The following is a 144,179-nucleotide window of genomic DNA, read 5'->3' as shown; positions in this document are numbered from 1 at the left end:
GTGGGGTGCAGTTGCTGGGCTTTGCTGATGTTGTCATCCCCCACAGTTCTTGGAACCTTCTGTGGCAGTGGCATCCAGGACCCCAGCAGCTGTGAGTAGCAGCTCCTCACTGCTTCACTCCAGCGAGCAGGTGGAAGACAGCCGCGTTGTTCACGTCCTCCTAGAGGGACAGAGCCTGAGGGAGACAAAGCGCATCCCGGTAAGCCCGACAGCAGGGCTGCCTCCTGGGTGTCCACACAGTGGAAGGCAGGAGACACAGCCAACCCCAGGGCTATGGTGGGAAATAAAGAAGAGAGAGGTCCGTCTTAAGGGCTTGACCTGAGGAGGGAGAGCATCAGCATGCCCAGCTTCAGTGGTGAGTGGGCCTGTGTATTGTGGGTTTTGCAGGCCAGAAGTGCAGACGGAAGTGCTGTGGACAGATGAAGGCAGAGATATGTCCAGGGTGCAGGCTGCAGTGCCTAGAACTTGGTATTCTCAATGAGTGAAGTTGGAGCAGAGGAGGTGGCAGTGACTTGTCACATGTGTAGGAGGGGATGTGTTCCTGGTGGCAGGGAAGAGAACCTCCTTAGCATGACTAGGTGTAGGAATTTGGGGTCGGGATCACCTGGGGGGTCATGCCAAAGCTTCGGAATGTTAGGCTTTGCATGTAGGTAAATACGGAGCTAAAGGGGTTCTTGGCAGAATTTCTATGGATGTGCAGTAGACACACTAATGCTGAAGGTGTCCAGCTGCAGAGGAGACATGTTCAGTGACTGCCAGTGCTGAGTCAAGTACATCATGACAACCAGACCCGCCCCGAGCTTCCAGAGGCCAGGGCCTCTCAAAGCTATCATGAAGCACTCAAGTGCACACTCTTGTATCTGAGTCTGTTTTGTGTCATGGCAGTCAGGACCCAAATTTTCAGTGCATCTGCCTCTTGCACCCACAAAGGCAGCCTGCATCCCAGATCACACTTGGTGCGCAGATCCCTGGCCCATTGCTCTCATCTCAGTGAGATGAGAGTGTGTCTGTGCATAGGCAGTTTGGTCCTTTGACATGAGTGGAATGTGGCTCCCCAGGGGGAGGGGAGATGGCAGGTACAGGCAGATATTTGTACCAGGATTGTTCTAGTAGCACATTGCAAGAACCCAGGTGGTATATGGAGGACACACTCAGGTAGCAGGATAACAAGATTGTGCCCTTGTATATGTAGCTGAGATTTCTCCTGAATGTTTGACCACAGTCTTCTGGGTAGCTCTTCTAAAAGCCATTCTCTGATGACATTTGTCCCACCCTGATACAGGTGACCTTTCAGGAGACGGTGACAAGCCTCATCCGCAGGGCCTTGGACCAAAATTTGTTGCAGCATGAGGATGTGGACAACTTTGAGCTGCTGTATATGATGTCTGAGGATGAGAGTAAGTAGGACAATCAGACAGTGGGGAGACATGATCCACAGTGGGCTCAGGATAACTGACAGCCAAGAGAAAGTGGGCCTGGGCCCAAAAATACCAAAGTGTGATGGGCCTGGCGGAGACTCTCAGGGGTTGTGGGTGTTTTGTGGTATAATCCTTGAGTGCCACCTAACAATTCTCTCCACTTCGCTCTGCAGAAATCAAGGTCTCTGACCACTCACTCGTGTGTCTGTCCATGAATCTGGGAATACAATATTTCATGGTGAGGAAACGCCCCCAGGTCAAGGGAAAGGAGGTAAACACCTACCTTATTCAAGCTGTGCATGTGCTGCCATTCCACTCCGACCTGAGGAAATAAGAAGCCTCAGCACCTGGACATATTTGCTGGAAGCCCATAGAGCCAACTGACAGTCTGGGGTGGCTTTCTGTTTCTGGGTTTGCTGATGTTCCATCCCCCACAGTTCTCAGAATCAACCTGCAAGTCCTCCAGGCCGCTTTCCCACAAGCAGGTGGGAGACACCTGCTTAATTCGTGTCCACTTAGAAACACAAAGTCCAGAGATGGCCAAGAGTGTTCTGGTAAGCCTGGGAGCAGGGGTGTCCCGTGGTGCTTACACCTGGGTGGGGAGCAGACACTGGTCCAATACCATGGACTACTCATGCCCTCTTGAATTTGGAGCTTCTGGATGATCAGGAGGATAGATGGGAATCAAGAAGGGAGAGGTCAGTGTGAAGGGCTGGAGCTGAGATGAGCGAGTGCAGCAGCTTGTCCACTGCCATGTCTGAGGGAGTCTGTGTGTCAGGTGGCAGCATGCAGTCCAGAAGGGCAGGGACAGGTATGGGTGACAGATGAGAATAGGACAGGAACTAGGTTTCAGGTTCCCTTGTATGGGATGCTGACGTCTATGGAGGAGGACAGCAGTGTGAGGTTCTCCATGTTCCTTGAACAAGGAGCTGAGAGAGTCTCTCTGCAGAGTCGATATGGATGTGGAGCAAGCACACTAAATGTCCAGGTAACCCAATGACCACCCTTGCCGGATGAGGTGCCCTCCTACATCCCAGCCAGCACTGAGCCTCTGGAGGCCAGGAGCTCTCGTGGCTATCTTTCAGCTCTCCTGTGTGTGGTCATGTTCCTGGGTCTGTTTTTGGCCCTGGCAATCCAGACCAAAGCCTCTCGGTTTTGTGCCTAGGCCATTCCCAATGCCACCTGCATCCTCGGGCAGACCTGGGATCTTGGAGGCTATTGTCCCATTCCTCCCAACTTGTGGGATGAGATTGCATCTGTATGCAGGTAGTGGGGTCCTTTCACTCCGAGAGGAGTGCAGCTCCACAAAGAGCAATGGCAGGCCCAGGAAGTCCTATGTACAAGGATTGGGCTAGTAGCCTGTGGGAAGAGCCCACACGATGAGCAGGAGGTCAGCCTCGGGTAGTAGGGTCATGGATGTTGCCCTTGTATTTAGAGTGGAGGTGCCTCCAGAATGCCCCTGCCCACTGTCCTTGAGTAGTCACTTCAAGGCCCATTTCCTGAAGGCCTGTCTCCCATGCTGCTCCAGGTGACCTGCCACGATAGGGCTCCTGTTGTCATCCACAGCGCCCTCGACCTACACTTCCTTACTGAGGAGAATCCAGAGGATTATGAGCTGGGCCAAATCATCTCTCGCCGTCAGAGTAAGTGAGACAATCAGATAGCAGAGAGCAAGGGTCAGGATGTGGACTCAGGTCAACTCTTAGCAACAAAGAGTAGTCTCTGACCCCCAAGAACACTCCAACAGGTGTGTTGGGTTCGTGCACAAAGCCAACTGCACTTCTGCTGGTGGAAGGTCTTGAGGTCCAATGGTATACCCCGGTGGATATTGCGGCTCCCCACCAGGTGCCCTCCCCTGGACATGAACAGGCATCAAAAGCTGACATCTTTGAGGAGTGAGGAGGAAAGCCTCTCTCCAGGAGCAGTATGTTTTCATGGTCTGGGATAGGAGTGGTTTCAAAGGAACATGGGAATGCATGGGCTAAAGAGGGAACTGGCATTTTGTGGACTGAAGCAGTACTATTGAAAGCCTTCTGTGTGACCAAAAAACCACTGCCTGGGCAGAGCATTGCCAGGATTCTAGCAAGCAGTAACAGGATGAAATTGGGAAGAAAACACAGCCTGGGAGACAGCCTGAATCATCTGTTTTTGCATAAATTCCATGGTCTTACGCACCTGAGTCCACTAGGCAAGGAGTGATCACAATAGCCAGGTTGTGATCCCTAACTAAAGTCAGATGAGGGCTTCCTGAGCACGTAGCCACAGAGCTCATCTGATAATAATGCCAGCGCTTTTTCGTTGGTTGGTTGGTTGGTTTTTGTGAGCCAAACACCACAGCAGCCATTATCCCAGCCTATGTACCCTGAAGACCACCATCCCTATGAGTTCTAGGATCACTTGTCTCCTATCTTAACCTACTGTTAGGTTAGTAGAGTCTATGGAAGAGGAAGTCTGTCTGGGGCCTTGGTAGCCTAAGAAATTCATAGCAGAGATCTCCACATCCAACCCAGAAGGGATGGAGAACAGGCTCTAGGTTAGAGGAGGGCGACAGGAAACACATGTTCAGAGGAAGGAGAAGCGGCTGTTGTATTCCTCAACTCGGGGTCATGGCACCACTGGGCCATACACCATGTTGGAGGGAAGCAGTCCCTTTGCTGGTCTTTGGAACCATTGTTCTCAGTAGGGCAGTATTTGGAATGTGGCCTCCATTCTCAGAAGCCTGGTTCACATGGAGGCGGGCTCCACCAACGCAGAAGCATGGCTCTAACGTGGTATCCGTGCTGGTCAGCCTGTCCTCACTGTGGCCATACTTGAGGAAAATAACTCAGAGGAGGAATCCTAGGCCTTTTTTCTCTGGGTTTCATAGCTTTCTCTTTGGTTGTGCACTGAGGCTGTCCATAAAGCTCTAGTGTGTGGCAGTGGAGAGCTCCTCAGCCCTTGCCACAAAGGCATAGACTGGGAGAGAGAGAACGAGGCTGGCAGAGAGGGAGAGAGAGAAAGATGGAGAGGGAGGACCTCTCCTTGGAGAATGAGGATTCAGTGGAGCCAACAGGAACAAGGTACTGTTGCCCAGGGCACAACCCTGTTTAGGTCTTACTCCAAACATGCTCAACCTTTCTTCCAGTCCCTCCCACCCCCCAGTAGTGTATTCATCTTGAATGAGAATTTCATGTTGACATCAGAGCACTCACCATCCAATGCTTCCCTCCAAACCCACCTATGAAGATGGCTCATGTGGGGACTGAATCTTCGGCACAGGAGCCTTTTGTGGGAGATTTCAGATGCAAACCCTAGTGGTGTGCTTTGGCAGATGCAAGAGGACCTGAGATATTCTGGAGTCCAAAGCCTTCGGTAGGAACAGACATTAGATCTGTTGAAGTGCTCTGCCTAGTTCTTCCTCAGGGAGGACTGTGGAAGCTGTCTTTGTTGGTATTGGTGCTGAATTGGAGAGCTCTCAGGTGTGTGGCTCTGGCCTTTTCTGGCACAGGCTCTCAGTGTTGGCGTGACCTAGGGAGCACCTCCTGAGTGCCACCTTCTTTTTGTACACCCCTCTCTCCCCAGAGCTGAGGATTCCAGCAGAGGCCAACGTATTTTATGCCAAGAATCCTCACAAAAAATCCAACTTTGTGCTGAGGAAAAGGAGCCTCTCCCAAAAGAATGATGGGTGGATCGAGCCTCAACCTCCCTCTCGTCCTGCAAAGAAGGCTCCTGCCCTCCTGAGGATTCTTGCAAATCCATTCTGTTGCTGTGTGCCTGGGCGGGGCTGAGGCAGCCCAGGAATATTTACATTGATTACTATTTTCTTCAAAGTTTGAATCTATAGTTTGCCATTGTCCTTGACCTTGTTTAGTAACACAGTTGTTACTCTATCCTGTATTTGTTGTTTCCATTAATATATTATTATTTTAAAATATATATGTTTTTGTTACCTGATCTACTGTGATGATTTGAGTATACTAATGTAGCAGTGATTCCTAAAGGACACATCCAAACCAACAGGAAGGAATGTTTCATTCTATCAGCAAGAACTTTGGTTTTTAGGAGTTTGGCAGATGGCATTATCTGAGTCAGTTTTCCAATGGGGGCAATGAAGTATCAGCTGTGATGGTACAAACACAAACAAAGACACACAAACACACACAAGAGCACACACACTCACTGAGAGATAGATAGACAGATGGAGTTGGTCTCTGCTGAAATACTTTGGAGACATGGTTCTGATTTCTCCCCTTTTGGAGTATTTTCAATTGCACAAGGTGTCTTGCAAATGAACCCATGTCTGAGGAAGACATGCATGTGTACTTCACATGCCACTTTTCACATAGCAGGAAGGTCATGTAATATTTTTCATGCAGCTGTCTTTTGACTGTGAACCATCCCATGAGGTCAGCTGTGGAATTTTCAACTTGTAGCATCACAATGGGGATCCACTCTTTGGATTTGGGGATATTTCCGATTTTCTTGATTCAGATTGGAATGATATATATATTAGTTTTTGATGAAAATTCTGCATTTGATGGTAATGAATGTCGTGCATCTAGGAATCTGTAGAGTGCAGACAATGAATGGATGCCTACTGTTGTCTGGACTGGTCTGAAAAGTCCTGTAGCATCTGAGCATGTGTGAGGGCTGTACAGGTCTTGCCAAAAGTCCAGGTCAGATGATCCTGCACAAAGCTGAACTCCTAGTGGTCTCCACAACAGTGTAAGGGCCAAGGAGAAACACACTTCCACACAGAAGTTGGGAAGCTACCTTATGAAGGTGATCATAGATACGGGATTATTAATATATCCAGGTTGGCATCTATTATTTTTTTAGCTTTTGACTTTCGCAGCTGTGGGCATCTTGACAACCATCAACTCCCTGTAAGCACAGACAACTCTATAAGAACCTGAGGATAAATTTCCCTGTGCATGTCCCCTTGTGAAACTGCTTAAGCACCGCCTGGTTTACACACAGGTGGAATTTCTAGGTCAAAGTGTGCATGTTTACTTCTTTGACTAAGCACTGCCAGGTGGCTCTTCTGCATAGCTCTACCTGTGGCCAGGATTGTATTATCTAGCTTTCTAACTTTTGCATGTTGAGTAGATACATAGTGGGAGCACACTGTTTTTGTTGGTATTTTTCTTGGTATCTATTCTGATGCTTTTCACTGGGGGATTTTTTCCTGTGAAAATGGGCTTCCTCTACTTGACCTTATTTTCTTCTTTTTAAAATATTTTCAATGTGACTTTTTAATTTTAGTTTTATTAAAGACATTGCCCCTTGCTTGCATAGTCTATATCTAAAGCACTAGTCCTTTCTCCAAGGCCCAGCTTGCTCTCAGCTGCCCCAGGAGGGGAACAGTCTTTGGCGGTAGACAAGAGACGCCCCTGCAGGGGGCACAAGTGCTTTGGCCCTCTGGTGTCTTGCCAGCAGTGCTTCCCATGCTCACAGAGGGTTTCAGACACTGAGTCAATGGTCCAGGTGGTCTTTTGTTCAGTCTGATCTCAAATTGAGCTCCTCTGAGAGGTCATATTGAAGTCCTTGTGTGTACCTGATCCATCATTTTAAACAATATTCCAAGTTCACTTTTTGTGTGTACGTGGGTTCTGGGGATTGAACCCAGGGCCTTGAGCCTGTGAGGCAAGTGACCTACCTGAGCTACACCCTCAGAGACCCCTGTAAAAGTATTTCCCCTTTGCCTCGGGGTCTAAGTTGCCAAGGCTGACCTCAAACGTTCCTCTTGCCTCAGCCTCCCTGGTGGCTGGCATGACAGGCATGCACCTGGGACTGTCACACTCGAGCCTGTGATGGGAACTCATGTGCATCTGTCCAGGGCTGAGCATGGTTAGGCAGAGCTGTGCTCCAGGCTCCCTGCAGGGCTGTGGAGGCTTCTGCTGCCCAGCAGCCCTGGTGCCATGGCCAGGGCTCCTCCCAGCCGAGGGCAGGCAGCTGCCCATTGCTGTAGGCTGACCTTATTTTCTTCTTATGGCACTCGTCCGTTCTCTGGAGTATGTTGTATGGTTTGTCCATTAGGAGTCTAACAGGTCCTCTAGAACCTTCAAACAATTAGTAAAATTCCTGAACAGTAAGTGAGCGCGCGCAGAAATTGGGCTAATATTTTGGGAAGAACAATGTTGGATGATATATTCATGGCTTGAATATATCATCCAACATGAAGTTATATTTTATTACTTACAAAATAATAAAATAATGGAGCAATACCATGGGCTGAGCTAAAATAGATCCTTAGGATCTTAGGCATTCTGTAATAAATCTGTGTCACTTGAAGTATAGAGTTGATCGACTCTGAGTAATGAAACAGAAGTAAAGGTATCAAAGCCAACGATCATCTGTTTCCAATTTTCTGTGATTTGGTTCAAGTGGTAAAGTGGTGATATTTATTAATAATGGATCGAATAGGTTCATAATTGTTTTAGAGTACAATTAGATGCCTTCAAACTTTAGGCTACGTGGGCACATTTGAGAAAGGTTCCAGCCATTCTCTCATCCTTTGGGTCATTTCCCTCCTATGTCCTATGAGACATTTTCTATTAGAGGCTTTAAGAAGAAGAAGAGAATATTCTGTAAAGAAAACCTTGTGATCTGTGCAGTATGAAGTTGAATGGATTCATTCAGAAATCAGAAATTCTATTGAAAGATATTTATTTGCATGAGCCAAATAAAACCTATTTTTAGGCATCCTGGTGAAGACAAGGTTTTATCTTTATGTCTCATTTTCTATGTTTTGTTGTTGTTGTTGTTGTTGTTGTTAGAATGAAATTCATATGTTGCCAGACCATTCTATCAGATGTGTAACTAGATGCCATTTAAATTACCCACTTTTACATGGTAGACAGTTTTTAATGAACACTGCCTGTCTGCACCTTTTTTAAAAACAGGACTGGGATCAGAAGCCCAAATACCAATGGTTAGCTGGAGCATATTTTTCATTTGGCCTATCTGTCAGTATTCCCTGAGGTCATCTGTGCAATCAGCTTCGTTACTCCTGCTCCCTCACTGGATTTCATAGAAACCATATGCTATGTATGAATCAGGGACACCAATCCCACAACATAGCATTCTTGCAATATCCAAAGTCCCACTTTTCACTTCGCCATGCCTGAGATCAGCAGTAATATTTATCAGCAAATGTGAGATTTTCAAAGATCCAATTCTATGTGCTCCTTTCTCATAGAGCCTTAGGCAGGGATATAGCATACATAAATATTAAGTAAAATCCATAGTTTTTAAAATGTCATCCATTGAATAGTTGACACATGTCTGAGATACTTTTTATTTTGGAGGAGGTATTATTTAATAGGGAATTCCAACAGCTACCTAATAGTGAAATGAGAAGTCTTGCATCCATTTTATTTTGTTTCTGATGATTTTTATGAGTAAGGGTAAGATACTTCCTTGTTCTGATGCAGATGTTGCCCACTTTTGTGAATGGATGCGGGGTGTCACCTACTACTTGCATATCTGCATATTGGGCTTGACACTGCTATCGTACTTGGTAGTTGGCAAAAAGTCAATACTGAAGTTAAGCTCTTGTGTTCTAGCAGCAGAGCTGAAGATCCTTGATGTGCCACCTTCTGCAATCCATGCTGCTCTCTTCATGTTCCTTATTGACTTCCTGGTGATGAGCATCATGGTCTCCTGGTCTTGAGAATGGCCAAGCATTGCTCTGTGAATGTGGAAGATGGGCATGTGGAAGGCTCCAGGGAGGAGGGATCATTGAACATGTACTCGAATCCATGTGCCTGTTGAATGACCTGTTTTTTTTATTTTTGGGTTTTAAGGGAGACACTGCCCTAAAACACTTCTGTGCAGCTGGGGATGCAGGCTTCTGCTTCACCTTGCAGGAAGCATTAACGAATCCTTTCCAGAAGACATGAGAAGAGAGAAGTGAGCCTCTGGTATCATGCAGGTTCCTTGCATTGCCCATGGGCTAGAAGAGAGAAGAGTTGCTTCATGAGATTTGATCCCCTTTTTCCTGAAAAGTTCCACACAGAGGTGAGTCCCCAGCATGTTTAGAAATCATTTCAGACACCTTTCTGGACGGAATTGAATCAGAGCCCCTGATGATGTGGAAGAGCTAAAGATGGGTTTGCTATGAATTTTCTATTTCATTCATCAGGGCCTGAGTCAAGTCAGTCATTGTGCTGTCAACACATGAGCTGCTGGTCAAATGTGAGGAAGTGGTCTTGCTTTATGAAAACACCACCCTGATTCAGTGAGCCAGAGGCAGCCTGCAGTCCCTGTTTTCCTGTAAAGGCAGATTGCTGTGGATGGCCTCTGGCCTCGTCATGCAGCCCTGCTCAGAGTAGGGGATTGAGGGACCAGGCAGATCCCTAGTTCCTTTTGACCTTTATTGCCATTGGGCCACCCCAGGGTCCTTGGACTCTACCTGGTCTTCTGGCCTGGGTCAGGGGATGTGAGGTTTGGAATCCCCCTCTGTGGCAGGATCCCAGCCCCCCAGCCACTTGAGGTCAGCACATCCTTCCCTAATTGTGTTAGAGTTGGAGACTTCTCCCACCCATCCTCATCCATGCTCATCCCACATTTTGTAGCTTGGCACCTGAGGACCTTTATTCATTGACTTAGTTGTTAGTGATGATGGTTACTAAGACTAAGTGACTCTTTCAAGTCACATCACTTGCATGGTAGGGCTAGAGCATGGATCTTCCTAATTGATTTCATGGGACTCTCTCATGGAAACTGTGACTGCTTCCTAAACACACACTCTACATTTGGAGTGTCAAAATTCTTGCCACTGCCTCCTTGGCAAGTGTATCTTGTCTTCTACGTGGGAATTTCACAAATATTTTCCTTTGGTTTGTGGAGGTCATGCAGAAGGGATTTCATTTGAAATAGCCCAAACAAGAAATACCAGTTGTCTTTTTCGCACATGGATGTGTGTAGTGAACACCCCTTTCTGTGTGCTTGCATGAGTTACTCCTTTGAATTTGTTGAAGAATGGTTGGCTGGGGAGCAAGTTAACGAGAGATGGATATCAATGGTTGTCAAGTATTCTGACGTGAAGAATGTATTGAGGATGTGAAGGCTTTTCTAGCCAGTTCCTATGGCTCAGTCAGGGATCAGTCAGAGGATTCTGTCTGGTAGACTCTTTGGCACAGATGTCAAAGTGGCCTGGTCTTACCCTGTCCAGGACTGAATGCTGAGCTTGAGTGGGAGCTTCTTGTCATTTCAAGCATTTCCATGAGTCTGTCCTCTGTTCTCTTGTAACCAAGTGGTTTCTAATAGGAAAGCAGAACAAAAATTGAAAGTATGGTGATTGATTATTTTTACCAATGTTATTTCAATCCACTTTGTTTAATACGAAATTACCTTTATGCTAGTAAGATTTCATATGAGAGGAAATAATGAAAATATTGGGGTTACGGGATGAGAATATGCAAATCAAATATTTTCGAGCACCAAGACCCGTTTTTTGTTTTTGTTTTTGTTTTTTTTTAACTTAAATAATATTAAGTGCCAGAGGACCACCGCTGCCATTCAGCCTCAACAACCTCCAGGTCCAGCCTCCAGGTGGCCCATTTCACCAGGGTGTGTGGGACCACACTGTCCTGGGATGAGAGAACAGTACCCACGGATGTTGACATCTCACAGAGTAGATATTGCCAGTGACAGTAGGGAGCTATTGGCACATGAGGAAGGGAAGAGCTCTCAGGATGGGAAGAGGGGGCCGCTCCGAGACTCATTGGGTATGGCACGAGGCTGCTGGGTGTGGTGTTGGCCTGGGCCCACTGAGTGGGGCAGATCCGTGGTCTGTGTTTCTTTACGCTCCTCTGTAGCCTGTGTTGGCAGCAGATCAGGGAATTTCGATCAGAAGTGCTCCCAGTAACACAGGCACCAGCCCCCAGAGTGTGTGCCTATCCGTTTCCCCACCTGGCCTGACTTAGTGCCTGTCTTGCCTCAGGGCTGAGACCCTACAATCTCTGATGAGGGTGTCTGTGGTCCAGATCCAACCTGCATGGCCAACATGCTCAGACCTTCAGCTGGGTCCTAGGCTGCTGCAACCAAACTCTGTTAACTGGGTGGCCGACAACAGAGGAAGTGTCTTCCGTTGAGCTCCAGAGGCTCAACACAGTAGGTGTTGGGCTGTCCCAGTGCCATAACCCCTCCCAGGTTTCAAGGGGACTGTCTCCCCAACTCTCCCAGCCCTTGCCCACTCTCCTATTGCTGCCCACGATCTGTGGTTCCCATATGGGCATCCCGCCCTGGCTCCAACCTCACATATCCGGTATCCCCCAGTCTCCCTGGTATCTGGGTCCAGACTCTCCTCTTCCTACAAGAATATCAGATATTGGATTTGGTCCCAGTTGATGCTGTGTTCCATCATGTGAGCTCTTAGCTTCATCACTGTGCAAAGACTCTTTTCCCACACAAGTTCGCACGACTTTTGGCTGGCTAAGAATTTTCAGGCGACACTTTTCTAATGAGTACACTTTCCTTCCTTCCGATCTGCCACCAGTGAGCATTCCTCGCACCCTTGTCCTAGTTCCTTTATGGCAGTTTCCCTCCTTATGGCTGAGAGGACCTAGTGACCCCTGAATTCACACGTTCTCCTTAATCACCAACACACTGCAGAATTCTCCAGGGGGCCATATATGCTCCTGGAAGTTGGTGTTGGAAATAGTTCTCCATCCATTAATCACTCCCTCACTCACTAATGTCCTTGTGTCCTTGAGAAAGGCTCTCCCTTTCCTGGTTTTCCTGAATAGAAATCCTCTTGCCTCTTGGGTGAATAGGGTTATGGGTTGTGCAGAGGGTGTTGGTCCACTGAGCATCTTAGAGACTGTCCTTTATGGAGCCTAATGATCCTCACTGGGGAATGAGGCCAGGGTCCTAACTGTGGTTAGTTAGAGAGGGAAAGAAGGACAAGGGAAACTCAGATGTCCCTTCATGGCCCCTGGAGTTAGAGGACTTACCCCTTTGCACCTGGGATCAGGAGACCTCATTTCCTCGAGGACACGCACACTCAGACGTTAATCTTGAGTGTGGGTTCCTTTCTGGGGTCCAGGGCTGTTGTTAGCCACCAGGAATGACAGTGCTCTCCATGCTGAGTGGAGCCATTTTTGCCAGGAAAGAGAGCCCATGGTCACGCCTTGTGCAAAGCATCCCACGCCAGGGGCTCCCATGCCTACATTCCTGTCCTGAAAGGAAGCCACCCAGAGGCAAGGTGGGTCCAACCACCTCCCATGTGTTCACTCATCACTGTGTTCCAGCAGTCACCCCAGTGAACAGTCCTGATGGGATTGGATGTGGCTCAGAATGTCACCCTCATGAGCTCTACCCTGCCACAGCTGCAGTTCTGCAATGGGAGAAACTCAAAACCTCAAAACACATGCACATGAAAGAAAAGAGCAAGAGCCAGAGCCCAAACAGGCCAGGTGTGGCAAAGACAGCTGGAGTGCCTAGGTTGGGACTCAGAATTATGTCAGTGGGGTGGCATTGCTGCTGGCACCAGCATGATAACCGAGAGCCAGCCCTGCTCATTTTGGGGAGCAGTGTGTTGGGGAAGGCAGCAGAAATTGAGAGGCAGGATTGAGTTTGGCCCTAGGAGGAGGTTGGGTAAGAGGCCAGTGTGGGTTGGAGAGCCTGGGCAGATAGACAGAGGCCAGGGCACACCCCAAAGCCTGGAGACTGCACTTGATGTCCAGGGTTGTGAAACACCACTTCCCCTCTTACTCACAACTGAGAGCAAGGGGCATTGATGAGTTCAGTTTGTGTGCGGCTGCATCCAAGGTGGCTCGGCTAGGAACCTCTGTTTCCTTGACTCAGGAGGCTGGGAGTCCAGGCTCCACTGAGGCTCGGCTGGGAGGATCGGAGTCTGAGTTTATGCCTGTGTTCCCTGTAGGATCCATGTTGGCTGAGCCTCAGTGTTTTTGTAATGAGAGGATGGGTGACCGTCATGTCTTTATCACAGGACACACTTGCTAAGTGGATTTGTTTGCTCTGAGGAGGAAAGAGAGAGGGGGGAGTGGTGCTGGAGACAGGGATGCAGACAGGGGTCATGGACTTAGCATAACTCAGTCTTGGAGGTGATATCCCATCACCTGTACCCACTTCAATTCCCATGAATCCAGAGGCTGAGCCCCCTTGAGGTGAGGGGTGAACCGGTTCTGGGCAGCAGGATGCTGTGGTACCTCGGAGTCTCTGTGAGACCCCAACACTAGACACACTTGGCCCTTTTGAAATCTTAGGAGAAGCCTTGGGAAGTTGTATGGCAGAGGGGAGCAGCCTCTGCATCTCAGTCCCCTCCAACTTGCCATGGTGTAGAGAGGGAACTGCAGCCACGATGGGACGGACATTGGCCATGTCCCTGTGTGGGACACAGGCCTGATTGAGTTAGGGTGCATTCTTTGTCTCTCCCTTTCTTGTGATTATCCCATCTCTACATTTGTGCTTTAGCCACCTGTGAGTCCCATCTCTGGTTTCAGAGAGAACAGAGGGTGTTATGGGCCAATAGACACAATAAACCCTAGAGATTAGATGCTACCCTACTTTCCAGAAAAGACTGGGCACACCATGAGTTGCACAATGATGGGACCAGGGTCCAAAAGCTGCTGAGAGGGAAGGACTGGTTGTGAATGCATTTTTGAAGGCTCCAAGCTGGAACTCTAGTGGCACCAAGCAGGGCAGATGCTGGTGGGGATGTTTGGGTAGTTGTTGGTGAACACCTGCGCACCTGAGATGGGTAGGCATGGAGGAGAAATCGGCAGCCCATAGGGCTGTTGAAAGTGGTCTTATGTGAAAAGAGGCTCAGGTATGGGCACAGGAAATGACATCATTGCCTTGACAATGGATCAAACAGAACATGGAACCCTGGTATCCAGGCACCCACTTCACTGACCAAGCCATCCGAGGTCACTTGGTTGGAGCCACTGGAGGGAGAAGGATGTTCTCCTGTGGTTGCAGACAATGCCGAGCCTCAGGCTCCCAGGAATCTCAGGGGGGCCAACTAGCCCTTTTGTGGATACACTGGGTGAGGCTTCATCTTAGACGCCAGAGCCTCTGGCGATTGTCGCAGAGGAGCTCAAGAGTAACAGTGAGTAGCACAGGGCAGGTGAGCCCAGCAGGCCCTCTAGTCTGATCCCTGATGAATGGCCCAGGACTCCTATTCTGACTCTGTGTGTGTGTGTGTGTGTGTGTGTGTGTGTGTGTGTGTGTGTGTGTGTTTGTACTGATGGGAACTGTCCCATTGTGCTTTGACTCTAGTGTATTGGCACAAGTCATTTTTCTGTTTGTCACCATTTCCATTTTGAACCCACCATTCTTGGTCCCAACCCAGGGTGAAAATGATCAGAACACGGAGGAGCCCTTCAGGGTTCAGAGCCTTGAACCTTACAGGCAGGACCAGCTTAGGAATGAGCTCCTGCCTGTCATTTGTGGGAGGAACCTACATTTCAGCAGCAACATGGGGTTAATCTCCTGGGATTTCATCCCCACCCAGCAGGTGCTGGATCTCTTGTTCCCAAAACAGCCACCTTCTTCAGTCTTTACTCCTGGTGCCACTCCACATCCTCCAAGGGGACAAGAACCTCAGGTTCTGGATGGATGTTGTAGAATGCCCACAGAGCCAACTGCCAGGCTGGGTGGGGTGCAGTTGCTGGGCTTTGCTGATGTTGTCATCCCCCACAGTTCTTGGAACCTTCTGTGGCAGTGGCATCCAGGACCCCAGCAGCTGTGAGTAGCAGCTCCTCACTGCTTCACTCCAGCGAGCAGGTGGAAGACAGCCGCGTTGTTCACGTCCTCCTAGAGGGACAGAGCCTGAGGGAGACAAAGCGCATCCCGGTAAGCCCGACAGCAGGGCTGCCTCCTGGGTGTCCACACAGTGGAAGGCAGGAGACACAGCCAACCCCAGGGCTATGGTGGGAAATAAAGAAGAGAGAGGTCCGTCTTAAGGGCTTGACCTGAGGAGGGAGAGCATCAGCATGCCCAGCTTCAGTGGTGAGTGGGCCTGTGTATTGTGGGTTTTGCAGGCCAGAAGTGCAGACGGAAGTGCTGTGGACAGATGAAGGCAGAGATATGTCCAGGGTGCAGGCTGCAGTGCCTAGAACTTGGTATTCTCAATGAGTGAAGTTGGAGCAGAGGAGGTGGCAGTGACTTGTCACATGTGTAGGAGGGGATGTGTTCCTGGTGGCAGGGAAGAGAACCTCCTTAGCATGACTAGGTGTAGGAATTTGGGGTCGGGATCACCTGGGGGGTCATGCCAAAGCTTCGGAATGTTAGGCTTTGCATGTAGGTAAATACGGAGCTAAAGGGGTTCTTGGCAGAATTTCTATGGATGTGCAGTAGACACGCTAATGCTGAAGGTGTCCAGCTGCAGAGGAGACATGTTCAGTGACTGCCAGTGCTGAGTCAAGTACATCATGACAACCAGACCCGCACCGAGCTTCCAGAGGCCAGGGCCTCTCAAAGCTATCATGAAGCACTCAAGTGCACACTCTTGTATCTGAGTCTGTTTTGTGTCGTGGCAGTCAGGACCCAAATTTTCAGTGCATCTGCCTCTTCCACCCACAAAGGCAGCCTGCATCCCAGATCACACTTGGTGCGCAGATCCCTGGCCCATTGCTCTCATCTCAGTGAGATGAGAGTGTGTCTGTGCATAGGCAGTTTGGTCCTTTGACATGAGTGGAATGTGGCTCCCCAGGGGGAGGGGAGATGGCAGGTACAGGCAGATATTTGTACCAGGATTGTTCTAGTAGCACATTGCAAGAACCCAGGTGGTATATGGAGGACACACTCAGGTAGCAGGATAACAAGATTGTGCCCTTGTATATGTAGCTGAGATTTCTCCTGAATGTTTGACCACAGTCTTCTGGGTAGCTCTTCTAAAAGCCATTCTCTGATGACATTTGTCCCACCCTGATACAGGTGACCTTTCAGGAGACGGTGACAAGCCTCATCCGCAGGGCCTTGGACCAAAATTTGTTGCAGCATGAGGATGTGGACAACTTTGAGCTGCTGTATATGATGTCTGAGGATGAGAGTAAGTAGGACAATCAGACAGTGGGGAGACATGATCCACAGTGGGCTCAGGATAACTGACAGCCAAGAGAAAGTGGGCCTGGGCCCAAAAATACCAAAGTGTGATGGGCCTGGCGGAGACTCTCAGGGGTTGTGGGTGTTTTGTGGTATAATCCTTGAGTGCCACCTAACAATTCTCTCCACTTCGCTCTGCAGAAATCAAGGTCTCTGACCACTCACTCGTGTGTCTGTCCATGAATCTGGGAATACAATATTTCATGGTGAGGAAACGCCCCCAGGTCAAGGGAAAGGAGGTAAACACCTACCTTATTCAAGCTGTGCATGTGCTGCCATTCCACTCCGACCTGAGGAAATAAGAAGCCTCAGCACCTGGACATATTTGCTGGAAGCCCATAGAGCCAACTGACAGTCTGGGGTGGCTTTCTGTTTCTGGGTTTGCTGATGTTCCATCCCCCACAGTTCTCAGAATCAACCTGCAAGTCCTCCAGGCCGCTTTCCCACAAGCAGGTGGGAGACACCTGCTTAATTCGTGTCCACTTAGAAACACAAAGTCCAGAGATGGCCAAGAGTGTTCTGGTAAGCCTGGGAGCAGGGGTGTCCCGTGGTGCTTACACCTGGGTGGGGAGCAGACACTGGTCCAATACCATGGACTACTCATGCCCTCTTGAATTTGGAGCTTCTGGATGATCAGGAGGATAGATGGGAATCAAGAAGGGAGAGGTCAGTGTGAAGGGCTGGAGCTGAGATGAGCGAGTGCAGCAGCTTGTCCACTGCCATGTCTGAGGGAGTCTGTGTGTCAGGTGGCAGCATGCAGTCCAGAAGGGCAGGGACAGGTATGGGTGACAGATGAGAATAGGACAGGAACTAGGTTTCAGGTTCCCTTGTATGGGATGCTGACGTCTATGGAGGAGGACAGCAGTGTGAGGTTCTCCATGTTCCTTGAACAAGGAGCTGAGAGAGTCTCTCTGCAGAGTCGATATGGATGTGGAGCAAGCACACTAAATGTCCAGGTAACCCAATGACCACCCTTGCCGGATGAGGTGCCCTCCTACATCCCAGCCAGCACTGAGCCTCTGGAGGCCAGGAGCTCTCGTGGCTATCTTTCAGCTCTCCTGTGTGTGGTCATGTTCCTGGGTCTGTTTTTGGCCCTGGCAATCCAGACCAAAGCCTCTAGGTTTTGTGCCTAGGCCATTCCCAATGCCGCCTGCATCCTGGGGCAGACCTGGGATCTTGGAGGCTATTGTCCCATTCCTCCCAACTTGTGGGATGAGATTGCATCTGTATGCAGGTAGTGGGGTCCTTTCACTCCGAGAGGAGTGCAGCTCCACAAAGAGCAATGGCAGGCCCAGGAAGTCCTATGTACAAGGATTGGGCTAGTAGCCTGTGGGAAGAGCCCACACGATGAGCAGGAGGTCAGCCTCGGGTAGTAGGGTCATGGATGTTGCCCTTGTATTTAGAGTGGAGGTGCCTCCAGAATGCCCCTGCCAACTGTCCTTGAGTAGTCACTTCAAGGCCCATTTCCTGAAGGCCTGTCTCCCATGCTGCTCCAGGTGACCTGCCACGATAGGGCTCCTGTCGTCATCCGCAGCGCCCTCGACCTACACTTCCTTACTGAGGAGAATCCAGAGGATTATGAGCTGGGCCAAATCATCTCTCGCCGTCAGAGTAAGTGAGACAATCAGATAGCAGAGAGCAAGGGTCAGGATGTGGACTCAGGTCAACTCTTAGCAACAAAGAGTAGTCTCTGACCCCCAAGAACACCCCAACAGGTGTGTTGGGTTCGTGCACAAAGCCAACTGCACTTCTGCTGGTGGAAGGTCTTGAGGTCCAATGGTATACCCCGGTGGATATTGTGGCTCCCCACCAGGTGCCCTCCCCTGGACATGAACAGGCATCCAAAGCTGACATCTTTGAGGAGTGAGGAGGAAAGCCTCTCTCCAGGAGCAGTATGTTTTCATGGTCTGGGATAGGAGTGGTTTCAAAGGAACATGGGAATGCATGGGCTAAAGAGGGAACTGGCATTTTGTGGACTGAAGCAGTACTATTGAAAGCCTTCTGTGTGACCAAAAAACCACTGCCTGGGCAGAGCATTGCCAGGATTCTAGCAAGCAGTAACAGGATGAAATTGGGAAGAAAACACAGCCTGGGAGACAGCCTGAATCATCTGTTTTTGCATAAATTCCATGGTCTTACGCACCTGAGTCCACTAGGCAAGGAGTGATCACAATAGCCATGTTGTGATCCCTAACTAAAGTCAGATGAGGGCTTCCTGAGCACGTAGCCACAGAGCTCATCTGATAATAATGCCAGCGCTTTTTCGTTGGTTGGTTGGTTGGTTTTTGTGAGCCAAACACCACAGCAGCCATTATCCCAGCCTATGTACCCTGAAGACCACCATCCCTATGAGTTCTAGGATCACTTGTCTCCTATCTTAACCTACTGTTAGGTTAGTAGAGTCTATGGAAGAGGAAGTCTGTCTGGGGCCTTGGTAGCCTAAGAAATTCATAGCAGAGATCTCCACATCCAACCCAGAAGGGATGGAGAACAGGCTCTAGGTTAGAGGAGGGCGACAGGAAACACATGTTCAGAGGAAGGAGAAGCGGCTGTTGTATTCCCCAACTCGGGGTCATGGCACCACTGGGCCATACACCATGTTGGAGGGAAGCAGTCCCTTTGCTGGTCTTTGGAACCATTGTTCTCAGTAGGGCAGTATTTGGAATGTGGCCTCCATTCTCAGAAGCCTGGTTCACATGGAGGCGGGCTCCACCAACGCAGAAGCATGGCTCTAACGTGGTATCCGTGCTGGTCAGCCTGTCCTCACTGTGGCCATACTTGAGGAAAATAACTCAGAGGAGGAATCCTAGGCCTTTTTTCTCTGGGTTTCATAGCTTTCTCTTTGGTTGTGCACTGAGGCTGTCCATAAAGCTCTAGTGTGTGGCAGTGGAGAGCTCCTCAGCCCTTGCCACAAAGGCATAGACTGGGAGAGAGAGAACGAGGCTGGCAGAGAGGGAGAGAGAGAAAGATGGAGAGGGAGGACCTCTCCTTGGAGAATGAGGATTCAGTGGAGCCAACAGGAACAAGGTACTGTTGCCCAGGGCACAACCCTGTTTAGGTCTTACTCCAACCATGCTCAACCTTTCTTCCAGTCCCTCCCACCCCCCAGTAGTGTATTCATCTTGAATGAGAATTTCATGTTGACATCAGAGCACTCACCATCCAATGCTTCCCTCCAAACCCACCTATGAAGATGGCTCATGTGGGGACTGAATCTTCGGCACAGGAGCCTTTTGTGGGAGATTTCAGATGCAAACCCTAGTGGTGTGCTTTGGCAGATGCAAGAGGACCTGAGATATTCTGGAGTCCAAAGCCTTCGGTAGGAACAGACATTAGATCTGTTGAAGTGCTCTGCCTAGTTCTTCCTCAGGGAGGACTGTGGAAGCTGTCTTTGTTGGTATTGGTGCTGAATTGGAGAGCTCTCAGGTGTGTGGCTCTGGCCTTTTCTGGCACAGGCTCTCAGTGTTGGCGTGACCTAGGGAGCACCTCCTGAGTGCCACCTTCTTTTTGTACACCCCTCTCTCCCCAGAGCTGAGGATTCCAGCAGAGGCCAACGTATTTTATGCCAAGAATCCTCACAAAAAATCCAACTTTGTGCTGAGGAAAAGGAGCCTCTCCCAAAAGAATGATGGGTGGATCGAGCCTCAACCTCCCTCTCGTCCTGCAAAGAAGGCTCCTGCCCTCCTGAGGATTCTTGCAAATCCATTCTGTTGCTGTGTGCCTGGGCGGGGCTGAGGCAGCCCAGGAATATTTACATTGATTACTATTTTCTTCAAAGTTTGAATCTATAGTTTGCCATTGTCCTTGACCTTGTTTAGTAACACAGTTGTTACTCTATCCTGTATTTGTTGTTTCCATTAATATATTATTATTTTAAAATATATATGTTTTTGTTACCTGATCTACTGTGATGATTTGAGTATACTAAATGTAGCAGTGATTCCTAAAGGACACATCCAAACCAACAGGAAGGAATGTTTCATTCTATCAGCAAGAACTTTGGTTTTTAGGAGTTTGGCAGATGGCATTATCTGAGTCAGTTTTCCAATGGGGGCAATGAAGTATCAGCTGTGATGGTACAAACACAAACAAAGACACACAAACACACACAAGAGCACACACACTCACTGAGAGATAGATAGACAGATGGAGTTGGTCTCTGCTGAAATACTTTGGAGACATGGTTCTGATTTCTCCCCTTTTGGAGTATTTTCAATTGCACAAGGTGTCTTGCAAATGAACCCATGTCTGAGGAAGACATGCATGTGTACTTCACATGCCACTTTTCACATAGCAGGAAGGTCATGTAATATTTTTCATGCAGCTGTCTTTTGACTGTGAACCATCCCATGAGGTCAGCTGTGGAATTTTCAACTTGTAGCATCACAATGGGGATCCACTCTTTGGATTTGGGGATATTTCCGATTTTCTTGATTCAGATTGGAATGATATATATATTAGTTTTTGATGAAAATTCTGCATTTGATGGTAATGAATGTCGTGCATCTAGGAATCTGTAGAGTGCAGACAATGAATGGATGCCTACTGTTGTCTGGACTGGTCTGAAAAGTCCTGTAGCATCTGAGCATGTGTGAGGGCTGTACAGGTCTTGCCAAAAGTCCAGGTCAGATGATCCTGCACAAAGCTGAACTCCTAGTGGTCTCCACAACAGTGTAAGGGCCAAGGAGGAACTCACTTCCACACAGAAGTTGGGAAGCTACCTTATGAAGGTGATCATAGATACGGGATTATTAATATATCCAGGTTGGCATCTATTATTTTTTTAGCTTTTGACTTTCGCAGCTGTGGGCATCTTGACAACCATCAACTCCCTGTAAGCACAGACAACTCTATAAGAACCTGAGGATAAATTTCCCTGTGCATGTCCCCTTGTGAAACTGCTTAAGCACCGCCTGGTTTACACACAGGTGGAATTTCTAGGTCAAAGTGTGCATGTTTACTTCTTTGACTAAGCACTGCCAGGTGGCTCTTCTGCATAGCTCTACCTGTGGCCAGGATTGTATTATCTAGCTTTCTAACTTTTGCATGTTGAGTAGATACATAGTGGGAGCACACTGTTTTTGTTGGTATTTTTCTTGGTATCTATTCTGATGCTTTTCACTGGGGGATTTTTTCCTGTGAAAATGGGCTTCCTCTACTTGACCTTATTTTCTTCTTTTTAAAATTTTTTCAATGTGACTTTTTAATTTTAGTTTTATTAAAGACATTGCCCCTTGCTTGCATAGTCTATATCTAAAGCACTAGTCCTTGCTCCAAGGCCCAGCTTGCTCTCAGCTGCCCCAGGAGGGGAACAGTCTTTGGCGGTAGACAAGAGACGCCCCTGCAGGGGGCACAAGTGCTTTGGCCCTCTGGTGTCTTGCCAGCAGTGCTTCCCATGCTCACAGAGGGTTTCAGACACTGAGTCAATGGTCCAGGTGGTCTTTTGTTCAGTCTGATCTCAAATTGAGCTCCTCTGAGAGGTCATATTGAAGTCCTTGTGTGTACCTGATCCATCATTTTAAACAATATTCCAAGTTCACTTTTTGTGTGTACGTGGGTTCTGGGGATTGAACCCAGGGCCTTGAGCCTGTGAGGCAAGTGACCTACCTGAGCTACACCCTCAGAGACCCCTGTAAAAGTATTTCCCCTTGCCTCGGGGTCTAAGTTGCCAAGGCTGACCTCAAACGTTCCTCTTGCCTCAGCCTCCCTGGTGGCTGGCATGACAGGCATGCACCTGGGACTGTCACACTCGAGCCTGTGATGGGAACTCATGTGCATCTGTCCAGGGCTGAGCATGGTTAGGCAGAGCTGTGCTCCAGGCTCCCTGCAGGGCTGTGGAGGCTTCTGCTGCCCAGCAGCCCTGGTGCCATGGCCAGGGCTCCTCCCAGCCGAGGGCAGGCAGCTGCCCATTGCTGTAGGCTGACCTTATTTTCTTCTTATGGCACTCGTCCGTTCTCTGGAGTATGTTGTATGGTTTGTCCATTAGGAGTCTAACAGGTCCTCTAGAACCTTCAAACAATTAGTAAAATTCCTGACTGAACAGTAAGTGAGCGCACGCAGAAATTGGGCTAATATTTTGGGAAGAACAATGTTGGATGATATATTCATGGCTTGAATATGTCATCCAACATGAAGTTATATTTTATTACTTACAAAATAATAAAATAATGAAGCAATACCATGGGCTGAGCTAAAATAGATCCTTAGGATCTTAGGCATTCTGTAATAAATCTGTGTCACTTGAAGTATAGAGTTGATCGACTCTGAGTAATGAAACAGAAGTAAAGGTATCAAAGCCAATGATCATCTGTTTCCAATTTTCTGTGATTTGGTTCAAGTGGTAAAGTGGTGATATTTATTAATAATGGATCGAATAGGTTCATAATTGTTTTAGAGTACAATTAGATGCCTTCAAACTTTAGGCTACATGGGCACATTTGAGAACGGTTCCAGCCATTCTCTCATACTTTGGGTCATTCCCCTCCTATGTCCTGTGAGACATTTTCTATGTGAGGCTTTAAGAAGAAGAAGAGAATATTCTGTAAAGAAAACCTTGTGATCTGTGCAGTATGAAGTTGAATGGATTCATTCAGAAATCAGAAATTCTATTGAAAGATATTTCTTTGCATGAGCCAAATAAAACCTATTTTTAGGCATCCTGGTGAAGACAAGGTTTTATCTTTATGTCTCATTTTCTATGTTTTGTTGTTGTTGTTGTTGTTAGAATGAAATTCATATGTTGCCAGACCATTCTATCAGATGTGTAACTAGATGCCATTTAAATTACCCACTTTTACATGGTAGACAGTTTTTAATGAACACTGCCTGTCTGCACCTTTTTTAAAAACAGGACTGGGATCAGAAGCCCAAATACCAATGGTTAGCTGGAGCATATTTTTCATTTGGCCTATCTGTCAGTATTCCCTGAGGTCATCTGTGCAATCAGCTTCGTTACTCCTGCTCCCTCACTGGATTTCATAGAAACCATATGCTATGTATGAATCAGGGACACCAATCCCACAACATAGCATTCTTGGAATATCCAAAGTCCCACTTTTCACTTCGCCATGCCTGAGATCAGCAGTAATATTTATCAGCAAATGTGAGATTTTCAAAGATCCAATTCTATGTGCTCCTTTCTCATAGAGCCTTAGGCAGGGATATAGCATACATAAATATTAAGTAAAATCCATAGTTTTTAAAATGTCATCCATTGAATAGTTGACACATGTCTGAGATACTTTTTATTTTGGAGGAGGTATTATTTAATAGGGAATTCCAACAGCTACCTAATAGTGAAATGAGAAGTCTTGCATCCATTTTATTTTGTTTCTGATGATTTTTATGAGTAAGGGTAAGATACTTCCTTGTTCTGATGCAGATGTTGCCCACTTTTGTGAATGGATGCGGGGTGTCACCTACTACTTGCATATCTGCATATTGGGCTTGACACTGCTATCGTACTTGGTAGTTGGCAAAAAGTCAATACTGAAGTTAAGCTCTTGTGTTCTAGCAGCAGAGCTGAAGATCCTTGATGTGCCACCTTCTGCAATCCATGCTGCTCTCTTCATGTTCCTTATTGACTTCCTGGTGATGAGCATCATGGTCTCCTGGTCTTGAGAATGGCCAAGCATTGCTCTGTGAATGTGGAAGATGGGCATGTGGAAGGCTCCAGGGAGGAGGGATCATTGAACATGTACTGGAATCCATGTGCCTGTTGAATGACCTGTTTTTTTTATTTTTGGGTTTTAAGGGAGACACTGCCCTAAAACACTTCTGTGCAGCTGGGGATGCAGGCTTCTGCTTCACCTTGCAGGAAGCATTAACGAATCCTTTCCAGAAGACATGAGAAGAGAGAAGTGAGCCTCTGGTATCATGCAGGTTCCTTGCATTGCCCATGGGCTAGAAGAGAGAAGAGTTGCTTCATGAGATTTGATCCCCTTTTTCCTGAAAAGTTCCACACAGAGGTGAGTCCCCAGCATGTTTAGAAATCATTTCAGACACCTTTCTGGACGGAATTGAATCAGAGCCCCTGATGATGTGGAAGAGCTAAAGATGGGTTTGCTATGAATTTTCTATTTCATTCATCAGGGCCTGAGTCAAGTCAGTCATTGTGCTGTCAACACATGAGCTGCTGGTCAAATGTGAGGAAGTGGTCTTGCTTTATGAAAACACCACCCTGATTCAGTGAGCCAGAGGCCGCCTGCAGTCCCTGTTTTCCTGTAAAGGCAGATTGCTGTGGATGGCCTCTGGCCTCGTCATGCAGCCCTGCTCAGAGTAGGGGATTGAGGGACCAGGCAGATCCCTAGTTCCTTTTGACCTTTATTGCCATTGGGCCACCCCAGGGTCCTTGGACTCTACCTGGTCTTCTGGCCTGGGTCAGGGGATGTGAGGTTTGGAATCCCCCTCTGTGGCAGGATCCCAGCCCCCCCAGCCACTTGAGGTCAGCACATCCTTCCCTAATTGTGTTAGAGTTGGAGACTTCTCCCACCCATCCTCATCCATGCTCATCCCACATTTTGTAGCTTGGCACCTGAGGACCTTTATTCATTGACTTACTTGTTAGTGATGATGGTTACTAAGACTAAGTGACTCTTTCAAGTCACATCACTTGCATGGTAGGGCTAGAGTATGGTTCTTCCTAATTGATTTCATGGGACTCTCTCATGGAAACTGTGACTGCTTCCTAAACACACACTCTACATTTGGAGTGTCAAAATTCTTGCCACTGCCTCCTTGGCAAGTGTATCTTGTCTTCTACGTGGGAATTTCACAAATGTTTTCCTTTGGTTTGTGGAGGTCATGCAGAAGGGATTTCATTTGAAATAGCCCAAACAAGAAATACCAGTTGTCTTTTTCGCACATGGATGTGTGTAGTGAACACCCCTTTCTGTGTGCTTGCATGAGTTACTCCTTTGAATTTGTTGAAGAATGGTTGGCTGGGGAGCAAGTTAACGAGAGATGGATATCAATGGTTGTCAAGTATTCTGACGTGAAGAATGTATTGAGGATGTGAAGGCTTTTCTAGCCAGTTCCTATGGCTCAGTCAGGGATCAGTCAGAGGATTCTGTCTGGTAGACTCTTTGGCACAGATGTCAAAGTGGCCTGGTCTTACCCTGTCCAGGACTGAATGCTGAGCTTGAGTGGGAGCTTCTTGTCATTTCAAGCATTTCCATGAGTCTGTCCTCTGTTCTCTTGTATCCAAGTGGTTTCTAATAGGAAAGCAGAACAAAAATTGAAAGTATGGTGATTGATTATTTTTACCAATGTTATTTCAATCCACTTTGTTTAATACGAAATTACCTTTATGCTAGTAAGATTTCATATGTGAGGAAATAATGAAAATATTGGGGTTAGGGGATGAGAATATGCAAATCAAACATTTTTGAGCACCAAGACCCGTTTTTTGTTTTTGTTTTTTTTTTTTTTTTTTTAACTTAAATATTATTAAGTGCCAGAGGACCACCGCTGCCATTCAGCCTCAACAACCTCCAGGTCCAGCCTCCAGGTGGCCCATTTCACCAGGGTGTGTGGGACCACACTGTCCTGGGATGAGAGAACAGTACCCACGGATGTTGACATCTCACAGAGTAGATATTGCCAGTGACAGTAGGGAGCTATTGGCACATGAGGAAGGGAAGAGCTCTCAGGATGGGAAGAGGGGGCCGCTTCGAGACTCATTGGGTATGGCACGAGGCTGCTGGGTGTGGTGTTGGCCTGGGCCCACTGAGTGGGGCAGATCCGTGGTCTGTGTTTCTGTACGCTCCTATGTAGCCTGTGTTGGCAGCAGATCAGGGAATTGCGATCAGAAGTGCTCCCAGTAACACAGGCACCAGCCCCCAGAGTGTGTGCCTATCCGTTTCCCCACCTGGCCTGACTTAGTGCCTGTCTTGCCTCAGGGCTGAGACCCTACAATCTCTGATGAGGGTGTCTGTGGTCCAGATCCAACCTGCATGGCCAACATGCTCAGACCTTCAGCTGGGTCCTAGGCTGCTGCAACCAAACTCTTTTAACTGGGTGGCCGACAACAGAGGAAGTGTCTTCCGTTGAGCTCCAGAGGCTCAACACAGTAGGTGTTGGGCTGTCCCAGTGCCATAACCCCTCCCAGGTTTCAAGGGGACTGTCTCCCCAACTCTCCCAGCCCTTGCCCACTCTCCTATTGCTGCCCACGATCTGTGGTTCCCATATGGGCATCCCGCCCTGGCTCCAACCTCACATATCCAGTATCCCCCAGTCTCCCTGGTATCTGGGTCCAGACTCTCCGCTTCCTACAAGAATATCAGATATTGGATTTGGTCCCAGTTGATGCTGTGTTCCATCATGTGAGCTCTTAGCTTCATCACTGTGCAAAGACTCTTTTCCCACACAAGTTCGCACGACTTTTGGCTGGCTAAGAATTTTCAGGCGACACTTTTCTAATGAGTACACTTTCCTTCCTTCCGATCTCCCACCAGTGAGCATTCCTCGCACCCTTGTCCTAGTTCCTTTATGGCAGTTTCCCTCCTTATGGCTGAGAGGACCTAGTGACCCCTGAATTCACACGTTCTCCTTAATCACCAACACACTGCAGAATTCTCCAGGGGGCCATATATGCTCCTGGAAGTTGGGGTTGGAAATAGTTCTCCATCCATTAATCACTCCCTCACTCACTAATGTCCTTGTGTCCTTGAGAAAGGCTCTCCCTTTCCTGGTTTTCCTGAATAGAAATCCTCTTGCCTCTTGGGTGAATAGGGTTATGGGTTGTGCAGAGGGTGTTGGTCCACTGAGCATCTTAGAGACTGTCCTTTATGGAGCCTAATGATCCTCACTGGGGAATGAGGCCAGGGTCCTAACTGTGGTTAGTTAGAGAGGGAAAGAAGGACAAGGGAAACTCAGATGTCCCTTCATGGCCCCTGGAGTTAGAGGACTTACCCCTTTGCACCTGGGATCAGGAGACCTCATTTCCTCGAGGACACGCACACTCAGACGTTAATCTTGAGTGTGGGTTCCTTTCTGGGGTCCAGGGCTGTTGTTAGCCACCAGGAATGACAGTGCTCTCCATGCTGAGTGGAGCCATTTTTGCCAGGAAAGAGAGCCCATGGTCACGCCTTGTGCAAAGCATCCCACGCCAGGGGCTCCCATGCCTAGATTCCTGTCCTGAAAGGAAGCCACTCAGAGGCAAGGTGGGTCCAACCACCTCCCATGTGTTCACTCATCACTGTGTTCCAGCAGTCACCCCAGTGAACAGTCCTGATGGGATTGGATGTGGCTCAGAATGTCACCCTCATGAGCTCTACCCTGCCACAGCTGCAGTTCTGCAGTGGGAGAAACTCAAAACCTCAAAACACATGCACATGAAAGAAAAGAGCAAGAGCCAGAGCCCAAACAGGCCAGGTGTGGCAAAGACAGCTGGAGTGCCTAGGTTGGGACTCAGAATTATGTCAGTGGGGTGGCATTGCTGCTGGCACCAGCATGATAACCGAGAGCCAGCCCTGCTCATTTTGGGGAGCAGTGTGTTGGGGAAGGCAGCAGAAATTGAGAGGCAGGATTGAGTTTGGCCCTAGGAGGAGGTTGGGTAAGAGGCCAGTGTGGGTTGGAGAGCCTGGGCAGATAGACAGAGGCCAGGGCACACCCCAAAGCCTGGAGACTGCACTTGATGTCCAGGGTTGTGAAACACCACTTCCCCTCTTACTCACAACTGAGAGCAAGGGGCATTGATGAGTTCAGTTTGTGTGCGGCTGCATCCAAGGTGGCTCGGCTAGGAACCTCTGTTTCCTTGACTCAGGAGGCTGGGAGTCCAGGCTCCACTGAGGCTCGGCTGGGAGGATCGGAGTCTGAGTTTATGCCTGTGTTCCCTGTAGGATCCATGTTGGCTGAGCCTCAGTGTTTTTGTAATGAGAGGATGGGTGACCGTCATGTCTTTATCACAGGACACACTTGCTAAATGGATTTGTTTGCTCTGAGGAGGAAAGAGAGAGGGGGGAGTGGTGCTGGAGACAGGGATGCAGACAGGGCTCATGGACTTGGCATAACTCAGTCTTGGAGGTGATATCCCATCACCTGTACCCACTTCAATTCCCATGAATCCAGAGGCTGAGCCCCCTTGAGGTGAGGGGTGAACCGGTTCTGGGCAGCAGGATGCTGTGGTACCTCGGAGTCTCTGTGAGACCCCAACACTAGACACACTTGGCCCTTTTGAAATCTTAGGAGAAGCCTTGGGAAGTTGTATGGCAGAGGGGAGCAGCCTCTGCATCTCAGTCCCCTCCAACTTGCCATGGTGTAGAGAGGGAACTGCAGCCACGATGGGACGGACATTGGCCATGTCCCTGTGTGGGACACAGGCCTGATTGAGTTAGGGTGCATTCTTTGTCTCTCCCTTTCTTGTGATTATCCCATCTCTACATTTGTGCTTTAGCCACCTGTGAGTCCCATCTCTGGTTTCAGAGAGAACAGAGGGTGTTATGGGCCAATAGACACAATAAACCCTAGAGATTAGATGCTACCCTACTTTCCAGAAAAGACTGGGCACACCATGAGTTGCACAATGATGGGACCAGGGTCCAAAAGCTGCTGAGAGGGAAGGACTGGTTGTGAATGCATTTTTGAAGGCTCCAAGCTGGAACTCTAGTGGCACCAAGCAGGGCAGATGCTGGTGGGGATGTTTGGGTAGTTGTTGGTGAACACCTGCGCACCTGAGATGGGTAGGCATGGAGGAGAAATCGGCAGCCCATAGGGCTGTTGAAAGTGGTCTTATGTGAAAAGAGGCTCAGGTATGGGCACAGGAAATGACATCATTGCCTTGACAATGGATCAAACAGAACATGGAACCCTGGTATCCAGGCACCCACTTCACTGACCAAGCCATCCGAGCTCACTTGGTTGGAGCCACTGGAGGGAGAAGGATGTTCTCCTGTGGTTGCAGACAATGCCGAGCCTCAGGCTCCCAGGAATCTCAGGGGGGCCAACTAGCCCTTTTGTGGATACACTGGGTGAGGCTTCATCTTAGACGCCAGAGCCTCTGGCAATTGTCGCAGAGGAGCTCAAGAGTAACAGTGAGTAGCACAGGGCAGGTGAGCCCAGCAGGCCCTCTAGTCTGATCCCTGATGAATGGCCCAGGACTCCTATTCTGACTCTGTGTGTGTGTGTGTGTGTGTGTGTGTGTGTGTGTGTGTTTGTACTGATGGGAACTGTCCCATTGTGCTTTGACTCTAGTGTATTGGCACAAGTCATTTTTCTGTTTGTCACCATTTCCATTTTGAACCCACCATTCTTGGTCCCAACCCAGGGTGAAAATGATCAGAACACGGAGGAGCCCTTCAGGGTTCAGAGCCTTGAACCTTACAGGCAGGACCAGCTTAGGAATGAGCTCCTGCCTGTCATTTGTGGGAGGAACCTACATTTCAGCAGCAACATGGGGTTAATCTCCTGGGATTTCATCCCCACCCAGCAGGTGCTGGATCTCTTGTTCCCAAAACAGCCACCTTCTTCAGTCTTTACTCCTGGTGCCACTCCACATCCTCCAAGGGGACAAGAACCTCAGGTTCTGGATGGATGTTGTAGAATGCCCACAGAGCCAACTGCCAGGCTGGGTGGGGTGCAGTTGCTGGGCTTTGCTGATGTTGTCATCCCCCACAGTTCTTGGAACCTTCTGTGGCAGTGGCATCCAGGACCCCAGCAGCTGTGAGTAGCAGCTCCTCACTGCTTCACTCCAGCGAGCAGGTGGAAGACAGCCGCGTTGTTCACGTCCTCCTAGAGGGACAGAGCCTGAGGGAGACAAAGCGCATCCCGGTAAGCCCGACAGCAGGGCTGCCTCCTGGGTGTCCACACAGTGGAAGGCAGGAGACACAGCCAACCCCAGGGCTATGGTGGGAAATAAAGAAGAGAGAGGTCCGTCTTAAGGGCTTGACCTGAGGAGGGAGAGCATCAGCATGCCCAGCTTCAGTGGTGAGTGGGCCTGTGTATTGTGGGTTTTGCAGGCCAGAAGTGCAGACGGAAGTGCTGTGGACAGATGAAGGCAGAGATATGTCCAGGGTGCAGGCTGCAGTGCCTAGAACTTGGTATTCTCAATGAGTGAAGTTGGAGCAGAGGAGGTGGCAGTGACTTGTCACATGTGTAGGAGGGGATGTGTTCCTGGTGGCAGGGAAGAGAACCTCCTTAGCATGACTAGGTGTAGGAATTTGGGGTCGGGATCACCTGGGGGGTCATGCCAAAGCTTCGGAATGTTAGGCTTTGCATGTATGTAAATACGGAGCTAAAGGGGTTCTTGGCAGAATTTCTATGGATGTGCAGTAGACACGCTAATGCTGCAGGTGTCCAGCTGCAGAGGAGACATGTTCAGTGACTGCCAGTGCTGAGTCAAGTACATCATTACAACCAGACCCGCACCGAGCTTCCAGAGGCCAGGGCCTCTCAAAGCTATCATGAAGCACTCAAGTGCACACTCTTGTATCTGAGTCTGTTTTGTGTCGTGGCAGTCAGGACCCAAATTTTCAGTGCATCTGCCTCTTCCACCCACAAAGGCAGCCTGCATCCCAGATCACACTTGGTGCGCAGATCCCTGGCCCATTGCTCTCATCTCAGTGAGATGAGAGTGTGTCTGTGCATAGGCAGTTTGGTCCTTTGACATGAGTGGAATGTGGCTCCCCAGGGGGAGGGGAGATGGCAGGTACAGGCAGATATTTGTACCAGGATTGTTCTAGTAGCACATTGCAAGAACCCAGGTGGTATATGGAGGACACACTCAGGTAGCAGGATAACAAGATTGTGCCCTTGTATATGTAGTTGAGATTTCTCCTGAATGTTTGACCACAGTCTTCTGGGTAGCTCTTCTAAAAGCCATTCTCTGATGACATTTGTCCCACCCTGATCCAGGTGACCTTTCAGGAGACGGTGACAAGCCTCATCCGCAGGGCCTTGGACCAAAATTTGTTGCAGCATGAGGATGTGGACAACTTTGAGCTGCTGTATATGATGTCTGAGGATGAGAGTAAGTAGGACAATCAGACAGTGGGGAGACATGATCCACAGTGGGCTCAGGATAACTGACAGCCAAGAGAAAGTGGGCCTTGGCCCCAAAATACCAAAGTGTGATGGGCCTGGCGGAGACTCTCAGGGGTTGTGGGTGTTTTGTGGTATAATCCTTGAGTGCCACCTAACAATTCTCTCCACTTCGCTCTGCAGAAATCAAGGTCTCTGACCACTCACTCGTGTGTCTGTCCATGAATCTGGGAATACAATATTTCATGGTGAGGAAACGCCCCCAGGTCAAGGGAAAGGAGGTAAACACCTACCTTATTCAAGCTGTGCATGTGCTGCCATTCCACTCCGACCTGAGGAAATAAGAAGCCTCAGCACCTGGACATATTTGCTGGAAGCCCATAGAGCCAACTGACAGTCTGGGGTGGCTTTCTGTTTCTGGGTTTGCTGATGTTCCATCCCCCACAGTTCTCAGAATCAACCTGCAAGTCCTCCAGGCCGCTTTCCCACAAGCAGGTGGGAGACACCTGCTTAATTCGTGTCCACTTAGAAACACAAAGTCCAGAGATGGCCAAGAGTGTTCTGGTAAGCCTGGGAGCAGGGGTGTCCCGTGGTGCTTACACCTGGGTGGGGAGCAGACACTGGTCCAATACCATGGACTACTCATGCCCTCTTGAATTTGGAGCTTCTGGATGATCAGGAGGATAGATGGGAATCAAGAAGGGAGAGGTCAGTGTGAAGGGCTGGAGCTGAGATGAGCGAGTGCAGCAGCTTGTCCACTGCCATGTCTGAGGGAGTCTGTGTGTCAGGTGGCAGCATGCAGTCCAGAAGGGCAGGGACAGGTATGGGTGACAGATGAGAATAGGACAGGAACTAGGTTGCAGGTTCCCTTGTATGGGATGCTGACGTCTATGGAGGAGGACAGCAGTGTGAGGTTCTCCATGTTCCTTGAACAAGGAGCTGAGAGAGTCTCTCTGCAGAGTCGATATGGATGTGGAGCAAGCACACTAAATGTCCAGGTAACCCAATGACCACCCTTGCCGGATGAGGTGCCCTCCTACATCGCAGCCAGCACTGAGCCTCTGGAGGCCAGGAGCTCTCGTGGCTATCTTTCAGCTCTCCTGTGTGTGGTCATGTTCCTGGGTCTGTTTTTGGCCCTGGCAATCCAGACCAAAGCCTCTAGGTTTTGTGCCTAGGCCATTCCCAATGCCGCCTGCATCCTCGGGCAGACTTGGGATCTTGGAGGCTATTGTCCCATTCCTCCCAACTTGTTGGATGAGATTGCATCTGTATGCAGGTAGTGGGGTCCTTTCACTCCGAGAGGAGTGCAGCTCCACAAAGAGCAATGGCAGGCCCAGGAAGTCCTATGTACAAGGATTGGGCTAGTAGCCTGTGGGAAGAGCCCACACGATGAGCAGGAGGTCAGCCTCGGGTAGTAGGGTCATGGATGTTGCCCTTGTATTTAGAGTGGAGGTGCCTCCAGAATGCCCCGCCCACTGTCCTTGAGTAGTCACTTCAAGGCCCATTTCCTGAAGGCCTGTCTCCCATGCTGCTCCAGGTGACCTGCCATGATAGGGCTCCTGTCGTCATCCGCAGCGCCCTCGACCTACACTTCCTTACTGAGGAGAATCCAGAGGATTATGAGCTGGGCCAAATCATCTCTCGCCGTCAGAGTAAGTGAGACAATCAGATAGCAGAGAGCAAGGGTCAGGATGTGGACTCAGGTCAACTCTTAGCAACAAAGAGTAGTCTCTGACCCCCAAGAACACTCCAACAGGTGTGTTGGGTTCGTGCACAAAGCCAACTGCACTTCTGCTGGTGGAAGGTCTTGAGGTCCAATGGTATACCCCGGTGGATATTGCGGCTCCCCACCAGGTGCCCTCCCCTGGACATGAACAGGCATCCAAAGCTGACATCTTTGAGGAGTGAGGAGGAAAGCCTCTCTCCAGGAGCAGTATGTTTTCATGGTCTGGGATAGGAGTGGTTTCAAAGGAACATGGGAATGCATGGGCTAAAGAGGGAACTGGCATTTTGTGGACTGAAGCAGTACTATTGAAAGCCTTCTGTGTGACCAAAAAACCACTGCCTGGGCAGAGCATTGCCAGGATTCTAGCAAGCAGTAACAGGATGAAATTGGGAAGAAAACACAGCCTGGGAGACAGCCTGAAACATCTGTTTTTGCATAAATTCCATGGTCTTACGCACCTGAGTCCACTAGGCAAGGAGTGATCACAATAGCCAGGTTGTGATCCCTAACTAAAGTCAGATGAGGGCTTCCTGAGCACGTAGCCACAGAGCTCATCTGATAATAATGCCAGCGCTTTTTCGTTGGTTGGTTGGTTGGTTTTTGTGAGCCAAACACCACAGCAGCCATTATCCCAGCCTATGTACCCTGAAGACCACCATCCCTATGAGTTCTAGGATCACTTGTCTCCTATCTTAACCTACTGTTAGGTTAGTAGAGTCTATGGAAGAGGAAGTCTGTCTGGGGCCTTGGTAGCCTAAGAAATTCATAGCAGAGATCTCCACATCCAACCCAGAAGGGATGGAGAACAGGCTCTAGGTTAGAGGAGGGCGACAGGAAACACATGTTCAGAGGAAGGAGAAGCGGCTGTTGTATTCCCCCACTCGGGGTCATGGCACCACTGGGCCATACACCATGTTGGAGGGAAGCAGTCCCTTTGCTGGTCTTTGGAACCATTGTTCTCAGTAGGGCAGTATTTGGAATGTGGCCTCCATTCTCAGAAGCCTGGTTCACATGGAGGCGGGCTCCACCAATGCAGAAGCATGGCTCTAACGTGGTATCCGTGCTGGTCAGCCTGTCCTCACTGTGGCCATACTTGAGGAAAATAACTCAGAGGAGGAATCCTAGGCCTTTTTTCTCTGGGTTTCATAGCTTTCTCTTTGGTTGTGCACTGAGGCTGTCCATAAAGCTCTAGTGTGTGGCAGTGGAGAGCTCCTCAGCCCTTGCCACAAAGGCATAGACTGGGAGAGAGAGAACGAGGCTGGCAGAGAGGGAGAGAGAGAAAGATGGAGAGGGAGGACCTCTCCTTGGAGAATGAGGATTCAGTGGAGCCAACAGGAACAAGGTACTGTTGCCCAGGGCACAACCCTGTTTAGGTCTTACTCCAACCATGCTCAACCTTTCTTCCAGTCCCTCCCACCCCCCAGTAGTGTATTCATCTTGAATGAGAATTTCATGTTGACATCAGAGCACTCACCATCCAATGCTTCCCTCCAAACCCACCTATGAAGATGGCTCATGTGGGGACTGAATCTTCGGCACAGGAGCCTTTTGTGGGAGATTTCAGATGCAAACCCTAGTGGTGTGCTTTGGCAGATGCAAGAGGACCTGAGATATTCTGGAGTCCAAAGCCTTCAGTAGGAACAGACATTAGGTCTGTTGAAGTGCTCTGCCTAGTTCTTCCTCAGGGAGGACTGTGGAGGCTGTCTTTGTTGGTATTGGTGCTGAATTGGAGAGCTCTCAGGTGTGTGGCTCTGGCCTTTTCTGGCACAGGCTCTCAGATGTTGGCGTGTCCTAGGGAGCACCTCCTGAGTGCCACCTTCTTTTTGTACACCCCTCTCTACCCAGAGCTGAGGATTCCAGCAGAGGCCAACGTATTTTATGCCAAGAATCCTCACAAAAAATCCAACTTTGTGCTGAGGAAAAGGAGCCTCTCCCAAAAGAATGATGGGTGGATCGAGCCTCAACCTCCCTCTCATCCTGCAAAGAAGGCTCCTGCCCTCCTGAGGATGCTTGCAAAACCATTCTGTTGCTGTGTGCCTGGGCGGGGCTGAGGCAGCCCAGGAATATTTACATTGATTACTATTTTCTTCAAAGTTTGAATCTATAGTTTGCCATTGTCCTTGACCTTGTTTAGTAACACAGTTGTTACTCTATCCTGTATTTGTTGTTTCCATTAATATATTATTATTATTTTAAAATATATATGTTTTTGTTACCTGATCTACTGTGATGATTTGAGTATACTAAATGTAGCAGTGATTCCTAGAGGACACATCCAAACCAACAGGAAGGAATGTTTCATTCTATCAGCAAGAACTTTGGTTTTTAGGAGTTTGGCAGATGGCATTATCTGAGTCAGTTTTCCAATGGGGGCAATGAAGTATCAGCTGTGATGGTACAAACACAAACAAAGACACACAAACACACACAAGAGCACACACACTCACTGAGAGATAGATAGACAGATGGAGTTGGTCTCTGCTGAAATACTTTGGAGACATTGTTCTGATTTCTCCCCTTTTGGAGTATTTTCAATTGCACAAGGTGTCTTGCAAATGAACCCATGTCTGAGGAATGTGTACTTCACATGCCACTTTTCACATAGCAGGAAGGTCATGTAATATTTTTCATGCAGCTGTCTTTTGAGTGTGAACCATCCCATGAGGTCAGCTGTGGAATTTTCAACTTGTAGCATCACAATGGGGATCCACTCTTTGGATTTGGGGATATTTCCGATTTTCTTGATTCAGATTGGAATGATATATATATTAGGTTTTGATGAAAATTCTGCATTTGATGGTAATGAATGTCGTGCATCTAGGAATCTGTAGAGTGCAGACAATGAATGGATGCCTACTGTTGTCTGGACTGGTCTGAAAAGTCCTGTAGCATCTGAGCATGTGTGAGGGCTGTACAGGTCTTGCCAAAAGTCCAGGTCAGATGATCCTGCACAAAGCTGAACTCCTAGTGGTCTCCACAACAGTGTAAGGGCCAAGGAGGAACTCACTTCCACACAGAAGTTGGGAAGCTACCTTATGAAGGTGATCATAGATACGGGATTATTAATATATCCAGGTTGGCATCTATTATTTTTTTAGCTTTTGACTTTCGCAGCTGTGGGCATCTTGACAACCATCAACTCCCTGTAAGCACAGACAACTCTATAAGAACCTGAGCATAAATTTCCCTGTGCATGTCCCCTTGTGAAACTGCTTAAGCACCGCCTGGTTTACACACAGGTGGAATTTCTAGGTCAAAGTGTGCATGTTTACTTCTTTGACTAAGCACTGCCAGGTGGCTCTTCTGCATAGCTCTACCTGTGGCCAGGATTGTATTATCTAGCTTTCTAACTTTTGCATGTTGAGTAGATACATAGTGGGAGCACACTGTTTTTGTTGGTATTTTTCTTGGTATCTATTCTGATGCTTTTCACTGGGGGATTTTTTCCTGTGAAAATGGGCTTCCTCTACTTGACCTTATTTTCTTCTTTTTAAAATTTTTTCAATGTGACTTTTTAATTTTAGTTTTATTAAAGACATTGCCCCTTGCTTGCATAGTCTATATCTAAAGCACTAGTCCTTGCTCCAAGGCCCAGCTTGCTCTCAGCTGCCCCAGGAGGGGAACAGTCTTTGGCGGTAGACAAGAGACGCCCCTGCAGGGGGCACAAGTGCTTTGGCCCTCTGGTGTCTTGCCAGCAGTGCTTCCCATGCTCACAGAGGGTTTCAGACACTGAGTCAATGGTCCAGGTGGTCTTTTGTTCAGTCTGATCTCAAATTGAGCTCCTCTGAGAGGTCATATTGAAGTCCTTGTGTGTACCTGATCCATCATTTTAAACAATATTCCAAGTTCACTTTTTGTGTGTACGTGGGTTCTGGGGATTGAACCCAGGGCCTTGAGCCTGTGAGGCAAGTGACCTACCTGAGCTACACCCTCAGAGACCCCTGTAAAAGTATTTCCCCTTGCCTCGGGGTCTAAGTTGCCAAGGCTGACCTCAAACGTTCCTCTTGCCTCAGCCTCCCTGGTGGCTGGCATGACAGGCATGCACCTGGGACTGTCACACTCGAGCCTGTGATGGGAACTCATGTGCATCTGTCCAGGGCTGAGCATGGTTAGGCAGAGCTGTGCTCCAGGCTCCCTGCAGGGCTGTGGAGGCTTCTGCTGCCCAGCAGCCCTGGTGCCATGGCCAGGGCTCCTCCCAGCCGAGGGCAGGCAGCTGCCCATTGCTGTAGGCTGACCTTATTTTCTTCTTATGGCACTCGTCCGTTCTCTGGACTATGTTGTATGGTTTGTCCATTAGGAGTCTAACAGGTCCTCTAGAACCTTCAAACAATTAGTAAAATTCCTGACTGAACAGTAAGTGAGCGCACGCAGAAATTGGGCTAATATTTTGGGAAGAACAATGTTGGATGATATATTCATGGCTTGAATATGTCATCCAACATGAAGTTATATTTTATTACTTACAAAATAATAAAATAATGAAGCAATACCATGGGCTGAGCTAAAATAGATCCTTAGGATCTTAGGCATTCTGTAATAAATCTGTGTCACTTGAAGTATAGAGTTGATCGACTCTGAGTAATGAAACAGAAGTAAAGGTATCAAAGCCAATGATCATCTGTTTCCAATTTTCTGTGATTTGGTTCAAGTGGTAAAGTGGTGATATTTATTAATAATGGATCGAATAGGTTCATAATTGTTTTAGAGTACAATTAGATGCCTTCAAACTTTAGGCTACATGGGCACATTTGAGAACGGTTCCAGCCATTCTCTCATCCTTTGGGTCATTCCCCTCCTATGTCCTGTGAGACATTTTCTATGTGAGGCTTTAAGAAGAAGAAGAGAATATTCTGTAAAGAAAACCTTGTGATCTGTGCAGTATGAAGTTGAATGGATTCATTCAGAAATCAGAAATTCTATTGAAAGATATTTCTTTGCATGAGCCAAATAAAACCTATTTTTAGGCATCCTGGTGAAGACAAGGTTTTATCTTTATGTCTCATTTTCTATGTTTTGTTGTTGTTGTTGTTGTTAGAATGAAATTCATATGTTGCCAGACCATTCTATCAGATGTGTAACTAGATGCCATTTAAATTACCCACTTTTACATGGTAGACAGTTTTTAATGAACACTGCCTGTCTGCACCTTTTTTAAAAACAGGACTGGGATCAGAAGCCCAAATACCAATGGTTAGCTGGAGCATATTTTTCATTTGGCCTATCTGTCAGTATTCCCTGAGGTCATCTGTGCAATCAGCTTCGTTACTCCTGCTCCCTCACTGGATTTCATAGAAACCATATGCTATGTATGAATCAGGGACACCAATCCCACAACATAGCATTCTTGGAATATCCAAAGTCCCACTTTTCACTTCGCCATGCCTGAGATCAGCAGTAATATTTATCAGCAAATGTGAGATTTTCAAAGATCCAATTCTATGTGCTCCTTTCTCATAGAGCCTTAGGCAGGGATATAGCATACATAAATATTAAGTAAAGTCCATAGTTTTTAAAATGTCATCCATTGAATAGTTGACACATGTCTGAGATACTTTTTATTTTGGAGGAGGTATTATTTAATAGGGAATTCCAACAGCTACCTAATAGTGAAATGAGAAGTCTTGCATCCATTTTATTTTGTTTCTGATGATTTTTATGAGTAAGGGTAAGATACTTCCTTGTTCTGATGCAGATGTTGCCCACTTTTGTGAATGGATGCAGGGTGTCACCTACTACTTGCATATCTGCATATTGGGCTTGACACTGCTATCGTACTTGGTAGTTGGCAAAAAGTCAATACTGAAGTTAAGCTCTTGTGTTCTAGCAGCAGAGCTGAAGATCCTTGATGTGCCACCTTCTGCAATCCATGCTGCTCTCTTCATGTTCCTTATTGACTTCCTGGTGATGAGCATCATGGTCTCCTGGTCTTGAGAATGGCCAAGCATTGCTCTGTGAATGTGGAAGATGGGCATGTGGAAGGCTCCAGGGAGGAGGGATCATTGAACATGTACTCGAATCCATGTGCCTGTTGAATGACCTGTTTTTTTATTTTTGGGTTTTAAGGGAGACACTGCCCTAAAACACTTCTGTGCAGCTGGGGATGCAGGCTTCTGCTTCACCTTGCAGGAAGCATTAACGAATCCTTTCCAGAAGACATGAGAAGAGAGAAGTGAGCCTCTGGTATCATGCAGGTTCCTTGCATTGCCCATGGGCTAGAAGAGAGAAGAGTTGCTTCATGAGATTTGATCCCCTTTTTCCTGAAAAGTTCCACACAGAGGTGAGTCCCCAGCATGTTTAGAAATCATTTCAGACACCTTTCTGGACGGAATTGAATCAGAGCCCCTGATGATGTGGAAGAGCTAAAGATGGGTTTGCTATGAATTTTCTATTTCATTCATCAGGGCCTGAGTCAAGTCAGTCATTGTGCTGTCAACACATGAGCTGCTGGTCAAATGTGAGGAAGTGGTCTTGCTTTATGAAAACACCACCCTGATTCAGTGAGCCAGAGGCAGCCTGCAGTCCCTGTTTTCCTGTAAAGGAAGATTGCTGTGGATGGCCTCTGGCCTCGTCATGCAGCCCTGCTCAGAGTAGGGGATTGAGGGACCAGGCAGATCCCTAGTTCCTTTTGACCTTTATTGCCATTGGGCCACCCCAGGGTCCTTGGACTCTACCTGGTCTTCTGGCCTGGGTCAGGGGATGTGAGGTTTGGAATCCCCCTCTGTGGCAGGATCCCAGCCCCCCCAGCCACTTGAGGTCAGCACATCCTTCCCTAATTGTGTTAGAGTTGGAGACTTCTCCCACCCATCCTCATCCATGCTCATCCCACATTTTGTAGCTTGGCACCTGAGGACCTTTTTTCATTGACTTACTTGTTAGTGATGATGGTTACTAAGACTAAGTGATTCTTTCAAGTCACATCACTTGCATGGTAGGGCTAGAGCATGGATTTTCCTAATTGATTTCATGGGACTCTCTCATGGAAACTGTGACTGCTTCCTAAACACACACTCTACATTTGGAGTGTCAAAATTCTTGCCACTGCCTCCTTGGCAAGTGTATCTTGTCTTCTACGTGGGAATTTCACAAATATTTTCCTTTGGTTTGTGGAGGTCATGCAGAAGGGATTTCATTTGAAATAGCCCAAACAAGAAATACCAGTTGTCTTTTTCGCACATGGATGTGTGTAGTGAACACCCCTTTCTGTGTGCTTGCATGAGTTACTCCTTTGAATTTGTTGAAGAATGGTTGGCTGGGGAGCAAGTTAACGAGAGATGGATATCAATGGTTGTCAAGTATTCTGACGTGAACAATGTATTGAGGATGTGAAGGCTTTTCTAGCCAGTTCCTATGGCTCAGTCAGGGATCAGTCAGAGGATTCTGTCTGGTAGACTCTTTGGCACAGATGTCAAAGTGGCCTGGTCTTACCCTGTCCAGGACTGAATGCTGAGCTTGAGTGGGAGCTTCTTGTCATTTCAAGCATTTCCATGAGTCTGTCCTCTGTTCTCTTGTATCCAAGTGGTTTCTAATAGGAAAGCAGAACAAAAATTGAAAGTATGGTGATTGATTATTTTTACCAATGTTATTTCAATCCACTTTGTTTAATACGAAATTACCTTTATGCTAGTAAGATTTCATATGTGAGGAAATAATGAAAATATTGGGGTTAGGGGATGAGAATATGCAAATCAAACATTTTTGAGCACCAAGACCCGTTTTTTGTTTTTGTTTTTGTTTTTGTTTTTAACTTAAATAATATTAAGTGCCAGAGGACCACCGCTGCCATTCAGCCTCAACAACCTCCAGGTCCAGCCTCCAGGTGGCCCATTTCACCAGGGTGTGTGGGACCACACTGTCCTGGGATGAGAGAACAGTACCCACGGATGTTGACATCTCACAGAGTAGATATTGCCAGTGACAGTAGGGAGCTATTGGCACATGAGGAAGGGAAGAGCTCTCAGGATGGGAAGAGGGGGCCGCTTCGAGACTCATTGGGTATGGCACGAGGCTGCTGGGTGTGGTGTTGGCCTGGGCCCACTGAGTGGGGCAGATCCGTGGTCTGTGTTTCTGTACGCTCCTCTGTAGCCTGTGTTGGCAGCAGATCAGGGAATTGCGATCAGAAGTGCTCCCAGTAACACAGGCACCAGCCCCCAGAGTGTGTGCCTATCCGTTTCCCCACCTGGCCTGACTTAGTGCCTGTCTTGCCTCAGGGCTGAGACCCTACAATCTCTGATGAGGGTGTCTGTGGTCCAGATCCAACCTGCATGGCCAACATGCTCAGACCTTCAGCTGGGTCCTAGGCTGCTGCAACCAAACTCTGTTAACTGGGTGGCCGACAACAGAGGAAGTGTCTTCCGTTGAGCTCCAGAGGCTCAACACAGTAGGTGTTGGGCTGTCCCAGTGCCATAACCCCTCCCAGGTTTCAAGGGGACTGTCTCCCCAACTCTCCCAGCCCTTGCCCACTCTCCTATTGCTGCCCACGATCTGTGGTTCCCATATGGGCATCCCGCCCTGGCTCCAACCTCACATATCCGGTATCCCCCAGTCTCCCTGGTATCTGGGTCCAGACTCTCCTCTTCCTACAAGAATATCAGATATTGGATTTGGTCCCAGTTGATGCTGTGTTCCATCATGTGAGCTCTTAGCTTCATCACTGTGCAAAGACTCTTTTCCCACACAAGTTCGCACGACTTTTGGCTGGCTAAGAATTTTCAGGCGACACTTTTCTAATGAGTACACTTTCCTTCCTTCCGATCTCCCACCAGTGAGCATTCCTCGCACCCTTGTCCTAGTTCCTTTATGGCAGTTTCCCTCCTTATGGCTGAGAGGACCTAGTGACCCCTGAATTCACACGTTCTCCTTAATCACCAACACACTGCAGAATTCTCCAGGGGGCCATATATGCTCCTGGAAGTTGGTGTTGGAAATAGTTCTCCATCCATTAATCACTCCCTCACTCACTAATGTCCTTGTGTCCTTGAGAAAGGCTCTCCCTTTCCTGGTTTTCCTGAATAGAAATCCTCTTGCCTCTTGGGTGAATAGGGTTATGGGTTGTGCAGAGGGTGTTGGTCCACTGAGCATCTTAGAGACTGTCCTTTATGGAGCCTAATGATCCTCACTGGGGAATGAGGCCAGGGTCCTAACTGTGGTTAGTTAGAGAGGGAAAGAAGGACGAGGGAAACTCAGATGTCCCTTCATGGCCCCTGGAGTTAGAGGACTTACCCCTTTGCACCTGGGATCAGGAGACCTCATTTCCTCGAGGACACGCACACTCAGACGTTAATCTTGAGTGTGGGTTCCTTTCTGGGGTCCAGGGCTGTTGTTAGCCACCAGGAATGACAGTGCTCTCCATGCTGAGTGGAGCCATTTTTGCCAGGAAAGAGAGCCCATGGTCACGCCTTGTGCAAAGCATCCCACGCCAGGGGCTCCCATGCCTACATTCCTGTCCTGAAAGGAAGCCACTCAGAGGCAAGGTGGGTCCAACCACCTCCCATGTGTTCACTCATCACTGTGTTCCAGCAGTCACCCCAGTGAACAGTCCTGATGGGATTGGATGTGGCTCAGAATGTCACCCTCATGAGCTCTACCCTGCCACAGCTGCAGTTCTGCAGTGGGAGAAACTCAAAACCTCAAAACACATGCACATGAAAGAAAAGAGCAAGAGCCAGAGCCCAAACAGGCCAGGTGTGGCAAAGACAGCTGGAGTGCCTAGGTTGGGACTCAGAATTATGTCAGTGGGGTGGCATTGCTGCTGGCACCAGCATGATAACCGAGAGCCAGCCCTGCTCATTTTGGGGAGCAGTGTGTTGGGGAAGGCAGCAGAAATTGAGAGGCAGGATTGAGTTTGGCCCTAGGAGGAGGTTGGGTAAGAGGCCAGTGTGGGTTGGAGAGCCTGGGCAGATAGACAGAGGCCAGGGCACACCCCAAAGCCTGGAGACTGCACTTGATGTCCAGGGTTGTGAAACACCACTTCCCCTCTTACTCACAACTGAGAGCAAGGGGCATTGATGAGTTCAGTTTGTGTGCGGCTGCATCCAAGGTGGCTCGGCTAGGAACCTCTGTTTCCTTGACTCAGGAGGCTGGGAGTCCAGGCTCCACTGAGGCTCGGCTGGGAGGATCGGAGTCTGAGTTTATGCCTGTGTTCCCTGTAGGATCCATGTTGGCTGAGCCTCAGTGTTTTTGTAATGAGAGGATGGGTGACCGTCATGTCTTTATCACAGGACACACTTGCTAAATGGATTTGTTTGCTCTGAGGAGGAAAGAGAGAGGGGGGAGTGGTGCTGGAGACAGGGATGCAGACAGGGCTCATGGACTTGGCATAACTCAGTCTTGGAGGTGATATCCCATCACCTGTACCCACTTCAATTCCCATGAATCCAGAGGCTGAGCCCCCTTGAGGTGAGGGGTGAACCGGTTCTGGGCAGCAGGATGCTGTGGTACCTCGGAGTCTCTGTGAGACCCCAACACTAGACACACTTGGCCCTTTTGAAATCTTAGGAGAAGCCTTGGGAAGTTGTATGGCAGAGGGGAGCAGCCTCTGCATCTCAGTCCCCTCCAACTTGCCATGGTGTAGAGAGGGAACTGCAGCCACGATGGGACGGACATTGGCCATGTCCCTGTGAGGGACACAGGCCTGATTGAGTTAGGGTGCATTCTTTGTCTCTCCCTTTCTTGTGATTATCCCATCTCTACATTTGTGCTTTAGCCACCTGTGAGTCCCATCTCTGGTTTCAGAGAGAACAGAGGGTGTTATGGGCCAATAGACACAATAAACCCTAGAGATTAGATGCTACCCTACTTTCCAGAAAAGACTGGGCACACCATGAGTTGCACAATGATGGGACCAGGGTCCAAAAGCTGCTGAGAGGGAAGGACTGGTTGTGAATGCATTTTTGAAGGCTCCAAGCTGGAACTCTAGTGGCACCAAGCAGGGCAGATGCTGGTGGGGATGTTTGGGTAGTTGTTGGTGAACACCTGCGCACCTGAGATGGGTAGGCATGGAGGAGAAATCGGCAGCCCATAGGGCTGTTGAAAGTGGTCTTATGTGAAAAGAGGCTCAGGTATGGGCACAGGAAATGACATCATTGCCTTGACAATGGATCAAACAGAACATGGAACCCTGGTATCCAGGCACCCACTTCACTGACCAAGCCATCCGAGCTCACTTGGTTGGAGCCACTGGAGGGAGAAGGATGTTCTCCTGTGGTTGCAGACAATGCCGAGCCTCAGGCTCCCAGGAATCTCAGGGGGGCCAACTAGCCCTTTTGTGGATACACTGGGTGAGGCTTCATCTTAGACGCCAGAGCCTCTGGCGATTGTCGCAGAGGAGCTCAAGAGTAACAGTGAGTAGCACAGGGCAGGTGAGCCCAGCAGGCCCTCTAGTCTGATCCCTGATGAATGGCCCAGGACTCCTATTCTGACTCTGTGTGTGTGTGTGTGTGTGTGTGTGTGTGTGTGTGTGTGTGTGTGTGTGTGTTTGTACTGATGGGAACTGTCCCATTGTGCTTTGACTCTAGTGTATTGGCACAAGTCATTTTTCTGTTTGTCACCATTTCCATTTTGAACCCACCATTCTTGGTCCCAACCCAGGGTGAAAATGATCAGAACACGGAGGAGCCCTTCAGGGTTCAGAGCCTTGAACCTTACAGGCAGGACCAGCTTAGGAATGAGCTCCTGCCTGTCATTTGTGGGAGGAACCTACATTTCAGCAGCAACATGGGGTTAATCTCCTGGGATTTCATCCCCACCCAGCAGGTGCTGGATCTCTTGTTCCCAAAACAGCCACCTTCTTCAGTCTTTACTCCTGGTGCCACTCCACATCCTCCAAGGGGACAAGAACCTCAGGTTCTGGATGGATGTTGTAGAATGCCCACAGAGCCAACTGCCAGGCTGGGTGGGGTGCAGTTGCTGGGCTTTGCTGATGTTGTCATCCCCCACAGTTCTTGGAACCTTCTGTGGCAGTGGCATCCAGGACCCCAGCAGCTGTGAGTAGCAGCTCCTCACTGCTTCACTCCAGCGAGCAGGTGGAAGACAGCCGCGTTGTTCACGTCCTCCTAGAGGGACAGAGCCTGAGGGAGACAAAGCGCATCCCGGTAAGCCCGACAGCAGGGCTGCCTCCTGGGTGTCCACACAGTGGAAGGCAGGAGACACAGCCAACCCCAGGGCTATGGTGGGAAATAAAGAAGAGAGAGGTCCGTCTTAAGGGCTTGACCTGAGGAGGGAGAGCATCAGCATGCCCAGCTTCAGTGGTGAGTGGGCCTGTGTATTGTGGGTTTTGCAGGCCAGAAGTGCAGACGGAAGTGCTGTGGACAGATGAAGGCAGAGATATGTCCAGGGTGCAGGCTGCAGTGCCTAGAACTTGGTATTCTCAATGAGTGAAGTTGGAGCAGAGGAGGTGGCAGTGACTTGTCACATGTGTAGGAGGGGATGTGTTCCTGGTGGCAGGGAAGAGAACCTCCTTAGCATGACTAGGTGTAGGAATTTGGGGTCGGGATCACCTGGGGGGTCATGCCAAAGCTTCGGAATGTTAGGCTTTGCATGTATGTAAATACGGAGCTAAAGGGGTTCTTGGCAGAATTTCTATGGATGTGCAGTAGACACGCTAATGCTGCAGGTGTCCAGCTGCAGAGGAGACATGTTCAGTGACTGCCAGTGCTGAGTCAAGTACATCATGACAACCAGACCCGCACCGAGCTTCCAGAGGCCAGGGCCTCTCAAAGCTATCATGAAGCACTCAAGTGCACACTCTTGTATCTGAGTCTGTTTTGTGTCGTGGCAGTCAGGACCCAAATTTTCAGTGCATCTGCCTCTTGCACCCACAAAGGCAGCCTGCATCCCAGATCACACTTGGTGCGCAGATCCCTGGCCCATTGCTCTCATCTCAGTGAGATGAGAGTGTGTCTGTGCATAGGCAGTTTGGTCCTTTGACATGAGTGGAATGTGGCTCCCCAGGGGGAGGGGAGATGGCAGGTACAGGCAGATATTTGTACCAGGATTGTTCTAGTAGCACATTGCAAGAACCCAGGTGGTATATGGAGGACACACTCAGGTAGCAGGATAACAAGATTGTGCCCTTGTATATGTAGCTGAGATTTCTCCTGAATGTTTGACCACAGTCTTCTGGGTAGCTCTTCTAAAAGCCATTCTCTGATGACATTTGTCCCACCCTGATCCAGGTGACCTTTCAGGAGACGGTGACAAGCCTCATCCGCAGGGCCTTGGACCAAAATTTGTTGCAGCATGAGGATGTGGACAACTTTGAGCTGCTGTATATGATGTCTGAGGATGAGAGTAAGTAGGACAATCAGACAGTGGGGAGACATGATCCACAGTGGGCTCAGGATAACTGACAGCCAAGAGAAAGTGGGCCTTGGCCCCAAAATACCAAAGTGTGATGGGCCTGGCGGAGACTCTCAGGGGTTGTGGGTGTTTTGTGGTATAATCCTTGAGTGCCACCTAACAATTCTCTCCACTTCGCTCTGCAGAAATCAAGGTCTCTGACCACTCACTCGTGTGTCTGTCCATGAATCTGGGAATACAATCTTTCATGGTGAGGAAACGCCCCCAGGTCAAGGGAAAGGAGGTAAACACCTACCTTATTCAAGCTGTGCATGTGCTGCCATTCCACTCCGACCTGAGGAAATAAGAAGCCTCAGCACCTGGACATATTTGCTGGAAGCCCATAGAGCCAACTGACAGTCTGGGGTGGCTTTCTGTTTCTGGGTTTGCTGATGTTCCATCCCCCACAGTTCTCAGAATCAACCTGCAAGTCCTCCAGGCCGCTTTCCCACAAGCAGGTGGGAGACACCTGCTTAATTCGTGTCCACTTAGAAACACAAAGTCCAGAGATGGCCAAGAGTGTTCTGGTAAGCCTGGGAGCAGGGGTGTCCCGTGGTGCTTACACCTGGGTGGGGAGCAGACACTGGTCCAATACCATGGACTACTCATGCCCTCTTGAATTTGGAGCTTCTGGATGATCAGGAGGATAGATGGGAATCAAGAAGGGAGAGGTCAGTGTGAAGGGCTGGAGCTGAGATGAGCGAGTGCAGCAGCTTGTCCACTGCCATGTCTGAGGGAGTCTGTGTGTCAGGTGGCAGCATGCAGTCCAGAAGGGCAGGGACAGGTATGGGTGACAGATGAGAATAGGACAGGAACTAGGTTGCAGGTTCCCTTGTATGGGATGCTGACGTCTATGGAGGAGGACAGCAGTGTGAGGTTCTCCATGTTCCTTGAACAAGGAGCTGAGAGAGTCTCTCTGCAGAGTCGATATGGATGTGGAGCAAGCACACTAAATGTCCAGGTAACCCAATGACCACCCTTGCCGGATGAGGTGCCCTCCTACATCCCAGCCAGCACTGAGCCTCTGGAGGCCAGGAGCTCTCGTGGCTATCTTTCAGCTCTCCTGTGTGTGGTCATGTTCCTGGGTCTGTTTTTGGCCCTGGCAATCCAGACCAAAGCCTCTCGGTTTTGTGCCTAGGCCATTCCCAATGCCGCCTGCATCCTCGGGCAGACCTGGGATCTTGGAGGCTATTGTCCCATTCCTCCCAACTTGTGGGATGAGATTGCATCTGTATGCAGGTAGTGGGGTCCTTTCACTCCGAGAGGAGTGCAGCTCCACAAAGAGCAATGGCAGGCCCAGGAAGTCCTATGTACAAGGATTGGGCTAGTAGCCTGTGGGAAGAGCCCACACGATGAGCAGGAGGTCAGCCTCGGGTAGTAGGGTCATGGATGTTGCCCTTGTATTTAGAGTGGAGGTGCCTCCAGAATGCCCCTGCCCACTGTCCTTGAGTAGTCACTTCAAGGCCCATTTCCTGAAGGCCTGTCTCCCATGCTGCTCCAGGTGACCTGCCACGATAGGGCTCCTGTCGTCATCCGCAGCGCCCTCGACCTACACTTCCTTACTGAGGAGAATCCAGAGGATTATGAGCTGGGCCAAATCATCTCTCGCCGTCAGAGTAAGTGAGACAATCAGATAGCAGAGAGCAAGGGTCAGGATGTGGACTCAGGTCAACTCTTAGCAACAAAGAGTAGTCTCTGACCCCCAAGAACACTCCAACAGGTGTGTTGGGTTCGTGCACAAAGCCAACTGCACTTCTGCTGGTGGAAGGTCTTGAGGTCCAATGGTATACCCCGGTGGATATTGCGGCTCCCCACCAGGTGCCCTCCCCTGGACATGAACAGGCATCCAAAGCTGACATCTTTGAGGAGTGAGGAGGAAAGCCTCTCTCCAGGAGCAGTATGTTTTCATGGTCTGGGATAGGAGTGGTTTCAAAGGAACATGGGAATGCATGGGCTAAAGAGGGAACTGGCATTTTGTGGACTGAAGCAGTACTATTGAAAGCCTTCTGTGTGACCAAAAAACCACTGCCTGGGCAGAGCATTGCCAGGATTCTAGCAAGCAGTAACAGGATGAAATTGGGAAGAAAACACAGCCTGGGAGACAGCCTGAATCATCTGTTTTTGCATAAATTCCATGGTCTTACGCACCTGAGTCCACTAGGCAAGGAGTGATCACAATAGCCAGGTTGTGATCCCTAACTAAAGTCAGATGAGGGCTTCCTGAGCACGTAGCCACAGAGCTCATCTGATAATAATGCCAGCGCTTTTTCGTTGGTTGGTTGGTTGGTTTTTGTGAGCCAAACACCACAGCAGCCATTATCCCAGCCTATGTACCCTGAAGACCACCATCCCTATGAGTTCTAGGATCACTTGTCTCCTATCTTAACCTACTGTTAGGTTAGTAGAGTCTATGGAAGAGGAAGTCTGTCTGGGGCCTTGGTAGCCTAAGAAATTCATAGCAGAGATCTCCACATCCAACCCAGAAGGGATGGAGAACAGGCTCTAGGTTAGAGGAGGGCGACAGGAAACACATGTTCAGAGGAAGGAGAAGCGGCTGTTGTATTCCCCCACTCGGGGTCATGGCACCACTGGGCCATACACCATGTTGGAGGGAAGCAGTCCCTTTGCTGGTCTTTGGAACCATTGTTCTCAGTAGGGCAGTATTTGGAATGTGGCCTCCATTCTCAGAAGCCTGGTTCACATGGAGACGGGCTCCACCAACGCAGAAGCATGGCTCTAACGTGGTATCCGTGCTGGTCAGCCTGTCCTCACTGTGGCCATACTTGAGGAAAATAACTCAGAGGAGGAATCCTAGGCCTTTTTTCTCTGGGTTTCATAGCTTTCTCTTTGGTTGTGCACTGAGGCTGTCCATAAAGCTCTAGTGTGTGGCAGTGGAGAGCTCCTCAGCCCTTGCCACAAAGGCATAGACTGGGAGAGAGAGAACGAGGCTGGCAGAGAGGGAGAGAGAGAAAGATGGAGAGGGAGGACCTCTCCTTGGAGAATGAGGATTCAGTGGAGCCAACAGGAACAAGGTACTGTTGCCCAGGGCACAACCCTGTTTAGGTCTTACTCCAACCATGCTCAACCTTTCTTCCAGTCCCTCCCACCCCCCAGTAGTGTATTCATCTTGAATGAGAATTTCATGTTGACATCAGAGCACTCACCATCCAGTGCTTCCCTCCAAACCCACCTATGAAGATGGCTCATGTGGGGACTGAATCTTCGGCACAGGAACCTTTTGTGGGAGATTTCAGATGCAAACCCTAGTGGTGTGCTTTGGCAGATGCAAGAGGACCTGAGATATTCTGGAGTCCAAAGCCTTCGGTAGGAACAGACATTAGGTCTGTTGAAGTGCTCTGCCTTGTTCTTCCTCAGGGATTACTGTGGAGGCTGTCTTTGTTGGTATTGGTGCTGAATTGGAGAGCTCTCAGGTGTGTGGCTCTGGCCTTTTCTGGCACAGGCTCTCAGATGTTGGCGTGTGCTAGGGAGCACCTCCTGAGTGCCACCTTCTTTTTGTACACCCCTCTCTCCCCAGAGCTGAGGATTCCAGCAGAGGCCAACGTATTTTATGCCAAGAATCCTCACAAAAAATCCAACTTTGTGCTGAGGAAAAGGAGCCTCTCCCAAAAGAATGATGGGTGGATCGAGCCTCAACCTCCCTCTCGTCCTGCAAAGAAGGCTCCTGCCCTCCTGAGGATGCTTGCAAAACCATTCTGTTGCTGTGTGCCTGGGCGGGGCTGAGGCAGCCCAGGAATATTTACATTGATTACTATTTTCTTCAAAGTTTGAATCTATAGTTTGCCATTGTCCTTGACCTTGTTTAGTAACACAGTTGTTACTCTATCCTGTATTTGTTGTTCCCATTAATATATTATTATTATTTTAAAATATATATGTTTTTGTTACCTGATCTACTGTGATGATTTGAGTATACTAAATGTAGCAGTGATTCCTAAAGGACACATCCAAACCAACAGGAAGGAATGTTTCATTCTATCAGCAAGAACTTTGGTTTTTAGGAGTTTGGCAGATGGCATTATCTGAGTCAGTTTTCCAATGGGGGCAATGAAGTATCAGCTATGATGGTACAAACACAAACAAAGACACACAAACACACACACAAGAGCACACACACTCACTGAGAGATAGATAGACAGATGGAGTTGGTCTCTGCTGAAATACTTTGGAGACATGGTTCTGATTTCTCCCCTTTTGGAGTATTTTCAATTGCACAAGGTGTCTTGCAAATGAACCCATGTCTGAGGAAGACATGCATGTGTACTTCACATGCCACTTTTCACATAGCAGGAAGGTCATGTAATATTTTTCATGCAGCTGTCTTTTGACTGTGAACCATCCCATGAGGTCAGCTGTGGAATTTTCAACTTGTAGCATCACAATGGGGATCCACTCTTTGGATTTGGGGATATTTCCGATTTTCTTGATTCAGATTGGAATGATATATATATTAGTTTTTGATGAAAATTCTGCATTTGATGGTAATGAATGTCGTGCATCTAGGAATCTGTAGAGTGCAGACAATGAATGGATGCCTACTGTTGTCTGGACTGGTCTGAAAAGTCCTGTAGCATCTGAGCATGTGTGAGGGCTGTACAGGTCTTGCCAAAAGTCCAGGTCAGATGATCCTGCACAAAGCTGAACTCCTAGTGGTCTCCACAACAGTGTAAGGGCCAAGGAGGAACTCACTTCCACACAGAAGTTGGGAAGCTACCTTATGAAGGTGATCATAGATACGGGATTATTAATATATCCAGGTTGGCATCTATTATTTTTTTAGCTTTTGACTTTCGCAGCTGTGGGCATCTTGACAACCATCAACTCCCTGTAAGCACAGACAACTCTATAAGAACCTGAGGATAAATTTCCCTGTGCATGTCCCCTTGTGAAACTGCTTAAGCACCGCCTGGTTTACACACAGGTGGAATTTCTAGGTCAAAGTGTGCATGTTTACTTCTTTGACTAAGCACTGCCAGGTGGCTCTTCTGCATAGCTCTACCTGTGGCCAGGATTGTATTATCTAGCTTTCTAACTTTTGCATGTTGAGTAGATACATAGTGGGAGCACACTGTTTTTGTTGGTATTTTTCTTGGTATCTATTCTGATGCTTTTCACTGGGGGATTTTTTCCTGTGAAAATGGGCTTCCTCTACTTGACCTTATTTTCTTCTTTTTAAAATTTTTTCAATGTGACTTTTTAATTTTAGTTTTATTAAAGACATTGCCCCTTGCTTGCATAGTCTATATCTAAAGCACTAGTCCTTGCTCCAAGGCCCAGCTTGCTCTCAGCTGCCCCAGGAGGGGAACAGTCTTTGGCGGTAGACAAGAGACGCCCCTGCAGGGGGCACAAGTGCTTTGGCCCTCTGGTGTCTTGCCAGCAGTGCTTCCCATGCTCACAGAGGGTTTCAGACACTGAGTCAATGGTCCAGGTGGTCTTTTGTTCAGTCTGATCTCAAATTGAGCTCCTCTGAGAGGTCATATTGAAGTCCTTGTGTGTACCTGATCCATCATTTTAAACAATATTCCAAGTTCACTTTTTGTGTGTACGTGGGTTCTGGGGATTGAACCCAGGGCCTTGAGCCTGTGAGGCAAGTGACCTACCTGAGCTACACCCTCAGAGACCCCTGTAAAAGTATTTCCCCTTTGCCTCGGGGTCTAAGTTGCCAAGGCTGACCTCAAACGTTCCTCTTGCCTCAGCCTCCCTGGTGGCTGGCATGACAGGCATGCACCTGGGACTGTCACACTCGAGCCTGTGATGGGAACTCATGTGCATCTGTCCAGGGCTGAGCATGGTTAGGCAGAGCTGTGCTCCAGGCTCCCTGCAGGGCTGTGGAGGCTTCTGCTGCCCAGCAGCCCTGGTGCCATGGCCAGGGCTCCTCCCAGCCGAGGGCAGGCAGCTGCCCATTGCTGTAGGCTGACCTTATTTTCTTCTTATGGCACTCGTCCGTTCTCTGGACTATGTTGTATGGTTTGTCCATTAGGAGTCTAACAGGTCCTCTAGAACCTTCAAACAATTAGTAAAATTCCTGAACAGTAAGTGAGCGCGCGCAGAAATTGGGCTAATATTTTGGGAAGAACAATGTTGGATGATATATTCATGGCTTGAATATATCATCCAACATGAAGTTATATTTTATTACTTACAAAATAATAAAATAATGAAGCAATACCATGGGCTGAGCTAAAATAGATCCTTAGGATCTTACTCATTCTGTAATAAATCTGTGTCACTTGAAGTATAGAGTTGATCGACTCTGAGTAATGAAACAGAAGTAAAGGTATCAAAGCCAATGATCATCTGTTTCCAACTTTCTGTGATTTGGTTCAAGTGGTAAAGTGTTGATATTTATTAATAATGGATCGAATAGGTTCACAATTGTTTTAGAGTACAATTAGATGCCTTCAAACTTTAGGCTACATGGGCACATTTGAGAACGGTTCCAGCCATTCTCTCATCCTTTGGGTCATTCCCCTCCTATGTCCTGTGAGACATTTTCTATGTGAGGCTTTAAGAAGAAGAAGAGAATATTCTGTAAAGAAAACCTTGTGATCTGTGCAGTATGAAGTTGAATGGATTCATTCAGAAATCAGAAATTCTATTGAAAGATATTTATTTGCATGAGCCAAATAAAACCTATTTTTAGGCATCCTGGTGAAGACAAGGTTTTATCTTTATGTCTCATTTTCTATGTTTTGTTGTTGTTGTTGTTGTTAGAATGAAATTCATATGTTGCCAGACCATTCTATCAGATGTGTAACTAGATGCCATTTAAATTACCCACTTTTACATGGTAGACAGTTTTTAATGAACACTGCCTGTCTGCACCTTTTTTAAAAACAGGACTGGGATCAGAAGCCCAAATACCAATGGTTAGCTGGAGCATATTTTTCATTTGGCCTATCTGTCAGTATTCCCTGAGGTCATCTGTGCAATCAGCTTCGTTACTCCTGCTCCCTCACTGGATTTCATAGAAACCATATGCTATGTATGAATCAGGGACACCAATCCCACAACATAGCATTCTTGGAATATCCAAAGTCCCACTTTTCACTTCGCCATGCCTGAGATCAGCAGTAATATTTATCAGCAAATGTGAGATTTTCAAAGATCCAATTCTATGTGCTCCTTTCTCATAGAGCCTTAGGCAGGGATATAGCATACATAAATATTAAGTAAAGTCCATAGTTTTTAAAATGCCATCCATTGAGTAGTTGACACATGTCTGAGATACTTTTTATTTTGGAGGAGGTATTATTTAATAGGGAATTCCAACAGCTACCTAATAGTGAAATGAGAAGTCTTGCATCCATTTTATTTTGTTTCTGATGATTTTTATGAGTAAGGGTAAGATACTTCCTTGTTCTGATGCAGATGTTGCCCACTTTTGTGAATGGATGCGGGGTGTCACCTACTACTTGCATATCTGCATATTGGGCTTGACACTGCTATCGTACTTGGTAGTTGGCAAAAAGTCAATACTGAAGTTAAGCTCTTGTGTTCTAGCAGCAGAGCTGAAGATCCTTGATGTGCCACCTTCTGCAATCCATGCTGCTCTCTTCATGTTCCTTATTGACTTCCTGGTGATGAGCATCATGGTCTCCTGGTCTTGAGAATGGCCAAGCATTGCTCTGTGAATGTGGAAGATGGGCATGTGGAAGGCTCCAGGGAGGAGGGATCATTGAACATGTACTGGAATCCATGTGCCTGTTGAATGACCTGTTTTTTTTATTTTTGGGTTTTAAGGGAGACACTGCCCTAAAACACTTCTGTGCAGCTGGGGATGCAGGCTTCTGCTTCACCTTGCAGGAAGCATTAACGAATCCTTTCCAGAAGACATGAGAAGAGAGAAGTGAGCCTCTGGTATCATGCAGGTTCCTTGCATTGCCCATGGGCTAGAAGAGAGAAGAGTTGCTTCATGAGATTTGATCCCCTTTTTCCTGAAAAGTTCCACACAGAGGTGAGTCCCCAGCATGTTTAGAAATCATTTCAGACACCTTTCTGGACGGAATTGAATCAGAGCCCCTGATGATGTGGAAGAGCTAAAGATGGGTTTGCTATGAATTTTCTATTTCATTCATCAGGGCCTGAGTCAAGTCAGTCATTGTGCTGTCAACACATGAGCTGCTGGTCAAATGTGAGGAAGTGGTCTTGCTTTATGAAAACACCACCCTGATTCAGTGAGCCAGAGGCAGCCTGCAGTCCCTGTTTTCCTGTAAAGGCAGATTGCTGTGGATGGCCTCTGGCCTCGTCATGCAGCCCTGCTCAGAGTAGGGGATTGAGGGACCAGGCAGATCCCTAGTTCCTTTTGACCTTTATTGCCATTGGGCCACCCCAGGGTCCTTGGACTCTACCTGGTCTTCTGGCCTGGGTCAGGGGATGTGAGGTTTGGAATCCCCCTCTGTGGCAGGATCCCAGCCCCCCAGCCACTTGAGGTCAGCACATCCTTCCCTAATTGTGTTAGAGTTGGAGACTTCTCCCACCCATCCTCATCCATGCTCATCCCACATTTTGTAGCTTGGCACCTGAGGACCTTTATTCATTGACTTACTTGTTAGTGATGATGGTTACTAAGACTAAGTGACTCTTTCAAGTCACATCACTTGCAAGGTAGGGCTAGAGCATGGATCTTCCTAATTGATTTCATGGGACTCTCTCATGGAAACTGTGACTGCTTCCTAAACACACACTCTACATTTGGAGTGTCAAAATTCTTGCCACTGCCTCCTTGGCAAGTGTATCTTGTCTTCTACGTGGGAATTTCACAAATATTTTCCTTTGGTTTGTGGAGGTCATGCAGAAGGGATTTCATTTGAAATAGCCCAAACAAGAAATACCAGTTGTCTTTTTCGCACATGGATGTGTGTAGTGAACACCCCTTTCTGTGTGCTTGCATGAGTTACTCCTTTGAATTTGTTGAAGAATGGTTGGCTGGGGAGCAAGTTAACGAGAGATGGATATCAATGGTTGTCAAGTATTCTGACGTGAAGAATGTATTGAGGATGTGAAGGCTTTTCTAGCCAGTTCCTATGGCTCAGTCAGGGATCAGTCAGAGGATTCTGTCTGGTAGACTCTTTGGCACAGATATCAAAGTGGCCTGGTCTTACCCTGTCCAGGACTGAATGCTGAGCTTGAGTGGGAGCTTCTTGTCATTTCAAGCATTTCCATGAGTCTGTCCTCTGTTCTCTTGTATCCAAGTGGTTTCTAATAGGAAAGCAGAACAAAAATTGAAAGTATGGTGATTGATTATTTTTACCAATGTTATTTCAATCCACTTTGTTTAATACGAAATTACCTTTATGCTAGTAAGATTTCATATGTGAGGAAATAATGAAAATATTGGGGTTAGGGGATGAGAATATGCAAATCAAACATTTTTGAGCACCAAGACCCGTTTTTTGTTTTTGTTTTTGTTTTTTTTTTTTTTTTTTAACTTAAATAATATTAAGTGCCAGAGGACCACCGCTGCCATTCAGCCTCAACAACCTCCAGGTCCAGCCTCCAGGTGGCCCATTTCACCAGGGTGTGTGGGACCACACTGTCCTGGGATGAGAGAACAGTACCCACGGATGTTGACATCTCACAGAGTAGATATTGCCAGTGACAGTAGGGAGCTATTGGCACATGAGGAAGGGAAGAGCTCTCAGGATGGGAAGAGGGGGCCGCTTCGAGACTCATTGGGTATGGCACGAGGCTGCTGGGTGTGGTGTTGGCCTGGGCCCACTGAGTGGGGCAGATCCGTGGTCTGTGTTTCTGTACCCTCCTCTGTAGCCTGTGTTGGCAGCAGATCAGGGAATTGCGATCAGAAGTGCTCCCAGTAACACAGGCACCAGCCCCCAGAGTGTGTGCCTATCCGTTTCCCCACCTGGCCTGACTTAGTGCCTGTCTTGCCTCAGGGCTGAGACCCTACAATCTCTGATGAGGGTGTCTGTGGTCCAGATCCAACCTGCATGGCCAACATGCTCAGACCTTCAGCTGGGTCCTAGGCTGCTGCAACCAAACTCTGTTAACTGGGTGGCCGACAACAGAGGAAGTGTCTTCCGTTGAGCTCCAGAGGCTCAACACAGTAGGTGTTGGGCTGTCCCAGTGCCATAACCCCTCCCAGGTTTCAAGGGGACTGTCTCCCCAACTCTCCCAGCCCTTGCCCACTCTCCTATTGCTGCCCACGATCTGTGGTTCCCATATGGGCATCCCGCCCTGGCTCCAACCTCACATATCCGGTATCCCCCAGTCTCCCTGGTATCTGGGTCCAGACTCTCCTCTTCCTACAAGAATATCAGATATTGGATTTGGTCCCAGTTGATGCTGTGTTCCATCATGTGAGCTCTTAGCTTCATCACTGTGCAAAGACTCTTTTCCCACACAAGTTCGCACGACTTTTGGCTGGCTAAGAATTTTCAGGCGACACTTTTCTAATGAGTACACTTTCCTTCCTTCCGATCTGCCACCAGTGAGCATTCCTCGCACCCTTGTCCTAGTTCCTTTATGGCAGTTTCCCTCCTTATGGCTGAGAGGACCTAGTGACCCCTGAATTCACACGTTCTCCTTAATCACCAACACACTGCAGAATTCTCCAGGGGGCCATATATGCTCCTGGAAGTTGGTGTTGGAAATAGTTCTCCATCCATTAATCACTCCCTCACTCACTAATGTCCTTGTGTCCTTGAGAAAGGCTCTCCCTTTCCTGGTTTTCCTGAATAGAAATCCTCTTGCCTCTTGGGTGAATAGGGTTATGGGTTGTGCAGAGGGTGTTGGTCCACTGAGCATCTTAGAGACTGTCCTTTATGGAGCCTAATGATCCTCACTGGGGAATGAGGCCAGGGTCCTAACTGTGGTTAGTTAGAGAGGGAAAGAAGGACAAGGGAAACTCAGATGTCCCTTCATGGCCCCTGGAGTTAGAGGACTTACCCCTTTGCACCTGGGATCAGGAGACCTCATTTCCTCGAGGACACGCACACTCAGATGTTAATCTTGAGTGTGGGTTCCTTTCTGGGGTCCAGGGCTGTTGTTAGCCACCAGGAATGACAGTGCTCTCCATGCTGAGTGGAGCCATTTTTGCCAGGAAAGAGAGCCCATGGTCACGCCTTGTGCAAAGCATCCCACGCCAGGGGCTCCCATGCCTACATTCCTGTCCTGAAAGGAAGCCACTCAGAGGCAAGGTGGGTCCAACCACCTCCCATGTGTTCACTCATCACTGTGTTCCAGCAGTCACCCCAGTGAACAGTCCTGATGGGATTGGATGTGGCTCAGAATGTCACCCTCATGAGCTCTACCCTGCCACAGCTGCAGTTCTGCAGTGGGAGAAACTCAAAACCTCAAAACACATGCACATGAAAGAAAAGAGCAAGAGCCAGAGCCCAAACAGGCCAGGTGTGGCAAAGACAGCTGGAGTGCCTAGGTTGGGACTCAGAATTATGTCAGTGGGGTGGCATTGCTGCTGGCACCAGCATGATAACCGAGAGCCAGCCCTGCTCATTTTGGGGAGCAGTGTGTTGGGGAAGGCAGCAGAAATTGAGAGGCAGGATTGAGTTTGGCCCTAGGAGGAGGTTGGGTAAGAGGCCAGTGTGGGTTGGAGAGCCTGGGCAGATAGACAGAGGCCAGGGCACACCCCAAAGCCTGGAGACTGCACTTGATGTCCAGGGTTGTGAAACACCACTTCCCCTCTTACTCACAACTGAGAGCAAGGGGCATTGATGAGTTCAGTTTGTGTGCGGCTGCATCCAAGGTGGCTCGGCTAGGAACCTCTGTTTCCTTGACTCAGGAGGCTGGGAGTCCAGGCTCCACTGAGGCTCGGCTGGGAGGATCGGAGTCTGAGTTTATGCCTGTGTTCCCTGTAGGATCCATGTTGGCTGAGCCTCAGTGTTTTTGTAATGAGAGGATGGGTGACCGTCATGTCTTTATCACAGGACACACTTGCTAAATGGATTTGTTTGCTCTGAGGAGGAAAGAGAGAGGGGGGAGTGGTGCTGGAGACAGGGATGCAGACAGGGGTCATGGACTTGGCATAACTCAGTCTTGGAGGTGATATCCCATCACCTGTACCCACTTCAATTCCCATGAATCCAGAGGCTGAGCCCCCTTGAGGTGAGGGGTGAACCGGTTCTGGGCAGCAGGATGCTGTGGTACCTCGGAGTCTCTGTGAGACCCCAACACTAGACACACTTGGCCCTTTTGAAATCTTAGGAGAAGCCTTGGGAAGTTGTATGGCAGAGGGGAGCAGCCTCTGCATCTCAGTCCCCTCCAACTTGCCATGGTGTAGAGAGGGAACTGCAGCCACGATGGGACGGACATTGGCCATGTCCCTGTGTGGGACACAGGCCTGATTGAGTTAGGGTGCATTCTTTGTCTCTCCCTTTCTTGTGATTATCCCATCTCTACATTTGTGCTTTAGCCACCTGTGAGTCCCATCTCTGGTTTCAGAGAGAACAGAGGGTGTTATGGGCCAATAGACACAATAAACCCTAGAGATTAGATGCTACCCTACTTTCCAGAAAAGACTGGGCACACCATGAGTTGCACAATGATGGGACCAGGGTCCAAAAGCTGCTGAGAGGGAAGGACTGGTTGTGAATGCATTTTTGAAGGCTCCAAGCTGGAACTCTAGTGGCACCAAGCAGGGCAGATGCTGGTGGGGATGTTTGGGTAGTTGTTGGTGAACACCTGCGCACCTGAGATGGGTAGGCATGGAGGAGAAATCGGCAGCCCATAGGGCTGTTGAAAGTGGTCTTATGTGAAAAGAGGCTCAGGTATGGGCACAGGAAATGACATCATTGCCTTGACAATGGATCAAACAGAACATGGAACCCTGGTATCCAGGCACCCACTTCACTGACCAAGCCATCCGAGCTCACTTGGTTGGAGCCACTGGAGGGAGAAGGATGTTCTCCTGTGGTTGCAGACAATGCCGAGCCTCAGGCTCCCAGGAATCTCAGGGGGGCCAACTAGCCCTTTTGTGGATACACTGGGTGAGGCTTCATCTTAGACGCCAGAGCCTCTGGCAATTGTCGCAGAGGAGCTCAAGAGTAACAGTGAGTAGCACAGGGCAGGTGAGCCCAGCAGGCCCTCTAGTCTGATCCCTGATGAATGGCCCAGGACTCCTATTCTGACTCTGTGTGTGTGTGTGTGTGTGTGTGTGTGTGTGTGTGTTTGTACTGATGGGAACTGTCCCATTGTGCTTTGACTCTAGTGTATTGGCACAAGTCATTTTTCTGTTTGTCACCATTTCCATTTTGAACCCACCATTCTTGGTCCCAACCCAGGGTGAAAATGATCAGAACACGGAGGAGCCCTTCAGGGTTCAGAGCCTTGAACCTTACAGGCAGGACCAGCTTAGGAATGAGCTCCTGCCTGTCATTTGTGGGAGGAACCTATATTTCAGCAGCAACATGGGGTTAATCTCCTGGGATTTCATCCCCACCCAGCAGGTGCTGGATCTCTTGTTCCCAAAACAGCCACCTTCTTCAGTCTTTACTCCTGGTGCCACTCCACATCCTCCAAGGGGACAAGAACCTCAGGTTCTGGATGGATGTTGTAGAATGCCCACAGAGCCAACTGCCAGGCTGGGTGGGGTGCAGTTGCTGGGCTTTGCTGATGTTGTCATCCCCCACAGTTCTTGGAACCTTCTGTGGCAGTGGCATCCAGGACCCCAGCAGCTGTGAGTAGCAGCTCCTCACTGCTTCACTCCAGCGAGCAGGTGGAAGACAGCCGCGTTGTTCACGTCCTCCTAGAGGGACAGAGCCTGAGGGAGACAAAGCGCATCCCGGTAAGCCCGACAGCAGGGCTGCCTCCTGGGTGTCCACACAGTGGAAGGCAGGAGACACAGCCAACCCCAGGGCTATGGTGGGAAATAAAGAAGAGAGAGGTCCGTCTTAAGGGCTTGACCTGAGGAGGGAGAGCATCAGCATGCCCAGCTTCAGTGGTGAGTGGGCCTGTGTATTGTGGGTTTTGCAGGCCAGAAGTGCAGACGGAAGTGCTGTGGACAGATGAAGGCAGAGATATGTCCAGGGTGCAGGCTGCAGTGCCTAGAACTTGGTATTCTCAATGAGTGAAGTTGGAGCAGAGGAGGTGGCAGTGACTTGTCACATGTGTAGGAGGGGATGTGTTCCTGGTGGCAGGGAAGAGAACCTCCTTAGCATGACTAGGTGTAGGAATTTGGGGTCGGGATCACCTGGGGGGTCATGCCAAAGCTTCGGAATGTTAGGCTTTGCATGTATGTAAATACGGAGCTAAAGGGGTTCTTGGCAGAATTTCTATGGATGTGCAGTAGACACGCTAATGCTGCAGGTGTCCAGCTGCAGAGGAGACATGTTCAGTGACTGCCAGTGCTGAGTCAAGTACATCATGACAACCAGACCCGCACCGAGCTTCCAGAGGCCAGGGCCTCTCAAAGCTATCATGAAGCACTCAAGTGCACACTCTTGTATCTGAGTCTGTTTTGTGTCGTGGCAGTCAGGACCCAAATTTTCAGTGCATCTGCCTCTTGCACCCACAAAGGCAGCCTGCATCCCAGATCACACTTGGTGCGCAGATCCCTGGCCCATTGCTCTCATCTCAGTGAGATGAGAGTGTGTCTGTGCATAGGCAGTTTGGTCCTTTGACATGAGTGGAATGTGGCTCCCCAGGGGGAGGGGAGATGGCAGGTACAGGCAGATATTTGTACCAGGATTGTTCTAGTAGCACATTGCAAGAACCCAGGTGGTATATGGAGGACACACTCAGGTAGCAGGATAACAAGATTGTGCCCTTGTATATGTAGCTGAGATTTCTCCTGAATGTTTGACCACAGTCTTCTGGGTAGCTCTTCTAAAAGCCATTCTCTGATGACATTTGTCCCACCCTGATCCAGGTGACCTTTCAGGAGACGGTGACAAGCCTCATCCGCAGGGCCTTGGACCAAAATTTGTTGCAGCATGAGGATGTGGACAACTTTGAGCTGCTGTATATGATGTCTGAGGATGAGAGTAAGTAGGACAATCAGACAGTGGGGAGACATGATCCACAGTGGGCTCAGGATAACTGACAGCCAAGAGAAAGTGGGCCTGGGCCCAAAAATACCAAAGTGTGATGGGCCTGGCGGAGACTCTCAGGGGTTGTGGGTGTTTTGTGGTATAATCCTTGAGTGCCACCTAACAATTCTCTCCACTTCGCTCTGCAGAAATCAAGGTCTCTGACCACTCACTCGTGTGTCTGTCCATGAATCTGGGAATACAATATTTCATCGTGAGGAAACGCCCCCAGGTCAAGGGAAAGGAGGTAAACACCTACCTTATTCAAGCTGTGCATGTGCTGCCATTCCACTCCGACCTGAGGAAATAAGAAGCCTCAGCACCTGGACATATTTGCTGGAAGCCCATAGAGCCAACTGACAGTCTGGGGTGGCTTTCTGTTTCTGGGTTTGCTGATGTTCCATCCCCCACAGTTCTCAGAATCAACCTGCAAGTCCTCCAGGCCGCTTTCCCACAAGCAGGTGGGAGACACCTGCTTAATTCGTGTCCACTTAGAAACACAAAGTCCAGAGATGGCCAAGAGTGTTCTGGTAAGCCTGGGAGCAGGGGTGTCCCGTGGTGCTTACACCTGGGTGGGGAGCAGACACTGGTCCAATACCATGGACTACTCATGCCCTCTTGAATTTGGAGCTTCTGGATGATCAGGAGGATAGATGGGAATCAAGAAGGGAGAGGTCAGTGTGAAGGGCTGGAGCTGAGATGAGCGAGTGCAGCAGCTTGTCCACTGCCATGTCTGAGGGAGTCTGTGTGTCAGGTGGCAGCATGCAGTCCAGAAGAGCAGGGACAGGTATGGGTGACAGATGAGAATAGGACAGGAACTAGGTTGCAGGTTCCCTTGTATGGGATGCTGACGTCTATGGAGGAGGACAGCAGTGTGAGGTTCTCCATGTTCCTTGAACAAGGAGCTGAGAGAGTCTCTCTGCAGAGTCGATATGGATGTGGAGCAAGCACACTAAATGTCCAGGTAACCCAATGACCACCCTTGCCGGATGAGGTGGCCTCCTACATCCCAGCCAGCACTGAGCCTCTGGAGGCCAGGAGCTCTCGTGGCTATCTTTCAGCTCTCCTGTGTGTGGTCATGTTCCTGGGTCTGTTTTTGGCCCTGGCAATCCAGACCAAAGCCTCTCGGTTTTGTGCCTAGGCCATTCCCAATGCCGCCTGCATCCTCGGGCAGACCTGGGATCTTGGAGGCTATTGTCCCATTCCTCCCAACTTGTGGGATGAGATTGCATCTGTATGCAGGTAGTGGGGTCCTTTCACTCCGAGAGGAGTGCAGCTCCACAAAGAGCAATGGCAGGCCCAGGAAGTCCTATGTACAAGGATTGGGCTAGTAGCCTGTGGGAAGAGCCCACACGATGAGCAGGAGGTCAGCCTCGGGTAGTAGGGTCATGGATGTTGCCCTTGTATTTAGAGTGGAGGTGCCTCCAGAATGCCCCTGCCCACTGTCCTTGAGTAGTCACTTCAAGGCCCATTTCCTGAAGGCCTGTCTCCCATGCTGCTCCAGGTGACCTGCCACGATAGGGCTCCTGTCGTCATCCGCAGCGCCCTCGACCTACACTTCCTTACTGAGGAGAATCCAGAGGATTATGAGCTGGGCCAAATCATCTCTCGCCGTCAGAGTAAGTGAGACAATCAGATAGCAGAGAGCAAGGGTCAGGATGTGGACTCAGGTCAACCCTTAGCAACAAAGAGTAGTCTCTGACCCCCAAGAACACTCCAACAGGTGTGTTGGGTTCGTGCACAAAGCCAACTGCACTTCTGCTGGTGGAAGGTCTTGAGGTCCAATGGTATACCCCGGTGGATATTGCGGCTCCCCACCAGGTGCCCTCCCCTGGACATGAACAGGCATCCAAAGCTGACATCTTTGAGGAGTGAGGAGGAAAGCCTCTCTCCAGGAGCAGTATGTTTTCATGGTCTGGGATAGGAGTGGTTTCAAAGGAACATGGGAATGCATGGGCTAAAGAGGGAACTGGCATTTTGTGGACTGAAGCAGTACTATTGAAAGCCTTCTGTGTGACCAAAAAACCACTGCCTGGGCAGAGCATTGCCAGGATTCTAGCAAGCAGTAACAGGATGAAATTGGGAAGAAAACACAGCCTGGGAGACAGCCTGAATCATCTGTTTTTGCATAAATTCCATGGTCTTACGCACCTGAGTCCACTAGGCAAGGAGTGATCACAATAGCCAGGTTGTGATCCCTAACTAAAGTCAGATGAGGGCTTCCTGAGCACGTAGCCACAGAGCTCATCTGATAATAATGCCAGCGCTTTTTCGTTGGTTGGTTGGTTGGTTTTTGTGAGCCAAACACCACAGCAGCCATTTACCCAGCCTATGTACCCTGAAGACCACCATCCCTATGAGTTCTAGGATCACTTGTCTCCTATCTTAACCTACTGTTAGGTTAGTAGAGTCTATGGAAGAGGAAGTCTGTCTGGGGCCTTGGTAGCCTAAGAAATTCATAGCAGAGATCTCCACATCCAACCCAGAAGGGATGGAGAACAGGCTCTAGGTTAGAGGAGGGCGACAGGAAACACATGTTCAGAGGAAGGAGAAGCGGCTGTTGTATTCCCCCACTCGGGGTCATGGCACCACTGGGCCATACACCATGTTGGAGGGAAGCAGTCCCTTTGCTGGTCTTTGGAACCATTGTTCTCAGTAGGGCAGTATTTGGAATGTGGCCTCCATTCTCAGAAGCCTGGTTCACATGGAGGCGGGCTCCACCAACGCAGAAGCATGGCTCTAACGTGGTATCCGTGCTGGTCAGCCTGTCCTCACTGTGGCCATACTTGAGGAAAATAACTCAGAGGAGGAATCCTAGGCCTTTTTTCTCTGGGTTTCATAGCTTTCTCTTTGGTTGTGCACTGAGGCTGTCCATAAAGCTCTAGTGTGTGGCAGTGGAGAGCTCCTCAGCCCTTGCCACAAAGGCATAGACTGGGAGAGAGAGAACGAGGCTGGCAGAGAGGGAGAGAGAGAAAGATGGAGAGGGAGGACCTCTCCTTGGAGAATGAGGATTCAGTGGAGCCAACAGGAACAAGGTACTGTTGCCCAGGGCACAACCCTGTTTAGGTCTTACTCCAACCATGCTCAACCTTTCTTCCAGTCCCTCCCACCCCCCAGTAGTGTATTCATCTTGAATGAGAATTTCATGTTGACATCAGAGCACTCACCATCCAGTGCTTCCCTCCAAACCCACCTATGAAGATGGCTCATGTGGGGACTGAATCTTCGGCACAGGAACCTTTTGTGGGAGATTTCAGATGCAAACCCTAGTGGTGTGCTTTGGCAGATGCAAGAGGACCTGAGATATTCTGGAGTCCAAAGCCTTCGGTAGGAACAGACATTAGGTCTGTTGAAGTGCTCTGCCTTGTTCTTCCTCAGGGATTACTGTGGAGGCTGTCTTTGTTGGTATTGGTGCTGAATTGGAGAGCTCTCAGGTGTGTGGCTCTGGCCTTTTCTGGCACAGGCTCTCAGATGTTGGCGTGTGCTAGGGAGCACCTCCTGAGTGCCACCTTCTTTTTGTACACCCCTCTCTCCCCAGAGCTGAGGATTCCAGCAGAGGCCAACGTATTTGATGCCAAGAATCCTCACAAAAAATCCAACTTTGTGCTGAGGAAAAGGAGCCTCTCCCAAAAGAATGATGGGTGGATCGAGCCTCAACCTCCCTCTCGTCCTGCAAAGAAGGCTCCTGCCCTCCTGAGGATGCTTGCAAAACCATTCTGTTGCTGTGTGCCTGGGCGGGGCTGAGGCAGCCCAGGAATATTTACATTGATTACTATTTTCTTCAAAGTTTGAATCTATAGTTTGCCATTGTCCTTGACCTTGTTTAGTAACACAGTTGTTACTCTATCCTGTATTTGTTGTTCCCATTAATATATTATTATTATTTTAAAATATATATGTTTTTGTTACCTGATCTACTGTGATGATTTGAGTATACTAAATGTAGCAGTGATTCCTAAAGGACACATCCAAACCAACAGGAAGGAATGTTTCATTCTATCAGCAAGAACTTTGGTTTTTAGGAGTTTGGCAGATGGCATTATCTGAGTCAGTTTTCCAATGGGGGCAATGAAGTATCAGCTATGATGGTACAAACACAAACAAAGACACACAAACACACACAAGAGCACACACACTCACTGAGAGATAGATAGACAGATGGAGTTGGTCTCTGCTGAAATACTTTGGAGACATGGTTCTGATTTCTCCCCTTTTGGAGTATTTTCAATTGCACAAGGTGTCTTGCAAATGAACCCATGTCTGAGGAAGACATGCATGTGTACTTCACATGCCACTTTTCACATAGCAGGAAGGTCATGTAATATTTTTCATGCAGCTGTCTTTTGACTGTGAACCATCCCATGAGGTCAGCTGTGGAATTTTCAACTTGTAGCATCACAATGGGGATCCACTCTTTGGATTTGGGGATATTTCCGATTTTCTTGATTCAGATTGGAATGATATATATATTAGTTTTTGATGAAAATTCTGCATTTGAATGTCGTGCATCTACGAATCTGTAGAGTGCAGACAATGAATGGATGCCTACTGTTGTCTGGACTGGTCTGAAAAGTCCTGTAGCATCTGAGCATGTGTGAGGGCTGTACAGGTCTTGCCAAAAGTCCAGGTCAGATGATCCTGCACAAAGCTGAACTCCTAGTGGTCTCCACAACAGTGTAAGGGCCAAGGAGGAACTCACTTCCACACAGAAGTTGGGAAGCTACCTTATGAAGGTGATCATAGATACGGGATTATTAATATATCCAGGTTGGCATCTATTATTTTTTTAGCTTTTGACTTTCGCAGCTGTGGGCATCTTGACAACCATCAACTCCCTGTAAGCACAGACAACTCTATAAGAACCTGAGGATAAATTTCCCTGTGCATGTCCCCTTGTGAAACTGCTTAAGCACCGCCTGGTTTACACACAGGTGGAATTTCTAGGTCAAAGTGTGCATGTTTACTTCTTTGACTAAGCACTGCCAGGTGGCTCTTCTGCATAGCTCTACCTGTGGCCAGGATTGTATTATCTAGCTTTCTAACTTTTGCAGGTTGAGTAGATACATAGTGGGAGCACACTGTGTTTGTTGGTATTTTTCTTGGTATCTATTCTGATGCTTTTCACTGGGGGATTTTTTCCTGTGAAAATGGGCTTCCTCTACTTGACCTTATTTTCTTCTTTTTAAAATTTTTTCAATGTGACTTTTTAATTTTAGTTTTATTAAAGACATTGCCCCTTGCTTGCATAGTCTATATCTAAAGCACTAGTCCTTGCTCCAAGGCCCAGCTTGCTCTCAGCTGCCCCAGGAGGGGAACAGTCTTTGGCGGTAGACAAGAGACGCCCCTGCAGGGGGCACAAGTGCTTTGGCCCTCTGGTGTCTTGCCAGCAGTGCTTCCCATGCTCACAGAGGGTTTCAGACACTGAGTCAATGGTCCAGGTGGTCTTTTGTTCAGTCTGATCTCAAATTGAGCTCCTCTGAGAGGTCATATTGAAGTCCTTGTGTGTACCTGATCCATCATTTTAAACAATATTCCAAGTTCACTTTTTGTGTGTACGTGGGTTCTGGGGATTGAACCCAGGGCCTTGAGCCTGTGAGGCAAGTGACCTACCTGAGCTACACCCTCAGAGACCCCTGTAAAAGTATTTCCCCTTTGCCTCGGGGTCTAAGTTGCCAAGGCTGACCTCAAACGTTCCTCTTGCCTCAGCCTCCCTGGTGGCTGGCATGACAGGCATGCACCTGGGACTGTCACACTCGAGCCTGTGATGGGAACTCATGTGCATCTGTCCAGGGCTGAGCATGGTTAGGCAGAGCTGTGCTCCAGGCTCCCTGCAGGGCTGTGGAGGCTTCTGCTGCCCAGCAGCCCTGGTGCCATGGCCAGGGCTCCTCCCAGCCGAGGGCAGGCAGCTGCCCATTGCTGTAGGCTGACCTTATTTTCTTCTTATGGCACTCGTCCGTTCTCTGGACTATGTTGTATGGTTTGTCCATTAGGAGTCTAACAGGTCCTCTAGAACCTTCAAACAATTAGTAAAATTCCTGAACAGTAAGTGAGCGCGCGCAGAAATTGGGCTAATATTTTGGGAAGAACAATGTTGGATGATATATTCATGGCTTGAATATATCATCCAACATGAAGTTATATTTTATTACTTACAAAATAATAAAATAATGAAGCAATACCATGGGCTGAGCTAAAATAGATCCTTAGGATCTTACTCATTCTGTAATAAATCTGTGTCACTTGAAGTATAGAGTTGATCGACTCTGAGTAATGAAACAGAAGTAAAGGTATCAAAGCCAATGATCATCTGTTTCCAACTTTCTGTGATTTGGTTCAAGTGGTAAAGTGTTGATATTTATTAATAATGGATCGAATAGGTTCACAATTGTTTTAGAGTACAATTAGATGCCTTCAAACTTTAGGCTACATGGGCACATTTGAGAACGGTTCCAGCCATTCTCTCATCCTTTGGGTCATTCCCCTCCTATGTCCTGTGAGACATTTTCTATGTGAGGCTTTAAGAAGAAGAAGAGAATATTCTGTAAAGAAAACCTTGTGATCTGTGCAGTATGAAGTTGAATGGATTCATTCAGAAATCAGAAATTCTATTGAAAGATATTTATTTGCATGAGCCAAATAAAACCTATTTTTAGGCATCCTGGTGAAGACAAGGTTTTATCTTTATGTCTCATTTTCTATGTTTTGTTGTTGTTGTTGTTGTTAGAATGAAATTCATATGTTGCCAGACCATTCTATCAGATGTGTAACTAGATGCCATTTAAATTACCCACTTTTACATGGTAGACAGTTTTTAATGAACACTGCCTGTCTGCACCTTTTTTAAAAACAGGACTGGGATCAGAAGCCCAAATACCAATGGTTAGCTGGAGCATATTTTTCATTTGGCCTATCTGTCAGTATTCCCTCAGGTCATCTGTGCAATCAGCTTCGTTACTCCTGCTCCCTCACTGGATTTCATAGAAACCATATGCTATGTATGAATCAGGGACACCAAGCCCACAACATAGCATTCTTGGAATATCCAAAGTCCCACTTTTCACTTCGCCATGCCTGAGATCAGCAGTAATATTTATCAGCAAATGTGAGATTTTCAAAGATCCAATTCTATGTGCTCCTTTCTCATAGAGCCTTAGGCAGGGATATAGCATACATAAATATTAAGTAAAGTACATAATTTTTAAAATGCCATCCATTGAATAGTTGACACATGTCTGAGATACTTTTTATTTTGGAGGAGGTATTATTTAATAGGGAATTCCAACAGCTACCTAATAGTGAAATGAGAAGTCTTGCATCCATTTTATTTTGTTTCTGATGATTTTTATGATTAAGGGTAAGATACTTCCTTGTTCTGATGCAGATGTTGCCCACTTTTGTGAATGGATGCGGGGTGTCACCTACTACTTGCATATCTGCATATTGGGCTTGACACTGCTATCGTACTTGGTAGTTGGCAAAAAGTCAATACTGAAGTTAAGCTCTTGTGTTCTAGCAGCAGAGCTGAAGATCCTTGATGTGCCACCTTCTGCAATCCATGCTGCTCTCTTCATGTTCCTTATTGACTTCCTGGTGATGAGCATCATGGTCTCCTGGTCTTGAGAATGGCCAAGCATTGCTCTGTGAATGTGGAAGATGGGCATGTGGAAGGCTCCAGGGAGGAGGGATCATTGAACATGTACTCGAATCCATGTGCCTGTTGAATGACCTGTTTTTTTATTTTTGGGTTTTAAGGGAGACACTGCCCTAAAACACTTCTGTGCAGCTGGGGATGCAGGCTTCTGCTTCACCTTGCAGGAAGCATTAACGAATCCTTTCCAGAAGACATGAGAAGAGAGAAGTGAGCCTCTGGTATCATGCAGGTTCCTTGCATTGCCCATGGGCTAGAAGAGAGAAGAGTTGCTTCATGAGATTTGATCCCCTTTTTCCTGAAAAGTTCCACACAGAGGTGAGTCCCCAGCATGTTTAGAAATCATTTCAGACACCTTTCTGGACGGAATTGAATCAGAGCCCCTGATGATGTGGAAGAGCTAAAGATGGGTTTGCTATGAATTTTCTATTTCATTCATCAGGGCCTGAGTCAAGTCAGTCATTGTGCTGTCAACACATGAGCTGCTGGTCAAATGTGAGGAAGTGGTCTTGCTTTATGAAAACACCACCCTGATTCAGTGAGCCAGAGGCAGCCTGCAGTCCCTGTTTTCCTGTAAAGGCAGATTGCTGTGGATGGCCTCTGGCCTCGTCATGCAGCCCTGCTCAGAGTAGGGGATTGAGGGACCAGGCAGATCCCTAGTTCCTTTTGACCTTTATTGCCATTGGGCCACCCCAGGGTCCTTGGACTCTACCTGGTCTTCTGGCCTGGGTCAGGGGATGTGAGGTTTGGAATCCCCCTCTGTGGCAGGATCCCAGCCCCCCAGCCACTTGAGGTCAGCACATCCTTCCCTAATTGTGTTAGAGTTGGAGACTTCTCCCACCCATCCTCATCCATGCTCATCCCACATTTTGTAGCTTGGCACCTGAGGACCTTTATTCATTGACTTAGTTGTTAGTGATGATGGTTACTAAGACTAAGTGACTCTTTCAAGTCACATCACTTGCATGGTAGGGCTAGAGCATGGATCTTCCTAATTGATTTCATGGGACTCTCTCATGGAAACTGTGACTGCTTCCTAAACACACACTCTACATTTGGAGTGTCAAAATTCTTGCCACTGCCTCCTTGGCAAGTGTATCTTGTCTTCTACGTGGGAATTTCACAAATATTTTCCTTTGGTTTGTGGAGGTCATGCAGAAGGGATTTCATTTGAAATAGCCCAAACAAGAAATACCAGTTGTCTTTTTCGCACATGGATGTGTGTAGTGAACACCCCTTTCTGTGTGCTTGCATGAGTTACTCCTTTGAATTTGTTGAAGAATCGTTGGCTGGGGAGCAAGTTAACGAGAGATGGATATCAATGGTTGTCAAGTATTCTGACGTGAAGAATGTATTGAGGATGTGAAGGCTTTTCTAGCCAGTTCCTATGGCTCAGTCAGGGATCAGTCAGAGGATTCTGTCTGGTAGACTCTTTGGCACAGATGTCAAAGTGGCCTGGTCTTACCCTGTCCAGGACTGAATGCTGAGCTTGAGTGGGAGCTTCTTGTCATTTCAAGCATTTCCATGAGTCTGTCCTCTGTTCTCTTGTATCCAAGTGGTTTCTAATAGGAAAGCAGAACAAAAATTGAAAGTATGGTGATTGATTATTTTTACCAATGTTATTTCAATCCACTTTGTTTAATACGAAATTACCTTTATGCTAGTAAGATTTCATATGTGAGGAAATAATGAAAATATTGGGGTTAGGGGATGAGAATATGCAAATCAAACATTTTTGAGCACCAAGACCCGTTTTTTGTTTTTGTTTTTGTTTTTTTTTAACTTAAATAATATTAAGTGCCAGAGGACCACCGCTGCCATTCAGCCTCAACAACCTCCAGGTCCAGCCTCCAGGTGGCCCATTTCACCAGGGTGTGTGGGACCACACTGTCCTGGGATGAGAGAACAGTACCCACGGATGTTGACATCTCACAGAGTAGATATTGCCAGTGACAGTAGGGAGCTATTGGCACATGAGGAAGGGAAGAGCTCTCAGGATGGGAAGAGGGGGCCGCTTCGAGACTCATTGGGTATGGCACGAGGCTGCTGGGTGTGGTGTTGGCCTGGGCCCACTGAGTGGGGCAGATCCGTGGTCTGTGTTTCTGTACGCTCCTCTGTAGCCTGTGTTGGCAGCAGATCAGGGAATTGCGATCAGAAGTGCTCCCAGTAACACAGGCACCAGCCCCCAGAGTGTGTGCCTATCCGTTTCCCCACCTGGCCTGACTTAGTGCCTGTCTTGCCTCAGGGCTGAGACCCTACAATCTCTGATGAGGGTGTCTGTGGTCCAGATCCAACCTGCATGGCCAACATGCTCAGACCTTCAGCTGGGTCCTAGGCTGCTGCAACCAAACTCTGTTAACTGGGTGGCCGACAACAGAGGAAGTGTCTTCCGTTGAGCTCCAGAGGCTCAACACAGTAGGTGTTGGGCTGTCCCAGTGCCATAACCCCTCCCAGGTTTCAAGGGGACTGTCTCCCCAACTCTCCCAGCCCTTGCCCACTCTCCTATTGCTGCCTACGATCTGTGGTTCCCATATGGGCATCCCGCCCTGGCTCCAACCTCACATATCCGGTATCCCCCAGTCTCCCTGGTATCTGGGTCCAGACTCTCCTCTTCCTACAAGAATATCAGATATTGGATTTGGTCCCAGTTGATGCTGTGTTCCATCATGTGAGCTCTTAGCTTCATCACTGTGCAAAGACTCTTTTCCCACACAAGTTCGCACGACTTTTGGCTGGCTAAGAATTTTCAGGCGACACTTTTCTAATGAGTACACTTTCCTTCCTTCCGATCTCCCACCAGTGAGCATTCCTCGCACCCTTGTCCTAGTTCCTTTATGGCAGTTTCCCTCCTTATGGCTGAGAGGACCTAGTGACCCCTGAATTCACACGTTCTCCTTAATCACCAACACACTGCAGAATTCTCCAGGGGGCCATATATGCTCCTGGAAGTTGGGGTTGGAAATAGTTCTCCATCCATTAATCACTCCCTCACTCACTAATGTCCTTGTGTCCTTGAGAAAGGCTCTCCCTTTCCTGGTTTTCCTGAATAGAAATCCTCTTGCCTCTTGGGTGAATAGGGTTATGGGTTGTGCAGAGGGTGTTGGTCCACTGAGCATCTTAGAGACTGTCCTTTATGGAGCCTAATGATCCTCACTGGGGAATGAGGCCAGGGTCCTAACTGTGGTTAGTTAGAGAGGGAAAGAAGGACAAGGGAAACTCAGATGTCCCTTCATGGCCCCTGGAGTTAGAGGACTTACCCCTTTGCACCTGGGATCAGGAGACCTCATTTCCTCGAGGACACGCACACTCAGACGTTAATCTTGAGTGTGGGTTCCTTTCTGGGGTCCAGGGCTGTTGTTAGCCACCAGGAATGACAGTGCTCTCCATGCTGAGTGGAGCCATTTTTGCCAGGAAAGAGAGCCCATGGTCACGCCTTGTGCAAAGCATCCCACGCCAGGGGCTCCCATGCCTACATTCCTGTCCTGAAAGGAAGCCACTCAGAGGCAAGGTGGGTCCAACCACCTCCCATGTGTTCACTCATCACTGTGTTCCAGCAGTCACCCCAGTGAACAGTCCTGATGGGATTGGATGTGGCTCAGAATGTCACCCTCATGAGCTCTACCCTGCCACAGCTGCAGTTCTGCAGTGGGAGAAACTCAAAACCTCAAAACACATGCACATGAAAGAAAAGAGCAAGAGCCAGAGCCCAAACAGGCCAGGTGTGGCAAAGACAGCTGGAGTGCCTAGGTTGGGACTCAGAATTATTTCAGTGGGGTGGCATTGCTGCTGGCACCAGCATGATAACCGAGAGCCAGCCCTGCTCATTTTGGGGAGCAGTGTGTTGGGGAAGGCAGCAGAAATTGAGAGGCAGGATTGAGTTTGGCCCTAGGAGGAGGTTGGGTAAGAGGCCAGTGTGGGTTGGAGAGCCTGGGCAGATAGACAGAGGCCAGGGCACACCCCAAAGCCTGGAGACTGCACTTGATGTCCAGGGTTGTGAAACACCACTTCCCCTCTTACTCACAACTGAGAGCAAGGGGCATTGATGAGTTCAGTTTGTGTGCGGCTGCATCCAAGGTGGCTCGGCTAGGAACCTCTGTTTCCTTGACTCAGGAGGCTGGGAGTCCAGGCTCCACTGAGGCTCGGCTGGGAGGATCGGAGTCTGAGTTTATGCCTGTGTTCCCTGTAGGATCCATGTTGGCTGAGCCTCAGTGTTTTTGTAATGAGAGGATGGGTGACCGTCATGTCTTTATCACAGGACACACTTGCTAAATGGATTTGTTTGCTCTGAGGAGGAAAGAGAGAGGGGGGAGTGGTGCTGGAGACAGGGATGCAGACAGGGGTCATGGACTTGGCATAACTCAGTCTTGGAGGTGATATCCCATCACCTGTACCCACTTCAATTCCCATGAATCCAGAGGCTGAGCCCCCTTGAGGTGAGGGGTGAACCGGTTCTGGGCAGCAGGATGCTGTGGTACCTCGGAGTCTCTGTGAGACCCCAACACTAGACACACTTGGCCCTTTTGAAATCTTAGGAGAAGCCTTGGGAAGTTGTATGGCAGAGGGGAGCAGCCTCTGCATCTCAGTCCCCTCCAACTTGCCATGGTGTAGAGAGGGAACTGCAGCCACGATGGGACGGACATTGGCCATGTCCCTGTGTGGGACACAGGCCTGATTGAGTTAGGGTGCATTCTTTGTCTCTCCCTTTCTTGTGATTATCCCATCTCTACATTTGTGCTTTAGCCACCTGTGAGTCCCATCTCTGGTTTCAGAGAGAACAGAGGGTGTTATGGGCCAATAGACACAATAAACCCTAGAGATTAGATGCTACCCTACTTTCCAGAAAAGACTGGGCACACCATGAGTTGCACAATGATGGGACCAGGGTCCAAAAGCTGCTGAGAGGGAAGGACTGGTTGTGAATGCATTTTTGAAGGCTCCAAGCTGGAACTCTAGTGGCACCAAGCAGGGCAGATGCTGGTGGGGATGTTTGGGTAGTTGTTGGTGAACACCTGCGCACCTGAGATGGGTAGGCATGGAGGAGAAATCGGCAGCCCATAGGGCTGTTGAAAGTGGTCTTATGTGAAAAGAGGCTCAGGTATGGGCACAGGAAATGACATCATTGCCTTGACAATGGATCAAACAGAACATGGAACCCTGGTATCCAGGCACCCACTTCACTGACCAAGCCATCCGAGCTCACTTGGTTGGAGCCACTGGAGGGAGAAGGATGTTCTCCTGTGGTTGCAGACAATGCCGAGCCTCAGGCTCCCAGGAATCTCAGGGGGGCCAACTAGCCCTTTTGTGGATACACTGGGTGAGGCTTCATCTTAGACGCCAGAGCCTCTGGCGATTGTCGCAGAGGAGCTCAAGAGTAACAGTGAGTAGCACAGGGCAGGTGAGCCCAGCAGGCCCTCTAGTCTGATCCCTGATGAATGGCCCAGGACTCCTATTCTGACTCTGTGTGTGTGTGTGTGTGTGTGTGTGTGTGTGTGTGTGTGTGTGTTTGTACTGATGGGAACTGTCCCATTGTGCTTTGACTCTAGTGTATTGGCACAAGTCATTTTTCTGTTTGTCACCATTTCCATTTTGAACCCACCATTCTTGGTCCCAACCCAGGGTGAAAATGATCAGAACACGGAGGAGCCCTTCAGGGTTCAGAGCCTTGAACCTTACAGGCAGGACCAGCTTAGGAATGAGCTCCTGCCTGTCATTTGTGGGAGGAACCTACATTTCAGCAGCAACATGGGGTTAATCTCCTGGGATTTCATCCCCACCCAGCAGGTGCTGGATCTCTTGTTCCCAAAACAGCCACCTTCTTCAGTCTTTACTCCTGGTGCCACTCCACATCCTCCAAGGGGACAAGAACCTCAGGTTCTGGATGGATGTTGTAGAATGCCCACAGAGCCAACTGCCAGGCTGGGTGGGGTGCAGTTGCTGGGCTTTGCTGATGTTGTCATCCCCCACAGTTCTTGGAACCTTCTGTGGCAGTGGCATCCAGGACCCCAGCAGCTGTGAGTAGCAGCTCCTCACTGCTTCACTCCAGCGAGCAGGTGGAAGACAGCCGCGTTGTTCACGTCCTCCTAGAGGGACAGAGCCTGAGGGAGACAAAGCGCATCCCGGTAAGCCCGACAGCAGGGCTGCCTCCTGGGTGTCCACACAGTGGAAGGCAGGAGACACAGCCAACCCCAGGGCTATGGTGGGAAATAAAGAAGAGAGAGGTCCGTCTTAAGGGCTTGACCTGAGGAGGGAGAGCATCAGCATGCCCAGCTTCAGTGGTGAGTGGGCCTGTGTATTGTGGGTTTTGCAGGCCAGAAGTGCAGACGGAAGTGCTGTGGACAGATGAAGGCAGAGATATGTCCAGGGTGCAGGCTGCAGTGCCTAGAACTTGGTATTCTCAATGAGTGAAGTTGGAGCAGAGGAGGTGGCAGTGACTTGTCACATGTGTAGGAGGGGATGTGTTCCTGGTGGCAGGGAAGAGAACCTCCTTAGCATGACTAGGTGTAGGAATTTGGGGTCGGGATCACCTGGGGGGTCATGCCAAAGCTTCGGAATGTTAGGCTTTGCATGTATGTAAATACGGAGCTAAAGGGGTTCTTGGCAGAATTTCTATGGATGTGCAGTAGACACGCTAATGCTGCAGGTGTCCAGCTGCAGAGGAGACATGTTCAGTGACTGCCAGTGCTGAGTCAAGTACATCATGACAACCAGACCCGCACCGAGCTTCCAGAGGCCAGGGCCTCTCAAAGCTATCATGAAGCACTCAAGTGCACACTCTTGTATCTGAGTCTGTTTTGTGTCGTGGCAGTCAGGACCCAAATTTTCAGTGCATCTGCCTCTTGCACCCACAAAGGCAGCCTGCATCCCAGATCACACTTGGTGCGCAGATCCCTGGCCCATTGCTCTCATCTCAGTGAGATGAGAGTGTGTCTGTGCATAGGCAGTTTGGTCCTTTGACATGAGTGGAATGTGGCTCCCCAGGGGGAGGGGAGATGGCAGGTACAGGCAGATATTTGTACCAGGATTGTTCTAGTAGCACATTGCAAGAACCCAGGTGGTATATGGAGGACACACTCAGGTAGCAGGATAACAAGATTGTGCCCTTGTATATGTAGCTGAGATTTCTCCTGAATGTTTGACCACAGTCTTCTGGGTAGCTCTTCTAAAAGCCATTCTCTGATGACATTTGTCCCACCCTGATCCAGGTGACCTTTCAGGAGACGGTGACAAGCCTCATCCGCAGGGCCTTGGACCAAAATTTGTTGCAGCATGAGGATGTGGACAACTTTGAGCTGCTGTATATGATGTCTGAGGATGAGAGTAAGTAGGACAATCAGACAGTGGGGAGACATGATCCACAGTGGGCTCAGGATAACTGACAGCCAAGAGAAAGTGGGCCTTGGCCCCAAAATACCAAAGTGTGATGGGCCTGGCGGAGACTCTCAGGGGTTGTGGGTGTTTTGTGGTATAATCCTTGAGTGCCACCTAACAATTCTCTCCACTTCGCTCTGCAGAAATCAAGGTCTCTGACCACTCACTCGTGTGTCTGTCCATGAATCTGGGAATACAATATTTCATGGTGAGGAAACGCCCCCAGGTCAAGGGAAAGGAGGTAAACACCTACCTTATTCAAGCTGTGCATGTGCTGCCATTCCACTCCGACCTGAGGAAATAAGAAGCCTCAGCACCTGGACATATTTGCTGGAAGCCCATAGAGCCAACTGACAGTCTCGGGTGGCTTTCTGTTTCTGGGTTTGCTGATGTTCCATCCCCCACAGTTCTCAGAATCAACCTGCAAGTCCTCCAGGCCGCTTTCCCACAAGCAGGTGGGAGACACCTGCTTAATTCGTGTCCACTTAGAAACACAAAGTCCAGAGATGGCCAAGAGTGTTCTGGTAAGCCTGGGAGCAGGGGTGTCCCGTGGTGCTTACACCTGGGTGGGGAGCAGACACTGGTCCAATACCATGGACTACTCATGCCCTCTTGAATTTGGAGCTTCTGGATGATCAGGAGGATAGATGGGAATCAAGAAGGGAGAGGTCAGTGTGAAGGGCTGGAGCTGAGATGAGCGAGTGCAGCAGCTTGTCCACTGCCATGTCTGAGGGAGTCTGTGTGTCAGGTGGCAGCATGCAGTCCAGAAGGGCAGGGACAGGTATGGGTGACAGATGAGAATAGGACAGGAACTAGGTTGCAGGTTCCCTTGTATGGGATGCTGACGTCTATGGAGGAGGACAGCAGTGTGAGGTTCTCCATGTTCCTTGAACAAGGAGCTGAGAGAGTCTCTCTGCAGAGTCGATATGGATGTGGAGCAAGCACACTAAATGTCCAGGTAACCCAATGACCACCCTTGCCGGATGAGGTGCCCTCCTACATCCCAGCCAGCACTGAGCCTCTGGAGGCCAGGAGCTCTCGTGGCTATCTTTCAGCTCTCCTGTGTGTGGTCATGTTCCTGGGTCTGTTTTTGGCCCTGGCAATCCAGACCAAAGCCTCTAGGTTTTGTGCCTAGGCCATTCCCAATGCCGCCTGCATCCTCGGGCAGACCTGGGATCTTGGAGGCTATTGTCCCATTCCTCCCAACTTGTGGGATGAGATTGCATCTGTATGCAGGTAGTGGGGTCCTTTCACTCCGAGAGGAGTGCAGCTCCACAAAGAGCAATGGCAGGCCCAGGAAGTCCTATGTACAAGGATTGGGCTAGTAGCCTGTGGGAAGAGCCCACACGATGAGCAGGAGGTCAGCCTCGGGTAGTAGGGGCATGGATGTTGCCCTTGTATTTAGAGTGGAGGTGCCTCCAGAATGCCCCTGCCCACTGTCCTTGAGTAGTCACTTCAAGGCCCATTTCCTGAAGGCCTGTCTCCCATGCTGCTCCAGGTGACCTGCCACGATAGGGCTCCTGTCGTCATCCGCAGCGCCCTCGACCTACACTTCCTTACTGAGGAGAATCCAGAGGATTATGAGCTGGGCCAAATCATCTCTCGCCGTCAGAGTAAGTGAGACAATCAGATAGCAGAGAGCAAGGGTCAGGATGTGGACTCAGGTCAACTCTTAGCAACAAAGAGTAGTCTCTGACCCCCAAGAACACTCCAACAGGTGTGTTGGGTTCGTGCACAAAGCCAACTGCACTTCTGCTGGTGGAAGGTCTTGAGGTCCAATGGTATACCCCGGTGGATATTGCGGCTCCCCACCAGGTGCCCTCCCCTGGACATGAACAGGCATCCAAAGCTGACATCTTTGAGGAGTGAGGAGGAAAGCCTCTCTCCAGGAGCAGTATGTTTTCATGGTCTGGGATAGGAGTGGTTTCAAAGGAACATGGGAATGCATGGGCTAAAGAGGGAACTGGCATTTTGTGGACTGAAGCAGTACTATTGAAAGCCTTCTGTGTGACCAAAAAACCACTGCCTGGGCAGAGCATTGCCAGGATTCTAGCAAGCAGTAACAGGATGAAATTGGGAAGAAAACACAGCCTGGGAGACAGCCTGAATCATCTGTTTTTGCATAAATTCCATGGTCTTACGCACCTGAGTCCACTAGGCAAGGAGTGATCACAATAGCCAGGTTGTGATCCCTAACTAAAGTCAGATGAGGGCTTCCTGAGCACGTAGCCACAGAGCTCATCTGATAATAATGCCAGCGCTTTTTCGTTGGTTGGTTGGTTGGTTTTTGTGAGCCAAACACCACAGCAGCCATTATCCCAGCCTATGTACCCTGAAGACCACCATCCCTATGAGTTCTAGGATCACTTGTCTCCTATCTTAACCTACTGTTAGGTTAGTAGAGTCTATGGAAGAGGAAGTCTGTCTGGGGCCTTGGTAGCCTAAGAAATTCATAGCAGAGATCTCCACATCCAACCCAGAAGGGATGGAGAACAGGCTCTAGGTTAGAGGAGGGCGACAGGAAACACATGTTCAGAGGAAGGAGAAGCGGCTGTTGTATTCCCCCACTCGGGGTCATGGCACCACTGGGCCATACACCATGTTGGAGGGAAGCAGTCCCTTTGCTGGTCTTTGGAACCATTGTTCTCAGTAGGGCAGTATTTGGAATGTGGCCTCCATTCTCAGAAGCCTGGTTCACATGGAGGCGGGCTCCACCAACGCAGAAGCATGGCTCTAACGTGGTATCCGTGCTGGTCAGCCTGTCCTCACTGTGGCCATACTTGAGGAAAATAACTCAGAGGAGGAATCCTAGGCCTTTTTTCTCTGGGTTTCATAGCTTTCTCTTTGGTTGTGCACTGAGGCTGTCCATAAAGCTCTAGTGTGTGGCAGTGGAGAGCTCCTCAGCCCTTGCCACAAAGGCATAGACTGGGAGAGAGAGAACGAGGCTGGCAGAGAGGGAGAGAGAGAAAGATGGAGAGGGAGGACCTCTCCTTGGAGAATGAGGATTCAGTGGAGCCAACAGGAACAAGGTACTGTTGCCCAGGGCACAACCCTGTTTAGGTCTTACTCCAACCATGCTCAACCTTTCTTCCAGTCCCTCCCACCCCCCAGTAGTGTATTCATCTTGAATGAGAATTTCATGTTGACATCAGAGCACTCACCATCCAGTGCTTCCCTCCAAACCCACCTATGAAGATGGCTCATGTGGGGACTGAATCTTCGGCACAGGAACCTTTTGTGGGAGATTTCAGATGCAAACCCTAGTGGTGTGCTTTGGCAGATGCAAGAGGACCTGAGATATTCTGGAGTCCAAAGCCTTCGGTAGGAACAGACATTAGGTCTGTTGAAGTGCTCTGCCTTGTTCTTCCTCAGGGATTACTGTGGAGGCTGTCTTTGTTGGTATTGGTGCTGAATTGGAGAGCTCTCAGGTGTGTGGCTCTGGCCTTTTCTGGCACAGGCTCTCAGATGTTGGCGTGTGCTAGGGAGCACCTCCTGAGTGCCACCTTCTTTTTGTACACCCCTCTCTCCCCAGAGCTGAGGATTCCAGCAGAGGCCAACGTATTTGATGCCAAGAATCCTCACAAAAAATCCAACTTTGTGCTGAGGAAAAGGAGCCTCTCCCAAAAGAATGATGGGTGGATCGAGCCTCAACCTCCCTCTCGTCCTGCAAAGAAGGCTCCTGCCCTCCTGAGGATGCTTGCAAAACCATTCTGTTGCTGTGTGCCTGGGCGGGGCTGAGGCAGCCCAGGAATATTTACATTGATTACTATTTTCTTCAAAGTTTGAATCTATAGTTTGCCATTGTCCTTGACCTTGTTTAGTAACACAGTTGTTACTCTATCCTGTATTTGTTGTTCCCATTAATATATTATTATTATTTTAAAATATATATGTTTTTGTTACCTGATCTACTGTGATGATTTGAGTATACTAAATGTAGCAGTGATTCCTAAAGGACACATCCAAACCAACAGGAAGGAATGTTTCATTCTATCAGCAAGAACTTTGGTTTTTAGGAGTTTGGCAGATGGCATTATCTGAGTCAGTTTTCCAATGGGGGCAATGAAGTATCAGCTATGATGGTACAAACACAAACAAAGACACACAAACACACACAAGAGCACACACACTCACTGAGAGATAGATAGACAGATGGAGTTGGTCTCTGCTGAAATACTTTGGAGACATGGTTCTGATTTCTCCCCTTTTGGAGTATTTTCAATTGCACAAGGTGTCTTGCAAATGAACCCATGTCTGAGGAAGACATGCATGTGTACTTCACATGCCACTTTTCACATAGCAGGAAGGTCATGTAATATTTTTCATGCAGCTGTCTTTTGACTGTGAACCATCCCATGAGGTCAGCTGTGGAATTTTCAACTTGTAGCATCACAATGGGGATCCACTCTTTGGATTTGGGGATATTTCCGATTTTCTTGATTCAGATTGGAATGATATATATATTAGTTTTTGATGAAAATTCTGCATTTGATGGTAATGAATGTCGTGCATCTAGGAATCTGTAGAGTGCAGACAATGAATGGATGCCTACTGTTGTCTGGACTGGTCTGAAAAGTCCTGTAGCATCTGAGCATGTGTGAGGGCTGTACAGGTCTTGCCAAAAGTCCAGGTCAGATGATCCTGCACAAAGCTGAACTCCTAGTGGTCTCCACAACAGTGTAAGGGCCAAGGAGGAACTCACTTCCACACAGAAGTTGGGAAGCTACCTTATGAAGGTGATCATAGATACGGGATTATTAATATATCCAGGTTGGCATCTATTATTTTTTTAGCTTTTGACTTTCGCAGCTGTGGGCATCTTGACAACCATCAACTCCCTGTAAGCACAGACAACTCTATAAGAACCTGAGGATAAATTTCCCTGTGCATGTCCCCTTGTGAAACTGCTTAAGCACCGCCTGGTTTACACACAGGTGGAATTTCTAGGTCAAAGTGTGCATGTTTACTTCTTTGACTAAGCACTGCCAGGTGGCTCTTCTGCATAGCTCTACCTGTGGCCAGGATTGTATTATCTAGCTTTCTAACTTTTGCAGGTTGAGTAGATACATAGTGGGAGCACACTGTGTTTGTTGGTATTTTTCTTGGTATCTATTCTGATGCTTTTCACTGGGGGATTTTTTCCTGTGAAAATGGGCTTCCTCTACTTGACCTTATTTTCTTCTTTTTAAAATTTTTTCAATGTGACTTTTTAATTTTAGTTTTATTAAAGACATTGCCCCTTGCTTGCATAGTCTATATCTAAAGCACTAGTCCTTGCTCCAAGGCCCAGCTTGCTCTCAGCTGCCCCAGGAGGGGAACAGTCTTTGGCGGTAGACAAGAGACGCCCCTGCAGGGGGCACAAGTGCTTTGGCCCTCTGGTGTCTTGCCAGCAGTGCTTCCCATGCTCACAGAGGGTTTCAGACACTGAGTCAATGGTCCAGGTGGTCTTTTGTTCAGTCTGATCTCAAATTGAGCTCCTCTGAGAGGTCATATTGAAGTCCTTGTGTGTACCTGATCCATCATTTTAAACAATATTCCAAGTTCACTTTTTGTGTGTACGTGGGTTCTGGGGATTGAACCCAGGGCCTTGAGCCTGTGAGGCAAGTGACCTACCTGAGCTACACCCTCAGAGACCCCTGTAAAAGTATTTCCCCTTTGCCTCGGGGTCTAAGTTGCCAAGGCTGACCTCAAACGTTCCTCTTGCCTCAGCCTCCCTGGTGGCTGGCATGACAGGCATGCACCTGGGACTGTCACACTCGAGCCTGTGATGGGAACTCATGTGCATCTGTCCAGGGCTGAGCATGGTTAGGCAGAGCTGTGCTCCAGGCTCCCTGCAGGGCTGTGGAGGCTTCTGCTGCCCAGCAGCCCTGGTGCCATGGCCAGGGCTCCTCCCAGCCGAGGGCAGGCAGCTGCCCATTGCTGTAGGCTGACCTTATTTTCTTCTTATGGCACTCGTCCGTTCTCTGGACTATGTTGTATGGTTTGTCCATTAGGAGTCTAACAGGTCCTCTAGAACCTTCAAACAATTAGTAAAATTCCTGAACAGTAAGTGAGCGTGCGCAGAAATTGGGCTAATATTTTGGGAAGAACAATGTTGGATGATATATTCATGGCTTGAATATATCATCCAACATGAAGTTATATTTTATTACTTACAAAATAATAAAATAATGAAGCAATACCATGGGCTGAGCTAAAATAGATCCTTAGGATCTTACTCATTCTGTAATAAATCTGTGTCACTTGAAGTATAGAGTTGATCGACTCTGAGTAATGAAACAGAAGTAAAGGTATCAAAGCCAATGATCATCTGTTTCCAACTTTCTGTGATTTGGTTCAAGTGGTAAAGTGTTGATATTTATTAATAATGGATCGAATAGGTTCACAATTGTTTTAGAGTACAATTAGATGCCTTCAAACTTTAGGCTACATGGGCACATTTGAGAACGGTTCCAGCCATTCTCTCATCCTTTGGGTCATTCCCCTCCTATGTCCTGTGAGACATTTTCTATGTGAGGCTTTAAGAAGAAGAAGAGAATATTCTGTAAAGAAAACCTTGTGATCTGTGCAGTATGAAGTTGAATGGATTCATTCAGAAATCAGAAATTCTATTGAAAGATATTTATTTGCATGAGCCAAATAAAACCTATTTTTAGGCATCCTGGTGAAGACAAGGTTTTATCTTTATGTCTCATTTTCTATGTTTTGTTGTTGTTGTTGTTGTTAGAATGAAATTCATATGTTGCCAGACCATTCTATCAGATGTGTAACTAGATGCCATTTAAATTACCCACTTTTACATGGTAGACAGTTTTTAATGAACACTGCCTGTCTGCACCTTTTTTAAAAACAGGACTGGGATCAGAAGCCCAAATACCAATGGTTAGCTGGAGCATATTTTTCATTTGGCCTATCTGTCAGTATTCCCTCAGGTCATCTGTGCAATCAGCTTCGTTACTCCTGCTCCCTCACTGGATTTCATAGAAACCATATGCTATGTATGAATCAGGGACACCAAGCCCACAACATAGCATTCTTGGAATATCCAAAGTCCCACTTTTCACTTCGCCATGCCTGAGATCAGCAGTAATATTTATCAGCAAATGTGAGATTTTCAAAGATCCAATTCTATGTGCTCCTTTCTCATAGAGCCTTAGGCAGGGATATAGCATACATAAATATTAAGTAAAGTACATAATTTTTAAAATGCCATCCATTGAATAGTTGACACATGTCTGAGATACTTTTTATTTTGGAGGAGGTATTATTTAATAGGGAATTCCAACAGCTACCTAATAGTGAAATGAGAAGTCTTGCATCCATTTTATTTTGTTTCTGATGATTTTTATGATTAAGGGTAAGATACTTCCTTGTTCTGATGCAGATGTTGCCCACTTTTGTGAATGGATGCGGGGTGTCACCTACTACTTGCATATCTGCATATTGGGCTTGACACTGCTATCGTACTTGGTAGTTGGCAAAAAGTCAATACTGAAGTTAAGCTCTTGTGTTCTAGCAGCAGAGCTGAAGATCCTTGATGTGCCACCTTCTGCAATCCATGCTGCTCTCTTCATGTTCCTTATTGACTTCCTGGTGATGAGCATCATGGTCTCCTGGTCTTGAGAATGGCCAAGCATTGCTCTGTGAATGTGGAAGATGGGCATGTGGAAGGCTCCAGGGAGGAGGGATCATTGAACATGTACTCGAATCCATGTGCCTGTTGAATGACCTGTTTTTTTATTTTTGGGTTTTAAGGGAGACACTGCCCTAAAACACTTCTGTGCAGCTGGGGATGCAGGCTTCTGCTTCACCTTGCAGGAAGCATTAACGAATCCTTTCCAGAAGACATGAGAAGAGAGAAGTGAGCCTCTGGTATCATGCAGGTTCCTTGCATTGCCCATGGGCTAGAAGAGAGAAGAGTTGCTTCATGAGATTTGATCCCCTTTTTCCTGAAAAGTTCCACACAGAGGTGAGTCCCCAGCATGTTTAGAAATCATTTCAGACACCTTTCTGGACGGAATTGAATCAGAGCCCCTGATGATGTGGAAGAGCTAAAGATGGGTTTGCTATGAATTTTCTATTTCATTCATCAGGGCCTGAGTCAAGTCAGTCATTGTGCTGTCAACACATGAGCTGCTGGTCAAATGTGAGGAAGTGGTCTTGCTTTATGAAAACACCACCCTGATTCAGTGAGCCAGAGGCAGCCTGCAGTCCCTGTTTTCCTGTAAAGGCAGATTGCTGTGGATGGCCTCTGGCCTCGTCATGCAGCCCTGCTCAGAGTAGGGGATTGAGGGACCAGGCAGATCCCTAGTTCCTTTTGACCTTTATTGCCATTGGGCCACCCCAGGGTCCTTGGACTCTACCTGGTCTTCTGGCCTGGGTCAGGGGATGTGAGGTTTGGAATCCCCCTCTGTGGCAGGATCCCAGCCCCCCAGCCACTTGAGGTCAGCACATCCTTCCCTAATTGTGTTAGAGTTGGAGACTTCTCCCACCCATCCTCATCCATGCTCATCCCACATTTTGTAGCTTGGCACCTGAGGACCTTTATTCATTGACTTAGTTGTTAGTGATGATGGTTACTAAGACTAAGTGACTCTTTCAAGTCACATCACTTGCATGGTAGGGCTAGAGCATGGATCTTCCTAATTGATTTCATGGGACTCTCTCATGGAAACTGTGACTGCTTCCTAAACACACACTCTACATTTGGAGTGTCAAAATTCTTGCCACTGCCTCCTTGGCAAGTGTATCTTGTCTTCTACGTGGGAATTTCACAAATATTTTCCTTTGGTTTGTGGAGGTCATGCAGAAGGGATTTCATTTGAAATAGCCCAAACAAGAAATACCAGTTGTCTTTTTCGCACATGGATGTGTGTAGTGAACACCCCTTTCTGTGTGCTTGCATGAGTTACTCCTTTGAATTTGTTGAAGAATGGTTGGCTGGGGAGCAAGTTAACGAGAGATGGATATCAATGGTTGTCAAGTATTCTGACGTGAAGAATGTATTGAGGATGTGAAGGCTTTTCTAGCCAGTTCCTATGGCTCAGTCAGGGATCAGTCAGAGGATTCTGTCTGGTAGACTCTTTGGCACAGATGTCAAAGTGGCCTGGTCTTACCCTGTCCAGGACTGAATGCTGAGCTTGAGTGGGAGCTTCTTGTCATTTCAAGCATTTCCATGAGTCTGTCCTCTGTTCTCTTGTATCCAAGTGGTTTCTAATAGGAAAGCAGAACAAAAATTGAAAGTATGGTGATTGATTATTTTTACCAATGTTATTTCAATCCACTTTGTTTAATACGAAATTACCTTTATGCTAGTAAGATTTCATATGTGAGGAAATAATGAAAATATTGGGGTTAGGGGATGAGAATATGCAAATCAAACATTTTTGAGCACCAAGACCCGTTTTTTGTTTTTGTTTTTGTTTTTTTTTAACTTAAATAATATTAAGTGCCAGAGGACCACCGCTGCCATTCAGCCTCAACAACCTCCAGGTCCAGCCTCCAGGTGGCCCATTTCACCAGGGTGTGTGGGACCACACTGTCCTGGGATGAGAGAACAGTACCCACGGATGTTGACATCTCACAGAGTAGATATTGCCAGTGACAGTAGGGAGCTATTGGCACATGAGGAAGGGAAGAGCTCTCGGGATGGCAAGAGGGGGCCGCTTCGAGACTCATTGGGTATGGCACGAGGCTGCTGGGTGTGGTGTTGGCCTGGGCCCACTGAGTGGGGCAGATCCGTGGTCTGTGTTTCTGTACCCTCCTCTGTAGCCTGTGTTGGCAGCAGATCAGGGAATTGCGATCAGAAGTGCTCCCAGTAACACAGGCACCAGCCCCCAGAGTGTGTGCCTATCCGTTTCCCCACCTGGCCTGACTTAGTGCCTGTCTTGCCTCAGGGCTGAGACCCTACAATCTCTGATGAGGGTGTCTGTGGTCCAGATCCAACCTGCATGGCCAACATGCTCAGACCTTCAGCTGGGTCCTAGGCTGCTGCAACCAAACTCTGTTAACTGGGTGGCCGACAACAGAGGAAGTGTCTTCCGTTGAGCTCCAGAGGCTCAACACAGTAGGTGTTGGGCTGTCCCAGTGCCATAACCCCTCCCAGGTTTCAAGGGGACTGTCTCCCCAACTCTCCCAGCCCTTGCCCACTCTCCTATTGCTGCCCACGATCTGTGGTTCCCATATGGGCATCCCGCCCTGGCTCCAACCTCACATATCTGGTATCCCCCAGTCTCCCTGGTATCTGGGTCCAGACTCTCCTCTTCCTACAAGAATATCAGATATTGGATTTGGTCCCAGTTGATGCTGTGTTCCATCATGTGAGCTCTTAGCTTCATCACTGTGCAAAGACTCTTTTCCCACACAAGTTCGCACGACTTTTGGCTGGCTAAGAATTTTCAGGCGACACTTTTCTAATGAGTACACTTTCCTTCCTTCCGATCTCCCACCAGTGAGCATTCCTCGCACCCTTGTCCTAGTTCCTTTATGGCAGTTTCCCTCCTTATGGCTGAGAGGACCTAGTGACCCCTGATTTCACACGTTCTCCTTAATCACCAACACACTGCAGAATTCTCCAGGGGGCCATATATGCTCCTGGAAGTTGGTGTTGGAAATAGTTCTCCATCCATTAATCACTCCCTCACTCACTAATGTCCTTGTGTCCTTGAGAAAGGCTCTCCCTTTCCTGGTTTTCCTGAATAGAAATCCTCTTGCCTCTTGGGTGAATAGGGTTATGGGTTGTGTAGAGGGTGTTGGTCCACTGAGCATCTTAGATTCTGTCCTTTATGGAGCCTAATGATCCTCACTGGGGAATGAGGCCAGGGTCCTAACTGTGGTTAGTTAGAGAGGGAAAGAAGGACAAGGGAAACTCAGATGTCCCTTCATGGCCCCTGGAGTTAGAGGACTTACCCCTTTGCACCTGGGATCAGGAGACCTCATTTCCTCGAGGACACGCACACTCAGACGTTAATCTTGAGTGTGGGTTCCTTTCTGGGGTCCAGGGCTGTTGTTAGCCACCAGGAATGACAGTGCTCTCCATGCTGAGTGGAGCCATTTTTGCCAGGAAAGAGAGCCCATGGTCACGCCTTGTGCAAAGCATCCCACGCCAGGGGCTCCCATGCCTACATTCCTGTCCTGAAAGGAAGCCACTCAGAGGCAAGGTGGGTCCAACCACCTCCCATGTGTTCACTCATCACTGTGTTCCAGCAGTCACCCCAGTGAACAGTCCTGATGGGATTGGATGTGGCTCAGAATGTCACCCTCATGAGCTCTACCCTGCCACAGCTGCAGTTCTGCAGTGGGAGAAACTCAAAACCTCAAAACACATGCACATGAAAGAAAAGAGCAAGAGCCAGAGCCCAAACAGGCCAGGTGTGGCAAAGACAGCTGGAGTGCCTAGGTTGGGACTCAGAATTATGTCAGTGGGGTGGCATTGCTGCTGGCACCAGCATGATAACCGAGAGCCAGCCCTGCTCATTTTGGGGAGCAGTGTGTTGGGGAAGGCAGCAGAAATTGAGAGGCAGGATTGAGTTTGGCCCTAGGAGGAGGTTGGGTAAGAGGCCAGTGTGGGTTGGAGAGCCTGGGCAGATAGACAGAGGCCAGGGCACACCCCAAAGCCTGGAGACTGCACTTGATGTCCAGGGTTGTGAAACACCACTTCCCCTCTTACTCACAACTGAGAGCAAGGGGCATTGATGAGTTCAGTTTGTGTGCGGCTGCATCCAAGGTGGCTCGGCTAGGAACCTCTGTTTCCTTGACTCAGGAGGCTGGGAGTCCAGGCTCCACTGAGGCTCGGCTGGGAGGATCGGAGTCTGAGTTTATGCCTGTGTTCCCTGTAGGATCCATGTTGGCTGAGCCTCAGTGTTTTTGTAATGAGAGGATGGGTGACCGTCATGTCTTTATCACAGGACACACTTGCTAAATGGATTTGTTTGCTCTGAGGAGGAAAGAGAGAGGGGGGAGTGGTGCTGGAGACAGGGATGCAGACAGGGGTCATGGACTTGGCATAACTCAGTCTTGGAGGTGATATCCCATCACCTGTACCCACTTCAATTCCCATGAATCCAGAGGCTGAGCCCCCTTGAGGTGAGGGGTGAACCGGTTCTGGGCAGCAGGATGCTGTGGTACCTCGGAGTCTCTGTGAGACCCCAACACTAGACACACTTGGCCCTTTTGAAATCTTAGGAGAAGCCTTGGGAAGTTGTATGGCAGAGGGGAGCAGCCTCTGCATCTCAGTCCCCTCCAACTTGCCATGGTGTAGAGAGGGAACTGCAGCCACGATGGGACGGACATTGGCCATGTCCCTGTGTGGGACACAGGCCTGATTGAGTTAGGGTGCATTCTTTGTCTCTCCCTTTCTTGTGATTATCCCATCTCTACATTTGTGCTTTAGCCACCTGTGAGTCCCATCTCTGGTTTCAGAGAGAACAGAGGGTGTTATGGGCCAATAGACACAATAAACCCTAGAGATTAGATGCTACCCTACTTTCCAGAAAAGACTGGGCACACCATGAGTTGCACAATGATGGGACCAGGGTCCAAAAGCTGCTGAGAGGGAAGGACTGGTTGTGAATGCATTTTTGAAGGCTCCAAGCTGGAACTCTAGTGGCACCAAGCAGGGCAGATGCTGGTGGGGATGTTTGGGGAGTTGTTGGTGAACACCTGCGCACCTGAGATGGGTAGGCATGGAGGAGAAATCGGCAGCCCATAGGGCTGTTGAAAGTGGTCTTATGTGAAAAGAGGCTCAGGTATGGGCACAGGAAATGACATCATTGCCTTGACAATGGATCAAACAGAACATGGAACCCTGGTATCCAGGCACCCACTTCACTGACCAAGCCATCCGAGCTCACTTGGTTGGAGCCAGTGGAGGGAGAAGGATGTTCTCCTGTGGTTGCAGACAATGCCGAGCCTCAGGCTCCCAGGAATCTCAGGGGGGCCAACTAGCCCTTTTGTGGATACACTGGGTGAGGCTTCATCTTAGACGCCAGAGCCTCTGGCGATTGTCGCAGAGGAGCTCAAGAGTAACAGTGAGTAGCACAGGGCAGGTGAGCCCAGCAGGCCCTCTAGTCTGATCCCTGATGAATGGCCCAGGACTCCTATTCTGACTCTGTGTGTGTGTGTGTGTGTGTGTGTGTGTGTGTGTGTGTGTGTGTTTGTACTGATGGGAACTGTCCCATTGTGCTTTGACTCTAGTGTATTGGCACAAGTCATTTTTCTGTTTGTCACCATTTCCATTTTGAACCCACCATTCTTGGTCCCAACCCAGGGTGAAAATGATCAGAACACGGAGGAGCCCTTCAGGGTTCAGAGCCTTGAACCTTACAGGCAGGACCAGCTTAGGAATGAGCTCCTGCCTGTCATTTGTGGGAGGAACCTACATTTCAGCAGCAACATGGGGTTAATCTCCTGGGATTTCATCCCCACCCAGCAGGTGCTGGATCTCTTGTTCCCAAAACAGCCACCTTCTTCAGTCTTTACTCCTGGTGCCACTCCACATCCTCCAAGGGGACAAGAACCTCAGGTTCTGGATGGATGTTGTAGAATGCCCACAGAGCCAACTGCCAGGCTGGGTGGGGTGCAGTTGCTGGGCTTTGCTGATGTTGTCATCCCCCACAGTTCTTGGAACCTTCTGTGGCAGTGGCATCCAGGACCCCAGCAGCTGTGAGTAGCAGCTCCTCACTGCTTCACTCCAGCGAGCAGGTGGAAGACAGCCGCGTTGTTCACGTCCTCCTAGAGGGACAGAGCCTGAGGGAGACAAAGCGCATCCCGGTAAGCCCGACAGCAGGGCTGCCTCCTGGGTGTCCACACAGTGGAAGGCAGGAGACACAGCCAACCCCAGGGCTATGGTGGGAAATAAAGAAGAGAGAGGTCCGTCTTAAGGGCTTGACCTGAGGAGGGAGAGCATCAGCATGCCCAGCTTCAGTGGTGAGTGGGCCTGTGTATTGTGGGTTTTGCAGGCCAGAAGTGCAGACGGAAGTGCTGTGGACAGATGAAGGCAGAGATATGTCCAGGGTGCAGGCTGCAGTGCCTAGAACTTGGTATTCTCAATGAGTGAAGTTGGAGCAGAGGAGGTGGCAGTGACTTGTCACATGTGTAGGAGGGGATGTGTTCCTGGTGGCAGGGAAGAGAACCTCCTTAGCATGACTAGGTGTAGGAATTTGGGGTCGGGATCACCTGGGGGGTCATGCCAAAGCTTCGGAATGTTAGGCTTTGCATGTATGTAAATACGGAGCTAAAGGGGTTCTTGGCAGAATTTCTATGGATGTGCAGTAGACACGCTAATGCTGCAGGTGTCCAGCTGCAGAGGAGACATGTTCAGTGACTGCCAGTGCTGAGTCAAGTACATCATGACAACCAGACCCGCACCGAGCTTCCAGAGGCCAGGGCCTCTCAAAGCTATCATGAAGCACTCAAGTGCACACTCTTGTATCTGAGTCTGTTTTGTGTCGTGGCAGTCAGGACCCAAATTTTCAGTGCATCTGCCTCTTGCACCCACAAAGGCAGCCTGCATCCCAGATCACACTTGGTGCGCAGATCCCTGGCCCATTGCTCTCATCTCAGTGAGATGAGAGTGTGTCTGTGCATAGGCAGTTTGGTCCTTTGACATGAGTGGAATGTGGCTCCCCAGGGGGAGGGGAGATGGCAGGTACAGGCAGATATTTGTACCAGGATTGTTCTAGTAGCACATTGCAAGAACCCAGGTGGTATATGGAGGACACACTCAGGTAGCAGGATAACAAGATTGTGCCCTTGTATATGTAGCTGAGATTTCTCCTGAATGTTTGACCACAGTCTTCTGGGTAGCTCTTCTAAAAGCCATTCTCTGATGACATTTGTCCCACCCTGATCCAGGTGACCTTTCAGGAGATGGTGACAAGCCTCATCCGCAGGGCCTTGGACCAAAATTTGTTGCAGCATGAGGATGTGGACAACTTTGAGCTGCTGTATATGATGTCTGAGGATGAGAGTAAGTAGGACAATCAGACAGTGGGGAGACATGATCCACAGTGGGCTCAGGATAACTGACAGCCAAGAGAAAGTGGGCCTTGGCCCCAAAATACCAAAGTGTGATGGGCCTGGCGGAGACTCTCAGGGGTTGTGGGTGTTTTGTGGTATAATCCTTGAGTGCCACCTAACAATTCTCTCCACTTCGCTCTGCAGAAATCAAGGTCTCTGACCACTCACTCGTGTGTCTGTCCATGAATCTGGGAATACAATATTTCATGGTGAGGAAACGCCCCCAGGTCAAGGGAAAGGAGGTAAACACCTACCTTATTCAAGCTGTGCATGTGCTGCCATTCCACTCCGACCTGAGGAAATAAGAAGCCTCAGCACCTGGACATATTTGCTGGAAGCCCATAGAGCCAACTGACAGTCTGGGGTGGCTTTCTGTTTCTGGGTTTGCTGATGTTCCATCCCCCACAGTTCTCAGAATCAACCTGCAAGTCCTCCAGGCCGCTTTCCCACAAGCAGGTGGGAGACACCTGCTTAATTCGTGTCCACTTAGAAACCGAAAGTCCAGAGATGGCCAAGAGTGTTCTGGTAAGCCTGGGAGCAGGGGTGTCCCGTGGTGCTTACACCTGGGTGGGGAGCAGACACTGGTCCAATACCATGGACTACTCATGCCCTCTTGAATTTGGAGCTTCTGGATGATCAGGAGGATAGATGGGAATCAAGAAGGGAGAGGTCAGTGTGAAGGGCTGGAGCTGAGATGAGCGAGTGCAGCAGCTTGTCCACTGCCATGTCTGAGGGAGTCTGTGTGTCAGGTGGCAGCATGCAGTCCAGAAGGGCAGGGACAGGTATGGGTGACAGATGAGAATAGGACAGGAACTAGGTTGCAGGTTCCCTTGTATGGGATGCTGACGTCTATGGAGGAGGACAGCAGTGTGAGGTTCTCCATGTTCCTTGAACAAGGAGCTGAGAGAGTCTCTCTGCAGAGTCGATATGGATGTGGAGCAAGCACACTAAATGTCCAGGTAACCCAATGACCACCCTTGCCGGATGAGGTGCCCTCCTACATCCCAGCCAGCACTGAGCCTCTGGAGGCCAGGAGCTCTCGTGGCTATCTTTCAGCTCTCCTGTGTGTGGTCATGTTCCTGGGTCTGTTTTTGGCCCTGGCAATCCAGACCAAAGCCTCTAGGTTTTGTGCCTAGGCCATTCCCAATGCTGCCTGCATCCTCGGGCAGACCTGGGATCTTGGAGGCTATTGTCCCATTCCTCCCAACTTGTGGGATGAGATTGCATCTGTATGCAGGTAGTGGGGTCCTTTCACTCCGAGAGGAGTGCAGCTCCACAAAGAGCAATGGCAGGCCCAGGAAGTCCTATGTACAAGGATTGGGCTAGTAGCCTGTGGGAAGAGCCCACACGATGAGCAGGAGGTCAGCCTCGGGTAGTAGGGTCATGGATGTTGCCCTTGCATTTAGAGTGGAGGTGCCTCCAGAATGCCCCTGCCCACTGTCCTTGAGTAGTCACTTCAAGGCCCATTTCCTGAAGGCCTGTCTCCCATGCTGCTCCAGGTGACCTGCCACGATAGGGCTCCTGTCGTCATCCGCAGCGCCCTCGACCTACACTTCCTTACTGAGGAGAATCCAGAGGATTATGAGCTGGGCCAAATCATCTCTCGCCGTCAGAGTAAGTGAGACAATCAGATAGCAGAGAGCAAGGGTCAGGATGTGGACTCAGGTCAACTCTTAGCAACAAAGAGTAGTCTCTGACCCCCAAGAACACTCCAACAGGTGTGTTGGGTTCGTGCACAAAGCCAACTGCACTTCTGCTGGTGGAAGGTCTTGAGGTCCAATGGTATACCCCGGTGGATATTGCGGCTCCCCACCAGGTGCCCTCCCCTGGACATGAACAGGCATCCAAAGCTGACATCTTTGAGGAGTGAGGAGGAAAGCCTCTCTCCAGGAGCAGTATGTTTTCATGGTCTGGGATAGGAGTGGTTTCAAAGGAACATGGGAATGCATGGGCTAAAGAGGGAACTGGCATTTTGTGGACTGAAGCAGTACTATTGAAAGCCTTCTGTTTGACCAAAAAACCACTGCCTGTGCAGAGCATTGCCAGGATTCTAGCAAGCAGTAACAGGATGAAATTGGGAAGAAAACACAGCCTGGGAGACAGCCTGAATCATCTGTTTTTGCATAAATTCCATGGTCTTACGCACCTGAGTCCACTAGGCAAGGAGTGATCACAATAGCCAGGTTGTGATCCCTAACTAAAGTCAGATGAGGGCTTCCTGAGCACGTAGCCACAGAGCTCATCTGATAATAATGCCAGCGCTTTTTCGTTGGTTGGTTGGTTGGTTTTTGTGAGCCAAACACCACAGCAGCCATTATCCCAGCCTATGTACCCTGAAGACCACCATCCCTATGAGTTCTAGGATCACTTGTCTCCTATCTTAACCTACTGTTAGGTTAGTAGAGTCTATGGAAGAGGAAGTCTGTCTGGGGCCTTGGTAGCCTAAGAAATTCATAGCAGAGATCTCCACATCCAACCCAGAAGGGATGGAGAACAGGCTCTAGGTTAGAGGAGGGCGACAGGAAACACATGTTCAGAGGAAGGAGAAGCGGCTGTTGTATTCCCCCACTCGGGGTCATGGCACCACTGGGCCATACACCATGTTGGAGGGAAGCAGTCCCTTTGCTGGTCTTTGGAACCATTGTTCTCAGTAGGGCAGTATTTGGAATGTGGCCTCCATTCTCAGAAGCCTGGTTCACATGAGGCGGGCTCCACCAATGCAGAAGCATGGCTCTAACGTGGTATCCGTGCTGGTCAGCCTGTCCTCACTGTGGCCATACTTGAGGAAAATAACTCAGAGGAGGAATCCTAGGCCTTTTTTCTCTGGGTTTCATAGCTTTCTCTTTGGTTGTGCACTGAGGCTGTCCATAAAGCTCTAGTGTGTGGCAGTGGAGAGCTCCTCAGCCCTTGCCACAAAGGCATAGACTGGGAGAGAGAGAACGAGGCTGGCAGAGAGGGAGAGAGAGAAAGATGGAGAGGGAGGACCTCTCCTTGGAGAATGAGGATTCAGTGGAGCCAACAGGAACAAGGTACTGTTGCCCAGGGCACAACCCTGTTTAGGTCTTACTCCAACCATGCTCAACCTTTCTTCCAGTCCCTCCCACCCCCCAGTAGTGTATTCATCTTGAATGAGAATTTCATGTTGACATCAGAGCACTCACCATCCAATGCTTCCCTCCAAACCCACCTATGAAGATGGCTCATGTGGGGACTGAATCTTCGGCACAGGAGCCTTTTGTGGGAGATTTCAGATGCAAACCCTAGTGGTGTGCTTTGGCAGATGCAAGAGGACCTGAGATATTCTGGAGTCCAAAGCCTTCGGTAGGAACAGACATTAGGTCTGTTGAAGTGCTCTGCCTAGTTCTTCCTCAGGGAGGACTGTGGAGGCTGTCTTTGTTGGTATTGGTGCTGAATTGGAGAGCTCTCAGGTGTGTGGCTCTGGCCTTTTCTGGCACAGGCTCTCAGATGTTGGCGTGTCCTAGGGAGCACCTCCTGAGTGCCACCTTCTTTTTGTACACCCCTCTCTCCCCAGAGCTGAGGATTCCAGCAGAGGCCAACGTATTTTATGCCAAGAATCCTCACAAAAAATCCAACTTTGTGCTGAGGAAAAGGAGCCTCTCCCAAAAGAATGATGGGTGGATCGAGCCTCAACCTCCCTCTCGTCCTGCAAAGAAGGCTCCAGCCCTCCTGAGGATGCTTGCAAAACCATTCTGGGGCTGTGTGCCTGGGCGGGGCTGAGGCAGCCCAGGAATATTTACATTGATTACTATTTTCTTCAAAGTTTGAATCTACAGTTTGCCATTGTCCTTGACCTTGTTTAGTAACACAGTTGTTACTCTATCCTGTATTTGTTGTTTCCATTAATATATTATTATTATTTTAAAATATATATGTTTTTGTTACCTGATCTACTGTGATGATTTGAGTATACTAAATGTAGCAGTGATTCCTAAAGGACACATCCAAACCAACAGGAAGGAATGTTTCATTCTATCAGCAAGAACTTTGGTTTTTAGGAGTTTGGCAGATGGCATTATCTGAGTCAGTTTTCCAATGGGGGCAATGAAGTATCAGCTGTGATGGTACAAACACAAACAAAGACACACAAACACACACAAGAGCACACACACTCACTGAGAGATAGATAGACAGATGGAGTTGGTCTCTGCTGAAATACTTTGGAGACATGGTTCTGATTTCTCCCCTTTTGGAGTATTTTCAATTGCACAAGGTGTCTTGCAAATGAACCCATGTCTGAGGAAGACATGCATGTGTACTTCACATGCCACTTTTCACATAGCAGGAAGGTCATGTAATCTTTTTCATGCAGCTGTCTTTTGACTGTGAACCATCCCATGAGGTCAGCTGTGGAATTTTCAACTTGTAGCATCACAATGGGGATCCACTCTGTGGATTTGGGGATATTTCCGATTTTCTTGATTCAGATTGGAATGATATATATATTAGTTTTTGATGAAAATTCTGCATTTGATGGTAATGAATGTCGTGCATCTAGGAATCTGTAGAGTGCAGACAATGAATGGATGCCTACTGTTGTCTGGACTGGTCTGAAAAGTCCTGTAGCATCTGAGCATGTGTGAGGGCTGTACAGGTCTTGCCAAAAGTCCAGGTCAGATGATCCTGCACAAAGCTGAACTCCTAGTGGTCTCCACAACAGTGTAAGGGCCAAGGAGAAACACACTTCCACACAGAAGTTGGGAAGCTACCTTATGAAGGTGATCATAGATACGGGATTATTAATATATCCAGGTTGGCATCTATTATTTTTTTAGCTTTTGACTTTCGCAGCTGTGGGCATCTTGACAACCATCAACTCCCTGTAAGCACAGACAACTCTATAAGAACCTGAGGATAAATTTCCCTGTGCATGTCCCCTTGTGAAACTGCTTAAGCACCGCCTGGTTTACACACAGGTGGAATTTCTAGGTCAAAGTGTGCATGTTTACTTCTTTGACTAAGCACTGCCAGGTGGCTCTTCTGCATAGCTCTACCTGTGGCCAGGATTGTATTATCTAGCTTTCTAACTTTTGCAGGTTGAGTAGATACATAGTGGGAGCACACTGTTTTTGTTGGTATTTTTCTTGGTATCTATTCTGATGCTTTTCACTGGGGGATTTTTTCCTGTGAAAATGGGCTTCCTCTACTTGACCTTATTTTCTTCTTTTTAAAATTTTTTCAATGTGACTTTTTAATTTTAGTTTTATTAAAGACATTGCCCCTTGCTTGCATAGTCTATATCTAAAGCACTAGTCCTTGCTCCAAGGCCCAGCTTGCTCTCAGCTGCCCCAGGAGGGGAACAGTCTTTGGCGGTAGACAAGAGACAACCCTGCAGGGGGCACAAGTGCTTTGGCCCTCTGGTGTCTTGCCAGCAGTGCTTCCCATGCTCACAGAGGGTTTCAGACACTGAGTCAATGGTCCAGGTGGTCTTTTGTTCAGTCTGATCTCAAATTGAGCTCCTCTGAGAGGTCATATTGAAGTCCTTGTGTGTTCCTGACCCATCATTTTAAACAATATTCCAAGTTCACTTTTTGTGTATACGTGGGTTCTGGGGATTGAACCCAGGGCCTTGAGCCTGTGAGGCAAGTGACCTACCTGAGCTACACCCTCAGAGACCCCTGTAAAAGTATTTCCCCTTTGCCTCGGGGTCTAAGTTGCCAAGGCTGACCTCAAACGTTCCTCTTGCCTCAGCCTCCCTGGTGGCTGGCATGACAGGCATGCACCTGGGACTGTCACACTCGAGCCTGTGATGGGAACTCATGTGCATCTGTCCAGGGCTGAGCATGGTTAGGCAGAGCTGTGCTCCAGGCTCCCTGCAGGGCTGTGGAGGCTTCTGCTGCCCAGCAGCCCTGGTGCCATGGCCAGGGCTCCTCCCAGCCGAGGGCAGGCAGCTGCCCATTGCTGTAGGCTGACCTTATTTTCTTCTTATGGCACTCGTCCGTTCTCTGGACTATGTTGTATGGTTTGTCCATTAGGAGTCTAACAGGTCCTCTAGAACCTTCAAACAATTAGTAAAATTCCTGACTGAACAGTAAGTGAGCGCGCACAGAAATTGGGCTAATATTTTGGGAAGAACAATGTTGGATGATATATTCATGGCTTGAATATATCATCCAACATGAAGTTATTTTTTATTACTTACAAAATAATAAAATAATGAAGCAATACCATGGGCTGAGCTAAAATAGATCCTTAGGATCTTAGGCATTCTGTAATAAATCTGTGTCACTTGAAGTATAGAGTTGATCGACTCTGAGTAATGAAACAGAAGTAAAGGTATCAAAGCCAATGATCATCTGTTTCCAATTTTCTGTGATTTGGTTCAAGTGGTAAAGTGGTGATATTTATTAATAATGGATCGAATAGGTTCATAATTGTTTTAGAGTACAATTAGATGCCTTCAAACTTTAGGCTACATGGGCACATTTGAGAACGGTTCCAGCCATTCTCTCATCCTTTGGGTCATTCCCCTCCTATGTCCTGTGAGACATTTTCTATGTGAGGCTTTAAGAAGAAGAAGAGAATATTCTGTAAAGAAAACCTTGTGATCTGTGCAGTATGAAGTTGAATGGATTCATTCAGAAATCAGAAATTCTATTGAAAGATATTTCTTTGCATGAGCCAAATAAAACCTATTTTTAGGCATCCTGGTGAAGACAAGGTTTTATCTTTATGTCTCATTTTCTATGTTTTGTTGTTGTTGTTGTTGTTAGAATGAAATTCATATGTTGCCAGACCATTCTATCAGATGTGTAACTAGATGCCATTTAAATTACCCACTTTTACATGGTAGACAGTTTTTAATGAACACTGCCTGTCTGCACCTTTTTTAAAAACAGGACTGGGATCAGAAGCCCAAATACCAATGGTTAGCTGGAGCATATTTTTCATTTGGCCTATCTGTCAGTATTCCCTGAGGTCATCTGTGCAATCAGCTTCATTACTCCTGCTCCCTCACTGGATTTCATAGAAACCATATGCTATGTATGAATCAGGGACACCAATCCCACAACATAGCATTCTTGGAATATCCAAAGTCCCACTTTTCACTTCGCCATGCCTGAGATCAGCAGTAATATTTATCAGCAAATGTGAGATTTTCAAAGATCCAATTCTATGTGCTCCTTTCTCATAGAGCCTTAGGCAGGGATATAGCATACATAAATATTAAGTAAAGTCCATAGTTTTTAAAATGTCATCCATTGAATAGTTGACACATGTCTGAGATACTTTTTATTTTGGAGGAGGTATTATTTAATAGGGAATTCCAACAGCTACCTAATAGTGAAATGAGAAGTCTTGCATCCATTTTATTTTGTTTCTGATGATTTTTATGAGTAAGGGTAAGATACTTCCTTGTTCTGATGCAGATGTTGCCCACTTTTGTGAATGGATGCGGGGTGTCACCTACTACTTGCATATCTGCATATTGGGCTTGACACTGCTATCGTACTTGGTAGTTGGCAAAAAGTCAATACTGAAGTTAAGCTCTTGTGTTCTAGCAGCAGAGCTGAAGATCCTTGATGTGCCACCTTCTGCAATCCATGCTGCTCTCTTCATGTTCCTTATTGACTTCCTGGTGATGAGCATCATGGTCTCCTGGCCTTGAGAATGGCCAAGCATTGCTCTGTGAATGTGGAAGATGGGCATGTGGAAGGCTCCAGGGAGGAGGGATCATTGAACATGTACTCGAATCCATGTGCCTGTTGAATGACCTGTTTTTTTTTATTTTTGGGTTTTAAGGGAGACACTGCCCTAAAACACTTCTGTGCAGCTGGGGATGCAGGCTTCTGCTTCACCTTGCAGGAAGCATTAACGAATCCTTTCCAGAAGACATGAGAAGAGAGAAGTGAGCCTCTGGTATCATGCAGGTTCCTTGCATTGCCCATGGGCTAGAAGAGAGAAGAGTTGCTTCATGAGATTTGATCCCCTTTTTCCTGAAAAGTTCCACACAGAGGTGAGTCCCCAGCATGTTTAGAAATCATTTCAGACACCTTTCTGGACGGAATTGAATCAGAGCCCCTGATGATGTGGAAGAGCTAAAGATGGGTTTGCTATGAATTTTCTATTTCATTCATCAGGGCCTGAGTCAAGTCAGTCATTGTGCTGTCAACACATGAGCTGCTGGTCAAATGTGAGGAAGTGGTCTTGCTTTATGAAAACACCACCCTGATTTAGTGAGCCAGAGGCAGCCTGCAGTCCCTGTTTTCCTGTAAAGGCAGATTGCTGTGGATGGCCTCTGGCCTCGTCATGCAGCCCTGCTCAGAGTAGGGGATTGAGGGACCAGGCAGATCCCTAGTTCCTTTTGACCTTTATTGCCATTGGGCCACCCCAGGGTCCTTGGACTCTACCTGGTCTTCTGGCCTGGGTCAGGGGATGTGAGGTTTGGAATCCCCCTCTGGGGCAGGATCCCAGCCCCCCAGCCACTTGAGGTCAGCACATCCTTCCCTAATTGTGTTAGAGTTGGAGAATTCTCCCACCCATCCTCATCCATGCTCATCCCACATTTTGTAGCTTGGCACCTGAGGACCTTTATTCATTGACTTACTTGTTAGTGATGATGGTTACTAAGACTAAGTGACTCTTTCAAGTCACATCACTTGCATGGTAGGGCTAGAGCATGGATCTTCCTAATTGATTTCATGGGACTCTCTCATGGAAACTGTGACTGCTTCCTAAACACACACTCTACATTTGGAGTGTCAAAATTCTTGCCACTGCCTCCTTGGCAAGTGTATCTTGTCTTCTACGTGGGAATTTCACAAATATTTTCCTTTGGTTTGTGGAGGTCATGCAGAAGGGATTTCATTTGAAATAGCCCAAACAAGAAATACCAGTTGTCTTTTTCGCACATGGATGTGTGTAGTGAACACCCCTTTCTGTGTGCTTGCATGAGTTACTCTTTTGAATTTGTTGAAGAATGGTTGGCTGGGGAGCAAGTTAACAAGAGATGGATATCAATGGTTGTCAAGTATTCTGACGTGAAGAATGTATTGAGGATGTGAAGGCTTTTCTAGCCAGTTCCTATGGCTCAGTCAGGGATCAGTCAGAGGATTCTGTCTGGTAGACTCTTTGGCACAGATGTCAAAGTGGCCTCGTCTTACCCTGTCCAGGACTGAATGCTGAGCTTGAGTGGGAGCTTCTTGTCATTTCAAGCATTTCCATGAGTCTGTCCTCTGTTCTCTTGTATCCAAGTGGTTTCTAATAGGAAAGCAGAACAAAAATTGAAAGTATGGTGATTGATTATTTTTACCAATGTTATTTCAATCCACTTTGTTTAATACGAAATTACCTTTATGCTAGTAAGATTTCATATGTGAGGAAATAATGAAAATATTGGGGTTAGGGGATGAGAATATGCAAATCAAACATTTTTGAGCACCAAGACCCGTTTTTTGTTTTTGTTTTTGTTTTTTTTTTTAACTTAAATAATATTAAGTGCCAGAGGACCACCGCTGCCATTCAGCCTCAACAACCTCCAGGTCCAGTCTCCAGGTGGCCCATTTCACCAGGGTGTGTGGGACCACACTGTCCTGGGATGAGAGAACAGTACCCACGGATGTTGACATCTCACAGAGTAGATATTGCCAGTGACAGTAGGGAGCTATTGGCACATGAGGAAGGGAAGAGCTCTCAGGATGGGAAGAGGGGGCCGCTTCGAGACTCATTGGGTATGGCACGAGGCTGCTGGGTGTGGTGTTGGCCTGGGCCCACTGAGTGGGGCAGATCCGTGGTCTGTGTTTCTGTACGCTCCTCTGTAGCCTGTGTTGGCAGCAGATCAGGGAATTGCGATCAGAAGTGCTCCCAGTAACACAGGCACCAGCCCCCAGAGTGTGTGCCTATCCATTTCCCCACCTGGCCTGACTTAGTGCCTGTCTTGCCTCAGGGCTGAGACCCTACAATCTCTGATGAGGGTGTCTGTGGTCCAGATCCAACCTGCATGGCCAACATGCTCAGACCTTCAGCTGGGTCCTAGGCTGCTGCAACCAAACTCTGTTAACTGGGTGGCCGACAACAGAGGAAGTGTCTTCCGTTGAGCTCCAGAGGCTCAACACAGTAGGTGTTGGGCTGTCCCAGTGCCATAACCCCTCCCAGGTTTCAAGGGGACTGTCTCCCCAACTCTCCCAGCCCTTGCCCACTCTCCTATTGCTGCCCACGATCTGTGGTTCCCATATGGGCATCCCGCCCTGGCTCCAACCTCACATATCCGGTATCCCCCAGTCTCCCTGGTATCTGGGTCCAGACTCTCCTCTTCCTACAAGAATATCAGATATTGGATTTGGTCCCAGTTGATGCTGTGTTCCATCATGTGAGCTCTTAGCTTCATCACTGTGCAAAGACTCTTTTCCCACACAAGTTCGCACGGCTTTTGGCTGGCTAAGAATTTTCAGGCGACACTTTTCTAATGAGTACACTTTCCTTCCTTCCGATCTCCCACCAGTGAGCATTCCTCGCACCCTTGTCCTAGTTCCTTTATGGCAGTTTCCCTCCTTATGGCTGAGAGGACCTAGTGACCCCTGAATTCACACGTTCTCCTTAATCACCAACACACTGCAGAATTCTCCAGGGGGCCATATATGCTCCTGGAAGTTGGGGTTGGAAATAGTTCTCCATCCATTAATCACTCCCTCACTCACTAATGTCCTTGTGTCCTTGAGAAAGGCTCTCCCTTTCCTGGTTTTCCTGAATAGAAATCCTCTTGCCTCTTGGGTGAATAGGGTTATGGGTTGTGCAGAGGGTGTTGGTCCACTGAGCATCTTAGAGACTGTCCTTTATGGAGCCTAATGATCCTCACTGGGGAATGAGGCCAGGGTCCTAACTGTGGTTAGTTAGAGAGGGAAAGAAGGACAAGGGAAACTCAGATGTCCCTTCATGGCCCCTGGAGTTAGAGGACTTACCCCTTTGCACCTGGGATCAGGAGACCTCATTTCCTCGAGGACACGCACACTCAGACGTTAATCTTGAGTGTGGGTTCCTTTCTGGGGTCCAGGGCTGTTGTTAGCCACCAGGAATGACAGTGCTCTCCATGCTGAGTGGAGCCATTTTTGCCAGGAAAGAGAGCCCATGGTCACGCCTTGTGCAAAGCATCCCACGCCAGGGGCTCCCATGCCTACATTCCTGTCCTGAAAGGAAGCCACTCAGAGGCAAGGTGGGTCCAACCACCTCCCATGTGTTCACTCATCACTGTGTTCCAGCAGTCACCCCAGTGAACAGTCCTGATGGGATTGGATGTGGCTCAGAATGTCACCCTCATGAGCTCTACCCTGCCACAGCTGCAGTTCTGCAGTGGGAGAAACTCAAAACCTCAAAACACATGCACATGAAAGAAAAGAGCAAGAGCCAGAGCCCAAACAGGCCAGGTGTGGCAAAGACAGCTGGAGTGCCTATGTTGGGACTCAGAATTATGTCAGTGGGGTGGCATTGCTGCTGGCACCAGCATGATAACCGAGAGCCAGCCCTGCTCATTTTGGGGAGCAGTGTGTTGGGGAAGGCAGCAGAAATTGAGAGGCAGGATTGAGTTTGGCCCTAGGAGGAGGTTGGGTAAGAGGCCAGTGTGGGTTGGAGAGCCTGGGCAGATAGACAGAGGCCAGGGCACACCCCAACGCCTGGAGACTGCACTTGATGTCCAGGGTTGTGAAACACCACTTCCCCTCTTACTCACAACTGAGAGCAAGGGGCATTGATGAGTTCAGTTTGTGTGCGGCTGCATCCAAGGTGGCTCGGCTAGGAACCTCTGTTTCCTTGACTCAGGAGGCTGGGAGTCCAGGCTCCACTGAGGCTCGGCTGGGAGGATCGGAGTCTGAGTTTATGCCTGTGTTCCCTGTAGGATCCATGTTGGCTGAGCCTCAGTGTTTTTGTAATGAGAGGATGGGTGACCGTCATGTCTTTATCACAGGACACACTTGCTAAATGGATTTGTTTGCTCTGAGGAGGAAAGAGAGAGGGGGGAGTGGTGCTGGAGACAGGGATGCAGACAGGGCTCATGGACTTGGCATAACTCAGTCTTGGAGGTGATATCCCATCACCTGTACCCACTTCAATTCCCATGAATCCAGAGGCTGAGCCCCCTTGAGGTGAGGGGTGAACCGGTTCTGGGCAGCAGGATGCTGTGGTACCTCGGAGTCTCTGTGAGACCCCAACACTAGACACACTTGGCCCTTTTGAAATCTTAGGAGAAGCCTTGGGAAGTTGTATGGCAGAGGGGAGCAGCCTCTGCATCTCAGTCCCCTCCAACTTGCCATGGTGTAGAGAGGGAACTGCAGCCACGATGGGACGGACATTGGCCATGTCCCTGTGTGGGACACAGGCCTGATTGAGTTAGGGTGCATTCTTTGTCTCTCCCTTTCTTGTGATTATCCCATCTCTACATTTGTGCTTTAGCCACCTGTGAGTCCCATCTCTGGTTTCAGAGAGAACAGAGGGTGTTATGGGCCAATAGACACAATAAACCCTAGAGATTAGATGCTACCCTACTTTCCAGAAAAGACTGGGCACACCATGAGTTGCACAATGATGGGACCAGGGTCCAAAAGCTGCTGAGAGGGAAGGACTGGTTGTGAATGCATTTTTGAAGGCTCCAAGCTGGAACTCTAGTGGCACCAAGCAGGGCAGATGCTGGTGGGGATGTTTGGGTAGTTGTTGGTGAACACCTGCGCACCTGAGATGGGTAGGCATGGAGGAGAAATCGGCAGCCCATAGGGCTGTTGAAAGTGGTCTTATGTGAAAAGAGGCTCAGGTATGGGCACAGGAAATGACATCATTGCCTTGACAATGGATCAAACAGAACATGGAACCCTGGTATCCAGGCACCCACTTCACTGACCAAGCCATCCGAGCTCACTTGGTTGGAGCCACTGGAGGGAGAAGGATGTTCTCCTGTGGTTGCAGACAATGCCGAGCCTCAGGCTCCCAGGAATCTCAGGGGGGCCAACTAGCCCTTTTGTGGATACACTGGGTGAGGCTTCATCTTAGACGCCAGAGCCTCTGGCGATTGTCGCAGAGGAGCTCAAGAGTAACAGTGAGTAGCACAGGGCAGGTGAGCCCAGCAGGCCCTCTAGTCTGATCCCTGATGAATGGCCCAGGACTCCTATTCTGACTCTGTGTGTGTGTGTGTGTGTGTGTGTGTGTGTGTGTGTGTGTGTGTTTGTACTGATGGGAACTGTCCCATTGTGCTTTGACTCTAGTGTATTGGCACAAGTCATTTTTCTGTTTGTCACCATTTCCATTTTGAACCCACCATTCTTGGTCCCAACCCAGGGTGAAAATGATCAGAACACGGAGGAGCCCTTCAGGGTTCAGAGCCTTGAACCTTACAGGCAGGACCAGCTTAGGAATGAGCTCCAGCCTGTCATTTGTGGGAGGAACCTACATTTCAGCAGCAACATGGGGTTAATCTCCTGGGATTTCATCCCCACCCAGCAGGTGCTGGATCTCTTGTTCCCAAAACAGCCACCTTCTTCAGTCTTTACTCCTGGTGCCACTCCACATCCTCCAAGGGGACAAGAACCTCAGGTTCTGGATGGATGTTGTAGAATGCCCACAGAGCCAACTGCCAGGCTGGGTGGGGTGCAGTTGCTGGGCTTTGCTGATGTTGTCATCCCCCACAGTTCTTGGAACCTTCTGTGGCAGTGGCATCCAGGACCCCAGCAGCTGTGAGTAGCAGCTCCTCACTGCTTCACTCCAGCGAGCAGGTGGAAGACAGCCGCGTTGTTCACGTCCTCCTAGAGGGACAGAGCCTGAGGGAGACAAAGCGCATCCCGGTAAGCCCGACAGCAGGGCTGCCTCCTGGGTGTCCACACAGTGGAAGGCAGGAGACACAGCCAACCCCAGGGCTATGGTGGGAAATAAAGAAGAGAGAGGTCCGTCTTAAGGGCTTGACCTGAGGAGGGAGAGCATCAGCATGCCCAGCTTCAGTGGTGAGTGGGCCTGTGTATTGTGGGTTTTGCAGGCCAGAAGTGCAGACGGAAGTGCTGTGGACAGATGAAGGCAGAGATATGTCCAGGGTGCAGGCTGCAGTGCCTAGAACTTGGTATTCTCAATGAGTGAAGTTGGAGCAGAGGAGGTGGCAGTGACTTGTCACATGTGTAGGAGGGGATGTGTTCCTGGTGGCAGGGAAGAGAACCTCCTTAGCATGACTAGGTGTAGGAATTTGGGGTCGGGATCACCTGGGGGGTCATGCCAAAGCTTCGGAATATTAGGCTTTGCATGTATGTAAATACGGAGCTAAAGGGGTTCTTGGCAGAATTTCTATGGATGTGCAGTAGACACACTAATGCTGAAGGTGTCCAGCTGCAGAGGAGACATGTTCAGTGACTGCCAGTGCTGAGTCAAGTACATCATGACAACCAGACCCGCACCGAGCTTCCAGAGGCCAGGGCCTCTCAAAGCTATCATGAAGCACTCAAGTGCACACTCTTGTATCTGAGTCTGTTTGTGTCGTGGCAGTCAGGACCCAAATTTTCAGTGCATCTGCCTCTTGCACCCACAAAGGCAGCCTGCATCCCAGATCACACTTGGTGCACAGATCCCTGGCCCATTGCTCTCATCTCAGTGAGATGAGAGTGTGTCTGTGCATAGGCAGTTTGGTCCTTTGACATGAGTGGAATGTGGCTCCCCAGGGGGAGGGGAGATGGCAGGTACAGGCAGATATTTGTACCAGGATTGTTCTAGTAGCACATTGCAAGAACCCAGGTGGTATATGGAGGACACACTCAGGTAGCAGGATAACAAGATTGTGCCCTTGTATATGTAGCTGAGATTTCTCCTGAATGTTTGACCACAGTCTTCTGGGTAGCTCTTCTAAAAGCCATCCTCTGATGACATTTGTCCCACCCTGATCCAGGTGACCTTTCAGGAGATGGTGACAAGCCTCATCCGCAGGGCCTTGGACCAAAATTTGTTGCAGCATGAGGATGTGGACAACTTTGAGCTGCTGTATATGATGTTTGAGGATGAGAGTAAGTAGGACAATCAGACAGTGGGGAGACATGATCCACAGTGGGCTCAGGATAACTGACAGCCAAGAGAAAGTGGGCCTTGGCCCCAAAATACCAAAGTGTGATGGGCCTGGCGGAGACTCTCAGGGGTTGTGGGTGTTTTGTGGTATAATCCTTGAGTGCCACCTAACAATTCTCTCCACTTCGCTCTGCAGAAATCAAGGTCTCTGACCACTCACTCGTGTGTCTGTCCATGAATCTGGGAATACAATATTTCATCGTGAGGAAACGCCCCCAGGTCAAGGGAAAGGAGGTAAACACCTACCTTATTCAAGCTGTGCATGTGCTGCCATTCCACTCCGACCTGAGGAAATAAGAAGCCTCAGCACCTGGACATATTTGCTGGAAGCCCATAGAGCCAACTGACAGTCTGGGGTGGCTTTCTGTTTCTGGGTTTGCTGATGTTCCATCCCCCACAGTTCTCAGAATCAACCTGCAAGTCCTCCAGGCCGCTTTCCCACAAGCAGGTGGGAGACACCTGCTTAATTCGTGTCCACTTAGAAACACAAAGTCCAGAGATGGCCAAGAGTGTTCTGGTAAGCCTGGGAGCAGGGGTGTCCCGTGGTGCTTACACCTGGGTGGGGAGCAGACACTGGTCCAATACCATGGACTACTCATGCCCTCTTGAATTTGGAGCTTCTGGATGATCAGGAGGATAGATGGGAATCAAGAAGGGAGAGGTCAGTGTGAAGGGCTGGAGCTGAGATGAGCGAGTGCAGCAGCTTGTCCACTGCCATGTCTGAGGGAGTCTGTGTGTCAGGTGGCAGCATGCAGTCCAGAAGGGCAGGGACAGGTATGGGTGACAGATGAGAATAGGACAGGAACTAGGTTGCAGGTTCCCTTGTATGGGATGCTGACGTCTATGGAGGAGGACAGCAGTGTGAGGTTCTCCATGTTCCTTGAACAAGGAGCTGAGAGAGTCTCTCTGCAGAGTCGATATGGATGTGGAGCAAGCACACTAAATGTCCAGGTAACCCAATGACCACCCTTGCCGGATGAGGTGCCCTCCTACATCCCAGCCAGCACTGAGCCTCTGGAGGCCAGGAGCTCTCGTGGCTATCTTTCAGCTCTCCTGTGTGTGGTCATGTTCCTGGGTCTGTTTTTGGCCCTGGCAATCCAGACCAAAGCCTCTAGGTTTTGTGCCTAGGCCATTCCCAATGCCGCCTGCATCCTCGGGCAGACCTGGGATCTTGGAGGCTATTGTCCCATTCCTCCCAACTTGTGGGATGAGATTGCATCTGTATGCAGGTAGTGGGGTCCTTTCACTCCGAGAGGAGTGCAGCTCCACAAAGAGCAATGGCAGGCCCAGGAAGTCCTATGTACAAGGATTGGGCTAGTAGCCTGTGGGAAGAGCCCACACGATGAGCAGGAGGTCAGCCTCGGGTAGTAGGGGCATGGATGTTGCCCTTGTATTTAGAGTGGAGGTGCCTCCAGAATGCCCCTGCCCACTGTCCTTGAGTAGTCACTTCAAGGCCCATTTCCTGAAGGCCTGTCTCCCATGCTGCTCCAGGTGACCTGCCACGATAGGGCTCCTGTCGTCATCCGCAGCGCCCTCGACCTACACTTCCTTACTGAGGAGAATCCAGAGGATTATGAGCTGGGCCAAATCATCTCTCGCCGTCAGAGTAAGTGAGACAATCAGATAGCAGAGAGCAAGGGTCAGGATGTGGACTCAGGTCAACTCTTAGCAACAAAGAGTAGTCTCTGACCCCCAAGAACACTCCAACAGGTGTGTTGGGTTCGTGCACAAAGCCAACTGCACTTCTGCTGGTGGAAGGTCTTGAGGTCCAATGGTATACCCCGGTGGATATTGCGGCTCCCCACCAGGTGCCCTCCCCTGGACATGAACAGGCATCCAAAGCTGACATCTTTGAGGAGTGAGGAGGAAAGCCTCTCTCCAGGAGCAGTATGTTTTCATGGTCTGGGATAGGAGTGGTTTCAAAGGAACATGGGAATGCATGGGCTAAAGAGGGAACTGGCATTTTGTGGACTGAAGCAGTACTATTGAAAGCCTTCTGTGTGACCAAAAAACCACTGCCTGGGCAGAGCATTGCCAGGATTCTAGCAAGCAGTAATAGGATGAAATTGGGAAGAAAACACAGCCTGGGAGACAGCCTGAATCATCTGTTTTTGCATAAATTCCATGGTCTTACGCACCTGAGTCCACTAGGCAAGGAGTGATCACAATAGCCAGGTTGTGATCCCTAACTAAAGTCAGATGAGGGCTTCCTGAGCACGTAGCCACAGAGCTCATCTGATAATAATGCCAGCGCTTTTTCGTTGGTTGGTTGGTTGGTTTTTGTGAGCCAAACACCACAGCAGCCATTATCCCAGCCTATGTACCCTGAAGACCACCATCCCTATGAGTTCTAGGATCACTTGTCTCCTATCTTAACCTACTGTTAGGTTAGTAGAGTCTATGGAAGAGGAAGTCTGTCTGGGGCCTTGGTAGCCTAAGAAATTCATAGCAGAGATCTCCACATCCAACCCAGAAGGGATGGAGAACAGGCTCTAGGTTAGAGGAGGGCGACAGGAAACACATGTTCAGAGGAAGGAGAAGCGGCTGTTGTATTCCCCCACTCGGGGTCATGGCACCACTGGGCCATACACCATGTTGGAGGGAAGCAGTCCCTTTGCTGGTCTTTGGAACCATTGTTCTCAGTAGGGCAGTATTTGGAATGTGGCCTCCATTCTCAGAAGCCTGGTTCACATGGAGACGGGCTCCACCAACGCAGAAGCATGGCTCTAACGTGGTATCCGTGCTGGTCAGCCTGTCCTCACTGTGGCCATACTTGAGGAAAATAACTCAGAGGAGGAATCCTAGGCCTTTTTTCTCTGGGTTTCATAGCTTTCTCTTTGGTTGTGCACTGAGGCTGTCCATAAAGCTCTAGTGTGTGGCAGTGGAGAGCTCCTCAGCCCTTGCCACAAAGGCATAGACTGGGAGAGAGAGAACGAGGCTGGCAGAGAGGGAGAGAGAGAAAGATGGAGAGGGAGGACCTCTCCTTGGAGAATGAGGATTCAGTGGAGCCAACAGGAACAAGGTACTGTTGCCCAGGGCACAACCCTGTTTAGGTCTTACTCCAACCATGCTCAACCTTTCTTCCAGTCCCTCCCACCCCCCAGTAGTGTATTCATCTTGAATGAGAATTTCATGTTGACATCAGAGCACTCACCATCCAATGCTTCCCTCCAAACCCACCTATGAAGATGGCTCATGTGGGGACTGAATCTTTGGCACAGGAGCCTTTTGTGGGAGATTTCAGATGCAAACCCTAGTGGTGTGCTTTGGCAGATGCAAGAGGACCTGAGATATTCTGGAGTCCAAAGCCTTCGGTAGGAACAGACATTAGGTCTGTTGAAGTGCTCTGCCTAGTTCTTCCTCAGGGAGGACTGTGGAGGCTGTCTTTGTTGGTATTGGTGCTGAATTGGAGAGCTCTCAGGTGTGTGGCTCTGGCCTTTTCTGGCACAGGCTCTCAGATGTTGGCGTGTCCTAGGGAGCACCTCCTGAGTGCCACCTTCTTTTTGTACACCCCTCTCTCCGCAGAGCTGAGGATTCCAGCAGAGGCCAACGTATTTGATGCCAAGAATCCTCACAAAAAATCCAACTTTGTGCTGAGGAAAAGGAGCCTCTCCCAAAAGAATGATGGGTGGATCGAGCCTCAACCTCCCTCTCGTCCTGCAAAGAAGGCTCCTGCCCTCCTGAGGATGCTTGCAAAACCATTCTGTTGCTGTGTGCCTGGGCGGGGCTGAGGCAGCCCAGGAATATTTACATTGATTACTATTTTCTTCAAAGTTTGAATCTATAGTTTGCCATTGTCCTTGACCTTGTTTAGTAACACAGTTGTTACTCTATCCTGTATTTGTTGTTTCCATTAATATATTATTATTTTAAAATATATATGTTTTTGTTACCTGATCCACTGTGATGATTTGTGTATACTAAATGTAGCAGTGATTCCTAAAGGACACATCCAAACCAACAGGAAGGAATGTTTCATTCTATCAGCAAGAACTTTGGTTTTTAGGAGTTTGGCAGATGGCATTATCTGAGTCAGTTTTCCAACGTGGGCAATGAAGTATCAGCTGTGATGGTACAAACACAAACAAAGACACACAAACACACACAAGAGCACACACACTCACTGAGAGATAGATAGACAGATGGAGTTGGTCTCTACTGAAATACTTTGGAGACATGGTTCTGATTTCTCCCCTTTTGGAGTATTTTCAATTGCACAAGGTGTCTTGCAAATGAACCCATGTCTGAGGAAGACATGCATGTGTACTTCACATGCCACTTTTCACATAGCAGGAAGGTCATGTAATATTTTTCATGCAGCTGTCTTTTGACTGTGAACCATCCCATGAGGTCAGCTGTGGAATTTTCAACTTGTAGCATCACAATGGGGATCCACTCTTTGGATTTGGGGATATTTCCGATTTTCTTGATTCAGATTGGAATGATATATATATTAGTTTTTGATGAAAATTCTGCATTTGATGGTAATGAATGTCGTGCATCTAGGAATCTGTAGAGTGCAGACAATGAATGGATGCCTACTGTTGTCTGGACTGGTCTGAAAAGTCCTGTAGCATCTGAGCATGTGTGAGGGCTGTACAGGTCTTGCCAAAAGTCCAGGTCAGATGATCCTGCACAAAGCTGAACTCCTAGTGGTCTCCACAACAGTGTAAGGGCCAAGGAGAAACTCACTTCCACACAGAAGTTGGGAAGCTACCTTATGAAGGTGATCATAGATACGGGATTATTAATATATCCAGGTTGGCATCTATTATTTTTTTAGCTTTTGACTTTCGCAGCTGTGGGCATCTTGACAACCATCAACTCCCTGTAAGCACAGACAACTCTATAAGAACCTGAGGATAAATTTCCCTGTGCATGTCCCCTTGTGAAACTGCTTAAGCACCGCCTGGTTTACACACAGGTGGAATTTCTAGGTCAAAGTGTGCATGTTTACTTCTTTGACTAAGCACTGCCAGGTGGCTCTTCTGCATAGCTCTACCTGTGGCCAGGATTGTATTATCTAGCTTTCTAACTTTTGCATGTTGAGTAGATACATAGTGGGAGCACACTGTTTTTGTTGGTATTTTTCTTGGTATCTATTCTGATGCTTTTCACTGGGGGATTTTTCCTGTGAAAATGGGCTTCCTCTACTTGACCTTATTTTCTTCTTTTTAAAATTTTTTCAATGTGACTTTTTAATTTTAGTTTTATTAAAGACATTGCCCCTTGCTTGCATAGTCTATATCTAAAGCACTAGTCCTTGCTCCAAGGCCCAGCTTGCTCTCAGCTGCCCCAGGAGGGGAACAGTCTTTGGCGGTAGACAAGAGACACCCCTGCAGGGGGCACAAGTGCTTTGGCCCTCTGGTGTCTTGCCAGCAGTGCTTCCCATGCTCACAGAGGGTTTCAGACACTGAGTCAATGGTCCAGGTGGTCTTTTGTTCAGTCTGATCTCAAATTGAGCTCCTCTGAGAGGTCATATTGAAGTCCTTGTGTGTTCCTGACCCATCATTTTAAACAATATTCCAAGTTCACTTTTTGTGTGTACGTGGGTTCTGGGGATTGAACCCAGGGCCTTGAGCCTGTGAGGCAAGTGACCTACCTGAGCTACACCCTCAGAGACCCCTGTAAAAGTATTTCCCCTTTGCCTTGGGGTCTAAGTTGCCAAGGCTGACCTCAAACGTTCCTCTTGCCTCAGCCTCCCTGGTGGCTGGCATGACAGGCATGCACCTGGGACTGTCACACTCGAGCCTGTGATGGGAACTCATGTGCATCTGTCCAGGGCTGAGCATGGTTAGGCAGAGCTGTGCTCCAGGCTCCCTGCAGGGCTGTGGAGGCTTCTGCTGCCCAGCAGCCCTGGTGCCATGGCCAGGGCTCCTCCCAGCCGAGGGCAGGCAGCTGCCCATTGCTGTAGGCTGACCTTATTTTCTTCTTATGGCACTCGTCCGTTCTCTGGAGTATGTTGTATGGTTTGTCCATTAGGAGTCTAACAGGTCCTCTAGAACCTTCAAACAATTAGTAAAATTCCTGAACAGTAAGTGAGCGCGCGCAGAAATTGGGCTAATATTTTGGGAAGAACAATGTTGGATGATATATTCATGGCTTGAATATATCATCCAACATGAAGTTATTTTTTATTACTTACAAAATAATAAAATAATGAAGCAATACCATGGGCTGAGCTAAAATAGATCCTTAGGATCTTAGGCATTCTGTAATAAATCTGTGTCACTTGAAGTATAGAGTTGATCGACTCTGAGTAATGAAACAGAAGTAAAGGTATCAAAGCCAATGATCATCTGTTTCCAATTTTCTGTGATTTGGTTCAAGTGGTAAAGTGGTAATATTTATTAATAATGGATCGAATAGGTTCATAATTGTTTTAGAGTACAATTAGATGCCTTCAAACTTTAGGCTACATGGGCACATTTGAGAACGGTTCCAGCCATTCTCTCATCCTTTGGGTCATTCCCCTCCTATGTCCTGTGAGACATTTTCTATGTGAGGCTTTAAGAAGAAGAAGAGAATATTCTGTAAAGAAAACCTTGTGATCTGTGCAGTATGAAGTTGAATGGATTCATTCAGAAATCAGAAATTCTATTGAAAGATATTTATTGGCATGAGCCAAATAAAACCTATTTTTTGGCATCCTGGTGAAGACAAGGTTTTATCTTTATGTCTCATTTTCTATGTTTTGTTGTTGTTGTTGTTGTTAGAATGAAATTCATATGTTGCCAGACCATTCTATCAGATGTGTAACTAGATGCCATTTAAATTACCCACTTTTACATGGTAGACAGTTTTTAATGAACACTGCCTGTCTGCACCTTTTTTAAAAACAGGACTGGGATCAGAAGCCCAAATACCAATGGTTAGCTGGAGCATATTTTTCATTTGGCCTATCTGTCAGTATTCCCTGAGGTCATCTGTGCAATCAGCTTCGTTACTCCTGCTCCCTCACTGGATTTCATAGAAACCATATGCTATGTATGAATCAGGGACACCAAGCCCACAACATAGCATTCTTGGAATATCCAAAGTCCCACTTTTCACTTCGCCATGCCTGAGATCAGCAGTAATATTTATCAGCAAATGTGAGATTTTCAAAGATCCAATTCTATGTGCTCCTTTCTCATAGAGCCTTAGGCAGGGATATAGCATACATAAATATTAAGTAAAGTCCATAGTTTTTAAAATGTCATCCATTGAATAGTTGACACATGTCTGAGATACTTTTTATTTTGGAGGAGGTATTATTTAATAGGGAATTCCAACAGCTACCTAATAGTGAAATGAGAAGTCTTGCATCCATTTTATTTTGTTTCTGATGATTTTTATGAGTAAGGGTAAGATACTTCCTTGTTCTGATGCAGATGTTGCCCACTTTTGTGAATGGATGCGGGGTGTCACCTACTACTTGCATATCTGCATATTGGGCTTGACACTGCTATCGTACTTGGTAGTTGGCAAAAAGTCAATACTGAAGTTAAGCTCTTGTGTTCTAGCAGCAGAGCTGAAGATCCTTGATGTGCCACCTTCTGCAATCCATGCTGCTCTCTTCATGTTCCTTATTGACTTCCTGGTGATGAGCATCATGGTCTCCTGGCCTTGAGAATGGCCAAGCATTGCTCTGTGAATGTGGAAGATGGGCATGTGGAAGGCTCCAGGGAGGAGGGATCATTGAACATGTACTCGAATCCATGTGCCTGTTGAATGACCTGTTTTTTTATTTTTGGGTTTTAAGGGAGACACTGCCCTAAAACACTTCTGTGCAGCTGGGGATGCAGGCTTCTGCTTCACCTTGCAGGAAGCATTAACGAATCCTTTCCAGAAGACATGAGAAGAGAGAAGTGAGCCTCTGGTATCATGCAGGTTCCTTGCATTGCCCATGGGCTAGAAGAGAGAAGAGTTGCTTCATGAGATTTGATCCCCTTTTTCCTGAAAAGTTCCACACAGAGGTGAGTCCCCAGCATGTTTAGAAATCATTTCAGACACCTTTCTGGACGGAATTGAATCAGAGCCCCTGATGATGTGGAAGAGCTAAAGATGGGTTTGCTATGAATTTTCTATTTCATTCATCAGGGCCTGAGTCAAGTCAGTCATTGTGCTGTCAACACATGAGCTGCTGGTCAAATGTGAGGAAGTGGTCTTGCTTTATGAAAACACCACCCTGATTCAGTGAGCCAGAGGCAGCCTGCAGTCCCTGTTTTCCTGTAAAGGCAGATTGCTGTGGATGGCCTCTGGCCTCGTCATGCAGCCCTGCTCAGAGTAGGGGATTGAGGGACCAGGCAGATCCCTAGTTCCTTTTGACCTTTATTGCCATTGGGCCACCCCAGGGTCCTTGGACTCTACCTGGTCTTCTGGCCTGGGTCAGGGGATGTGAGGTTTGGAATCCCCCTCTGTGGCAGGATCCCAGCCCCCCAGCCACTTGAGGTCAGCACATCCTTCCCTAATTGTGTTAGAGTTGGAGACTTCTCCCACCCATCCTCATCCATGCTCATCCCACATTTTGTAGCTTGGCACCTGAGGACCTTTATTCATTGACTTAGTTGTTAGTGATGATGGTTACTAAGACTAAGTGACTCTTTCAAGTCACATCACTTGCATGGTAGGGCTAGAGCATGGATCTTCCTAATTGATTTCATGGGACTCTCTCATGGAAACTGTGACTGCTTCCTAAACACACACTCTACATTTGGAGTGTCAAAATTCTTGCCACTGCCTCCTTGGCAAGTGTATCTTGTCTTCTACGTGGGAATTTCACAAATATTTTCCTTTGGTTTGTGGAGGTCATGCAGAAGGGATTTCATTTGAAATAGCCCAAACAAGAAATACCAGTTGTCTTTTTCGCACATGGATGTGTGTAGTGAACACCCCTTTCTGTGTGCTTGCATGAGTTACTCCTTTGAATTTGTTGAAGAATGGTTGGCTGGGGAGCAAGTTAACGAGAGATGGATATCAATGGTTGTCAAGTATTCTGACGTGAAGAATGTATTGAGGATGTGAAGGCTTTTCTAGCCAGTTCCTATGGCTCAGTCAGGGATCAGTCAGAGGATTCTGTCTGGTAGACTCTTTGGCACAGATGTCAAAGTGGCCTGGTCTTACCCTGTCCAGGACTGAATGCTGAGCTTGAGTGGGAGCTTCTTGTCATTTCAAGCATTTCCATGAGTCTGTCCTCTGTTCTCTTGTATCCAAGTGGTTTCTAATAGGAAAGCAGAACAAAAATTGAAAGTATGGTGATTGATTATTTTTACCAATGTTATTTCAATCCACTTTGTTTAATACGAAATTACCTTTATGCTAGTAAGATTTCATATGTGAGGAAATAATGAAAATATTGGGGTTAGGGGATGAGAATATGCAAATCAAACATTTTTGAGAACCAAGACCCGTTTTTTGTTTTTTTTTTTTTTTTTTTTTTTTTAACTTAAATAATATTAAGTGCCAGAGGACCACCGCTGCCATTCAGCCTCAACAACCTCCAGGTCCAGCCTCCAGGTGGCCCATTTCACCAGGGTGTGTGGGACCACACTGTCCTGGGATGAGAGAACAGTACCCACGGATGTTGACATCTCACAGAGTAGATATTGCCAGTGACAGTAGGGAGCTATTGGCACATGAGGAAGGGAAGAGCTCTCAGGATGGGAAGAGGGGGCCGCTTCGAGACTCATTGGGTATGGCACGAGGCTGCTGGGTGTGGTGTTGGCCTGGGCCCACTGAGTGGGGCAGATCCGTGGTCTGTGTTTCTGTACGCTCCTCTGTAGCCTGTGTTGGCAGCAGATCAGGGAATTGCGATCAGAAGTGCTCCCAGTAACACAGGCACCAGCCCCCAGAGTGTGTGCCTATCCATTTCCCCACCTGGCCTGACTTAGTGCCTGTCTTGCCTCAGGGCTGAGACCCTACAATCTCTGATGAGGGTGTCTGTGGTCCAGATCCAACCTGCATGGCCAACATGCTCAGACCTTCAGCTGGGTCCTAGGCTGCTGCAACCAAACTCTGTTAACTGGGTGGCCGACAACAGAGGAAGTGTCTTCCGTTGAGCTCCAGAGGCTCAACACAGTAGGTGTTGGGCTGTCCCAGTGCCATAACCCCTCCCAGGTTTCAAGGGGACTGTCTCCCCAACTCTCCCAGCCCTTGCCCACTCTCCTATTGCTGCCCACGATCTGTGGTTCCCATATGGGCATCCCGCCCTGGCTCCAACCTCACATATCCGGTATCCCCCAGTCTCCCTGGTATCTGGGTCCAGACTCTCCTCTTCCTACAAGAATATCAGATGTTGGATTTGGTCCCAGTTGATGCTGTTTTCCATCATGTGAGCTCTTAGCTTCATCACTGTGCAAAGACTCTTTTCCCACACAAGTTCGCACGACTTTTGGCTGGCTAAGAATTTTCAGGCGACACTTTTCTAATGAGTACACTTTCCTTCCTTCCGATCTCCCACCAGTGAGCATTCCTCGCACCCTTGTCCTAGTTCCTTTATGGCAGTTTCCCTCCTTATGGCTGAGAGGACCTAGTGACCCCTGAATTCACACGTTCTCCTTAATCACCAACACACTGCAGAATTCTCCAGGGGGCCATATATGCTCCTGGAAGTTGGTGTTGGAAATAGTTCTCCATCCATTAATCACTCCCTCACTCACTAATGTCCTTGTGTCCTTGAGAAAGGCTCTCCCTTTCCTGGTTTTCCTGAATAGAAATCCTCTTGCCTCTTGGGTGAATAGGGTTATGGGTTGTGCAGAGGGTGTTGGTCCACTGAGCATCTTTAGAGACTGTCCTTTATGGAGCCTAATGATCCTCACTGGGGAATGAGGCCAGGGTCCTAACTGTGGTTAGTTAGAGAGGGAAAGAAGGACGAGGGTAACTCAGATGTCCCTTCATGGCCCCTGGAGTTAGAGGACTTACCCCTTTGCACCTGGGATCAGGAGACCTCATTTCCTCGAGGACACGCACACTCAGACGTTAATCTTGAGTGTGGGTTCCTTTCTGGGGTCCAGGGCTGTTGTTAGCCACCAGGAATGACAGTGCTCTCCATGCTGAGTGGAGCCATTTTTGCCAGGAAAGAGAGCCCATGGTCACGCCTTGTGCAAAGCATCCCACGCCAGGGGCTCCCATGCCTACATTCCTGTCCTGAAAGGAAGCCACTCAGAGGCAAGGTGGGTCCAACCACCTCCCATGTGTTCACTCATCACTGTGTTCCAGCAGTCACCCCAGTGAACAGTCCTGATGGGATTGGATGTGGCTCAGAATGTCACCCTCATGAGCTCTACCCTGCCACAGCTGCAGTTCTGCAGTGGGAGAATCTCAAAACCTCAAAACACATGCACATGAAAGAAAAGAGCAAGAGCCAGAGCCCAAACAGGCCAGGTGTGGCAAAGACAGCTGGAGTGCCTAGGTTGGGACTCAGAATTATGTCAGTGGGGTGGCATTGCTGCTGGCACCAGCATGATAACCGAGAGCCAGCCCTGCTCATTTTGGGGAGCAGTGTGTTGGGGAAGGCAGCAGAAATTGAGAGGCAGGATTGAGTTTGGCCCTAGGAGGAGGTTGGGTAAGAGGCCAGTGTGGGTTGGAGAGCCTGGGCAGATAGACAGAGGCCAGGGCACACCCCAACGCCTGGAGACTGCACTTGATGTCCAGGGTTGTGAAACACCACTTCCCCTCTTACTCACAACTGAGAGCAAGGGGCATTGATGAGTTCAGTTTGTGTGCGGCTGCATCCAAGGTGGCTCGGCTAGGAACCTCTGTTTCCTTGACTCAGGAGGCTGGGAGTCCAGGCTCCACTGAGGCTCGGCTGGGAGGATCGGAGTCTGAGTTTATGCCTGTGTTCCCTGTAGGATCCATGTTGGCTGAGCCTCAGTGTTTTTGTAATGAGAGGATGGGTGACCGTCATGTCTTTATCACAGGACACACTTGCTAAATGGATTTGTTTGCTCTGAGGAGGAAAGAGAGAGGGGGGAGTGGTGCTGGAGACAGGGATGCAGACAGGGGTCATGGACTTGGCATAACTCAGTCTTGGAGGTGATATCCCATCACCTGTACCCACTTCAATTCCCATGAATCCAGAGGCTGATCCCCCTTGAGGTAAGGTGTGAACCGGTTCTGGGCTGCAGGATGCTGTGGTACCTCGGAGTCTCTGTGAGACCCCAACACTAGACACACTTGGCCCTTTTGAAATCTTAGGAGAAGCCTTGGGAAGTTGTATGGCAGAGGGGAGCAGCCTCTGCATCTCAGTCCCCTCCAACTTGCCATGGTGTAGAGAGGGAACTGCAGCCACGATGGGACGGACATTGGCCATGTCCCTGTGTGGGACACAGGCCTGATTGAGTTAGGGTGCATTCTTTGTCTCTCCCTTTCTTGTGATTATCCCATCTCTACATTTGTGCTTTAGCCACCTGTGAGTCCCATCTCTGGTTTCAGAGAGAACAGAGGGTGTTATGGGCCAATAGACACAATAAACCCTAGAGATTAGATGCTACCCTACTTTCCAGAAAAGACTGGGCACACCATGAGTTGCACAATGATGGGACCAGGGTCCAAAAGCTGCTGAGAGGGAAGGACTGGTTGTGAATGCATTTTTGAAGGCTCCAAGCTGGAACTCTAGTGGCACCAAGCAGGGCAGATGCTGGTGGGGATGTTTGGGTAGTTGTTGGTGAACACCTGCGCACCTGAGATGGGTAGGCATGGAGGAGAAATCGGCAGCCCATAGGGCTGTTGAAAGTGGTCTTATGTGAAAAGAGGCTCAGGTATGGGCACAGGAAATGACATCATTGCCTTGACAATGGATCAAACAGAACATGGAACCCTGGTATCCAGGCACCCACTTCACTGACCAAGCCATCCGAGCTCACTTGGTTGGAGCCACTGGAGGGAGAAGGATGTTCTCCTGTGGTTGCAGACAATGCCGAGCCTCAGGCTCCCAGGAATCTCAGGGGGGCCAACTAGCCCTTTTGTGGATACACTGGGTGAGGCTTCATCTTAGACGCCAGAGCCTCTGGCGATTGTCGCAGAGGAGCTCAAGAGTAACAGTGAGTAGCACAGGGCAGGTGAGCCCAGCAGGCCCTCTAGTCTGATCCCTGATGAATGGCCCAGGACTCCTATTCTGACTCTGTGTGTGTGTGTGTGTGTGTGTGTGTGTGTGTGTGTGTGTGTGTTTGTACTGATGGGAACTGTCCCATTGTGCTTTGACTCTAGTGTATTGGCACAAGTCATTTTTCTGTTTGTCACCATTTCCATTTTGAACCCACCATTCTTGGTCCCAACCCAGGGTGAAAATGATCAGAACACGGAGGAGCCCTTCAGGGTTCAGAGCCTTGAACCTTACAGGCAGGACCAGCTTAGGAATGAGCTCCAGCCTGTCATTTGTGGGAGGAACCTACATTTCAGCAGCAACATGGGGTTAATCTCCTGGGATTTCATCCCCACCCAGCAGGTGCTGGATCTCTTGTTCCCAAAACAGCCACCTTCTTCAGTCTTTACTCCTGGTGCCACTCCACATCCTCCAAGGGGACAAGAACCTCAGGTTCTGGATGGATGTTGTAGAATGCCCACAGAGCCAACTGCCAGGCTGGGTGGGGTGCAGTTGCTGGGCTTTGCTGATGTTGTCATCCCCCACAGTTCTTGGAACCTTCTGTGGCAGTGGCATCCAGGACCCCAGCAGCTGTGAGTAGCAGCTCCTCACTGCTTCACTCCAGCGAGCAGGTGGAAGACAGCCGCGTTGTTCACGTCCTCCTAGAGGGACAGAGCCTGAGGGAGACAAAGCGCATCCCGGTAAGCCCGACAGCAGGGCTGCCTCCTGGGTGTCCACACAGTGGAAGGCAGGAGACACAGCCAACCCCAGGGCTATGGTGGGAAATAAAGAAGAGAGAGGTCCGTCTTAAGGGCTTGACCTGAGGAGGGAGAGCATCAGCATGCCCAGCTTCAGTGGTGAGTGGGCCTGTGTATTGTGGGTTTTGCAGGCCAGAAGTGCAGACGGAAGTGCTGTGGACAGATGAAGGCAGAGATATGTCCAGGGTGCAGGCTGCAGTGCCTAGAACTTGGTATTCTCAATGAGTGAAGTTGGAGCAGAGGAGGTGGCAGTGACTTGTCACATGTGTAGGAGGGGATGTGTTCCTGGTGGCAGGGAAGAGAACCTCCTTAGCATGACTAGGTGTAGGAATTTGGGGTCGGGATCACCTGGGGGGTCATGCCAAAGCTTCGGAATATTAGGCTTTGCATGTATGTATATACGGAGCTAAAGGGGTTCTTGGCAGAATTTCTATGGATGTGCAGTAGACACACTAATGCTGAAGGTGTCCAGCTGCAGAGGAGACATGTTCAGTGACTGCCAGTGCTGAGTCAAGTACATCATGACAACCAGACCCGCACCGAGCTTCCAGAGGCCAGGGCCTCTCAAAGCTATCATGAAGCACTCAAGTGCACACTCTTGTATCTGAGTCTGTTTTGTGTCGTGGCAGTCAGGACCCAAATTTTCAGTGCATCTGCCTCTTGCACCCACAAAGGCAGCCTGCATCCCAGATCACACTTGGTGCGCAGATCCCTGGCCCATTGCTCTCATCTCAGTGAGATGAGAGTGTGTCTGTGCATAGGCAGTTTGGTCCTTTGACATGAGTGGAATGTGGCTCCCCAGGGGGAGGGGAGATGGCAGGTACAGGCAGATATTTGTACCAGGATTGTTCTAGTAGCACATTGCAAGAACCCAGGTGGTATATGGAGGACACACTCAGGTAGCAGGATAACAAGATTGTGCCCTTGTATATGTAGCTGAGATTTCTCCTGAATGTTTGACCACAGTCTTCTGGGTAGCTCTTCTAAAAGCCATCCTCTGATGACATTTGTCCCACCCTGATCCAGGTGACCTTTCAGGAGATGGTGACAAGCCTCATCCGCAGGGCCTTGGACGAAAATTTGTTGCAGCATGAGGATGTGGACAACTTTGAGCTGCTGTATATGATGTTTGAGGATGAGAGTAAGTAGGACAATCAGACAGTGGGGAGACATGATCCACAGTGGGCTCAGGATAACTGACAGCCAAGAGAAAGTGGGCCTTGGCCCCAAAATACCAAAGTGTGATGGGCCTGGCGGAGACTCTCAGGGGTTGTGGGTGTTTTGTGGTATAATCCTTGAGTGCCACCTAACAATTCTCTCCACTTCGCTCTGCAGAAATCAAGGTCTCTGACCACTCACTCGTGTGTCTGTCCATGAATCTGGGAATACAATCTTTCATCGTGAGGAAACGCCCCCAGGTCAAGGGAAAGGAGGTAAACACCTACCTTATTCAAGCTGTGCATGTGCTGCCATTCCACTCCGACCTGAGGAAATAAGAAGCCTCAGCACCTGGACATATTTGCTGGAAGCCCATAGAGCCAACTGACAGTCTGGGGTGGCTTTCTGTTTCTGGGTTTGCTGATGTTCCATCCCCCACAGTTCTCAGAATCAACCTGCAAGTCCTCCAGGCCGCTTTCCCACAAGCAGGTGGGAGACACCTGCTTAATTCGTGTCCACTTAGAAACACAAAGTCCAGAGATGGCCAAGAGTGTTCTGGTAAGCCTGGGAGCAGGGGTGTCCCGTGGTGCTTACACCTGGGTGGGGAGCAGACACTGGTCCAATACCATGGACTACTCATGCCCTCTTGAATTTGGAGCTTCTGGATGATCAGGAGGATAGATGGGAATCAAGAAGGGAGAGGTCAGTGTGAAGGGCTGGAGCTGAGATGAGCGAGTGCAGCAGCTTGTCCACTGCCATGTCTGAGGGAGTCTGTGTGTCAGGTGGCAGCATGCAGTCCAGAAGGGCAGGGACAGGTATGGGTGACAGATGAGAATAGGACAGGAACTAGGTTTCAGGTTCCCTTGTATGGGATGCTGACGTCTATGGAGGAGGACAGCAGTGTGAGGTTCTCCATGTTCCTTGAACAAGGAGCTGAGAGAGTCTCTCTGCAGAGTCGATATGGATGTGGAGCAAGCACACTAAATGTCCAGGTAACCCAATGACCACCCTTGCCGGATGAGGTGCCCTCCTACATCCCAGCCAGCACTGAGCCTCTGGAGGCCAGGAGCTCTCGTGGCTATCTTTCAGCTCTCCTGTGTGTGGTCATGTTCCTGGGTCTGTTTTTGGCCCTGGCAATCCAGACCAAAGCCTCTAGGTTTTGTGCCTAGGCCATTCCCAATGCCGCCTGCATCCTCGGGCAGACCTGGGATCTTGGAGGCTATTGTCCCATTCCTCCCAACTTGTGGGATGAGATTGCATCTGTATGCAGGTAGTGGGGTCCTTTCACTCCGAGAGGAGTGCAGCTCCACAAAGAGCAATGGCAGGCCCAGGAAGTCCTATGTACAAGGATTGGGCTAGTAGCCTGTGGGAAGAGCCCACACGATGAGCAGGAGGTCAGCCTCGGGTAGTAGGGTCATGGATGTTGCCCTTGTATTTAGAGTGGAGGTGCCTCCAGAATGCCCCTGCCCACTGTCCTTGAGTAGTCACTTCAAGGCCCATTTCCTGAAGGCCTGTCTCCCATGCTGCTCCAGGTGACCTGCCACGATAGGGCTCCTGTCGTCATCCGCAGCGCCCTCGACCTACACTTCCTTACTGAGGAGAATCCAGAGGATTATGAGCTGGGCCAAATCATCTCTCGCCGTCAGAGTAAGTGAGACAATCAGATAGCAGAGAGCAAGGGTCAGGATGTGGACTCAGGTCAACTCTTAGCAACAAAGAGTAGTCTCTGACCCCCAAGAACACTCCAACAGGTGTGTTGGGTTCGTGCACAAAGCCAACTGCACTTCTGCTGGTGGAAGGTCTTGAGGTCCAATGGTATACCCCGGTGGATATTGCGGCTCCCCACCAGGTGCCCTCCCCTGGACATGAACAGGCATCCAAAGCTGACATCTTTGAGGAGTGAGGAGGAAAGCCTCTCTCCAGGAGCAGTATGTTTTCATGGTCTGGGATAGGAGTGGTTTCAAAGGAACATGGGAATGCATGGGCTAAAGAGGGAACTGGCATTTTGTGGACTGAAGCAGTACTATTGAAAGCCTTCTGTGTGACCAAAAAACCACTGCCTGGGCAGAGCATTGCCAGGATTCTAGCAAGCAGTAACAGGATGAAATTGGGAAGAAAACACAGCCTGGGAGACAGCCTGAATCATCTGTTTTTGCATAAATTCCATGGTCTTACGCACCTGAGTCCACTAGGCAAGGAGTGATCACAATAGCCAGGTTGTGATCCCTAACTAAAGTCAGATGAGGGCTTCCTGAGCACGTAGCCACAGAGCTCATCTGATAATAATGCCAGCGCTTTTTCGTTGGTTGGTTGGTTGGTTTTTGTGAGCCAAACACCACAGCAGCCATTATCCCAGCCTATGTACCCTGAAGACCACCATCCCTATGAGTTCTAGGATCACTTGTCTCCTATCTTAACCTACTGTTAGGTTAGTAGAGTCTATGGAAGAGGAAGTCTGTCTGGGGCCTTGGTAGCCTAAGAAATTCATAGCAGAGATCTCCACATCCAACCCAGAAGGGATGGAGAACAGGCTCTAGGTTAGAGGAGGGCGACAGGAAACACATGTTCAGAGGAAGGAGAAGCGGCTGTTGTATTCCCCCACTCGGGGTCATGGCACCACTGGGCCATACACCATGTTGGAGGGAAGCAGTCCCTTTGCTGGTCTTTGGAACCATTGTTCTCAGTAGGGCAGTATTTGGAATGTGGCCTCCATTCTCAGAAGCCTGGTTCACATGGAGGCGGGCTCCACCAACGCAGAAGCATGGCTCTAACGTGGTATCCGCGCTGGTCAGCCTATCCTCACTGTGGCCATACTTGAGGAAAATAACTCAGAGGAGGAATCCTAGGCCTTTTTTCTCTGGGTTTCATAGCTTTCTCTTTGGTTGTGCACTGAGGCTGTCCATAAAGCTCTAGTGTGTGGCAGTGGAGAGCTCCTCAGCCCTTGCCACAAAGGCATAGACTGGGAGAGAGAGAACGAGGCTGGCAGAGAGGGAGAGAGAGAAAGATGGAGAGGGAGGACCTCTCCTTGGAGAATGAGGATTCAGTGGAGCCAAGAGGAACAAGGTACTGTTGCCCAGGGCACAACCCTGTTTAGGTCTTACTCCAACCATGCTCAACCTTTCTTCCAGTCCCTCCCACCCCCGAGTAGTGTATTCATCTTGAATGAGAATTTCATGTTGACATCAGAGCACTCACCATCCAATGCTTCCCTCCAAACCCACCTATGAAGATGGCTCATGTGGGGACTGAATCTTCGGCACAGGAGCCTTTTGTGGGAGATTTCAGATGCAAACCCTAGTGGTGTGCTTTGGCAGATGCAAGAGGACCTGAGATATTCTGGAGTCCAAAGCCTTCGGTAGGAACAGACATTAGGTCTGTTGAAGTGCTCTGCCTAGTTCTTCCTCAGGGAGGACTGTGGAGGCTGTCTTTGTTGGTATTGGTGCTGAATTGGAGAGCTCTCAGGTGTGTGGCTCTGGCCTTTTCTGGCACAGGCTCTCAGATGTTGGCGTGTCCTAGGGAGCACCTCCTGAGTGCCACCTTCTTTTTGTACACCCCTCCCTCCCCAGAGCTGAGGATTCCAGCAGAGGCCAACGTATTTTATGCCAAGAATCCTCACAAAAAATCCAACTTTGTGCTGAGGAAAAGGAGCCTCTCCCAAAAGAATGATGGGTGGATCGAGCCTCAACCTCCCTCTCGTCCTGCAAAGAAGGCTCCTGCCCTCCTGAGGATGCTTGCAAAACCATTCTGTTGCTGTGTGCCTGGGCGGGGCTGAGGCAGCCCAGGAATATTTACATTGATTACTATTTTCTTCAAAGTTTGAATCTATAGTTTGCCATTGTCCTTGACCTTGTTTAGTAACACAGTTGTTACTCTATCCTGTATTTGTTGTTTCCATTAATATATTATTATTATTTTAAAATATATATGTTTTTGTTACCTGATCTACTGTGATGATTTGAGTATACTAAATGTAGCAGTGATTCCTAAAGGACACATCCAAACCAACAGGAAGGAATGTTTCATTCTATCAGCAAGGACTTTGGTTTTTAGGAGTTTGGCAGATGGCATTATCTGAGTCAGTTTTCCAATGGGGGCAATGAAGTATCAGCTGTGATGGTACAAACACAAACAAAGACACACAAACACACACAAGAGCACACACACTCACTGAGAGATAGATAGACAGATGGAGTTGGTCTCTGCTGAAATACTTTGGAGACATGGTTCTGATTTCTCCCCTTTTGGAGTATTTTCAATTGCACAAGGTGTCTTGAAAATGAACCCATGTCTGAGGAAGACATGCATGTGTACTTCACATGCCACTTTTCACATAGCAGGAAGGTCATGTAATATTTTTCATGCAGCTGTCTTTTGACTGTGAACCATCCCATGAGGTCAGCTGTGGAATTTTCAACTTGTAGCATCACAATGGGGATCCACTCTTTGGATTTGGGGATATTTCCGATTTTCTTGATTCAGATTGGAATGATATATATATTAGTTTTTGATGAAAATTCTGCATTTGATGGTAATGAATGTCGTGCATCTAGGAATCTGTAGAGTGCAGACAATGAATGGATGCCTACTGTTGTCTGGACTGGTCTGAAAAGTCCTGTAGCATCTGAGCATGTGTGAGGGCTGTACAGGTCTTGCCAAAAGTCCAGGTCAGATGATCCTGCACAAAGCTGAACTCCTAGTGGTCTCCACAACAGTGTAAGGGCCAAGGAGGAACTCACTTCCACACAGAAGTTGGGAAGCTACCTTATGAAGGTGATCATAGGTACGGGATTATTAATATATCCAGGTTGGCATCTATTATTTTTTTAGCTTTTGACTTTCGCAGCTGTGGGCATCTTGACAACCATCAACTCCCTGTAAGCACAGACAACTCTATAAGAACCTGAGGATAAATTTCCCTGTGCATGTCCCCTTGTGAAACTGCTTAAGCACCGCCTGGTTTACACACAGGTGGAATTTCTAGGTCAAAGTGTGCATGTTTACTTCTTTGACTAAGCACTGCCAGGTGGCTCTTCTGCATAGCTCTACCTGTGGCCAGGATTGTATTATCTAGCTTTCTAACTTTTGCATGTTGAGTAGATACATAGTGGGAGCACACTGTTTTTGTTGGTATTTTTCTTGGTATCTATTCTGATGCTTTTCACTGGGGGATTTTTTCCTGTGAAAATGGGCTTCCTCTACTTGACCTTATTTTCTTCTTTTTTAAATTTTTTCAATGTGACTTTTTAATTTTAGTTTTATTAAAGACATTGCCCCTTGCTTGCATAGTCTATATCTAAAGCACTAGTCCTTGCTCCAAGGCCCAGCTTGCTCTCAGCTGCCCCAGGAGGGGAACAGTCTTTGGCGGTAGACAAGAGACGCCCCTGCAGGGGGCACAAGTGCTTTGGCCCTCTGGTGTCTTGCCAGCAGTGCTTCCCATGCTCACAGAGGGTTTCAGACACTGAGTCAATGGTCCAGGTGGTCTTTTGTTCAGTCTGATCTCAAATTGAGCTCCTCTGAGAGGTCATATTGAAGTCCTTGTGTGTACCTGACCCATCATTTTAAACAATATTCCAAGTTCACTTTTTGTGTGTACGTGGGTTCTGGGGATTGAACCCAGGGCCTTGAGCCTGTGAGGCAAGTGACCTACCTGAGCTACACCCTCAGAGACCCCTGTAAAAGTATTTCCCCTTTGCCTCGGGGTCTAAGTTGCCAAGGCTGACCTCAAACGTTCCTCTTGCCTCAGCCTCCCTGGTGGCTGGCATGACAGGCATGCACCTGGGACTGTCACACTCGAGCCTGTGATGGGAACTCATGTGCATCTGTCCAGGGCTGAGCATGGTTAGGCAGAGCTGTGCTCCAGGCTCCCTGCAGGGCTGTGGAGGCTTCTGCTGCCCAGCAGCCCTGGTGCCATGGCCAGGGCTCCTCCCAGCCGAGGGCAGGCAGCTGCCCATTGCTGTAGGCTGACCTTATTTTCTTCTTATGGCACTCGTCCGTTCTCTGGAGTATGTTGTATGGTTTGTCCATTAGGAGTCTAACAGGTCCTCTAGAACCTTCAAACAATTAGTAAAATTCCTGAACAGTAAGTGAGCGCGCACAGAAATTGGGCTAATATTTTGGGAAGAACAATGTTGGATGATATATTCATGGCTTGAATATATCATCCAACATGAAGTTATATTTTATTACTTACAAAATAATAAAATAATGAAGCAATACCATGGGCTGAGCTAAAATAGATCCTTAGGATCTTAGGCATTCTGTAATAAATCTGTGTCACTTGAAGTATAGAGTTGATCGACTCTGAGTAATGAAACAGAAGTAAAGGTATCAAAGCCAATGATCATCTGTTTCCAATTTTCTGTGATTTGGTTCAAGTGGTAAAGTGGTGATATTTATTAATAATGGATCGAATAGGTTCATAATTGTTTTAGAGTACAATTAGATGCCTTCAAACTTTAGGCTACATGGGCACATTTGAGAACGGTTCCAGCCATTCTCTCATCCTTTGGGTCATTCCCCTCCTATGTCCTGTGAGACATTTTCTATGTGAGGCTTTAAGAAGAAGAAGAGAATATTCTGTAAAGAAAACCTTGTGATCTGTGCAGTATGAAGTTGAATGGATTCATTCAGAAATCAGAAATTCTATTGAAAGATACTTATTTGCATGAGCCAAATAAAACCTCTTTTTAGGCATCCTGGTGAAGACAAGGTTTTATCTTTATGTCTCATTTTCTATGTTTTGTTGTTGTTGTTGTTGTTAGAATGAAATTCATATGTTGCCAGACCATTCTATCAGATGTGTAACTAGATGCCATTTAAATTACCCACTTTTACATGGTAGACAGTTTTTAATGAACACTGCCTGTCTGCACCTTTTTTAAAAACAGGACTGGGATCAGAAGCCCAAATACCAATGGTTAGCTGGAACATATTTTTCATTTGGCCTATCTGTCAGTATTCCCTGAGGTCATCTGTGCAATCAGCTTCGTTACTCCTGCTCCCTCACTGGATTTCATAGAAACCATATGCTATGTATGAATCAGGGACACCAAGCCCACAACATAGCATTCTTGGAATATCCAAAGTCCCACTTTTCACTTCGCCATGCCTGAGATCAGCAGTAATATTTATCAGCAAATGTGAGATTTTCAAAGATCCAATTCTATGTGCTCCTTTCTCATAGAGCCTTAGGCAGGGATATAGCATACATAAATATTAAGTAAAGTCCATAGTTTTTAAAATGTCATCCATTGAATAGTTGACACATGTCTGAGATACTTTTTATTTTGGAGGAGGTATTATTTAATAGGGAATTCCAACAGCTACCTAATAGTGAAATGAGAAGTCTTGCATCCATTTTATTTTGTTTCTGATGATTTTTATGAGTAAGGGTAAGATCCTTCCTTGTTCTGATGCAGATGTTGCCCACTTTTGTGAATGGATGCGGGGTGTCACCTACTACTTGCATATCTGCATATTGGGCTTGACACTGCTATCGTACTTGGTAGTTGGCAAAAAGTCAATACTGAAGTTAAGCTCTTGTGTTCTAGCAGCAGAGCTGAAGATCCTTGATGTGCCACCTTCTGCAATCCATGCTGCTCTCTTCATGTTCCTTATTGACTTCCTGGTGATGAGCATCATGGTCTCCTGGTCTTGAGAATGGCCAAGCATTGCTCTGTGAATGTGGAAGATGGGCATGTGGAAGGCTCAAGGGAGGAGGGATCATTGAACATGTACTCGAATCCATGTGCCTGTTGAATGACCTGTTTTTTTTATTTTTGGGTTTTAAGGGAGACACTGCCCTAAAACACTTCTGTGCAGCTGGGGATGCAGGCTTCTGCTTCACCTTGCAGGAAGCATTAAGGAATCCTTTCCAGAAGACATGAGAAGAGAGAAGTGAGCCTCTGGTATCATGCAGGTTCCTTGCATTGCCCATGGGCTAGAAGAGAGAAGAGATGCTTCATGAGATTTGATCCCCTTTTTCCTGAAAAGTTCCACACAGAGGTGAGTCCCCAGCATGTTTAGAAATCATTTCAGACACCTTTCTGGACGGAATTGAATCAGAGCCCCTGATGATGTGGAAGAGCTAAAGATGGGTTTGCTATGAATTTTCTATTTCATTCATCAGGGCCTGAGTCAAGTCAGTCATTGTGCTGTCAACACATGAGCTGCTGGTCAAATGTGAGGAAGTGGTCTTGCTTTATGAAAACACCACCCTGATTCAGTGAGCCAGAGGCAGCCTGCAGTCCCTGTTTTCCTGTAAAGGCAGATTGCTGTGGATGGCCTCTGGCCTCGTCATGCAGCCCTGCTCAGAGTAGGGGATTGAGGGACCAAGCAGATCCCTACTTACTTTTGACCTTTATTGCCACTGGGCCACCCCAGGGTCCTTGGACTCTACCTGGTCTTCTGGCCTGGGTCAGGGGATGTGAGGTTTGGAATCCCCCTCTGTGGCAGGATCCCAGCCCCCCAGCCACTTGAGGTCAGCACATCCTTCCCTAATTGTGTTAGATTTGGAGACTTCTCCCACCCATCCTCATCCATGCTCATCCCACATTTTGTAGCTTGGCACCTGAGGACCTTTATTGATTGACTTAGTTGTTAGTGATGATGGTTACTAAGACTAAGTGACTCTTTCAAGTCACATCACTTGCATGGTAGGGCTAGAGCATGGATCTTCCTAATTGATTTCATGGGACTCTCTCATGGAAACTGTGACTGCTTCCTAAACACACACTCTACATTTGGAGTGTCAAAATTCTTGCCACTGCCTCCTTGGCAAGTGTATCTTGTCTTCTACGTGGGAATTTCACAAATATTTTCCTTTGGTTTGTGGAGGTCATGCAGAAGGGATTTCATTTGAAATAGCCCAAACAAGAAATACCAGTTGTCTTTTTCGCACATGGATGTGTGTAGTGAACACCCCTTTCTGTGTGCTTGCATGAGTTACTCCTTTGAATTTGTTGAAGAATGGTTGGCTGGGGAGCAAGTTAACGAGAGATGGATATCAATGGTTGTCAAGTATTCTGACGTGAAGAATGTATTGAGGATGTGAAGGCTTTTCTAGCCAGTTCCTATGGCTCAGTCAGGGATCAGTCAGAGGATTCTGTCTGGTAGACTCTTTGGCACAGATGTCAAAGTGGCCTGGTCTTACCCTGTCCAGGACTGAATGCTGAGCTTGAGTGGGAGCTTCTTGTCATTTCAAGCATTTCCATGAGTCTGTCCTCTGTTCTCTTGTATCCAAGTGGTTTCTAATAGGAAAGCAGAACAAAAATTGAAAGTATGGTGATTGATTATTTTTACCAATGTTATTTCAATCCACTTTGTTTAATACGAAATTACCTTTATGCTAGTAAGATTTCATATGTGAGGAAATAATGAAAATATTGGGGTTAGGGGATGAGAATATGCAAATCAAACATTTTTGAGCACCAAGACCCGTTTTTTTTTTTTTTTTTTTTTTTTTTTTTTTAACTTAAATAATATTAAGTGCCAGAGGACCACCGCTGCCATTCAGCCTCAACAACCTCCAGGTCCAGCCTCCAGGTGGCCCATTTCACCAGGGTGTGTGGGACCACACTGTCCTGGGATGAGAGAACAGTACCCACGGATGTTGACATCTCACAGAGTAGATATTGCCAGTGACAGTAGGGAGCTATTGGCACATGAGGAAGGGAAGAGCTCTCAGGATGGGAAGAGGGGGCCGCTTCGAGACTCATTGGGTATGGCACGAGGCTGCTGGGTGTGGTGTTGGCCTGGGCCCACTGAGTGGGGCAGATCCGTGGTCTGTGTTTCTGTACCCTCCTCTGTAGCCTGTGTTGGCAGCAGATCAGGGAATTGCGATCAGAAGTGCTCCCAGTAACACAGGCACCAGCCCCCAGAGTGTGTGCCTATCCGTTTCCCCACCTGGCCTGACTTAGTGCCTGTCTTGCCTCAGGGCTGAGACCCTACAATCTCTGATGAGGGTGTCTGTGGTCCAGATCCAACCTGCATGGCCAACATGCTCAGACCTTCAGCTGGGTCCTAGGCTGCTGCAAGCAAACTCTGTTAACTGGGTGGCCGACAACAGAGGAAGTGTCTTCCGTTGAGCTCCAGAGGCTCAACACAGTAGGTGTTGGGCTGTCCCAGTGCCATAACCCCTCCCAGGTTTCAAGGGGACTGTCTCCCCAACTCTCCCAGCCCTTGCCCACTCTCCTATTGCTGCCCACGATCTGTGGTTCCCATATGGGCATCCCGCCCTGGCTCCAACCTCACATATCCGGTATCCCCCAGTCTCCCTGGTATCTGGGTCCAGACTCTCCTCTTCCTACAAGAATATCAGATATTGGATTTGGTCCCAGTTGATGCTGTGTTCCATCATGTGAGCTCTTAGCTTCATCACTGTGCAAAGACTCTTTTCCCACACAAGTTCGCACGGCTTTTGGCTGGCTAAGAATTTTCAGGCGACACTTTTCTAATGAGTACACTTTCCTTCCTTCCGATCTCCCACCAGTGAGCATTCCTCGCACCCTTGTCCTAGTTCCTTTATGGCAGTTTCCCTCCTTATGGCTGAGAGGACCTAGTGACCCCTGAATTCACACGTTCTCCTTAATCACCAACACACTGCAGAATTCTCCAGGGGGCCATATATGCTCCTGGAAGTTGGTGTTGGAAATAGTTCTCCATCCATTAATCACTCCCTCACTCACTAATGTCCTTGTGTCCTTGAGAAAGGCTCTCCCTTTCCTGGTTTTCCTGAATAGAAATCCTCTTGCCTCTTGGGTGAATAGGGTTATGGGTTGTGCAGAGGGTGTTGGTCCACTGAGCATCTTAGAGACTGTCCTTTATGGAGCCTAATGATCCTCACTGGGGAATGAGGCCAGGGTCCTAACTGTGGTTAGTTAGAGAGGGAAAGAAGGACAAGGGAAACTCAGATGTCCCTTCATGGCCCCTGGAGTTAGAGGACTTACCCCTTTGCACCTGGGATCAGGAGACCTCATTTCCTCGAGGACACGCACACTCAGACGTTAATCTTGAGTGTGGGTTCCTTTCTGGGGTCCAGGGCTGTTGTTAGCCACCAGGAATGACAGTGCTCTCCATGCTGAGTGGAGCCATTTTTGCCAGGAAAGAGAGCCCATGGTCACGCCTTGTGCAAAGCATCCCACGCCAGGGGCTCCCATGCCTACATTCCTGTCCTGAAAGGAAGCCACTCAGAGGCAAGGTGGGTCCAACCACCTCCCATGTGTTCACTCATCACTGTGTTCCAGCAGTCACCCCAGTGAACAGTCCTGATGGGATTGGATGTGGCTCAGAATGTCACCCTCATGAGCTCTACCCTGCCACAGCTGCAGTTCTGCAGTGGGAGAAACTCAAAACCTCAAAACACATGCACATGAAAGAAAAGAGCAAGAGCCAGAGCCCAAACAGGCCAGGTGTGGCAAAGACAGCTGGAGTGCCTAGGTTGGGACTCAGAATTATGTCAGTGGGGTGGCATTGCTGCTGGCACCAGCATGATAACCGAGAGCCAGCCCTGCTCATTTTGGGGAGCAGTGTGTTGGGGAAGGCAGCAGAAATTGAGAGGCAGGATTGAGTTTGGCCCTAGGAGGAGGTTGGGTAAGAGGCCAGTGTGGGTTGGAGAGCCTGGGCAGATAGACAGAGGCCAGGGCACACCCCAAAGCCTGGAGACTGCACTTGATGTCCAGGGTTGTGAAACACCACTTCCCCTCTTACTCACAACTGAGAGCAAGGGGCATTGATGAGTTCAGTTTGTGTGCGGCTGCATCCAAGGTGGCTCGGCTAGGAACCTCTGTTTCCTTGACTCAGGAGGCTGGGAGTCCAGGCTCCACTGAGGCTCGGCTGGGAGGATCGGAGTCTGAGTTTATGCCTGTGTTCCCTGTAGGATCCATGTTGGCTGAGCCTCAGTGTTTTTGTAATGAGAGGATGGGTGACCGTCATGTCTTTATCACAGGACACACTTGCTAAATGGATTTGTTTGCTCTGAGGTGGAAAGAGAGAGGGGGGAGTGGTGCTGGAGACAGGGATGCAGACAGGGGTCATGGACTTGGCATAACTCAGTCTAGGAGGTGATATCCCATCACCTGTACCCACTTCAATTCCCATGAATCCAGAGGCTGAGCCCCCTTGAGGTGAGGGGTGAACCGGTTCTGGGCAGCAGGATGCTGTGGTACCTCGGAGTCTCTGTGAGACCCCAACACTAGACACACTTGGCCCTTTTGAAATCTTAGGAGAAGCCTTGGGAAGTTGTATGGCAGAGGGGAGCAGCCTCTGCATCTCAGTCCCCTCCAACTTGCCATGGTGTAGAGAGGGAACTGCAGCCACGATGGGACGGACATTGGCCATGTCCCTGTGTGGGACACAGGCCTGATTGAGTTAGGGTGCATTCTTTGTCTCTCCCTTTCTTGTGATTATCCCATCTCTACATTTGTGCTTTAGCCACCTGTGAGTCCCATCTCTGGTTTCAGAGAGAACAGAGGGTGTTATGGGCCAATAGACACAATAAACCCTAGAGATTAGATGCTACCCTACTTTCCAGAAAAGACTGGGCACACCATGAGTTGCACAATGATGGGACCAGGGTCCAAAAGCTGCTGAGAGGGAAGGACTGGTTGTGAATGCATTTTTGAAGGCTCCAAGCTGGAACTCTAGTGGCACCAAGCAGGGCAGATGCTGGTGGGGATGTTTGGGTAGTTGTTGGTGAACACCTGCGCACCTGAGATGGGTAGGCATGGAGGAGAAATCGGCAGCCCATAGGGCTGTTGAAAGTGGTCTTATGTGAAAAGAGGCTCAGGTATGGGCACAGGAAATGACATCATTGCCTTGACAATGGATCAAACAGAACATGGAACCCTGGTATCCAGGCACCCACTTCACTGACCAAGCCATCCGAGCTCACTTGGTTGGAGCCACTGGAGGGAGAAGGATGTTCTCCTGTGGTTGCAGACAATGCCGAGCCTCAGGCTCCCAGGAATCTCAGGGGGGCCAACTAGCCCTTTTGTGGATACACTGGGTGAGGCTTCATCTTAGACGCCAGAGCCTCTGGCGATTGTCGCAGAGGAGCTCAAGAGTAACAGTGAGTAGCACAGGGCAGGTGAGCCCAGCAGGCCCTCTAGTCTGATCCCTGATGAATGGCCCAGGACTCCTATTCTGACTCTGTGTGTGTGTGTGTGTGTGTGTGTGTGTGTGTGTGTGTGTGTTTGTACTGATGGGAACTGTCCCATTGTGCTTTGACTCTAGTGTATTGGCACAAGTCATTTTTCTGTTTGTCACCATTTCCATTTTGAACCCACCATTCTTGGTCCCAACCCAGGGTGAAAATGATCAGAACACGGAGGAGCCCTTCAGGGTTCAGAGCCTTGAACCTTACAGGCAGGACCAGCTTAGGAATGAGCTCCTGCCTGACATTTGTGGGAGGAACCTACATTTCAGCAGCAACATGGGGTTAATCTCCTGGTATTTCATCCCCACCCAGCAGGTGCTGGATCTCTTGTTCCCAAAACAGCCACCTTCTTCAGTCTTTACTCCTGGTGCCACTCCACATCCTCCAAGGGGACAAGAACCTCAGGTTCTGGATGGATGTTGTAGAATGCCCACAGAGCCAACTGCCAGGCTGGGTGGGGTGCAGTTGCTGGGCTTTGCTGATGTTGTCATCCCCCACAGTTCTTGGAACCTTCTGTGGCAGTGGCATCCAGGACCCCAGCAGCTGTGATTAGCAGCTCCTCACTGCTTCACTCCAGCGAGCAGGTGGAAGACAGCCGCGTTGTTCACGTCCTCCTAGAGGGACAGAGCCTGAGGGAGACAAAGCGCATCCCGGTAAGCCCGACAGCAGGGCTGCCTCCTGGGTGTCCACACAGTGGAAGGCAGGAGACACAGCCAACCCCAGGGCTATGGTGGGAAATAAAGAAGAGAGAGGTCCGTCTTAAGGGCTTGACCTGAGGAGGGAGAGCATCAGCATGCCCAGCTTCAGTGGTGAGTGGGCCTGTGTATTGTGGGTTTTGCAGGCCAGAAGTGCAGACGGAAGTGCTGTGGACAGATGAAGGCAGAGATATGTCCAGGGTGCAGGCTGCAGTGCCTAGAACTTGGTATTCTCAATGAGTGAAGTTGGAGCAGAGGAGGTGGCAGTGACTTGTCACATGTGTAGGAGGGGATGTGTTCCTGGTGGCAGGGAAGAGAACGTCCTTAGCATGACTAGGTGTAGGAATTTGGGGTCGGGATCACCTGGGGGGTCATGCCAAAGCTTCGGAATGTTAGGCTTTGCATGTATGTAAATACGGAGCTAATGGGTTCTTGGCAGAATTTCTATGGATGTGCAGTAGACACGCTAATGCTGCAGGTGTCCAGCTGCAGAGGAGACATGTTCAGTGACTGCCAGTGCTGAGTCAAGTACATCATTACAACCAGACCCGCACTGAGCTTCCAGAGGCCAGGGCCTCTCAAAGCTATCATGAAGCACTCAAGTGCACACTCTTGTATCTGAGTCTGTTTTGTGTCTTGGCAGTCAGGACCCAAATTTTCAGTGCATCTGCCTCTTGCACCCACAAAGGCAGCCTGCATCCCAGATCACACTTGGTGCGCAGATCCCTGGCCCATTGCTCTCATCTCAGTGAGATGAGAGTGTGTCTGTGCATAGGCAGTTTGGTCCTTTGACATGAGTGGAATGTGGCTCCCCAGGGGGAGGGGAGATGGCAGGTACAGGCAGATATTTGTACCAGGATTGTTCTAGTAGCACATTGCAAGAACCCAGGTGGTATATGGAGGACACACTCAGGTAGCAGGATAACAAGATTGTGCCCTTGTATATGTAGCTGAGATTTCTCCTGAATGTTTGACCACAGTCTTCTGGGTAGCTCTTCTAAAAGCCATTCTCTGATAACATTTGTCCCACCCTGATCCAGGTGACCTTTCAGGAGACGGTGACAAGCCTCATCCGCAGGGCCTTGGACCAAAATTTGTTGCAGCATGAGGATATGGACAACTTTGAGCTGCTGTATATGATGTCTGAGGATGAGAGTAAGTAGGACAATCAGACAGTGGGGAGACATGATCCACAGTGGGCTCAGGATAACTGACAGCCAAGAGAAAGTGGGCCTTGGCCCCAAAATACCAAAGTGTGATGGGCCTGGCGGAGACTCTCAGGGGTTGTGGGTGTTTTGTGGTATAATCCTTGAGTGCCACCTAACAATTCTCTCCACTTCGCTCTGCAGAAATCAAGGTCTCTGACCACTCACTCGTGTGTCTGTCCATGAATCTGGGAATACAATATTTCATCGTGAGGAAACGCCCCCAGGTCAAGGGAAAGGAGGTAAACACCTACCTTATTCAAGCTGTGCATGTGCTGCCATTCCACTCCGACCTGAGGAAATAAGAAGCCTCAGCACCTGGACATATTTGCTGGAAGCCCATAGAGCCAACTGACAGTCTGGGGTGGCTTTCTGTTTCTGGGTTTGCTGATGTTCCATCCCCCACAGTTCTCAGAATCAACCTGCAAGTCCTCCAGGCCGCTTTCCCACAAGCAGGTGGGAGACACCTGCTTAATTCGTGTCCACTTAGAAACACAAAGTCCAGAGATGGCCAAGAGTGTTCTGGTAAGCCTGGGAGCAGGGGTGTCCCGTGGTGCTTACACCTGGGTGGGGAGCAGACACTGGTCCAATACCATGGACTACTCATGCCCTCTTGAATTTGGAGCTTCTGGATGATCAGGAGGATAGATGGGAATCAAGAAGGGAGAGGTCAGTGTGAAGGGCTGGAGCTGAGATGAGCGAGTGCAGCAGCTTGTCCACTGCCATGTCTGAGGGAGTCTGTGTGTCAGGTGGCAGCATGCAGTCCAGAAGGGCAGGGACAGGTATGGGTGACAGATGAGAATAGGACAGGAACTAGGTTGCAGGTTCCCTTGTATGGGATGCTGACGTCTATGGAGGAGGACAGCAGTGTGAGGTTCTCCATGTTCCTTGAACAAGGAGCTGAGAGAGTCTCTCTGCAGAGTCGATATGGATGTGGAGCAAGCACACTAAATGTCCAGGTAACCCAATGACCACCCTTGCCGGATGAGGTGGCCTCCTACATCCCAGCCAGCACTGAGCCTCTGGAGGCCAGGAGCTCTCGTGGCTATCTTTCAGCTCTCCTGTGTGTGGTCATGTTCCTGGGTCTGTTTTTGGCCCTGGCAATCCAGACCAAAGCCTCTAGGTTTTGTGCCTAGGCCATTCCCAATGCCGCCTGCATCCTCGGGCAGACCTGGGATCTTGGAGGCTATTGTCCCATTCCTCCCAACTTGTGGGATGAGATTGCATCTGTATGCAGGTAGTGGGGTCCTTTCACTCCGAGAGGAGTGCAGCTCCACAAAGAGCAATGGCAGGCCCAGGAAGTCCTATGTACAAGGATTGGGCTAGTAGCCTGTGGGAAGAGCCCACACGATGAGCAGGAGGTCAGCCTCGGGTAGTAGGGTCATGGATGTTGCCCTTGTATTTAGAGTGGAGGTGCCTCCAGAATGCCCCTGCCCACTGTCCTTGAGTAGTCACTTCAAGGCCCATTTCCTGAAGGCCTGTCTCCCATGCTGCTCCAGGTGACCTGCCACGATAGGGCTCCTGTCGTCATCCGCAGCGCCCTCGACCTACACTTCCTTACTGAGGAGAATCCAGAGGATTATGAGCTGGGCCAAATCATCTCTCGCCGTCAGAGTAAGTGAGACAATCAGATAGCAGAGAGCAAGGGTCAGGATGTGGACTCAGGTCAACTCTTAGCAACAAAGAGTAGTCTCTGACCCCCAAGAACACTCCAACAGGTGTGTTGGGTTCGTGCACAAAGCCAACTGCACTTCTGCTGGTGGAAGGTCTTGAGGTCCAATGGTATACCCCGGTGGATATTGCGGCTCCCCACCAGGTGCCCTCCCCTGGACATGAACAGGCATCCAAAGCTGACATCTTTGAGGAGTGAGGAGGAAAGCCTCTCTCCAGGAGCAGTATGTTTTCATGGTCTGGGATAGGAGTGGTTTCAAAGGAACATGGGAATGCATGGGCTAAAGAGGGAACTGGCATTTTGTGGACTGAAGCAGTACTATTGAAAGCCTTCTGTGTGACCAAAAAACCACTGCCTGGGCAGAGCATTGCCAGGATTCTAGCAAGCAGTAACAGGATGAAATTGGGAAGAAAACACAGCCTGGGAGACAGCCTGAATCATCTGTTTTTGCATAAATTCCATGGTCTTACGCACCTGAGTCCACTAGGCAAGGAGTGATCACAATAGCCAGGTTGTGATCCCTAACTAAAGTCAGATGAGGGCTTCCTGAGCACGTAGCCACAGAGCTCATCTGATAATAATGCCAGCGCTTTTTCGTTGGTTGGTTGGTTGGTTTTTGTGAGCCAAACACCACAGCAGCCATTATCCCAGCCTATGTACCCTGAAGACCACCATCCCTATGAGTTCTAGGATCACTTGTCTCCTATCTAAACCTACTGTTAGGTTAGTAGAGTCTATGGAAGAGGAAGTCTGTCTGGGGCCTTGGTAGCCTAAGAAATTCATAGCAGAGATCTCCACATCCAACCCAGAAGGGATGGAGAACAGGCTTTAGGTTAGAGGAGGGCGACAGGAAACACATGTTCAGAGGAAGGAGAAGCGGCTGTTGTATTCCCCCACTCGGGGTCATGGCACCACTGGGCCATACACCATGTTGGAGGGAAGCAGTCCCTTTGCTGGTCTTTGGAACCATTGTTCTCAGTAGGGCAGTATTTGGAATGTGGCCTCCATTCTCAGAAGCCTGGTTCACATGGAGGCGGGCTCCACCAACGCAGAAGCATGGCTCTAACGTGGTATCCGTGCTGGTCAGCCTGTCCTCACTGTGGCCATACTTGAGGAAAATAACTCAGAGGAGGAATCCTAGGCCTTTTTTCTCTGGGTTTCATAGCTTTCTCTTTGGTTGTGCACTGAGGCTGTCCATAAAGCTCTAGTGTGTGGCAGTGGAGAGCTCCTCAGCCCTTGCCACAAAGGCATAGACTGGTAGAGAGAGAACGAGGCTGGCAGAGAGGGAGAGAGAGAAAGATGGAGAGGGAGGACCTCTCCTTGGAGAATGAGGATTCAGTGGAGCCAACAGGAACAAGGTACTGTTGCCCAGGGCACAACCCTGTTTAGGTCTTACTCCAACCATGCTCAACCTTTCTTCCAGTCCCTCCCATCCCCCAGTAGTGTATTCATCTTGAATGAGAATTTCATGTTGACATCAGAGCACTCACCATCCAATGCTTCCCTCCAAACCCACCTATGAAGATGGCTCATGTGGGGACTGAATCTTCGGCACAGGAGCCTTTTGTGGGAGATTTCAGATGCAAACCCTAGTGGTGTGCTTTGGCAGATGCAAGAGGACCTGAGATATTCTGGAGTCCAAAGCCTTCGGTAGGAACAGACATTAGGTCTGTTGAAGTGCTCTGCCTAGTTCTTCCTCAGGGAGGACTGTGGAGGCTGTCTTTGTTGGTATTGGTGCTGAATTGGAGAGCTCTCAGGTGTGTGGCTCTGGCCTTTTCTGGCACAGGCTCTCAGATGTTGGCGTGTCCTAGGGAGCACCTCCTGAGTGCCACCTTCTTTTTGTACACCCCTCTCTCCCCAGAGCTGAGGATTCCAGCAGAGGTCAAGGTATTTTATGCCAAGAATCCTCACAAAAAATCCAACTTTGTGCTGAGGAAAAGGAGCCTCTCCCAAAAGAATGATGGGTGGATCGAGCCTCAACCTCCCTCTCGTCCTGCAAAGAAGGCTCCTGCCCTCCTGAGGATGCTTGCAAAACCATTCTGTTGCTGTGTGCCTGGGCGGGGCTGAGGCAGCCCAGGAATATTTACATTGATTACTATTTTCTTCAAAGTTTGAATCTATAGTTTGCCATTGTCCTTGACCTTGTTTAGTAACACAGTTGTTACTCTATCCTGTATTTGTTGTTTCCATTAATATATTATTATTATTTTAAAATATATATGTTTTTGTTACCTGATCTACTGTGATGATTTGAGTATACTAAATGTAGCAGTGAGTCCTAAAGGACACATCCAAACCAACAGGAAGGAATGCTTCATTCTATCAGCAAGAACTTTGGTTTTTAGGAGTTTGGCAGATGGCATTATCTGAGTCAGTTTTCCAATGGGGGCAATGAAGTATCAGCTATGATGGTACAAACACAAACAAAGACACACAAACACACACAAGAGCACACACACTCACTGAGAGATAGATAGACAGATGGAGTTGGTCTCTGCTGAAATACTTTGGAGACATGGTTCTGATTTCTCCCCTTTTGGAGTATTTTCAATTGCACAAGGTGTCTTGCAAATGAACCCATGTCTGAGGAAGACATGCATGTGTACTTCACATGCCACTTTTCACATAGCAGGAAGGTCATGTAATATTTTTCATGCAGCTGTCTTTTGACTGTGAACCATCCCATGAGGTCAGCTGTGGAATTTTCAACTTGTAGCATCACAATGGGGATCCACTCTTTGGATTTGGGGATATTTCCGATTTTCTTGATTCAGATTGGAATGATATATATATTAGTTTTTGATGAAAATTCTGCATTTGATGGTAATGAATGTCGTGCATCTAGGAATCTGTAGAGTGCAGACAATGAATGGATGCCTACTGTTGTCTGGACTGGTCTGAAAAGTCCTGTAGCATCTGAGCATGTGTGAGGGCTGTACAGGTCTTGCCAAAAGTCCAGGTCAGATGATCCTGCACAAAGCTGAACTCCTAGTGGTCTCCACAACAGTGTAAGGGCCAAGGAGAAACTCACTTCCACACAGAAGTTGGGAAGCTACCTTATGAAGGTGATCATAGATACGGGATTATTAATATATCCAGGTTGGCATCTATTATTTTTTTAGCTTTTGACTTTCGCAGCTGTGGGCATCTTGACAACCATCAACTCCCTGTAAGCACAGACAACTCTATAAGAACCTGAGGATAAATTTCCCTGTGCATGTCCCCTTGTGAAACTGCTTAAGCACCGCCTGGTTTACACACAGGTGGAATTTCTAGGTCAAAGTGTGCATGTTTACTTCTTTGACTAAGCACTGCCAGGTGGCTCTTCTGCATAGCTCTACCTGTGGCCAGGATTGTATTATCTAGCTTTCTAACTTTTGCATGTTGAGTAGATACATAGTGGGAGCACACTGTTTTTGTTGGTATTTTTCTTGGTATCTATTCTGATGCTTTTCACTGGGGGATTTTTTCCTGTGAAAATGGGCTTCCTCTACTTGACCTTATTTTCTTCTTTTTAAAATTTTTTCAATGTGACTTTTTAATTTTAGTTTTATTAAAGACATTGCCCCTTGCTTGCATAGTCTATATCTAAAGCACTAGTCCTTGCTCCAAGGCCCAGCTTGCTCTCAGCTGCCCCAGGAGGGGAACAGTCTTTGGCGGTAGACAAGAGACGCCCCTGCAGGGGGCACAAGTGCTTTGGCCCTCTGGTGTCTTGCCAGCAGTGCTTCCCATGCTCACAGAGGGTTTCAGACACTGAGTCAATGGTCCAGGTGGTCTTTTGTTCAGTCTGATCTCAAATTGAGCTCCTCTGAGAGGTCAAATTGAAGTCCTTGTGTGTACCTGACCCATCATTTTAAACAATATTCCAAGTTCACTTTTTGTGTGTACGTGGGTTCTGGGGATTGAACCCAGGGCCTTGAGCCTGTGAGGCAAGTGACCTACCTGAGCTACACCCTCAGAGACCCCTGTAAAAGTATTTCCCCTTTGCCTCGGGGTCTAAGTTGCCAAGGCTGACCTCAAACGTTCCTCTTGCCTCAGCCTCCCTGGTGGCTGGCATGACAGGCATGCACCTGGGACTGTCACACTCGAGCCTGTGATGGGAACTCATGTGCATCTGTCCAGGGCTGAGCATGGTTAGGCAGAGCTGTGCTCCAGGCTCCCTGCAGGGCTGTGGAGGCTTCTGCTGCCCAGCAGCCCTGGTGCCATGGCCAGGGCTCCTCCCAGCCGAGGGCAGGCAGCTGCCCATTGCTGTAGGCTGACCTTATTTTCTTCTTATGGCACTCGTCCGTTCTCTGGAGTATGTTGTATGGTTTGTCCATTAGGAGTCTAACAGGTCCTCTAGAACCTTCAAACAATTAGTAAAATTCCTGAACAGTAAGTGAGCGCGCGCAGAAATTGGGCTAATATTTTGGGAAGAACAATGTTGGATGATATATTCATGGCTTGAATATATCATCCAACATGAAGTTATATTTTATTACTTACAAAATAATAAAATAATGAAGCAATACCATGGGCTGAGCTAAAATAGATCCTTAGGATCTTAGGCATTCTGTAATAAATCTGTGTCACTTGAAGTATAGAGTTGATCGACTCTGAGTAATGAAACAGAAGTAAAGGTATCAAAGGCAATGATCATCTGTTTCCAATTTTCTGTGATTTGGTTCAAGTGGTAAAGTGGTGATATTTATTAATAATGGATCGAATAGGTTCATAATTGTTTTAGAGTACAATTAGATGCCTTCAAACTTTAGGCTACATGGGCACATTTGAGAACGGTTCCAGCCATTCTCTCATCCTTTGGGTCATTCCCCTCCTATGTCCTGTGAGACATTTTCTATGTGAGGCTTTAAGAAGAAGAAGAGAATATTCTGTAAAGAAAACCTTGTGATCTGTGCAGTATGAAGTTGAATGGATTCATTCAGAAATCAGAAATTCTTTTGAAAGATATTTATTTGCATGAGCCAAATAAAACCTATTTTTAGGCATCCTGGTGAAGACAAGGTTTTATCTTTATGTCTCATTTTCTATGTTTTGTTGTTGTTGTTGTTGTTAGAATGAAATTCATATGTTGCCAGACCATTCTATCAGATGTGTAACTAGATGCCATTTAAATTACCCACTTTTACATGGTAGACAGTTTTTAATGAACACTGCCTGTCTGCACCTTTTTTAAAAACAGGACTGGGATCAGAAGCCCAAATACCAATGGTTAGCTGGAGCATATTTTTCATTTGGCCTATCTGTCAGTATTCCCTGAGGTCATCTGTGCAATCAGCTTCGTTACTCCTGCTCCCTCACTGGATTTCATAGAAACCATATGCTATGTATGAATCAGGGACACCAATCCCACAACATAGCATTCTTGGAATATCCAAAGTCCCACTTTTCACTTCGCCATGCCTGAGATCAGCAGTAATATTTATCAGCAAATGCGAGATTTTCAAAGATCCAATTCTATGTGCTCCTTTCTCATAGAGCCTTAGGCAGGGATATAGCATACATAAATATTAAGTAAAGTCCATAGTTTTTAAAATGTCATCCATTGAATAGTTGACACATGTCTGAGATACTTTTTATTTTGGAGGAGGTATTATTTAATAGGGAATTCCAACAGCTACCTAATAGTGAAATGAGAAGTCTTGCATCCATTTTATTTTGTTTCTGATGATTTTTATGAGTAAGGGTAAGATACTTCCTTGTTCTGATGCAGATGTTGCCCACTTTTGTGAATGGATGCGGGGTGTCACCTACTACTTGCATATCTGCATATTGGGCTTGACACTGCTATCGTACTTGGTAGTTGGCAAAAAGTCAATACTGAAGTTAAGCTCTTGTGTTCTAACAGCAGAGCTGAAGATCCTTGATGTGCCACC

The sequence above is a fragment of the Urocitellus parryii genome, chromosome Y (genome assembly GCF_045843805.1).
Source record: "Urocitellus parryii isolate mUroPar1 chromosome Y, mUroPar1.hap1, whole genome shotgun sequence".
Classification (NCBI taxonomy): Eukaryota; Metazoa; Chordata; class Mammalia; order Rodentia; family Sciuridae; genus Urocitellus; species Urocitellus parryii.
Note: the sequence above shows the minus strand (reverse complement) of the source record.